The sequence below is a fragment of the Macrotis lagotis genome, chromosome 2 (assembly GCF_037893015.1).
Source record: "Macrotis lagotis isolate mMagLag1 chromosome 2, bilby.v1.9.chrom.fasta, whole genome shotgun sequence".
NCBI lineage: Eukaryota > Metazoa > Chordata > Mammalia > Peramelemorphia > Peramelidae > Macrotis > Macrotis lagotis.
In genome coordinates, this window is record NC_133659.1 from 332,261,499 (window position 1) to 332,378,698 (window position 117,200).

General features: G+C 39.4%; 1 protein-coding gene across 1 annotated transcript; it reads right to left on the reverse strand.

The window, feature by feature from the left end:
• Positions 1–219: 219 nt before the first annotated feature.
• LOC141511801 (ENTH domain-containing protein 1-like) lies at positions 220–116,521 on the reverse strand. Its single transcript, XM_074220833.1, is given in 8 exon segments — positions 220–838; positions 840–1,441; positions 17,601–18,104; positions 60,029–60,146; positions 79,404–79,522; positions 92,828–93,064; positions 111,285–111,771; positions 116,326–116,521. Coding segments are annotated over 7 exon segments (1,986 nt in total). The 5' UTR covers positions 111,634–111,771; positions 116,326–116,521; the 3' UTR covers positions 220–781.
• Between the last annotated feature and the right edge of the window lie 679 nt (positions 116,522–117,200).

The window sequence follows — 117,200 nt, forward strand, 5'->3', positions numbered from 1 at the left end:
TTCCCAGATCTCTCTATTCTTAAAACTGGATTAGAAAGTAGCAAAAGCCTAGAAGAAAACAGCTAGCCAGGGGCCAGGATAATCATCAAACTGTCATTTTGTCCTCAAATCAAGTCTTATCTGTGTTTGAAAGGCAGCCTAGTCTACCAAGAAAAGATAAAAAATAAGATAAAAACAACCATTTATTTCCCCCAACAAAAGAAGAAATGAGCCAACATATGTTTGTAGTCATCTTTTAATTTTGACAAACAAAAAGCTGTGACTGACAGCTACCGGGGGGCCTGTAGGTATACAGAGAGGCCTTGTTTCTGTTTAACTCCTAGCTGACTATAACATCAAAGAGATTCACCTACAGCAATAAATGTAAAGATCCAGGCAGAGCAACTTCTCCTGGCCCAAGACTAAGGTGGATTAACAAAGGGGCCCCGTGGAACTGAAAACAAATGGGCTTGTGCTGCCCTTGCTCATGAACTTGAAAATAGAGGGATCCAGGAGGGAGAGAGGGCTCTGACCAGAGCTTCTCTTCATTCTGAAACACAGCACATCAAAGATAAAACTACCTTGGCTTCATAAAGTACTTCTGTGTAGAACCTGAAAATGGGTATCAAGCATAAAATCTTTTCTCTCCCTCAAAAAACAAAAAAGGAAGACCCAAGCCCTCAAACTACCATCCAAATTTCCTTACTGATTGGAGAAATATTTGTTAATAAATTTAAAAGAAAAAGAGAAATTGCCACATTTATCCTGCTTCTGAGACTAGAAATCATGAGAAGTCAGATCTCTAGCATTTTGGGGGAGTAGTTGGGGAGACACAACCATTGTCCTTTGGAAGGTCATTATTGACTTGGGTCAGACATGGAAGCTTCCGGTGGCAGAAGAGGCTTGCTGACCTGTTGAGTAACTTGCTGATTGTTCCCAGTTTTCATGTTCACCAGGTGGCTGTTGACCATATGAAGCTCTTTGACCACAGTATTCAGATCTCCATGTAAACTCCTAATAGCGTTTCTGATCTCTCCTAATATGGCTAAGAGGGGTGTGTTGGTCCCAGCTGCCTCGGAGAGTCGTTTGCTCCCAAGAAAAGAAGGATCAGACACTGAGGTAAGGCCTCTCATATCTTGAAAAGGGAATGAGGCCCAGCTGGCTCTTCTAGTACTAAGAATTTGACTGTTTGCAGAACTGGAATTATCTGGGAGGATGTCTAACAGGTTGAGGTGGTCACTCTCATCTTCATCTGAAGAGACTGGGCAATGAGCAAAGGGGTGGTTAATCTTGCCTGACATCTCTTTAAAGAGCACAGAGGAGGAAGTGGTAGGCCCTTTACAGGAAGATCTTCCAGAAGGCTGGTTTAAGGCATGAGGGGTATTTTCTGGAATGGCCAAGTCAGGGGATGAGACTGAGATCATAGAATAAGATGAAGATGTTTCTTCAGAAATGGTCAAATCTAAAATAGATGATAAAAGAAGAGAAAGGTTGTATAATATCCAAATGAGATGAAAGTTCAAATTATTTTCATAAACAAATATCTTGACAAGTGAACCACATTAAATGTAAGGTTTTAAAAGTATACCATGGGGCGGCTAAGCGGTGCAGTGGATAGAGCACTGGCCCTGGAGTCAGGAGAACCTGAGTTCAAATCCAGTCTCAGACACGTAATAACTACCTAGCTGTGTGACCTTGGGCAAGTCACCTAACCCCACTGCCTTGCAAAAACCTAAAAATTGCACCATGAAATTAATCTAAAGCAACCTAGAGCAGGTCCTGGAATGGAGTGAAATGTCTATTAACTAGAGAATAAAACTGGATGACAATGATAGACTTCTAATTCTACAAGACCTTCTTCTTACCTTGACCTAGTCCTGGAACTCCATCCACTGCATCCTAGAAAAATGAAAGCCCTGGCACCAGGGTCCAGGAGTGGCCTACTCTGCTGCGTCATGAGATCATCCATTCCATACTAGCCCAGAGCAAATGAAGAAGAAGCTTCTCCTCTCAATAAAGTCACAACTAACCCCAGCTACTGGCTTTCCCCTCTATGACATCTTTCATAGCCTACCTCTTAAATTCTGTGAACATGCCCTAAATGGCACCATGTTCTCCTGAATGCTCTTCTCTAGGCTGAGGAAGCTCAGTTCTTTCAAGGGGTCCTCTCATGGTCTGGCCTCCATACTGGTTTATCCTCTTCTAATAGCATGTTTTCTTTTGCCCTCTGAAACCTAGTCAACTGCACAAAACATTCCTTTGTATCCCAGGTCCTTGTATAGTTGTTCATGCAAAAAACACTTCTAGGCACTTATTAGGTGATAAGGAAGACTGGCATTGAAGCTAGAGTGGGCCTTAAAGCCAGGACAATCCTCTTGGCTGTCACAAAGTCCCTAAGATGGTAAGTTGCAGAGAAGGTCACAACCTACAACTTGGAGGGATTTTCTTCACCTGGGAGTTCCTTTGAACAAAGGTATCAACATGCAGAGCACTGTAGTAGTGGAAGTACCATGATCAAGACCATGCCCCTGCCTTTCTACAACTGAGGGTGGGGCAGGCAGGAGTTGTGGGAGGATCCGATGCACCTAAAGATGGATTAACAGAAGGCCACAGAGAGGAAGTGGCATTGGACCTGGACTCAAAGGATGGACAGGTTTTCAGTATGAAAAGGTATTCTAGGCAAAGGAAAAGTGTGAGAAAAAATAGCAAACAAAGGTTGGAATGTATAGATGCTCCACCAGAAGATGGGAACAATACAGGCAAAGACTGGAAAGGCAGGCTGGCTAAAAGGAACCCTAGAAGACAGTATAGTTCACCCTCCTCATTTTACAGATAAGGAAGCTAAGGCTAAGAGAAGCAAGTCTAATCTCACAACCAAGGACAGGATGAGATGGAATCCTGTCTGGTCTCCCTGACTCCAAACTGGCGCACTCTCTTTCTCTGCTCCTTCAGTTCCCAGTATGACACAGCTCATTAGTGAATAATGGGAAGACCATGAGTGATCCTAGTCGACTAGGCAAAAAGTACATGGGTGGGAATGGTCCATGGGCAGGGGGCTCACACAAAGCAGGTTAAGAAGCTTGGGCTTCACTTAGCATCATACAAAAACAGAAAAGTAAATGAATAAGGAACTCCTGAGGTTTATTCACTCATAAAGCTGTAACTATTTGAAGCTGGGAGTAAGAAAATTCAAGAACTTAATGTGGAGAATCTATCTTCGTCCAAAGATTACCATGTCAAAAACTGGCCACTAATAGTGAGAAATGTACATTATCCTCCTGAGGAGCAATTGTGGTGTGGTTCACAGCATACCAAGACTGCCATCCAACATGTTTTATCCCAAATGTGGACTTATTTCTAGGAGACTACGGGAACTGTACAAGAAAAAAACTGATGCACCACCAAAACAATGTCTAAGTAAATCTGTGGAAGGACTCCAAAGGCTCCAATGTTTCCTCTTGGCTTTTAGGTGCCCCAAGGGCTCCTGGGGAACCCAAGCTCTGGGAATTGCTTCCAGATGAAAAGGCTTTGATTCTGGACCCAGCACAGACTTTGCTTATTGTCCAAGGATTAGCCTGGATCTACAGAAGGATGTTTAGTGCTAGTGGGTTGGTCACTAGGAGACAATGAATTCTTTGGCTATGGCTACCCATGAAACAAAGAGAACTATAGAGTTCTCAGACCTGTGTTGTCCTATTCTGCCTCTGTATTGATGATGTCAAAGTGGTGAAAATGGGGTAGAGGGAACTAAGAAACTCAAGTTTTCTGACTGATGTTACATTAGTTGTGACTTCTGACCCAATGGCCAAGGTTGGCAAACCACCAGAGGAACAGAAACACATTAGTATTGACATTCTTGCCATAACAAGGAAGATATAGCTAAGTGGAAGGAAATCTGTTCCATTCTTTTGAAAAACCAAATAATGAAGCTCACAAAGCTGGTTTTCTCTTGTAGCCAAAGGCTCTTTCCTAGAATACTTGTTATCATCTTCTCTTGCAGCGCTCATGATGAGCAAAAGCAAAAAGATCACCATCAAGATAATGACAATGCAGAGGGGAGGGAGCACAAGCTATATTATTACCCCAAAAGGTGATTGAGAGGCCATCTGTAACTCCCAACCCAATTGCCTCCTTTCTAACCTCCAAAGAATCTTTATGAAAATGATCTATTCAAATACTGATGATATTTTAGTTGAAAATATGAGCAAATAGGTAAACCATTTGCAAACAATTGCAAACAGAACATCTCCAAGTCATAAAATTGACTTAATTATATAGAGAAAACAACATTACATTGTGCTTATGAATGTCTTGGAAAAAAAAGAATGGTGACTTGGTAATACAAAATGTAACCTTCAAGGTCCTCCTCCAGCAAGATGGCTTTCAAATAAAGGTTCATGTCATACAAATATCCACAGAGAAACCACTGATCAATTAACATTGGGAGATAGATGTTCACCTAAAGTGTTCACCACTGGTCTTGGAGGCTCTTTTCCAAAAGTTCAAAGGGAAAAGGTGTTCCTTCTAAATGGTGAGATCCTCCAGATGTCCCTGGTCGCAAGAAGATATTGTGCCTCCCCAGTGAGCTGCAGGACCACATGAAAGGGAATGCCTAGCAATTCACAGAAGAAAATCTATACGGATGAAAAATGTCTTTTGTCTAGAATATGCTATGTAGTTGGATGGGCAGGCAGCCCCCTAATCTATTAGTAGATATTTTTGGGATAGGAACTGAAAGTGAGAAAAAAACGGGGTCCAGAATTGAATAGGAGAAAAAGGGAAAGGCCCTTCTGGGAAACTGAAGCAACTTCAGTACCAACTTTGAGACAAAACTTCACCTTCACATAAATATTTTTCCAATGATTGATATTCTATGGCTGAGAATCACAGAATACTACAAAGACATCAAATTTAATGTCATTTTCATTCTAAAGTACTCTATGTTATTATCAGATTGATATAACCTAGAACAGATACCTTCCTTTTATTCATTTTATATTCTTGGGCAATCAACACATTTAAAAAGCAAAACATAAGCCCTAACCCTAATCCGTAGAACCATACAAAAGCAAAATGGGTTATTGTGGAAGATGGCCAGTTCCCCATCACTAGAGATGTTCAAGCTGGAATAGGCTAACCACATTTTCAAGGATAATATTGAAAGGATTCTTGGTCAGATAAAGATTGGATTATCAGATCTGTGATGCATTTCCCAACCCTGGAATATTAGGATTTTATGAAATATCTAAGTACATATCTTAATTTTTCTATAATTTTAGTTAGGTTCATATGTTCATATTTTCTTTCAAACTATTTATTTGGCTCATGCTATGCTTAGGAAAATAATTTACCATGGAATAGGTTATGGATTGAAGATTAATCTCATCTCACTTAATGGTGAGCTAATGAGAGATGGTTAAAAGGTCAGATTTCAGAATTTCTAACTCAGAATCAACTAAAGTTTTCCAGAATGAAATGAGATTTAAGGGAGAATACAAAATAATATTAAGAAAGTGATAACTTAGATTAGGACAATGTAGGAGAAATTCCTTGACATTACCTTCACCTAGTGAAACTAGGCTCAAACTTCCCTGTCCCAATTTATTCTTTTCCTATGACTGTAAATCCCTTGAGGGCAAGCTGGATTATTTTTCATCATTGGATCCTTAGTGCCTCACACTATACCTCCCATGTAGTAGATATTTTATACATATTTTTTGGTTTCTGTTGAATTTCAAGAATTGAGGAAGAAAAATCCAAAGTGGGAAAGATAAAAGAGTAAGAGAGAAGACGTGAATAGCAATAGCAAAGTCCAAAGAGGACATTGGTTCCAAATCAATTTAATAAAGAGCAGACAGGTGGACAGCCTCAATAGTTAATGTTTCAGTTAAATACAGATAATAATCAGTGGAATATTCTTAGTGGCAGAGTGAGATGGTCAAAACAGTGGGCTAATATGTGTTGGGGAGAAGTGCTTGTAGTATTTACTAGAGATAAGATCTACTAAAAAAGACATGAATTAGAATTTTGTGAGAATATTGGTTTTAGAAAATCATATGTTTAGAGCTGGAAGAAATTGCAGAAATATTTACTCCAACTCCCTTCATTGTACAGGAAAGTGAGGTCAACAAGTTTGAGGTGGCTTACCTAAGGTCACGTGGGTATTAAGTATCAGAGCAAGAATTCAATCTGTCATCTGCACAAATAGAAGCAAAAAATTCTAGCAATATTAGAGACATGGAGAGGCTATAGGGCAAAAGTAACTTTGATAACCGCTTCCATCCATTTTCTACTGTCCTTCTCTACTTGGTATCTCCAATGCTTAGCACATAACAGATGCTTCATAAATGTTGCAGACTAAGTAGATAAAGGCTGTCCTGGGAGCCAAGAAGATTTTCAATCTCACCTCTGACCCATGTTGATTGTATAGTCTGTGCACTTCTCAGTATCCTAGGCAATTCTCTAAGGCTCCAAGTTCCAGAGAAAGTGCTGATCTGAATTGGTAAAGGGAGTTCCCTGAACCAATGAAGTCATGGGTCTAGTCTCTCTCCCTATTACAAAAATAGTAGAATGTGTTTCTTTTTGGTCAGATTAGTATCATCCTATGGCTTCTTTAATTGGGCTGAAAGAAGACTATTAGAGTCAACTCTCTAAATTCATATAATTGGCTATTGCAATCAATGATGCTGTGGTTATTTTATCCAGGGATGTGCATAGCATGACCTAAAGTTTGGCATTTATTTGTCTTTCAATACTTCAGACTTCTAAAATCCACATGTATCAGTCTGTGGTAGAGCTGCTCCTTATAAAAAGTGTGTCATTGTTTACCTTTGGCATCTTTGTTTTAGAGGCTTTATGTCAAAAATCACTGCCCTCTACCTGATGGCTGCTGTTTCCAAACATTGCAGACTGTGTTGCTTACTTCATGTTGCCCTTTAGGGGGTTCTCCATTCATCTAGCTTCTTACCCTCTTCAGCCTCTTCCATGGCAGCCATGGTGTTAGCATATGCTTCCATCCTTCTTTCTCCTTTTCTAGTGCTCTGCTCAGCATGATAACATCCAGACTGCTGGGATGGCTATATTTTCATATTTAATCAAGGAGGTTGGCCATTTGAGGTTAAGAAATGCTTGTAGAGGATGCAAAAAAAACTGTTCTGAAGGGACTCTTGACAGGCCCAAGTCTCACTGTCATAAAGGTTAGAAAAGTTAACCATCATGCTACAATTTTTAATTTAAAATCCCAATTCTGTGTAAAAAAATCATGTAAAAATGTAACTGCAAATGACTTTCCAGAAATGGGAATTGATTCCAAATTTATGTTTAAAACTCCCACTAGTTCTAAATTCAATTCCTGATTTATCTGAAAGCAGAAGTTCTCTTCATCAGCTGAACACCTTTGGAATTCTTCACTGTACAAAGCAGGCCACCTTTCCATTCCTCAGTCTATTTATTCAGTCTTTCTGTTGACACACCCAATGACTGTTGTGTTAAGAAGTTATAGAATAAGATTTAAAACTCCAGATTTGTTCTATGAATGGAAAATAGCCCATTTGGAAACCTAATCTGGTTTGCCCATTTGTCACTCTAGTATTGGCCATGATGTTTGGGAAAGGAATAAGGTGCAAACTATCCTTTGTTTTAGGCCAGTACAGGGAAATCTGATACTAGAAGGCAGGATATATCAAAATCACTTCAAGGCAAGTGGGAAGAACCCTGGATTCAGCATCAAAGTATAGGAGTTCAAATCCTGGTTTTGCTATGAGACCTTGGGCAAATGACTTCCCTTCTCTGGGCTTGGGTTTCCTACTCTAGGTGGGCTGGGTGATTTCTAAGGTAACTTCCAGAGTCAAATTTTATGTTTGTGAAAATCTGCTTATAAAATGTGACTTGGAACATGCTGGATTTGAACATTCTCACTAGTTCAGGCTTGCACAGACCACGCAAGAACTCTGCAGATCAAAGAGTTGCTAGCAAAATCTCTGGGATGAGGCCAACCCTAGGGAAGCCCCACAGGGTGGACTTACCCCAGAGATGGCTCCCTCTGGAGCCCCCCACTGGCCTTTTAAACCAGATTGACCAGGAGGGGGCTCAATGAACTGGATTATTGTTGGCTCACCTATTTTCTGTCATTTCTTCACATTTCCTTTAGGGGAATTGTTCATTGTTCCAACTCTGGTGACTTTTTGTATAAAGAACGGAAAATGGCATGATTAATAACTCCTTTCTGTGTCTTATTCAGTTTCTTTCACTCGCAAAAGGTGAGGAGAAGAATAGCTCTAAAGAAAGACTATTCCTGCCAACCAAAATATCTCTAGCAAAAAATGAGGCAGATGAGAGAGGAACAAAGGGAAGGGTCAAGAAAATTTTTGCCAGGATTCATCAAGAGTAACATAAATACTAATGATTTTTCTCCCTCAAAATTAATTAAAGAACAAATTTCCAGGACAGTTTAATCAACTACTTTATCTTATAAGAACATTATACAAGACACCTAGGCAGCTTCTAAGACTCTACTAGCTCCTTCATCTTTTTCCTTTTTAATATGAAGGGTGAGTTATCATAGACCTGAAAGTAGTATGAGGTACCAATAAATAACTTGAAATCAAAACCTTACAGCAGGAGAAGTGAACTACTCCAGAATAGAGTTATTAAATGCCTACAGGTCAAACAGGGTTCTTGCAACCAAGCTGAGGTCATCTCATTCAGGAAAAATACCAAGAAAAATCTAGCTGCCTAACTTCTAAATTGAGACCTGCCAAATAGGGGTGAAGAAGTATTTATTTATCAGATTGATAGGAGCTCATAGTACCATTATAGAACAGCGAACACTGAATGCAGCTGAAAACATGAAGTAGAATCAAATAATGGAGGCATAAAAAGGAGAGCTGGAGAGACAGGGAAAACTGAGAACAGATGGGTTGAGGAAGAGAAAGTAAGCAAAGGCCAATATGCTAAACAAGGCAAACCATCTAAATCTTTCCTATTCCAAGTCAAATGTGAATTCAGAAGAAGGGAGTGGAGAGATAATGGTCAAATATTTTTAGAATGTCTCATGGTAATCAATCTAGGAGTGTGATGAATCTCAATTTCCTTCTCTCTCCATTCTCCTTGAAAGGGGAAAGGGTATGGATATTTTAAAATTTGCTATGATTTCTTACCAGCTGGAGTCTCTAGGCTTTTAGTGAAAACTTATGTGCTTTTCAAGAAGTGGTCAAAAAGATATTATCAAGGATATGTTTGAGGTGTATGAGTAAGAAAGAAGATGGGCTGGGCTGATCACATTGTGAAAACAATAGACAACAGATGCCCAGCTCATGCAGCATGTGACTATCCCCAAAACAAGAAAAGAACCATTGGGCAGATCCTCTATGGAGAGTTTATGAGAAAACCTGGGCAAGAATGGCACAGGATGAGAGAACCACAAGGGGATGCAATCTGCACTAGCAGAGGTATTGGTTCATATACTGATCAAATCAATTTATCCAAGCTCTTTATACCTGTGTCCTGACTGTCATTCCACAATACATGAATGTTTCTTTCTGGCTGCTTACAATTACACTATTTTCTCCTCAACCTGAGAGCTCTGAAATTTGGCTCCTATTGGAGTTTTCCTTTTAATATGTCTTTCAAGAGGTGATCAATGGATTTTTTTTTGATTTCTATTTTACCCTCTGGTTCCAGAATGTCATGTCAGTTTTCTTTCATAATTTCTTGAATGACGATGTCTAGGCTCTTTTTTTATCATGGTTTTTCAGTAAGTCCAATGATTTTAAATTATCTCTCATGATCTATTTTCCAGGATAGTTGTTTTTCCAATGAAATTTTTCATTCTTTTGATTTTGTTTTATTGTTTCTTAATTTCTCATAAAGTTATTAGCTTGAAAATTGGGTATCTTATCCAAGGAAGGCAAAAGGCATGCAAATTATCTACTTTCAACCCTGGAAAGTAGTAAGGAAAAGTAGCAATACAGGACTCTTTTGAGTCCCTTCAATTGGAATGAATAAACTTTAAATCCTTTAACAAGAATGTATTGCAGCATTGGTGGATCTGTAAACTGATCTAGCCTTTCTGGAGAGCAATTTGGAACTACACCCAAAGGGCAATAGAAATGTGCATACCCTTTGATCAGCAATACCACTACTGGGTCTATACCCTGAAGAGATCATGAAAAAGGGTAAAAACATCACTTGTACAAAAATATTCACAGCAGCTCAGTTTGTGGTAGCAAAGAATTGAAAATTGAATGAATGTCCATCAACTGGGGAATGACTGAACAAATTGTGGTATGTGTATGTTATGGAATACTATTGTTCTGTAGGGAACCAGGAAGGATGGGAATTCAGAGAAGCCTGGAAGGATTTGCATGAACTGATTCTGAGTGAGATGAGCAGAACCAGAAAAACACTGTACATCCTAACAGCAACATGGGAGTGATCATCAACCTTAATGGACTTGCTCATTTCATCATTTCAATCAGGGACAATTTGGGGGGTATCTGTGATGGAGAATACTATCTGTATCCAGAGAAAGAACAGTGGAGTTTAAACAAAGACCAAAGACTATTGCCTTCAATTTTTTTTAAAAAAAGCTGTCTTATGTGCTACATAATTTTTTTATCCTTTGTGTTCTATTTTTTCTTCAAGGATATGATTTTTCTCTCAACACATTCAATTCTGATCAATGTATAGCATGGAAACAATGTAAAGACTAACAGACTATCTTCTGTGGGGAGGAAGTGGGGGAGGGAAGGGAAGTTGGGGGGAAAATTGTAAAATTCAAAACATTACAAAAAATGATAGGTAGAAACTACTATTGTATATAATTGGAAAACAAATAAAATATTTATATTAACAAAAAAAACAAGCAAGGATTGGAGAGCAAGCTTGGTACTGGCAGCTGAGGTAATTCCAGCTCCATATCTAAAGTTGCTGCAGTTATAAAGCTTGTAGTTGGATCTTGGGATCCAGTTGGTGTTGTCCTCTTCAAACATGGACAACTATTATGTAATTGGGGATGAGATGAGACTGGTGCCTGTCATTAACTTGTTAAGACAGCATCTCCAAGTAGAGGATGCTAGAAAACTGATTTAGAGAGAATCACAGTATCCTGGAAGAGAACTGCCTTGAAGAGACATTGTTCAGCTAGTTCTATTGGCTAATTGGACATTGAAGTTGATAAACCTTGGTGTCAGGGACTATTTGTGCAGTCTGGTGAGGAAGCCTTCTCGAAAGAATATTTTTTAAATGCCTAAAATACACATGCCTAAAATACAATGCCTAAAATTACAATGGAAACCAAATGACATATTTCCCCCATCTAAGTTTATAGACTCTCTGAAATTTGTCCACATACCCCAAGTTAAAATTTCCTGATCTAGAAGTCTAAATTCCTGATAAAGAGCTAGCAAATCACACTTATGAGTCCAACCCCCTAAATGGATGAGTAAGCTAAGGCCCACTTAAGTGACTAACCCAAGGCTACTCAAGAAAATATCAGAGTTAAAATTTGAAATCAAGGCTTCTGACTCCAGAGGCAAAGCTCTTTGTCCCATTGCCTCCCTAATCAACCCCCACTTTAGCAGAGTATTTTCTAAAGCAAACTTCCATGGATAAGGCTGTCATTATAGCAGGAAGAAGGCAACCGGGGCTCCGAGGCAGAGGAGGGAGGAAGCAGAATGTCCATGTTGTATTTTTCAAGGAAAATACTCCTGGAGGAGTTCCCTTAAATAGCTGAAGTGACTATAATACATGATAGCTCTGGCACTTCCCTGTTTTGCAAGGGATCCAGATGAAGGAAAGTCTGCCATGGTTCTCTTGAATTTAACTAGTCTATACTCAATGATGAGAATCAGCAGTGTGAGAACAAGGAGAAACCCATTGGAGCAAACCTGAAACACAGACTCCAGAAGCCCAGTATGGTTATACTCTGGGACAAGACGATCCTTACTTTGTCAATCTGAAGATTTCTTATTATTCTACCAAATGGTATTGATTCTGAGCCTCTTGGCAAGGTCAGGATAGATGAACAGGGTTACTTCAATCAATCACTAAGTATTTATTAAATGTTTACTATGTGCTAAGCACTCTGCTAGACACTGACCATACAAATAAAAATAAAAAAAGAGTCCCTGCTCTCAGGAAGCCTGTATTCTAATGGTCACGATATTTTTTACCAACCCTTAAGAAGCTGCAATCTCCTTTGGGCTTTGCAAAAAAGCAGATCATTGGAAGATCCTGGCAAAATTTGGCTACCTGGAGAAGTTCATCAGTACTATACATCACTTTCAGGGAAGCATGAGTGTCTGGGTTCCGCATAATAGATGATCCTCTTATGTTTTCCCAGTCACCAGAGAAGTGAAGTAGGATTGTGTTCTCGTTCCCATGCTTTTGAGCATGATGTTTTCAGTGATGTTGTCAGACATCTTCAACAAGCCAAGTCTAAAGTGGAGGGAGAGCTAGTGCGTGACTTTTTTGTGTGTGTGTGACTTTTTGTTTGCAGATGATTATGCACTCAGTGCATACTCTGAAGCTGAGATGCAACAGAATATGGATCAAACCTCTACTATTTGCACTATTTTTGACCTGATAATATTAAAAAGCAGGTTTTTCCATCAGCCAGCACCACACCTTCTATATATGGAACCATATGGTTAACAGCCAGTGGAGAAATTTTGAATGCTATGGATAAGTTCACTTACTTTGGCAGTATGCTTCCCAAGGATGTACATGTAGATGATGAAGTTGATACACACATTGCCAGAGATAGCTCAGTATTTGGAAACTCCAAAGAAAAGTGGGGGAGAAAAGAGTTTTAGTAGGCTACCTTTCAAACTGAAGGTCTACAGAACTGTTGGGCTGACCTCACTGCTATATGCCTGTGAAAACTGAACGGTCTATCAGCATCATTCTAGAAAACTGAATCACTTCCATTTGAATTGTCTTAGGAAGAGTCTGAAGATCACCTGGCAGGAGAAAATACCAGACATTGAGATCCTTTCTTGAGCAGGATTGTCAACCATTCAAATTCTACTGCATAGAGAGCAACTCTTAGGGGCTGGCTATGATATCTGAATGCCAAACATACATTTGTCTAAAGACTATTTTACAGAAAACTCCCACAAGGCAAGAGCTCACACAGAGGTCAGAAGAAGTGATACACAGACATTCTCTAAGTCCCTCTAAAGAACTTTGGGATCGATTTTGAGGTATGGGAGACACTGGCACAGGACTACACAGAATGGAGTGCATGCATCAAAAGAGGTGCTGTGCTCTGTGTTAAAGCAGAATAAACGGAAAGCTTAAAAGATATATGAGATGCACAAATTTAGAGACATTTCCACTCTAAACGTTTATGTGGACTACCTATGCCTGACCTGTGGCAGAGCCTTCTGAACTTGTACTCGTCTAATCAGTTACAGATGGACACAGTATAGCTTAACCTCAACATCATGATATCATGTTGGTCTTCTTTGAACATTTTTCTGATCCTAAACTTGTCCCTTCTTCCTTTCTGTCCGTCAGACCTTCCAGGTAAGCTAGAAAATGGTCCCTTCTAAGTGATTATAGAACTAACTTTAACTACTTTTTTTTTTTTTTAGGGTTTTTTTTTTTTTTGCCAGGCAATGGGGTTAAAATGGCTTGCCCAAGGCCACACAGCTAGGTCATTATAAAGTGTCTGAGGTCAGATTTGAACTCAGGTACTCCTGACTCCAGGGCCAGTGCTCTATCCACTGTACCACCTAGCTGCCCCACTAACTGCTTCTTTCAAACTTTCTATGAACCCCATCTCCTCCTAGTCCCCAATGGCTCTCAGTTGTTATAGCTTATTAGCATATTCTAGCAATGACCTGGCACCCTACATCATTTTCATTAAGCAAGCTATATATAATCGAGACTATCCATTTCAGGAGTCCAGCTTCTTTTTCTGTTTTACTGTCTATATGCCAAATACCCATTCTATTTGGTATTAGGTTCAGAATAAAAATAAGAATAAATATTAATAAAAAGAAAAATTACATTACATTTTCCCAGTTCTTTGGGGGTGTTTACATGTCATCTTGGACTCTGCCTATGAATGCTGTCCCCTAGAAAAGATTCTTGCATTCCTGATTCCTCTAGCTTCCCCTCCGATGGACTCTATCTCTTTTGTATATTCTGATACACAGATATGCCTCCCTTGACAGAGAATGTCAGTATCTAGCTCCTAAGGGCTAGGTAACAAATGATTGTTGATTAGTTGATTGATATAATAACACTGATTGATAATAAGATTCCTGGGAAAAGAGGACAGAAATAGTCAACTTTAACCCCCCAGTCCAGAGGGTTTTACAGATCTGAACTTGAGCTCACAACAAAAGGCCAACAGGCCTTTTCCCCTCCATTTCTCTTCAACTCCTAGTGCAATCCATAATGCCCAGCAAAGAGTCCCACGGAAAGCCAGGGAGAGTGGATAGACAAGAGGAAGCTCAAAAGAAGCAGGGAAAACAGGTAGTGGGCATACAGTTCAGCCCCTGAGAGCCTGTGTGTTATAGTGAAAATGGGATCAGGGCCATAGACATCAGTTACACTATTATTTCACACATTTAATAGTTGGATGATCTTACATAATTCTCTTAACATCTCTGGGTCTCAGGTTTTCCATTGGCAAAAGGGCATAAAAGTACATGTACTTACTTCATAGGAGTATATGGGGAAAATGAATCTATACATATAGTCTTTACAAACTATAAAAAGAGCTGAATTAATGGGTTATTCTTATTATTATGTATAATATATAAAAATAATAATTATTATTATTATGTTGACCTCAGTAGAAAACAAGTGGGGAAAATTCAGTGAAATATGTCATTTGAAAAGAAAAGAAATCCCAAGATCATTTATTTTGGTATATTGGGTAGCTGAATTCTCAGGCCAAAAAAAGCAGCAAACATGGCTGGCTGGCTGGCTGGCTATCACCCCTGTACAGTTTGAATCTGACAAACTCATATGATCATAATGTTCAGAATTCATTCTAGTACAATGTTCTATATCTAACTGAATTCTAATAAGCATAAGAATATGGGGGGGGGGTAGAACTTGGAAGTAATCACAAGAAAAATAAACCCAGGCTACCAACTCATAATCTGAAGAAGAGAATTCAACCTTTAGCTAACTTCCAGACCATTGTTTCACCAGTAAGTCCTACAGTGCTAGTTTGAGGGGGCTATTGAAAACTAGTGATCCCTTGTCTGATTAAAGAGCATTTTTAATTCCTTAAAATACCTCTAGCAACAAAAAACTCTTTCTTTAAAGTTCTCTTATGTAGGGCACTATATAGACGGTTTTCTAAGAAAAAAATAAGCAATAGGAAAAGAAATACAACAAAATATTTTTAACACCTAGTTGTTTGATTCCCCATTTCTGTTTAACCCCTGGGGAAGCCCATAATGCCCCAGACCACCTCTCCACCTCCCCTACCAAAGAACAGTCTTTTCCCTATGCCTCTATCCATTTAGCTTCTTCAGCCTGGTGGGTTCCTCTTGAGGAAGGTCCCTTGCCTGTCATGCTCCCTTCCTACCTAGATCAGTCCATGACTTTCCAGACCCTCCTCCATAAACCTTTTCTGCTCCTTTTGATGGATTGTGTTCTAGAGAATGCAATCTCCCCAAGGAAAGGCCCATCATCTTTTTTGCTTGTTAACAAATATACAGCCTAGAATATAGTAAACATTTTATAAATCCTATTCTCTCTCTCTCTCTCTCTGTCTCTCTCTGTCTCTCTGTCTCTCTCTCTCTCTCTCTCTCTCTCTCTCTCTCTCTCTCTCTCACCCCTCCCTCCCTCCCTCTTCATCTCTCTTCCCCCAACCAGAGTTTCTTAACATGGGCTCCTAACTCTAATCCTCCAGAGTTGTGGATAGATTTTAGAGGGAACATGAACTTGGATGGGAAAAAAATCATTTTTATAGTGATATAATTGGTTTCCTACAGAATACTATGTATTTAAATGTGTGCTTTTCAAAACCTGTTTCTGAGCAGGGTCTGTAGGCTCCCCCAGGCTGTCATAGGTGTCTATGACACAAAATAGGCTAAGAAGTCCTAACTTATAGGCACAGAAGTAGAACTGTAAAGTGCAAAGAAACTGAAATTTTCTGCTTATCTCACACAATAGTTTCTTTCCCATCTACACACTTTTATCTTGGCTGTTCCCCTTGTCTAGTACCCTCTCCCTCTTCAATTTCATCAAACAGAAGAGCCACCCCCTTTGTGAAGTCTTTCCCTATGCCATTCATTGCTAATAGCCTCACCCCAGAAATTACATCTGTTTTATATTTAATATTAGGTGCTCTTGTGGTGAAAGAATTAATTAAAGAGAGGGACTATTTAATTTTTTATCTTCATCTCCTCAAGACTAGTATAATATTTGCCAGATTCAGTCAGAAGGACTTAAAATTCTTGTTGGATGAACAAAACTGGAATCCAAGAACAGAAATATTTATTCCATTTAGTTTTAAAGAACCCTTTTCTCCTAGATTTCTAGAGTCAAAAAAACATACTGAGCTGACAGTCATTCCCCAATTATCTCCCTTTGCTTTTCTATGGTCTCTATGAATCAAATACAGATCGACTGCTAGAATTCTCAGGCCAGTCAGCCTCATGTCTTCACAGCAGCAGAAAAATGAACTTGTCCAGAAAACTAAAGTTCCATATCACCATTATTCTGGTTCAATGACAATCATTCCAGAAAGGGTGATGGGATAAGGCTTTCATCTTTCAATGACCTTACCATACCTAGTCTGGTAGATTCTTCCACCCTTGATGTAGCAATTAATTTATTTGCTTTAGATCATGTTCAAGCCATTCAAAAGCTTTATCAGGTGGCAAGCATTATTAGACCTGATTTATGCCTAAAAACCAATAGAACTGCTACTTAAACAACTGCATGAGCAAAAAAGCTGTATTGTCTCTAATTAAATTATAGGAAAATAATGATTATTCAATGAAAAGTATAAACAGTGGACAGCCCAAGGACCTGGAATTGAGATCTGGCCCCAGTCCAGACCATACTGCAATCTTTTTGTAGGTTTTTAAAAATGAGAGAAAGTGGGGCAGCCAAGTGACACAGTGGATAGAACTCTGGCCCTGGAGTCAGGAGAACCTGAGTTCAAATCTGACCTCAGACACTTAATGATTACTTAGCTGTTTGGCCTTGGGCAAGCCACTTAACCCCATTGCCTTGCAAAACAAGAACAAACCAAAAAAAAAAAGAAATGAAAGAAAGGAAGAGATTTTTTTCCATGCAATCTGTACATAGTAATTATTTTTTAAAAATACCAATTCTTTCTCACCCAGCTAGTTGCATCTAAGCAAAATGCTTAACAGAAAGCTCTTATTAACATTGATTTTGTCCTGATTTGTTCTACAGTGCTGTATTCTTGTGAGTATTCAAGGGCTTGTAACCCACAAGAAATGTGTCTTAGGTACCTGAAAGAAAGGGTCAGTTTTGTAGCTGAAAATCACACCATGGTAGATTTATATATACACACACTCAGAGAAAAGGAGGAAGGAAGAAAGAAAGCTGATGTGGGCTATAGATAAAGGATACAGTAAAGGAGAGTGAGAGAGAATTAGACTTATTAGACTTACCATGTCTTACAAAAGAGTTGAGGCCTACAGCATCCATCTTAACCATGCTGGAGTTGAGATTCAGCAGAGCTGTGATATTAGTCTCAGAAAATTGTTTGGGAGGCCTTTGGGTTGGTTTGGGGTGTTGGTTTGGGTGTTCCTTGCTAATTGAGCTCTCTTTCAAAGGTTCAAAAGTTTTGAAGGAGGGAGACATATAGAGAGTCTCTACAGAAGCCTGGGATTTACTAGAAAAAGCCTGAGACCTTTGGAAGTAAGGATCAGACTTTGAAACCCTTACGTTGGTACTGATGGCCTCTTCTCCCTCTGATGGCCAAAGACCCTGCAGTGTTCCCAAGGCATCACAATTCTTCTGAGAGGAATGACACTCTGGAGATTGTTGCATGGTATTTTTTTGTGCAAGATTTGATAAATTAAGTCGGTCAATGCCCAAACTGTCTAGCCTTTTGCCCAAGATAAAATTCATCTGCAGAGATGAACTTTTTTCCAGAGGAGCAGGCACAGGATCTGCAAAATAACAAACAAGAATTATGGTTTGAAAATGAAAGCTGCTATGCTCTATTTCCTACCATAACGAGGATAATTCTATTGCCCTAAATGTAGTACTCTAGCCCATTTCATAACGCCTCTAATTTCTCAGATCATTATATAAATGATTATTACTACCTTTCACTTCTGCCTCTTCTCACTTTGTTTTTAAAGTTATTCTTGAATGCACACAACCCCGTCACCTTTCCCACAGTGGCCCGAGCTGAAGGCAGGGGATCTGATGAGAAAGTCACACTTGGGCAGTGAGTGGCTGAATCAGACACCAGGGAACAGCAGGGACAACAGAGCAGGAAGAAGAGGAGAGAGGACCTGCCATAATACATGGAAAACAATATCCAAGAAAAAAAAAACCAGGAACTAAACTCATGACCTCTGTATACAAAAGTAGAAATCATAGGTAATGAACAGGATGGACTGGAGATCTAAATGCAAAGAGGAAAATTTGACTTTTCAGAAATCATGACAACTTGGCAGAATGAGACTGATGAAGAGAATTTGGCTCTTGAAAAAAATATACCATATTCAAAAGAAACAGAACAGATAAAAGCAAATAGAGTAGTGTTGACTATTAACAGCAAATACTCAGGGCAGCCAGGTGGCACAGTGGATTGAGCACTGGAGTCAGAAGGACCTGAGTTCAAATCCAACTTCAAACACTTATAATTACTTAGCTGTGTGACTTAACCCCATTGCCTTCCAAATAACAAAACAAAATAAGGGAAAAAAATCTAATGATGAAGTTAAAACTAGGAGTTTTGGAGGTAAAGGACTACTCAATCATATAAGGCAGGAAAGCTGAGCATAGGCTGATATGCACTTTAATCCTGGGAGGGATGATTTCAAAGTCTTCATTGGAAGGTGGCCCAAATAGGATGAGAAACTCTCCTGAATAAAATTATGAATATTCCAGCAGAAATCATACTAAAGAGGATGAAGAGGGAATGTTATATAGAACAATGCAATGTATAGACACTGTAGCGAGGGCTGCTGCCTTAGAACAAATACAAAATATTAATTCAATTCTATGTCACAAATGCTAAGAAAACAAAAAGGGTTTTGTTTGTTTTATTAGTATACAGGACAAGAAAAAGCTCAAAGAATGAGAACTGCTGCTCATAATTTACAAGATGAAAACAGCGAGGGGACAATATCATTCTACTCTTATGTATTTTTTTTTATGTTCTAAGGAAAATGATCTTTGGATTGAGAAGGATCCAACCAAATGGTTATCAGTGAGAGAATAATGAGTTAGGCAGTGTTGAGATACCCTTACTGAGTATGATTCACTGGGCCCACGCAGATGAACTCATCCAGGGTATTGAGAGAAGGCACAGGAGCTATGCTGCGTCACTGCAGGTGATCTTAGGAAGACCTCAATTCTGCTCTATAACACAGGCAACCAGGAAAGGGTAAGAGACAGAGACTCATCCAACAGCTCTATGGTTCTGTCCATCTCTTTTCTATGTAGTATGCATACTGAACCTAGTTCATATATATATATGTATTTATACATATGTATATGTATATGTATATGTATATGTATATGTATATGTATATGTATATGTATATGTATATGTATATGTATAGCTGAAAATGTTAAAGATAGTCACTGCCTTCCAGGGGCTTACAATCTATTCCATCCTTGCCAGGCCACTTTTGGAGTTCTACATTCACTCTAGTTTTGGAAAGCCAGAGAAAAGCTGGCTGGTATGCATAATTGAAGAGGGATCAGATGAAGAACAAGAATTGTTTTATCCTAAAAGGAAAAAGGAGAGCCAAGGGCCTCAGATGAGAGAGGAATTTGGAGGGTTCTGCTTGGCCCCACAGAGAAATGGGAACAATGGGTAGGAGCTACAGTGTATACAGTGCTGGGTATTGAAATTCTTTCCTTTTTGTCTCCATATCCTCAGCACTTAGCACAATGTTGATTGATGTCTTAAGAGGAAACCACCCCAGCAACAAAAGCTTTCCAACATGGAATGTGATGCTTTCAAGAATAGCTACTTTGCCCCTGGCTGAAAGAAAACTTGGGGGGGGGGGGTGAGGGGCTGATGAAGTGAAATTTGATCAGATACAAGCTGGACTAGGGGAGGGGCTCTTAACCTGGGGTCCAGCCACTGCTTTTTTTCAATATTGTGATGACTAAATTAATATAGTATGCTTCTTTTGGATCCTATGTATTTGTTTCTATATATTTAAAAGCCTTCTGAGAAAGGTTTCATAGACATCATCAGACTGTCCCCAAAGAGTCCATGACCCAACCTAGTCAATTTTTATTATCAGATTGATTGATTCTGTGAGGTCAATGTTTTTGCATTTTAGGCTCAAGGATGCCAAGATCAGAGTTATTGCATTGGCCATTTGACTGGTGCCTTCTTGTGGTTAGCAGACTGGCCAAGGTCACATGACTGATTTCTTGAGAGATCTCTTCACCCCTTCTTTTCCACTCTTGCTCCCAATCCTCTTTCAAACTACTGTATTCTCAGGCCCTCACAGATTCACTCCTTCTACAAAGAACCATGGAAGGAAAGCACCTGTAGGGCTACTACACACTTCCCTACCACCTGCAGATAGAAACTCTAGACCACAGATAACCCTCCCCACATGTCATAGAAACAAAACAAAATCTAAAAAACCGTTGGGCAAATGTCATCTTTTCCCACACATTATCACAAAAGATAATCATGTTTATGGCAATGAGTATGACCTTACTGAGTCTGACACTGCAGATCAGTGAGTGGGGGGAAGAGCTACCTCTAAAGTGTCATTTTTATCACTGGAAACAGGAGGCTAAGAAGAGAGACATCTGCCCCCTCAAAGGCATAGGAAGAAGAATGAATGGGTCAATATGGATCCATATCAAGCTCTCAGGCTCCATGAAAAAAGTTCATTTTCTAGAAGAAAGGAGAAAATGAGACATTTATTCTAGTTAGATACAAGTCTGTAAGAGAACAGAAATTCAAGACAAGCCTGGCCTAGGAATGTCTATTTGTATATGAATCATTTGCCTTTGTCATCAACCCAATCCCTCCCATCAATCTAAATTCCAAGGCATTTAAATGACTCTACACAATTGTGAAAAGAGATGTGATTCTAAGAAGTAACCTTAGAGAAACCAGGAGCCATAACCAGGGGAGAAAGAGGAGAATGGTCAATGGGAGGGCTCATGAATCTCTAAAAAGGGCAAGATTCAAGAGTTAAGTGAATGGTGACTATTGTGTGTGCAAGCCATCCATCACATTCTGTATTGATCTCATATGAATTCAGTTATTACAAATGTCTGGCACTTTATGAATGCTGAATAAATTATTTTTATTGGCAGATGTCACTTTTTAATTCTAAATAATTGGGGGGGGGGGAGTAATAGCTATTAACAGGGGCTAACATGTATATAGAACTTACTATCTGCCAGACAGTGTGGTAAGCATTTTACAAGTATTATCTCCTTTGATTCTCATAGCATCCCTGGAAAGTAGGTGCTATTATCATCTCCATTTTATGGATGAGGAAACTGAGGCAAACATGGACAATTTTGTACAGGATCATACAGTTAATTAGTATCTCAGGCCAGATTTAAACGTGGGTCTTCCTAACTGGAGTTAAGCCCAAATCTCAACAAAAAGATGCTTGGGAACTCTATGCAGGCCACAGAACACTGCATGAAAGCAGTGGTCTGGACCACAGTGCTGAGGGACCAGGACATCCACAACCAGAAGGAGAGGGCTGGAAAAAGGACAGCAGATGGACAGGCTTAGTATCCCTAAAATATGGAAAGATCTTGAGAAAAGGCTTTAGTGCATATTTTAGATTGAACTGATAGTGATCCGACTCTTCTATTTAGTGACATTTGTGGGATAAACTGGATAAGGACAACCTCACATTATTTTTTTAAAGGAATCACTGTTGTTATTTTTCATTCTTGCACCCCCTTTGTTTCCTCTCCCCCCAGTGTGTGCAACAGTCTTTGTCAGGCCCCTTCCCTAGCAGTTACTTCACTGTCTTAGGGAGCCCAGTTATTGCAGCAGATGAGACACTTGATTCTGAATCCATGCGACGAGCCTAGGGACCATTTTGTAAACCTTAAAGCACTCTAGAATTGTGAGATGATTCATGTACTTCTTTCTCCCATTAGTCTAGAAAATTCACACTGAGGAAAATGTGGAAAGGATGTATGTGATGTACTATGCAGTGAGATTAGCAACATCCTACTGAATTCCCCTCCCCCAGATCCCCAAAGGATCTCCACTAGACTCACCACTAGATCCCCAGGCCCACTGAATCCTCTACTATATCCCCACTTGAGTCCCTACTGGATCTCTATTAGTTTCCCCACAATGATACACCTGCTGAGGTGGTGGAATTTCAGAAGCTCTTAAAAGAAACATGGAACAGGGGCAGCTGGGTGGAGCAGTGGATAGAGCACCGGTTCTGGAGTCAGGAGGACCTGAGTTCACATCCTGCCTCAGGTACTTAATACTTACTTAGCTGTGTGACCTCCGGCAAGTCACTTGATCCCATTGCCTTAAAAACAAAACAAGAGGCACATGGAGCAAAAGCAATTTCATACTTCTAGCCCTTTTACAAATGCTGGATGCTGATGGAAGATTTTATAGAAGGGGGCAGCTAGATGTTGCAATAGATAGAGCACTGACCCTGGAGTCAGGAGAACCTGAGTTCAAATCTGGCCTCAGACACATAATACTTACCTAGCTGTGTGACCTCGGGCAAGTCACTTAACCCCATTTGCCTTGCAAAAACCAAAAAAAGCAACAATAAGATTTTATACAATTTGTATCTGGGATTATTTACCTTTGTTATTGGCTAAGTTTATAATTCAGAAATGTATTTTATTTTTTTATTTTTTTTTTTAGTTGCAAGGCAATGGGGTTAAAGTGATTTGCCCGAGGTCACACAGCTAGGTAATTATTAAGTGTCTGAGGCCGGATTTGAACTCAGGTCCTCCTGACTCCAGGGCTGGTGTTCTATCCACTGCACCACCTAGCCACCCCCATTGTTTCTTTTCTAATAATATTTTATTTTTTTCCAATTACATGTAAAGGCAAATTTTAACATTTAATTTTTTTAAATTGTATCCCAAATTTTCTCCCTCCCTCACCATCCCCTCCATTTTATATAGGTTATGTCCATGCCATCATGTAAAATATAGGAGATGTATTTTAAAAGACTGGAAACTCATTATGGGCAGGATCCAAGGTTTCATACAGTGCTTTACCTCACAGAAAACAGTTCTATTAAACTGTTGGTTTAATAGAAATAAACTGACAAGCCTAAAGCACTTCTCTTTTTATCCCAGGACTGTGCATTTGTCATCACTTCTAAAATCAATAATAGCACAATACTCAATGAAATAAACTAGACCTAAACCCTTCTGCTTGTACCAAATACCACCGCCACCACTATCACCATCACTGCCATCTCTGATTAAACTCTGTCTCCCAGCACTTTTTACAAATGATGAACTTTTTTAAATGAGAAGGATGATATGAATTAAAGGGAGGGAACACAATATCATAGCTGATGAACCATATGCAGTAGTAAATGAACTAAAGGAAGAAAAGATGTCTGTGGGCACAAAGTTTTGGGGTTTTTTTTTTGTTTTTGCAAAGCAATTTGATTAAGTGACTTGCCCAAGGTCATACAGTTAATTAAGTATTAAGTGCCTAAACCTGAATTTGAACTTAGGTCCTCCTGATACCACCTAGCTGCCCCCTTGCCACTTAGCTGTCCCCGGTGGGTAACAAAGTTAAATCATTCTGAAAATGTGGTAAAACAAGCACTAATGCACCATCTCTCTGTCATCACTGCTCCCCATCCTGTCCCTGCTGCACCCCACTCTCATTAGCCTGGATCTGGCAAACTCTCCACTTTCCATTCAGGTCCCTCCCTACAATTTGCAGGCTCTCCACAAACTGACCAGACCAACCCATTCTGTCTCAGCACCCCCAGTCAAATCCTTGATCTCAAATGACATGAACTCTCTCCAGAGCTAGACAAGTCTCATCATCTCCCCCAATATGCTCCTTCCAACCTCATAACTTGCTAACACCATGCCCCTGTCCACCCTTCTTGTGGAATGCCTTTTCTACTTTTCTCTAGACCCATCCTATCCAAGGATTGAAAAAATGTCTATTCAAAGATTAAGTCAAGGGCCCCCTCTTCTAGGAAGCCCTTTCAAACTAGACCAGCCAAATGAAATCAACCATATTCATCACTTAATCACATAAAGCATTCAGATCCTCAAGTTATTTTGTGCAGCCCTGAGAACTGTACCAATCTTTTTTTTTAGATTTTTTTTTTTTGCAAGGCAAATGGGGTTATGTGGCTTGCCCAAGGCCACACAGCTAGGTAATTATTAAGTGTCTGAGACTGGATTTGAACCCAGGTACTCCTGACTCCAAGGCTGGTGCTTTATTCACTACGCCACCTAGCCGCCCCTAACTATACCAATCTTCCTGAACATCTCACAGGGCTAACAGAGTTCTAAGATGCAGCATCCGTCCTCAAGGGGCTCATAATCTACTTGGGAAAGATAAGATAGAAATAAAAAAAAAGGAGCAGTACAAGTGACCAGTTTAGTTTAACATAAAGAGCTTCATGAAAAACATTTCATAAATGGAACTATTTTTTAAAAAGTAATCTTAAAGGTAAAGAAACTTCCTCTTCAAAGAAAGTACTTTTCTATATTGTTTTTGGCTCACTGCCAAGTCAGTAAATAACACAGAACAATTCAGACCATCGGTGACTGAGATTCAAAATATGGAGGGATTGGGAGGGGACACTCCTTTAAAATGCAGTAGACTCTTCCATTTCAGATGGCTAACACACTTGGGAAAGTTCTCCCCTATTATTTGAGATCAAAATGAAGCAATCTTTCCAAATTCCACCTTGAGACAATTCCCTTCTCCTACAGGACTTTGGAAAAGGCAAAGTCAATATTTCAAGGAACCTTTGATTTAAAAACAGCAGATACTGATAAAGATGATAATATTCCTCGAACACTACAGTGGAGCAACCAGCTCCCTGAAGGTACAACACAGTCTCTACTCAGGCTCCATGCAGAACCTGCCTAGATTGTTAAGGACCTGCAGGAGTGTTTGTTCCATTCATAGCCTTCCAGAATGGGAAAGAATGACAGATTTGGAGCTAGAGGCCCTGGGTTCAAATCTCAGCTTGGCCATTTTGGGCCATTTTGGGTTTCAGCTCCTACATCTGTAAGAGGAGGAGGTGGAAAAGATGACCTCTGAGTGTGATCTGATGGTCCATCCTCAGGCTTAGAAGTCAGAGGTATTTTCTCAACATAAAGAGACATCAGAAGAGGACTGTAGGATGTGGGGTCTCCAAGTGATTAAAGAAGCAGGCCCCCAACCTTGCAGAGCTTATGGTTTAGCCTTGGAGATAGAAATAACATGTATCCCCCAATCATCTGGAACAAATCAGATTTACAAGTGCTATGGAAATAAGGAATGAATGATCACAGTAGGATGGAATTAATTAGAGAAGACTTTCTGAAGGAGTCGAGTTATCCACATCTTATTAGGTGATGAACATGACTCAGTAATCAAAGATACAGCCTGCCAAGAAGAGCATTTCAGGTGAGGAAAGAGAATGAGCAGAGACAGAGGTGGGACTTCAGAGGGTACAGAGGAAAAAGTGACAAACAGATTGGTTGAGATGGTCAGAGACAGAGCAAAGGGGGAGAGCAGATCAGTTTGGAGAGGAAATGTGGATCCCATTGGCAGAGGCTCTTGGCTGGAGGTTGAAGAGTTTAGATTTACAAAAAGAGGCAAGGAGGAGTCACTGGAGAGTTGAGGTTTTTTGGGTGGAAATAACAAGGTTTGTGAGGAAGACTTTTCCTGTAGTTTTTTTTTTTTAAAGGAAGAACTGAAGCAGGAAGTTTACAACTGAAATTGGATGTTTCCTTTCCTCTTGCCCTGCTGAACAGTGTCCAGACTCCTCTTCCTGGCAGTGAAGGCTTGTCAAAATCTGACATCATCTTGAGCTTTCCAGTCTTATTTCAAATGACCCCCACCTAGGTCCTCCATCCTTCAGTCAAACTGGACTCACATTCTACCCCAGTGTAGACATGTCTGGCAATGACCAGTCATGCCTTTACACAGGTGATTCTCTGTGCCTAAAATTTCTCTCCTCTTGTTCCTAAGCCAATTTCTCCATGGAATCTTCCTTTTTAGCAACTACCTTCCCCCTGGAAGTTCACTTAGCACTATGATGTACAACTTTCTATTTTTATATATTTTATTTATTTGACCAACTATATGCAAAGATAGTTTTCAATAATTTTTGTAATGTTTTGAGTTTCACATTTCCTGTCCTTCCTCCCCCTGATAGAAAGCAATCTAAAATAGTATATACATGTATGACTATGCTAAACATATATCCATATTAATCATCTTGTAAAAGAAGAATCAAATCAAAAAAGGAAAAGAGAAATCACGAGAGGGAAAAATTCATAATACATAAAACAAATTTTAAAAATTGAAAATAGTATGCTTTGATCTATATTCAGACTCCATAGTTCCTTCTCTGGATGTGAATGGTATTTTCCATCACAAGTCTTTTAGAAAGGTCTTTGATTATTGTACTGCTGAAAGCAAGTCCATCATAGTTGATCATCACACAATGGTGTTCTGCTTCTACTCACTTCATTCAGCATCAGTTTATGCAAATCTTTCCAAGCTTTTCTGAATCCAGTCCCTCATGATTTTTTAAAATTTAATTTAATTTTTCCAATTATATGCAAAAGTAGTTTTCAATATTCATTCATTTTTTAAAAATTTTAAAAATTTATTTATTTTGAATTTTACCATTTCCCCCTAATCTCACTTCCCTCCCCCACCCCCATAGAAGGTAATTTGCCAGTCTTTACATTGTTTCCATGGTATACATTGATCTAATCTGAACATTTTAAAGTTTATGAGGTCCACATTTTTCTGCCACCCTCCTTTCCCTCCCCCCTCCCTGTGGCAGCAAATAATTTGGCAAAAGTTGTACATGTACACTAGTGTTTATCATATTTATTTCTTTATTAGTCTTGTTGTAAAAGAGGAATTAGAATGGGGGGGAATCGTAAGAGAAACCATCCCACTCACATTTACAGTTATGATTAATAATTATTTCCCTCCACGCTATCTTCCCCATTTATATTTTTCTCTTCCCTTTCCCCTTATCTCTCCCCAATAATGTTTCTCTATCAGGCCTTCTAACAGTCTTTTCCCCCTTTCTTTATCCCTTTCCCTTTTTACTTTTCTTTTTAACTTTTACTTTACCTTTACTTTAACTTTTGCCCTTCCTTTCTTATCAGTCCTTTCTTTCCCCTCTCCTCCTGCCCCCCATTTAGAATAGGTTAAATTTTGTTTTGTTTTGATAAGGCAATGGGGTTAAGTAACTTTCCAAGGTCACACAGCTAGGTAATTATGAAGTGTCTGAGGCTGAATTTGAACTCAGGTCTTCCTGACTCCAGGGCCAGTGCTTTAACCACTGCAACACCTAGTTGCCCCCAAGGTAAGATACATTTTTTTGTTTTGTTTTGTTTTGGGTTTTTTTAGCTTTTTGCAAGGCAGATGGGGTTAAGTGGCTTGCCCAAGGCCACACAGCTAGGTAATTATTAAGTGTCTGAGGCCAGATTTGAACCCAGGTACTCCTGACTCCAAGGCCAGTGCTTTATCCACTACACCACCTAGCCGCCCCTGTAAGATTACATTTTTAAACTCAATTGGGAATGTATGTTATTCCTACTTGGGGTCAAATCTGTGAGAGTAAGATTGACTCAATGCTCACACCCTCCCCTCTTTCCCTCTACCTTAATAGATCTTTGTGCTTATTCGTGTGGTGGTAGTAATCCCCTAATACCTACCTTCTGGTATATAATCCTTTTCATGTCTTGATTGTTTTAAACCTATCTTGTACCACAAACTCTATCAAGATGTACTCTTTTAGTCTGTCTTGATAGAAGTACAGTTCTCAAGGGTTGATTGATTGATTTAGAAGCAACATTACCTCATAATCACTTCATACCCATAGCCCTCTGTTCATGCAAACTCTTCTCAACTCTCCCATTAGAAATACAATTCTCAAGTCATCAACATCATCAAATTATAATCAATTTATTCCATACTCTCTTTCTAAATACCCTCTCTAGAAACATAATCCTTAAAAGCTAAAGTATCTTGTAAAGAAAAATCACTCAAAAGGTAAAAGTTTGATCATATCACAGTCAATTTATACCCACACCCTCTGTCTAAATATGTTCCTTTCAACTATCCTAAGAGAAATACAGTTCTCAAGAATTAACTAACATTTCTCATTCCTTTCCATTTACCTTTTTTCTGCAACTCTTGAGTCTTATATTTGAAGATAAAATTTTCTGTCCAGTTCTGATCATTTTATCAGGAAAGTTTGAAAGTCTTCTATTTCATTGAAAAGCCATCTTTTCCCCTGAAAGAATATGTTAAATTTTGTAGGGTGGTTGATTCTTGGTTGTCATCCAAGCTCCTTTGACTATCAGAATATCATATTCCAGGCCTTGTGATGATCCTTTAGTATTGAAGCTCTGTAATCCTAACTGTAGATCCCTGGTAACAATTGCTACTTTTTTAGGCTGCTTACAGTATTTTCTCCTTTAGCTGAGAATTCTGAAATTTTTCTACAAAATTTCTTGGACTTTTTATTTGGGATCTCTTTCTGAAGGTGATTGATAGATTGTTTCAAGAACTATTTTATCTTCTTGTCTAGGATATTAGGGCATTTTTCCATTATAATTTCCTGCATGATGTTGTCCAGCCTCTTTTTCTAATTGAGTCTTTCAGATAGACCAATAATTCATAAATTATTCCTTCTAGATCTATTTTCCAGGTTTGTCATTTTTCCTAAGAAGTTCTTTACATTTTCTTCTATTTTTTTCAGCTTCTTGATTTTGTTTGATGGAATCTTGGTGTCTCACAGAGTCATTCATTTCCATTTGTCCAATTCTAGTTTTTAAGATTTATTTTCTTCAGTCAGCATTTTTTTCCTTTTCTAATTGGCTAATTTTATTTTCCAGCTGGTCAATTTTACTTTTAAAATTGTTTTCAACAGTTAATTTTTCATAGTTTTCTGCATGACTCTCATTTTTTTTTCTCCATTTTTCTTTTTTTTTTTGGCAAGGCAATGAGGTTAAGTGACTTGCCCAAGGTGTGAGGACAGATTTGAACTCAGATCCTCCTGACACCAGGGCTGGTGCTCTATCCACTGGGGTCACCTAGCTGTACCTCTTCTTTGGTTTTTAAAATTCTTTTTAAGATCTTCCAGGACGTCTTTTGGAATTGAGACCAGTTCATCAATGCCTTAAGAGGCTTCACGTGTAAGTATTTTGTCACTGCTTTTCTCTTCTGGGATGGGGTTTTCATCACCCCATCAGAATAATAGGTATCAATGGTTAGCGGGTTTGTTTGGTTTGTTTGTTTTCTGGCCATTTTGTCAGTTGAGCTCTGTCCTTGTGGTTTAGGGTGTACAATTCCAATCTTTTATACTGAGGGCTGGGGTTCTGATCCCTGGTTTTCCACTCTGACATTTGCAGTGTTCCCAGTTTGTTCTCTGTGTTTGGGTAACCCAATGCTGTAGCAGCTTCCCTGGGCTCGCAACCTTGCTTTCTGAAATGGGACTGGGACCCCCACTACTGGCAGAGCCATAGCTGCATTGTGGTTAAAAGCTTCTTGCTGGCCTCCCAGACTCCCATCTCCAATGTGTTACCTATATACTACTCCCCTTTTCCCATGTGCCAGACCTTTTCCAGAAGTTCCTCCAAGATAACTTCTTACAAGGTGTCAACACTGTAAGAAGAGCTAAGATTCAAAGAAAAGCAAAAACAGCCCTTGCTCTCAAGAAGTGTACATTCTTTTGAGGGAAACAATATGTAAATAAAAGGATACAAGAGACATTTACTGATTTTTCCTTTGATGGGTTTTATATCACTTTAGGATTTGTTTATAGGCATTCGTTCAGAACTTTTTAGGGAAAAGCTCCAGGAGCTTGCTAGCTTTGTGCCACCATCTTGGCTCCAAGTCCAAAGTCTGACTTAAAACTTTCCAAAGTACTTCCCAGGAGACTGGAAGCAAGGGAAGAGACAGTTTCATTTCTGTCCTTGTCACCCCCAGTGTTTGTACCTTGTTCATAGGCATACTAACTTAATGAATGAATATTCCTGAATCTGGTGACTCAGAAAAGCATGTGTAACATAGTTCTATACGTTTCTTATCTATCTCACCACCACCACCACAAGGAGAGGGAGTGGATGTCTTTGTCTCAACTTTGTCCCTCTGCCACACCTGACAAAGCCTACACACAATAGGCTTGTTAAGTGTTAGACAATGAGTGAATTTAAGTAAAAAGAGAACAGAAACAGCCAAGAAAATAATTATTGGAATCAGCCACCCTAGGCCTGCTTTTTACCATTCACTTTCTCTCATATGGTGTAAGCCTCCCATCTCTCTACCAATGACAGCCCTAGTCTTTCTTCTAAGCACCAGTCTTGCATTACCAACTGTCTATTGGACATTTCAAACTGGATTTCTCATCAACACACACACCAAAACAGAACTCATCTTCTTTCCCCCAATCTCAACCCTCTTTTGAATTTCTCTGGGTCTGTCTAGGGCAACCCTATCCTCTCAGTATTCCAGGGGACCTCCTCAGACTCATCCTCAGTTCCTCACTCTCACATAAACAGGTAGACAACAGATCTTGCATTTCTATCTCAGCAAGCATCTCTTATATACATCTCTTTCCATTCCCACAACCTTGTGGTTGGTCTTCCTATCTAGTCTCTCCCCTCTCCAATCTATTCTACAGACAACTGACAAGTGATCCTCCTGCCCACATCTGACCTTGACACTCCCCTTGTCCTGCCACTGGCTTCCTACTATTTCTACAATTCAATATAAACTCCTTTGTAGGAAGTTAAAGCCCTTCAGAATCTGGGCTCTCCATCCCTTTCCAGTCTTCTCATTATACGGTACAACTACAGTAGCCTCCGGCCATTTACTGGTCACCCTCCATGCAGGGATACTCTCCCTCCTCACCTCACCTCCACATCCTGCACTCCTGGCCTCCTTCCACCTGCAGAATAGTCTTCCTGGTCTCACTGGCTAATATCACCCCCCCCCCCCCCAGCAAAGATTACCTTGGGGTGTAATCTTGTCTCGATCTTTAGCAAGCAATGCCCAAGAAGCTCTCACTTCTTACAAGGTGTCAACGCTATAAGAAGAGCTAAGATTCAAAGAGAAGCAAAACCAGCCCTTGCCCTCAAGAAGTGTGCATTCTTATGAGGGAAACAATATGTAGATAAAAGGATACACACAAGAGACATTAGAATGTAACTTCCTTGAGAGCAGAGACTTTGTTCATTTTTGTCTTTTTATCCCCAGTAGTAGCTGCTTAATACATGCCAGTTGGTTGACTGATTGAGTGCTAATAGAATTTTAAAATGGAAAGTACCTTGGGGATCATCTGATTTGATCCCCTTATTTTGCAGATGCTTGATTAAGGATTGGGATGGGGGTAGTTGGGAGAAAATTCAGTTTTGAATCTGATTAAAGAAACTTGTGTTTAAGGAATGAAAATCCCATCATGGGGCCTTTCTCATTTCTCTGTAATGTTTCCATTGCCTTTTTTCAGATATATAATCAGTGTGTTTTTTTTTATATGCCATCACATTGTGAATCTAAGAATAGGTGTTATATTCCAACAGAGCTCTTGCCATGACCAATTCTTCTATGAGTAAGACAAATAGTATCCTATTACAGATTATAAAGCAGAAAGCTGGCAAACAGGACATGAGTTAAAAGCTGAAATGCCCCATTCATTGGCTTACAGACCACCAAAGTGGGAGAGAGCCCACAGACTTCATGGTCCTCTGGCTGTACCTTCTCAGCCTCAGCCAACTTCACTTCCTCCTGCCTGTCCTGCTCCCCAGCCAATCTCCCCCCTTCCCCCCATTTTCAGGTCTTTTCCTATTGAGATCACTCTCAATTCCATAGATCTCCATATCCAAATTCTTCGCATCTGAGTAGATGCCACCTAGACCATCCTCCAACCTTTGCCTACAGAACAAAATACAAACTCTTTCATTTGCCTTCTAAGGCTTAGGAAAATTAATGCTATGTTGTGTTATTTAATAATCAATATTAACTCCATCCTTTTCCTCATTTTGTGTGAAGTTCGCAAAAGGACAGCCCACATCTGCTCTTAAACTAGCCTGGACTGGGCCCTTTCCAGCTGGTACCCCAGCTTCTGTCTGGATCTCACAATAATTAGCATTCCAGAAGTGTCAGTGCAGGCATAATCAGCCACATCTGAAGGATACCTTACTTTCCCCAGCTGCAAATTAATCCTGGCCTCATTAGTCCTGTCCCCGAGTCCCAATGATAAAGTAATTCATCAAAAGCTGAGAACTTCTAACCCACCTCCTCATGAAAATGTCTCCCAATTGGAACTGCCTTGCTTGGCCAGGAGATATCCCAATGATGTACTGTCAGATCAATCAGAAGACACACCCAGTCTTTGATCATCAAGAGGCCAGTAGTCTAACTAATAAACAGATTATGCCTCTCAAAATTTCTACAAAGACAAGGCTCTTCACCACCTGGCCCCAAATGACCTCTCTCCAGATTTATGGCCTACACTCCCTGACCACTTCCACTCCTTCACAGCTCAGCTCAAGTGCTCTCCCAAAGTCCCCCCAAGGGCCCCTCTTCTGGATCTCCTCCATCCCTCCTCTCTCCACGAAGTCCTTTGGGCATAGTTGGAGCTCCCTTTGTTAGTGTTTCTGGCTCCTTGGAACTTGCATTCTCTAGTCCCATTGGGCACTCCCATGGTTTTTGAATGAACTAAGGCATCTCATTCCTCAAAAGTTCTCCCCATTTCTCTAATTCTTCCTTCTTTCTCAGTCCCTATATCAAGTCTGATGTCAAGTTGTATCAAAACTCACATTGGAATCCACTCCTTCCTCTCTCTTCCTGCTGTTCTCTGGCCCCAATGGTTTCATCACTCTGCTTTCCTGTCTACCAGATTGTTGGATCAGCCCTTAAAATATATCTTTTTCCATTTGAATCAAATATGCCTGTCAGCCCACAATTGTAAACTAGTAATACAGTTTGTGTCTACCGTTCAATGCTAGCAAGTTCAGAAACCTTGTCTATAGACGGGAATAGCTTCTTGAAGAGAATCAGGAGCCCTGGGCAAGCCCCAAATAGCATCCCCCAAAATGAAGCTGTATATTCTGACAGGTAATGGCTAACTGTGGCTGTGGAAGGCATTTCCAAATCATCTGTCTGTGTACAAGCACACAATCGGGTTGTGAGAGCAAAATCAATATCAATTAGGAAAAAGAACAAAAATAAAAGGCTATGTCAAGCAGATGAAACAACTCCAATCTGGCCAGGATAAACAGGCTATTGAGGCCTTCCCCCTTCCCTCCCCCTCCAAAAGTCGGAGAACGAATAAAAGAACAGTCTAAACAATTGAAAACAATCGGAAACAGCGAGGAGACCAAAGAACCCAGAAACCACCTCAGCCAGCAAATACTTGATCTTCTTGCCAAGCTGAGAGATACAGCAGCCAAGGGCAATACTCATTTGGATTGTAAACTCATTTGTAAAATTTTACAGTGCAAGATAGGGAAAGATTATGAATGGCATTGCCTCATAAAATAGTGAGAAATAGTAGAAGAAAAACTTGAGAAAAAGCTTGTCAACAGACTCAGTTAAGCCCAAGGGTATTTAAGGATGAAAACAGGAAAATAAGCAAATAAAAAATGGAAAAGATCTGTCATGATTTCCATTAAAAATCTTTTCTTTTTCCTCAATGACATTGTATTTATCAAATACTTTGATGTGTTCCAAGGAAAAGGAGAAAGGGGGCGGCTAGGTGGCGTAGTGGATAAAGCACCGGCCTTGGAATCTGGAGTACCTGAGTTCAAATCCGGTCTCATACACTTAATAATTACCTAGCTGTGTGGCCTTGGGCAGGCCACTTAACCCCATTTGCCTTGCAAAAACCTAAAAAAAAAAGGAGAAAGAACCTCACATAAGTCAAAGATGGATAGAGCAACTAAACTAGCCCAAGTGTACACAGAAGAGATTCATGCTGAAGGCAAAGGAATAGAGGAAAGAGATTTAAAGGTACTCATTACAATTAGTGCAAATCAGGAACCTAAGGAAGTGATCTCATTATTCAAATTTTCATTGCATATTTCCATAGGAACAGAACCAATTATCTCTGTATATAGATTATCACTTTGAATAATTCAAGTTCAAATAATGCAGTCACTCCAAGGGAATTCTTAATTTAAAATAATGAACTATAATATATACTTTTAATGTATTAATTTAAAATGGACCATTTCTGCTAAATCATACCAATCAACTGGAAACCCTTTATTAAGAGCTTATTATTTTAAGTCTCAGGAATATAAAGAAAAGATGAAATTAGTCCCTGCCTTCACAGAGCTTATTTTGTGATAGAGCAGTTAACATATACATGAGTTCATATAAAACAGAATGGAGGGAAAGTAGAGAACATATCTAAGACAAACTTTCATTTTTTTGGTTATAATTTAAAAAATTGTAATTTTGTAATAAGATAAATCTAGTTTCCTTTTGCTATGTTTCCAGTACACAAGAAAGTGGGTTTTGGAATTTGGAAGCCCCAGATTCGAGTCCTGCTTCCAGCATACCCTGGCTCTCTGATGCCAGGAGAGACATAAGGCAATTTTCTAAGCTAAAACTAAGAACAGGCACTAAATAACATGGGTAGAAAAGATTCCTCACAGGAGTTCTCTGCTCTGATGAAATCACAGTCCACTGGAATTAGAAAAAGCTTCATTGTGATTTAAGAGTCAACGCTAATTATAGCATGCATTTTTTCTCTTCTTACTAAAGTCTAATAACTCTGATGCTTTCTAGAGACCTTGAAATGACCCTGGTTTCTGCATCATCTAGCATAGTATCTGGCAGAGATAGTAGGTGCTCAATAAATGCTTACTGATTAATTGGCTCGCTATGTCAATGGAGTGTATACTCCAATAGGTTATACCAAACTGCAAAGGTTGGGGGCCAACCTGCCTAAATGTAAAGTCTCTTCATAGAAGTGTGCCCTAAATCTTCTAAAATATCTATACTTCCTAAGCCTTAAAGCACTCTGGAAGCATGAATGCAGTGACTACTGTGATGCCAAAGATGATGACTGTGGATGAAGTGCTGAACTTTATTGTCTATAAACATGATGATAAGAAAATCAGCATATAGATACTATAGCTATTGTGGTCAAATTAAATCCAGGATAATGATTTAATTTCCCCAAAGAAATAGAGCCATATTATATGTAAAAATAGATGCTGCTTCTTTTCTCAGACTCCTCTAAAATAGCTAAATTTATTTCTTTTTTAATGGATATTAGAGGGATGTAATTACAAATTAATATGAATAAATTATAAATATAACACACAATGTAATTAATCTAATATTGTTAATGTTAGATTAATTATCAATTATAAAAGGGGGAAATAACAAGTATAAAATCTTCTTTGCTAGATAACATCTTTTACAACACTAAATGCTCAGCTAATAATAAATAAATAATTTTGCCCAGTAACAAATTCTCCTTCTTTTCAACTAGAATTGAAATCCAATTTGATGGATGCCAGAATGTCTAGGCATATGGCCAATCACTGCACTCTGGGAAAACAGGGAGATGATTAGGTGACTAATGGCCAAAGTGTTTCTGACAATTGGGGCCATTCCTGGAACTTACTTCAAGTGATGATGGAGTCATTTGAGCCACCCCAGGACCCCATATTTTGTGTGGAACTGGCCAATGGTTGAGGCAGCCTGAGGAAGTAGAAAGAGAAGATAATTTCTCCTATCAGCCTAAGCTAGAGGCAGGGGTAGGATTCTGAACCAAACACATTCATTTTGGCACCATCGTCAGTGGATTAGGATGCTGGAAATCCCCCATCTTCTCAGGAGTTCATGGACTTTGCAATTTCCAGGTCCAAGGATGGTGTCCGACCTATGAGCCCAGAGAGGTCAGAAGCATCCCTGAGGTCCCAGGATGTAGAGTGGACTGCTGCCAGGCCAGGGTGCCAGGGGGGCTTCTCCTTGGCCTTATGGAGGGCACTGCACTTTCTAGCCAAGATGTGTTTCACTGAGAAACATGCCTGAATACTTTCTGTTGAGGGTGCTGCATAATATCAAGTAAAAAACTGGGTTCCTGAAAAACTAGGATTCCCTTGATCTCTAAATCTGTCCTTCTTCCACAACTCGTGTCTCCATGAATGATGGCACCATCTGTCCAGGATCCCAAGTTGCACTTGCAATCAATCTTGGACCCTTCAACTCCTGGTCCAGTCGGGTGCCAAATCCAGGCATTCTTTACTTTAATTTTACATTTTTCCTTCCCAAATCTCTAGGTCCTTCCTTCTTCTCTCCTATCCAGCTGTTATCTCCAGATTTTCCTGCCTCTCTTGTCAAAGCACTCCATTGCTGCCTACCCATTGGTGTCCAGCTCAACTTTCTGACAGTTCACCATGACTTCAGTTTTGTTCTACTCTATTCAGTAAGTAAACATTAAGTGTCTGCGTGATAGAAAGCACTGGGCTGGCTGTGTCAAGGATAGAAATTTATATGGGAAATAGACTGAGTCCTAAGGAGCCGACTTCCTACCAGAGAGGGGAAATAAATACACAGAGAAATATATCCAAAGATTAGACTAAGTCATTTCAGGAGAAGGTGCTCATTTAGATCTGGGGATGAGGAAACTGTATCACAGGAGGTTAAGGGACTTGCCTAGGCTCACATTGCTAGAAAGTGACAGACTTTGAACTCAGCTTTTTCAGGGTGTGCTGTAAAGGATTAGCAAATTGGTCTATGAAAAAATACTCAGACCACACTTGTAAGTTTTAGATGTGCTATTAACATTTTGCCTGTTGCTTTCTCAAACCTAGACCGTCAACAAACAATAATTCAAACCCTGGTTGAGAGTAGGTCTGATTTCTGAGATGGAAATGTTAACCCTGTTAAACCATCAGCCACTCTCATCGAGTTGGTTCTAGAACACTCCTGGCAGTGCCCATCATGCCTCAGTCAGGGGCAAGTGCCAGCCAAGAAGGGGATTCAAACAGGGAGACAGGAGGGGAGAACACAGTCTAGGCGGGGGGGGGGGATTGTGGGGAGAGTCTGTACAAAGGTAGATGGAGATGAGACTGGGACTCAAGCTTTCCCTTTATCTTGCCCAAGCCCAAGTCTACTTTCTAGTATCTCCTCTGTTGAATCTTTATTTTTATTCTGTACTTGCATACCAAATAGAATGGGCATTGGGACCCCACCCATGAAACTGCATGTCTCTCTTGTGGACAGCATGCTTTTCTTTTGATGCCTTCCCTCCCCTATCTCTGCTAGTGCTTGGACCTCCTTTGCCCATCTCACAAACACAGTTACATAATGCCATTATGGATTTACTTGGGGACAGGCCAAAATTTATCCCTTCCAACCCCCCCCCCCCATGAGACTCCAAGTTCTTGGGCATAGTCTGTGACTTTTTCCTCCTCTTGCACAAGGGATGTTTAATATCCATTTTCTGAATTGCTTTATTAATTGTTGTTCAAGACCATTGCAGGGGACAGGACTATGATGGAAGTATCTGGTCCCTAACCCTGTGTGTAGTCTGTTCTAAATGAAGTGAAATGACTGCCTCAGCTGATGCAGGGCAGCTTTCTATTTAATCTATATTTGCTCCAAACATTTGAGGCTGGTGGTGAGTCAGAAGAGAGCTGCTAGAGAGAGGCCTCTGGTTCCTATGACCCTCAGCATCCCTCCTCTTGGGGCCCATGTTCCGTGTTGATCCAGCAGCTGCAAAACTGAGGCATTTCCACAGGGTAACTGTGAGAACTGGGGCTGGTTTTGTAAAAGTGAAAAAAGGACTGCAAAATGATGAAATAGGAAGAAAGTGGATGTTTTTATGGGCTGAAGCAATGTCCCCCAAACCAGGTCAAATGATGTCCTGCCTGTTTTGTCTGATCTGTGTCCACAATCTGTTGTGTGGAAGGCAACAGTCTGTGGAAGAACTAGTCGAGGGCCATGATTACCCTTTTGCCAGCAATCTGCTGGCTGTAGGGAAACAGAGACTGCCTCAAGAAACATCTCAAACTCTAATCAGCAACAAGGGAATAAATGGAACTGCTGCCATCTTCCCAGTACTTCTGCCATTGGATGGGGCAGGTTGGGGGATGACCCATATTTAAGGTTTTGTAGCCTGATGATGGGGCTGCTCAAATCTCTGCGATGCACTGCACACAAACAACCAACCAGGATGAACAGTTCAGAGAAAGAAATTCTATTCCTTTTCTTAAAAAATTAAAGAAATGGGAGGACCGTATTTCAGTCATTTAAAGAACACTGCTTGTATTATTCACTTCTCCTAACAAGTAAATATATTCTTTCAAATAAAATCTTAAGTCTCTCTTTTCCCTAACTCCCCCCCCCCCCACACACACACACCTCATTTTCTCAGGTTTCAGCTGCAGTTAACTGTAATTTTATCATCTAAGATCTAGCAGATTAGTCGGGGTCAATTTTTGCTCATAAAAGAGAATTGTTCCCCTTATATTTTTCCTGTTCCTTAGAAAGTGAGCCTGGTTCTAAAGCAGTGTGTCATCAATAAACAGGATGTCAACATATTTCCCTTTAAAAAATTTTAGTAAAATATTCTTATTTCAGAGAGTCATTGTAATTTACATTCTTGTGCTGCAGAGGGGCTCATTCATGGTCCCATTTATTATTTGGGAGTTGGGATGAAAGACAGTCAAGGCTTCAGGGAGTAAGCAGTGATTCAAAGGATTTTCATTTGATTCCAGTCTTCTAAATCACTCTTAATACTGTCCAGATACAGAATTTTCACATAAAATATTGTTGCACAAATGAAATGATCAGAGACAAGCAAGATGCAATGTCCTTTTCCACCTCCTCCCCACCACCTCCTATTTTTCCCATGAAGATCTTCACATTTCTATGACTTCCGTCACTTCAACCTCTGGGTAGATCATTTCAGCCTCTTTCTTCTTTATCTCGAGACCACATATGGCAAGGACCCTTTTAATTGACCATTAAGATTTTGCTTCTTTGACCTTGGGCACTCAAGCCTGTAGCACCTTCTTTAAAACAAATGCCCTGGACTTGTTGGCCGCTAGGCCAAAGGCTGACAGGATAGTCAGACGAGTAGTTAGGTGAATTCGAACACTTCCCTCATCCACTGGTAATGTGATGAGCTTACAGAGGGAGTTGGCCCTTTGAGACTTTCAATCATAGCCTCCCATGGAGGGTGTGGACTGTGCCTATGGATGCTTCCTACAGCATGAACCTCAGGAAAGGCAGGGAAGAGGAACTGCAATATGCCTGGTCTTTACCTTCCACCCTCAGTAATCAGACCATATTAGAGAAGGTCTAATGGAAAGAAAGAAAGTGTCTCTTAACTCTTGTAGCCATAGTGGTACATCACAAGGCTGGATCCTTTGTGGCTTCTGGCTTCTGAAATTGGTTCTCATCCTTATGTAGAAGGGGGGGGGGGAGGGTCTGATGGACTGTCTAGCAACTTCAAAGTGTCTTCCTCCAGGGGAGTCTAAACCTTAAGATAACCCTGAGTCTAAATGGGTCTGTGGGCTAGAAGCAGGGCTCAGTGGAATTTTAGGGGCTTGCCTCCTTAACAACTCCTAACAAACTTCATTTGTTGACTTTCTGAAGGCAGAATAAACCACAAGGTAATGGTAGGAGTATGGAGGATTTTAGGACCCTGAGAGACAAGGCCACCACAGGGAGGAAAACTGTATTCATTGTTTATGGGCTAGTCTAAGTCCCTGATGCTTCTGTGGAGTGGAATAAAAGCTGTCCTGTACTCCACAAATGTAGTGTTACGTTGAATACTTTATGGGAGCTAGCTAGGCACCCTTTTACCCTATTTATGGATCAGACTGATCATTAGAAGGGTTTTCTGAGTTTTTTCAGGCACATCTCAGGGTGGAGGGGTTCTGTTCAAAGAGAGTGACTTGGGAGGGGCTACCCCCCCCAAACTGAGCCATAGCATGAAAACCCCAGACTTGAAGTGGCCTGCTGAATCTCAGGGTTTGGATATCTTGAATCAAAACAAAGGAAAAAAAACAAGAGAGTGGTTGGATAAGCTTGGCCTTCCCTGAATGCCCTCTCTCCATGTGATGGAAGCATTTCTGACTGCAGACATTGAAGGGAATTCACCTAAGATTGATTCTCGTTGCTTTGCCTGCAAAGCCAAGCTGAGGTTCCCCTTGGAAGAGTCCTGAGCTCCGCTAATGAACTCTTCCCATAACCTTGTAGCATCTGGAAGCATTCAGCTCCTGGGGATCTCTTAAAAACCAACAACTAAACCTCCTCTGAAGCCTGATTTTAAAAGCGTTTGTAAGACATCACTATGCAACTCAGGTTTTTCTGAGAGTACATAATGAACTCTTATGTAATAGAAACCAAAGGAGAAAAATATAATTAAACAAGTACATTATGAAAAATAATTATATCTAATTCAGTCATTTCCACTTTTAAATAGTGTTTGTTTTTGTTTTTGTTTTTATAAGTAAGCACCCCATGGCTTAAAACCCTGTTTGTCTCTTAACTCCCACTTGAAATTAGATACAGAACATATTTAAAGGTCTGCGATAAAGTCGGCCTGGACCCGAGCATGGGAGGATGCAGTCAGTGTTACAAAGCACTGTATTCTGACTGGGATTAAACTTGAGTCTCCTCACTTGAAAAATCTGTGAGATTACATGATGGGTTTTAGGGCAAAAATGCTCACTAGTAATATGGAAAGGGTTTGGGTTTGGTACCTGACTTTAAGAAATTCATAAATCAGGAGTCAACCTACTTCTCTATTTCTTTGTGGGGGGACATAGTAATAAACAACTCAGTACTTGAGGAATAAATACAAATGGTGACATCTTTAAAATACAGAGCAGGTCTGTTAATGAAAGCTGTGGAACTGACCTGTATACTGGTTTTTTTTTTATTCTTTCACCGGTTTTTACTGCAGCTGTTTGGAATTTTGGCTGATTACATTCACTATATATATCCATATCTATACACCCATACATATATGTATATCTCATGTAGAAAACTGAAAATTCTATTTAAAAATTTCTACAATAGGCTTTGCAGTTTTATCCTTGCTTAGGTTTTATAGACAAGTCATATTTTCAAAGGGAAAAGGGAAGTTAAACAGCTCCCTGACAAGCAGGTCTGCAGTCAGGTGGTCTAATACCTTCTAAGGGTAGCTCACACAAGGTCACAAGCTTCTTTTTATAAATCGGCTCTTTGGAGGTAAGCAGTTAGTACTTTTGGGTTTCTCCTACGGTTATAGGATTTAAAGCATGCTCCTTAATGTTCCATCAAATGATGTGGAGAATCTTGAAAAGCATCTGCTGGCAAAAATGGGAGTTTGCTGCACCGATGCTTTCGGCCAGCTGTACAACATGTGGAAAGGGCTTCAATTATTTGGAGAATATCATATACACCTGTTGGCTGCCCCAAAACAAGAAAATATAAAGTAGGTGCTAAGCTAATGTGATGGTGATCAAATGGGGTGAGGATAGGAAGGCATGTTGAAATTCTGAAACTGGGAAAGTACAATATACATGTAAAGCTTTATTATGTAATTTTCCATTTACTGAAACATTTTCTGCTATTCCCCTGCACCCAGAATTTGAGGAGAAAAGGTGCATTTTTTTTCTATTCCAAATTATGTTATGATTTGATGAGCTACATTAGCAGGAAGTAGAATTCTGAGGACTGGGCAGAAGTAATTTAAGAAATGCCCCCATTTGAAAGTAAAAGAAAAGGGGTTTAAAGAGGATTCCCTCTTTAATCATCCAAGTATGTTATTTTTGCTGCCTACCCCGGTCCTCATGGACATTAGCCCTCTATTTTAGCAGCAAATGAAAGATCTGCTGTGAAGAGAGACCTAGTGGAGAAAAGAGATTATGCAATAAGGCCATGTGAGTGCCACCCGCCTCATTGCATTCAAGATAGAAAATGTCAAGCCTGAAAAAAATAAATCCACTTTGTTTCTACCTAGAAAATAGAAACTTGGGGTGGCTAGGTGGTGCAGTGGATAAAGCACCGGCCTTGGAGTCAGGAGTACCTGGGTTCAAATTTGGCCTCAGACACTTAATAATTACCTAGCTGTGTGGCCTTGGGCAAGCTACTTAACACCATTTGCCTTGCAAAAATCCTAAAAAAAAATATGAAGAAAATAGAAACTTAAACTGCTGAGTGACCAGGGCTGTGAAGACAAAAAAAGGCAGCCCCTGCCCTCAACATGCTTTGGATCCCTAAGGGATCAACTGTATGCCTGAAAAGAATGGACTTTATATCTTGAGAATCAACCTGCTACACAAGATATTTTACAATTAGAGTTGTCCAACAATAAATCCCATTGGATCTATTCCTGGAACTGTTCATACATTGCCTGGATGACTCCTGTAAGAGGAGGCCACAGAAAGAAAGCAGGCCAAGAATCTAGATTCTGCATGACCTCTACCAGAGGATGATTGTATTCATTTCGCCCAGCAGAGGTCATTGTCAATAGCTCAAAGCAGTACAAGTCCTTCAAGAGCAACTATTTGCAGAATCGCCAAGTGATAACATTCCAACTGATGCCAATGAGATTTTCCTGGAAACCTGATTCATGGAAATAAACAATGAAGGCAGAAAGCAAAGCAGTATGGACTTATTCACAATATCTTACAAGGTTCCCAATTCATGAATTAAATGTTAAAACAGAAGCTGAGCTTTGAACTATAACCTCCTAAAATGAAAAAAAAAAAAGACAAAAGTTGGTTTAAACCAGACAGCAACAATTACCCTGAAATCCTATTTTTCATATTGTATATATTGTCTTTAGTATTTGAAAGCATCATAAGCCAGGGTAATTGCCTGTGTGGAACTGAATGTGGCTAAAAAGACAGGGGTCCAAGGTTGTTGATTTATAGATCCTGTTACTACCCATGGAGCAAGGTCAAAATAATGTCACTTAAGTCATCAGGCTGGTTTCTGTGTTAACAATAGCAAATTGTCTAATCTCAGGGTTTACTATTTAAAATTGGGCTTCAATGCCCATGTAAAGCCTTCATGGCAACATTCACTGAGAGCTCATTAGGTGCCAGGATTCCCAAGGAGACAAAATGTGAACCAGTGTGGAGGGTGAAGGGTGGAGGGCAGCTTCCATTTAAGGAGAGTGCCTAGACCAACCTTCTTGTCATTCCCCACTAGGCCACAAGACTCTGGATCTTGCCTCCAGTCTTCCTTCTTCCTTCTAGCCCCTCCTTGTGATTTGTCAATAGACTCGGAGCTCCTTGAGGGCAGGAGCCATGTAGACCCTTCTTTGTATCTCCAGTGCTTAGCACAGGGCTAGCCCACAGTAGGGCTTCATCAGTGTTTACTGGCCGACTGATTGACTAAAGAAGTAAACACAAGATAACTTCAGGACAACTAGGCCTCAGGAGTAATAGCTCTTCTTGCCTTGATTCTTTGAGATGACTATCTCTGCTGATACCCTGGGATAAACTAATGGATACCAGCCCAGCTGGGCAGCTTACACGAGTTGGATGCCTGGCCTGGAAGAAGTTGATCAATAGATCAATGCTAAGTCTCCCCACCAGGGTCTCCAGCAGCAGATCCCAACACTCTGTCCTCTGCCCTGGCTCATTCTTACAAATTCTTATAAATGTCTTGGATGACAACATAAGTGAACGACATAGTTACCAAAGTTGCAGATGATGTCAAGTTGGACAGAAGAGCTGCTTTATTGGATGACAGAATAGGATCTGAAAAGATTCTACAAGTTGGGTCAAAGCTAATAAGGTGAAATTTAAAACAGGAATGAGGGAGCAGCATGAGGAAGACAACTCAACTTTGAACTGGATGTCCAGTTCAAATTCAACACATCCAAAAGTGAATTCATTTTCTATCCCCCAAACTCAATCCTTCTTCTGAACATCACTATTTGCATTGAAGATACTACTATCCCTACCAGTGTCAGTAAAGGATGGGGACGCTAGGAGTAGGGAGACAGTGGCTAAGTCTAAGGAATGAGACATGGCTCCTTGGGGCCAAAATGAGTTTCCTAGAACACAACTCTGATCATGTCTCTTCTCTCCATAGTCAATCACTATGGGTCCTCTAAGACACTTCTGGGATAAGGTAAAACTCTTCTGTTTGTTTTTTAAGCACTTCAGACATTGGCCCCAAGCACCCTGCAGCCTTAGCTGACCCTCCCTGGGCCTTCATCTACAAGAAGTGGAGTAGTATGTCCTGTTTGTTGCCCTGACCATCCCTTCTTCCTTATTGATTCATTGTAATGAACTGAATTCATGTGCCAGTATGAGTCAACTCAATGACTTTCTTTTTTATTGTTGTTTCTTTCATTCTTTTTAAATTAAATTTTATTAAAAATATCATTTGAGTTTTACAATTTTCCCCCAATCTTACTTCCCTCCCCCCCCCCCCATGGAAAGCACTCTGTCAGTCTTTACTTTGTTTCCATGTTGTACCTTGATCCAAATTGGGTGTGATGAGAGAGAAATCATATCCTTAGAGAAGAGACAAGAATTCTAAGAGGTAACAAGATCAGACAATAAGATATCTGCTTTTTTCTAAATTAAAGGGAATAGTCCTTGAACTTTGTTCAAACTCCACAGCTCCTTAACTGGATACAGATGGCACTCTCCTTTGCGGACAGCCCCAAATTTCTCCCAATTGTTGCACTGATGGAATGAGCAAGTCCTTCAAGGTTGATCATCACTCCCATGTTGCTGTGAGGGTGCACAGTGTTTTTCTGGTTCTGCTCATCTCACTCAGCATCAGTTCATGCAAATCCCTCCAGGCTTCCCTGAAATCCCGTCCCTCCTGGTTTCTAATAAAACAATAGTATTCCATGACATACATAGACCACAGTTTGCTAAGCCATAACCCAATGACTTTCAAAGAAGGCAGTTCACCAGATGTTCAGAAAGGAGGCAAGAAAGCTCACTGGAAAGAGTACGGGATTTGAAGACAGAGATGCTGAGCAGTGATGTGAGTCTCTGGCCCTCAGTTTCTCTACTTTAAAATATGAAGGGGTGGCACAATATCTAAATCTCTTCTAGTGCTACAGCCAGGGCTTTAGGTCTCTGGATCCTGTGTTCTCAGCTGTAGAACAAGTCCAAAACAAAGGAGGTGATGTAATACTCCCAACTCATCTTATGCTGGTCAGAACCCCCTGAATTAATGTGCTCAGGGACAGCCAGCAAGGGCACAGCCAAAAGAGGGTGGTCAGAATGGGGAGGGGGGGTTGAAGCCATCAAAGGAGCTGGGAAGCTAGAGCTCAGGATGACCTCAGCCTCCACTCTGCTCTGCCTCCCAAACATTCTCTCCAGTATCAGCAGGGTCGACTTCCTAAGACACAGACTACCGGGTCCAACCAAAGTCTGAAGCCAGGGAGGCAGAGTCCAGGGGCCCAGGAAGACTGGGAGTGTGGGTAATGGTCTGGGCAGGTGCCAGCAAGATGGAAAGGCTTCAAGTACTTCAAACTCTAGGGACAACCTGTGTCTCCCGGCCAAGGAGGAGCTGAAGCAGAGAAAGTCAAAGCCAGAGCAACAGAGGAAGAATCCTTTGGCTAAAGCAGAAAAAGTTTCAACCACACACCAGTCTTTAGCATCATGCAGTGGCACAGTGATGGCGGAAGAGGTGAGCAGTGCCCACAAAGGACACCACTGTTCATACAGTAATTTAACGGCTGGCAATCTGAATGTCAAATCAACATTGCTGAAGGAATTGGCTCATATCAATATTGACTTTTTCAGTATAAATGAGGCCAGAAGAGAGAAGGGAAAGTGCAGCTAAATGGAAAGTTGGCTCGCAGATTCTCCTGAGGGAGACGACTAAAGAAGCTGGCGGAGCTGGTCTTATCATATGTCATAGGCAACAGGAAGCCTCATTTCCTGGGTGCTCACAGCAAATCCAAGCAAACAGACTCCACACTGAAGATGAAAAAGTAGAGTTTCTGCCACAGCCTCTGTCATAGAAGGGAAAGAGGAAGAATTCTAGGAAAACCTCAGGGAGACCCTGCACATTTTAATAAATGTCTCTTTAAGTATTCAGTATCTTCAATGAAAAGGTGGGTCCAGAGGGAGGATGGTAAGGACTGTCCCCAAGTTCACTCTCACTCCAGGCCCAATCAATTTCCAAGTCTTCTTATTCCACCCCCCCCCACAAAATCTCAGTCTTTATCCCCTTCCTTCTCTCTCATCACCTCATGCCAGAACCATAACATTCCTCATGGGTCACAATGTCTCCAGTTCTCTACTATTACCAATGATATTCTAAAAGCACAGATCTGACTATGTCATTCTTGTCTCCATGCTCTTAAATGGCTGTCCTTCCTGGGATGGGCTGCCTCCCCACCTCTTCCTTCTAGGATCCCTAGCTTCCCCCAAGCTTCAGCCAGGTACATCTTTTCTAGTGACAGAGACCTGCTCATCCACCTCCAAAGCTGGGCTTGCCCCCAGAATCTTCTCCAGGTGGCCTTTGACACACAAGACCCACCCAGGCTCATGCTTCACCATTTTCTCCCCATCTCCAACTCTAAATCTACCTTATGTTTGTCATTTCCTGTTTCTTGTACAGGCTCACAGGCTCCCCAAGGCCATACCTTTATCTGCCCTGTCCCAGGGGCTCCCAGAAAACAACATCATCAACGAGCACACTGTTGAACCTTAAGAAGAACTTTGACTAGTTTAATCATACGTCTCACTCGATGGATCCTTCTCCAAGTGCTGATATTCCATTTGCTATTCTGTTTGCATTTATCCCTCCAAGCCCTCCAAGTGATGCCTGGCAGCCAATATCCAGAACTTCTTCCCCTTTCCCAGATATCTGCAACTTCCCTTGGGTCTTCCAGAATGCTTGTACAATAAACTAACAAGCGTCCTTTTATCCTACACTTCACCTTTCTCACTCTCTTCCATTTACTGTCACTCACTAAGACCTGACTCCCTCTGATAAAAATGACTTCCACCCCCCTCTTTTCCTCTACTCTTTACAGTTTTTCTTAGATTCCAACTCACTGGTCATAGTGGAGTAGGTGGAATGTTTATGGCTCCCATAGCTCTTGATTCTCCCTCACATACCTCCATCACTCAGCAACTTCTCTTCTGTTATCCTTATTTATTTATTAGCATTTTTAAAACTTTTATGTTCCACACTCTTATTCTATTAGAAACCAGGAGGGATGGGAATTCAGGGAAGCCTGGAAGGATTTGCATGAACTGATGCTGAATGAGATGAGCAGAACCAGAAGAATATTGTCCACCCTACAGCAACATGTGGGTGATGATCAACCTTAATGGACTTATTCATTCCTTCAAGTGCTGGTTGTTACCAGGGATAATTTTGGGTTATCTGTATCCAGAGAAAGAATTGTGGACTTTGAACAAAGACCAAAGACTATTACCTTCAATTTAGGAAAAAAAAATCTGTTATCTTATTATGTAATTTTTGCGATTTCTTATACTTTATTTTTTTCCTTAAGAATATGATTTCTCTTTTATCACATCCAACCGAGTTTACTATATACCATGGAAACAATGTAAAGACTAACAGAATACCTTCTGTGGGGGATGGGAGAAGGGAAGCAAGAATGGAGGAAAAATTGTGAAACTCAAAATTAATAAAATCTTTCTAAAGAAAAAAACTTTTATGTTCCAAATTCTCTCTCTCCCTTTAGTTCTTCTGGGGTCCACTGAGAAGGCAAACAGTATGAGGTTCACTGAGAAGGCAAACAGTATGATATCAATTATACATGAAATATTTCCTAAATTATCCATATTGTAAAATAAAAGCAAAAAATTAAGTTAAATGAAAAAATTATACTTCATTTTACAATGAAGAGAGTTCATTAATTTTCTTTCAGGGAGACAGAACATTTTTCATCATGAGCCCTTTGAAACTGTCCTGGATCATTATATTGATCAGAGAAGCAAAGCCTTTCACAGTTGATCATCATTATAATATAATATGATGTTATAATTTTCTGGTTCTGCTCATTTTACTTTGCATCAGTTCATGTAAATCTTCCCAGGGTTTTTCCTGAGCATATCCTGCTCAGCATTTCTTATAGTACTATAATATTCCACCACAATCATATAACACAACTTGTTTAGCCATTCCCCAATTGCTGGGCATTCTTTCAACTTCCAATTCTTTGCCACCAAAATATTTTTATACTCATATACAGGTCCTGTTCTTTTTCCTTTGCTCTCTTTGGGATACAAACCAAGTAGTAGTATTACTGGGTCCAAGGGTAGGTACAGTTTTATAGCAATTCGGGTATAGCTCCATGTTGTTTTCCAGAATGATTTGATTAGTTCACAACTCCACCAACAGTTTATTAGTGTACTTATTTTTCCATATCCCCTACAGCATTTGTCATTTTTCTTTTTCTGTCATGGTTCCAATAGGTTTGAGGTGGTAACTCAAGAGTTCTCGTAATCTGCATTTCTCTAATCAATAGTTCAGCCATATTTTTTCATATAACTATAGGTAGCCTTGATTTCTTCTGAAAACTACATGTTCATATCCTTTGAACACGTCAATATGGGCCTTATTTTTATAAATTTGATTCTACTCTCTATATATTTGAGAAGTAAGGCCTTTATCAGATAAACTGTAAAATTCCTCCCCGCCCCAGTTTCCTACTTTTCTTCTAATTTTGGTTGCATTGCTTCTGTTATACTAAGCCCTTTTAATTTCATAGAATCAAAATTATCCATTAAACTTCCAGTGATCCTCTCTGTCTCTTGTTTGATCATAAATGGTTCCCTTATCCATAGATCTGACAGATGCTCCACTGATTTGCTTAAGATATCATCCTCTCTTTCTAAATCATGTTCCCATTTTGATTTTATCTTGGAGGGTTATGTGAAATGTTGAACAAAACCTAGTTTCTACCAAATTGATTGCCAGTCTTCCCAGCAATTTTTGTCAAATGGTGAGTTCATGCTCCAGAAATGAGGGTCTTTGGGCTTATCGAACCCTAGTTTACTGTGATCAAGCACTATTGTGTATTGCTTATCAAATCTATTTCACTGATCAATCACTCTCTTTCTAGACTGTTTTAAGGATTATCACTTTGTAATATAATTTGAAATGTGGTACTAGGCTGCTTTTCTTTGCACTTCTTTAATTGATTACCTTGATAGTCTTGACCTTTGGTTCTTCTGGATGAATTTTGATTGGTACAACACTGAACAAGTAAACTAATTTAGGTGGAATTGCCATTTTACTATATTGGTTTAGCCCACCAATGAGCAATAAATATATCTCTAGTTGTTTAGTGAAAAGTGTATTATAATTGTGTTCATATAATTCCTGAGTTTGTCTTCAAAGGTAGACTCATAATTATTTTATTTTGCCTACAACTAATTTTAATGGAATTTCCCTTCCTGCTTTATTACACTGGTAAAAATGCTAATGATTTATGTGGGTTTATTTTATATACTGCAATTCTTGAGGCTAAGTATACCATCATATCACCTAGAAAGAGTGATACTTTTTGCTATTTTATAAATCTTCAGCAGGTTAGGAGCTTGCTATCCTAGCAACCCCAGGCTATCAGCATCCTATCATCAAGGACATTTTGGCCTCTGTGGAACATAGTACTGTGCCAGCTCCATAGAGGCCAGACCTCTTTCTGGTGACAGTCAGTAATCACAGCTATCCATCTGCAGCAGTGCCTGGACAATTTCTCCAGAACTTAAGATCAGAGGTTCAGAGATTCAGAGATGGAAGGGACCTCAGAGGTCATCTTATGAAGAAAAAAAATTGAAAAAGTCTCCCACATGGCTGGAATTAGATCCCAACTCCACTTTTGGGATTCTATTATAGCCACAAATAAGATTTCACAGAAAAGATTGACTAATGCTTTAATTTGCAAAAATATTGACTTCCCATTGTATTCTAATTGTTATCCGTTAGAGAAAACCCCACCCACTTTGATGTGACTGATATTTTTAAGAGTTATGTTTTGGTAATTTTTAAAAAACTTATCAAATAATAACTGTCTTTCCTGACCATAAATGCCTCGAATCATTGACGAGATCTCAGTAAAAGGTTATGAGATCCCTTCCCTGTGGTTTTGAAAAGGCTTTTCTACTAAAAGCCAGCAATTCATCTTTTGGATGCTGAAGTTAACTGTATATTTCCTTTTGCCTAAGTCTATAAAGTTATAGGGAATATTCTCTAGCATTTGTAGGAGGAAAAAACTATGCCAGTTTTCTTAATAAACCAATCTGGATAGTTGGCAATAGTTGAATAAAAAAATTTTATTTTTTTTGAAAAGGGGCAATATAATGGACTGAACTACAAATCTCTAGGGGTTACTGCAGCCTCCTCAAAGAGACCCTCCCCCCCAACACACACACACACACACACACACACACACACACACACACACACACACACACACACACACAGACATACACCATTCAAACATCAGGGCCACTTGTTTTACATTTTTCCCAAAGATATATTCTCATAGTTTTCCTTCACTGTCACTGTCACCAGGTACTCAGAGTCAGGTAAAATACTCTTTCTAAATTCAAACCATGATAAACCTCATTTCTGACTTCTAAGTTTCCACTCATTGTAGCTCAAGAGCCTGTTATCTTTTGTACTGGTTTCTGGGCATCATTCCATTTTGATTTGGGTATAACACAAGCTGTGTACACTTCCAACAGAGAAAGCCCCTGAACACACAAAACTCTGAATGCAGAGTGTGACCAGGGACAAGCGGATAAACTTCTAGGGCTGCTGGATGATCCACCAAAAAAAAAAAAAGTTATCGGCAATACTGAAAGAAAAAAATATTTATTGGAATGGAAGCTAGAGATAAGAAGTTATTAAAGGATAATGGAAGTGAAGCAGAGAAGAAAAAATGTAATTATTATATCCTGAAGTTAAACTTTGGATGCTTATCCCAATCAAACTAAGCCTTCTGAGAAATCCTCTTCTATATCAGCTTCTTCTGTCAATATTACCATGGCTACAACTACTAATGTTGCCATGATCCTTTAGAAAAGCATTTCCTCATGACAAGTGAAGAAAAAATAAAGGATATTGTGAGAAACTATTTCACCTAACTATATGACAAAAAACCCAACAATTTAAATGAAATAGATGACTATTTTAAAAAATACAAAATATCTAGATTACAAAACAGGAAATGGAATCTAAGAATTTAATCACAGTCATAAATTAACTTGCAAAAGGGAAAAACTCCAGAATCAGAAGGATTTACATACAAATTATATATCAAAAATTCAAAGAACAATGAACTCTAATCTTATACACAATTTCCAAAAATAGAAAAAGAACAGTTTCTACTGAATATTTTCTATGATTCACATATTATCTTGATATATACATCAAAAGGAGTCAAAACAGAGAAAAAAAATTAAAGACCAACATCCCTGGTGCATATATACATGAAAAATTTTATATAAAATACTTGCAAAAAGGCTGCATCAACATAGCATAAAAATTATACCCTAAAACCAAGTTAGATTTATACCGGGAATATAAGGTTCAATATTAGAAATAGGTTTAATTATTAGAAATGAGGTTTAATATTAGAAAAACTACAAACATAATTAACAGTGTTATGAGATCACATTCAACTGAGATCAATGTATAACATGGAACCAATGTAAAGACTAACAGAATATCTTTTGTGGGGATGGGGGAAGGGAAGCAAGAATGAGGAAAAAATTTGTAAAGCTCAAAATAAATAAAATCTTTCTTAAAAACAATGTTATATGAATGACATGACTAATGTGAACAGCAAAAATCATATAATTACGTTACATAATACAGAAAAGACTTGAGAAAATGCAACAAACATTTTTTTTTAGGTTTTTGTTTTTTTGTAAGGCAAATGGGGTTAAGTGGCTTGCCCAAGGCCACACAGCTAGGTAATTATTAAGTGTCTGAGACCGGATTTGAACCCAGGTACTCCTGACTCCAGGGCCAGTGCTTTATCCACTATGCCACCTAGCCGCCGGCAACAAACATTTTTAAAAAAACCAATTGACCAAAAGCCATCATTATTTATAATGAAAACAAATTAAGAGTCCTTCACAAAAAATCAAACAAAAAAACACCAAGAATCCTTCCCAGTAAGAGTAGGGACAAAGCAAGGATGTCCACAGTCATCACTACTATTTGATATAATGCTGAAAATATGAGCTATGGCAATAAGACAAGAAGCAGAAATTGGAGGCATAGGCAAAGAAGAAACAAAATTATGATTTTTTGCAGTTGATAGATTATGTATAGAACCCTGGAAATCCAACTAAAATTCAGAAATAAAAAAGTCAATAAAGTTGCAAGATATAAAATTAATCCATACAAGTCATCAGCATATTACTAACAAAATTCAGGAGAAAGAGAAATTTCAATTGAAATTTTTTAAAATACTTTGGGGTCTACTACCATATATACACAAGAACCATACAACTACAAAACACTACAGAACTAAAGACAAATCTAAATAACTGAAGTAACATTAAATGTTCATAGGTAGATTGAAACCTGTAATAAAAATGACAAAACTACTTAAAATAATTTATTTAGTCCCCTATCAAAATATTATTTTATAGAACTAGATAAAATAATGAAATTCAATCTGGAAAAACAAAAGATCAAGAATCTAAAGGGAAATAATTTAAAAAGTGGAAATGGAGCTTATCAGAGCACCAGACCTTAAACTATGATATAAAGCAGTAACTATCAAAACCATTTGTTTTTATTTAAAGAACTGAGAGGTCAATCACAAGAATGGATTAGCTACACAACATACAGAAATAAATTAATCTAATTGGGTGATCTAATTACCCAAAGACCCCAGCTATTAGGGTATAGGATTCACTGCTTGACAAAAATTTCTGGGAAAACTGGTCAGTAGTCTGGCAGAAATTTAGGTTTGGTCCAGCACTCTATACCACAAACCAAATAAGTTGCAAATAGATACATAATCTAGCTATAAAAGGTGACATCATAAACAAATCTGAGGAGCAACGAAGAAATTATCTTAAGACATATGGATAAGGGAAGAGTTCATAACTAAACAAATGATAAAAGAGATGACAGAAAATAAAAAGGCAATTTTGATTACACAAAATTAAAGCCTTTGCACAAATTCAAAGCCATACGATTAGAAAGGAAATAGTTAACTAGAAAAAAAATCTTTGCAGCAAATTTCTCTGATAAAGGTTTCAAATTTATGAGAATAAGAGTCATTTCCCATCTGATAAATGGTCAAATGATATAAAAAAGGTATTTATTAAGGAAGAAAAAATTCAAGCTATGTATAACCATATTAATAAAATATTCCAAATCACTAATAATTATAGAAATGCAAATTAAATCAATTCTCACACCCATTAAGTAACAGATTTGACAAAAAAGGAAAATCATGAGGGTTAAAATAGATATAATGAAACACAGTTTGCAGAGATATGAATTGATTTTGGAAAGCAATTTGGAACTTTATGCACAAAAAGTAACTAAATTGTGCATCTGCCTTGAATCACTGACTGAACTATTATATCTCAAAGAATATACAAAAATATCTATGGTATCATTTTTGGTACAAAGAATTTGAAACTAAGTGAGATGCTCGTTAATTGGGGAATAGATTAACAAAGTATGGGCATATGAATGTGATAATGCAATGTAAAAAATGAAAAAGAAGGATTTGTGTGAACCAAAACAGTGAAGTGAATAGAACTAGGAAAACAATTTTTATATCAGAACACCAAATTATAAGAAATATGATCAACTATAATAAATTATGATTCCAGAGATAATATGACAATGAAGATCACTTCCTAACACAGAAGTGATAAATTTAATATGCAGAACACAACACATATTTTAAACATTGCTAATATGAAAATTTGTCTTGCTTGACAGCATATTTCTTACAAGGTTTTTATTTTGGAGGAAAAATGGGAGAAAATAAAGACTTTTTAATTGGAAAAAATTTTAACTTAAAATTTAACAAAAAAAAACACAAGAAACTAAGCACTTCTGGAGCTTGAAATGCAGGGGCAAAAACCTATAAATATGAACTTCAAGATACAGAAATCTCCACAGGAAGAAGACAGGGTGAGCAAGTGGTTACATGCTTAATATAGACATAATTTAATATTTCATATTTAGAGGGTACAAACACTGAAATGTTCACATGCAAACATTATTCACACACACATGCACGCACAGAATGGAAAACACTACTCTAGACTGCAGAAGACATGTGTTCCTTTTAAATTCTTGCATTTCAGAGGAGTGACTCAAAGTGATATTTAAAAAAAAACCCAGACCAAACCAATATCTTTACACGCATATAGTTAAGTCATTTTTCTCTTTTTTTCCCCCAAACACATGATGCTCTTTCCCATACAAAGAGTGTGCTTTTATACCATTTCCACATCTGAAATATGTGCTCTCCCCCTTTTCTCTTACACGGAGTCCAAGGTACTGGTTCAAGTCTAAACCTTCCTCTTTAGTGTGGTGTTGGTGCCTCTCTGGGTTTCATTTTCTGATCTCTAAAATTAATCTTGAATATTCCTTCCTGTGCCAAAATTATTTGACTGTAATCTATGATCTCAAATTTATTCACCCCTCCAATACCCTTCAGACCTCTTGAGCACACAATAATTGATTGCTTCTCTGAATTTTTGTACTTAGAATCAGTAGAACACTTAACAGTTAAACACTTTTTTACTTAGAGTCAGTAGAACACTTAACAGTTAAACACTTAATTATTCTCTTATGTTTTCAGGTGCATCAATGCTATGCAAATCTTAAATACATAAATGTTCATTATTTTAATTACCATAAAGGTGCTCCTTGCCCTAGGAGATGAACACAGGACCAAGTTAAAGACCAGCACAGAAAAGACCTTACTGAATTGTAGAGCTTTCTGACCTTGTCTTCAAAGCCTGCCTTTGGATATCTAGGCTGAGACACATAGAGCCCAATGTTGCCTTGGCCTCACTGTAAATGAGTGAGAGGTCAGTAATCTAGAATTCTTCTAAAGCTAGGCAAAAGCTTTACAAGCAGAGAATGTTATCTTGCAAATGGACTGAATTCCACAGAAATCTAGAACATCTGTTGTCATTCAGGGCATATATTTGACTTCATAGATGGTCTCTATTATCTTCACTGCATCATCCTTATTAAGGTTGCATTGATTTTATTTGCCCAAAAAGGGTTCTTTTCTTTCTACAAATGTTCTATCAAAAAAAATTCTTTCTGCTAATTGAGGGAAAGAGAAGAGTTTAAATGGACCCAACATGTTACATATTCCGAAGTCTAGACCTGTTTGCGATGCATTGAATCCAATGAAACAAAAGAAGACAAGGGAAATACAATCTTTCCCTGGACAGCTGAAATGGATAATCTGAGTGGGAGTCAGGAGGACCTGAACCCAAATCCAGCCTCAGACTCTTGACCTTAACTTGACATTAAGTTAATGGGCAAGGTACTTAAACTTGATTGCCAGGGAGGGAGGAAGGAAGGAAGGAAGAAAAAAAGAAAAAAGAAGCTGTTTCTCTTCTTGTAACTATATAGATATTCCTTGATTCACCAGTTCCCACTTGAAAAGGTAGTCAAACAAGCTAGGATGTACTTCATACCATTCTTGTAATATCAGCACAAGGGAAGTCACAGGGCAACCCAAGACATACAAACAAGGTGGTCCCAAAACACCAACAAGGGATAGTGGCTATAAGTATGTTTTGAGGTCAGAGTAGGAAAGTTCTTGGAAGAATGTGTCTTGGGCTGGACCAGGACTGTATGTGGGATTTAGTGAGGGGACAGCTGAGTATCTAAGCAATGGAGTTAGTCTGGACAAAGGTAGGAATGTCCAGGTTTGTAGTGAGGTTGGAAAGGTAGACCTGAGTCAGACCGCAAGGTTTGTAGAATGCTGGGCTGAGACATTTGAACCTCCAGGTAATCTGATTTGGAGCAGAGGAGTTTTAGAAAGCTTAAGCTTGCTGCAGGATAAATTGGTGAGGGAAGAAGTGGGAGGAAAGGAGGAAGTCGAAAAGACTATTGTAAAGAAATAGTTGTAAATGACTACAGTAATCTACTGTTTGACAAACCCAAAGACATCAGCTTCTGGGATAAGACCTCACCATTTGACAAAAATTGCTGGGAAAATTGGAAAATAGTATGGCAAAAACTAGGTTTAGATCCACATCTAACATTTTACACCAAAATGAGGTCAAAATGGGTACAGGCTTTAGACAAAGTATGGCACTATAGATCAATTAGCAGATCAATAAATACTCTGTCAGATCAGTGGAAAGGGGAGAAATTTATGAGCAAGCAAAATATAAAGTACATTATAAATTGCAAGATGGATGATTTTGGCTATATTAAATTTAAAAATTTTTGCCCTAAAAGAACCAATGCTGCCAAAATTAGAAGGAAAACATTAAGCTGGGAAACAATTTTCACAGCTAGGGGTTCTGAAAGGTCTCATTTCTAAAATATATAGAGAATTGCATCGAATTTATAAGGTTTCAAGTCATTCCTTAATTGATAAATGGTCAAAGGATATGAACAGACAGTTTTCAAATGAAGATATTAAAGTTATATATAACTATATGAAAAAATGTTCCAAATCATTACTGATTAGAGAAACTATGAAGTATCACCTCACACCAATCAGAAGAAAAAATGATCAACATTAGAGAGGTTGTGGGAGGATTGAAACATTAATGTATTGATGGTGGAGTTGTGAACTGATTCAATCATTCTGGAAAGTAATATGGAACTGTGCCCAGAGAGCAATAAGACCGATCATATACCCTTTGACCCAGTAATTCCAATAGTAGACCTATATCCAAAAGAAATATAAAAAATGAGAAAAGTTCCACATATTCCAAAATATTCATAGCAGCCTTTTTGTAGTGGCAAAGATTTGGGAATTGAGGAGATGCCTATCCATTGGGGAATGTCTGAACAAGTTATGGTACATGAATGTTATGGAGTACTATTGTTTTATAAGAAACCATGACTGTCAGAACCTAGAGAAACATAGAATTACAGGATCTGATGCTGAGCACAGGGAGCAGAACCAAGAGAACATTGTTCACCTTAACAACAACATTGTGAGTTGATCAACTATGATGGATGCAGCTCCTCTCAGTAGTTTAGAGACCTAGGACAACCCTAGAAGACAGGCCATAGACAATGCTATCCATATCCAGAGGAAGAAAAACAAAACAAAACAAAAACCCTTCAGAATCTGAATGAATACGACATTCACTTTTTAAAAATTTCTCTTCTGTAATTCTTTCCTATCTCGTGTTTTTCTTTCTTTCCCTTGATCCTCATTCCTCCTAGAGAAAATGACTAATCTGTTAAACACAACTGTGTGTAAAGTATTTACCTGACTATTCGCTGAGGGGAGTGGGGTGGGAAGGGAGGATGGAAGGAAATGATATAACTTAAAAATAGGCATATGTATGTGGACAAATGTTGAAAAACTTTCATAAGATGTAATTGGAAAGGGGCAGCTAGGTGGCATAGTGGATAAAGCACCGGCCTTGGAGTCAGGAGTACCTGGGTTCAAATCCGGTCTCAGACACTTAATAATTACCTAGCTGTGTGGCCTTGGGCAAGCCATTTAACCCCATTTGCCTTGCAAAAACCTAAAAAAAATGTAATTGGAAAAACAAGGTTAAATATCAATTGAAAAAAAGGGAAAAAGACTATTGTAATAATCAAGATGTGAAGTGCAAGTGGCCTAGGCTCTGGCAAGGAACCATGGGAACAGGAAGGAAGAGGACTTGATGATAGATTGGCTTTGGAGAATAAGTGAGAATTAAACAAAGAGGTCAGAGCTATCAATGGAACTGGAGGAACAAAAGAGATGGGTTCTTGGGCCTGAAGCAGAGGGACCAAGCCTAATGCAGGAAGTCTTCTAGATTGATCAGTGGTAGGAAGGAAATGACCCTGGAGAGGTGAGCAAGGGAAAGGTTGGAAGAGGGACTGGGGAACTGACAAAATGGAAATTAAAAAGCTGCCAAGAAGTCAAGTCTCACTGAGATGGTCAGGGGCCATCTTTCTGGAATTTCATACTGTAATCGTAACTAGGGTTATTCTTGGATAAAAACCAATTGGGAGACTGGTTCCTGAATGTTTTTCAATGTCTTGCCTTTGGGTCACTTCATTATTTGGTTTGGAGCTTCATGAAAAGGTGATTAATTAAAGGAAGAGAAGGAGGAACTAAAATCAGTCTTCAGGTTTTTTTCCAGGAGTTAATATAACTCTTCTTCAATAGTGAGAATTTTGAAGTCAATGTCTTTCACATGGTTTTAATTTGCCTACCCTATCCCTGTTTCTTACAAATAATTAAGAATCACCTTTCCGGGGAGCAGTTTATGACTAAGGAAGAGTAGGAGAACATCACCAAAAACCAACTAGAGGATTTCGAACACATTAAATTAAAAAGCTTTTGCACAGATAAAACCACTGTAACCAAGATCAAAAGAAATGTAGTAAATTGGGAAAAAATCTTTACAACTAATGATTCTGACAAAGGACTCATTTCTAAAATATACAGAGAACTGAGTCATATTTTTAAAACAAAAAGCCGTTCCCCAATTGACAAATGGTCAAAGGATATGCAAAGGCAATTTACAGATGAGGAGATCAAAGCAATCCATAGCCATATGAAAAATTGCTCTAAATCATTAATTATAAGAGAAATGCAAATTAAAACTTCTCTGAGGTACCACCGCACACCTCTCAGACTGGCCAATATGACCAGAAAGAATAATGATCATTGTTGGAAGGGTTGTGGGAAATCTGGGACATTATTATACTGTTGGAGCTGTGAACTCATCCGACCTTTCTGCAGAGAAATTTGGAACTACGCCCAAAGGGTGACAAAAATGAGCATACCCTTTAATCCAACAATACCACTACTGGGTCTATACCCTGAAGAGATCATGAAAAAGGGTAAAAACATCACTTGTACAAAAATATTTATAGCAGCCCTGTTTGTGGTGGCAAAGAATTGGAAATCAAGTAAATGTCCTTCAATTGGGGAATGGCTTAGCAAACTATTGTATACATATGTCATGGAACACTATTTTCTATTAGAAACCAGGAGGGACAGTATTTCAGGGAAGCCTGGAGGGATTTGCATCAACTGATGCTGAGTGAGATGAGCAGAACCAGAAAAACACCGTACACCCTAACAGCAACATGGGGGTGATGTTCAACCTTGAAGGACTCGCTCATTCCATCAGTGCAACAATCGGGAACAATTTTGGGCTGTCTGCAAAGGAGAGTGCCATCTGTATCAAGATAAAGAGCCATGGAGTTTGAACAAAGTTCAAGGACTATTCCCTTTAATTTAGAAAAAAACCCAGATATCTTATTGTCGGATCTTGTTTTTTCTTAGAATTTTTGTCTCTTCCTTAAGGATATGATTTCTCTCTCATCACACTCAGTTTGGATCAATGTACAACATGGAAACAAAGTAAAAACCGACAGATTGCTTTCAGTGGGGGTGGGGTGGGGAGAGGGAAGTAAGATTGGGGGAAAATTGTAAAACTCAAATAATATCTTTAATACAAATAAATGAAAAAAAAAAAGAATCACCTTTCCTTTCACAAAGGAATTATCCAAAATACAAAGATCCCAAGCTAATGCATTCTACTGCTAAGGTTACTGTACCTGAATCCCAAAGGCAATATCCTTTACACTCTTTGGTCACCAGTGAAGTTGGAGGGATCATGGAAGGTGCTGGTAGTAAACATTGCTTTGGTTCTTCTTCAAAAAATACCATCAGGTCCTTAGAGAAAACAAAGGAGCACATTAGTTAAGCAACCAAGAGTTATGTCTAGCCCCTCAAGAGGGATAAGAACATTTTGGTGTGTTTGTCAATGATACAATTTAACTGTCCACCCAAGTGAAGCAGGAAGGAAAAAAATAGTGAACATATTTTAAAAGGGTGAAAGTTTAAAGTGAAGAACTCAATTTAGATTGTAATGATTTATAAATTTAGTAATGTTGTACATATGTGGCTCGCTAATACATTCCTAGACCACAGTGTGGCCTGTGAATCATTCAGAATTCAGATCCCTATCCTTGGTTACTCTTAAAATTCCTTCAGGAAAACCAGTTTAGAAAGATTTCTTTGCTGCAATTTCAATTCAAATCACTTTAAGTATTTAGACTTTTGGGTCACAGAAACAACAAAATGGGGGACTAAGCAATTTCTTTAATCCTCACGATTTGTCAAACCAAAATAGAATATGTGCACCCAAAATAAAGCAACTTTGGCTGTCTCTGTGGTCTAGGTCACCCAGAATCTAAAAGGTTGGGGAAAAAAACCCATAAACTGATGATCACTGCCCCTGGGTTCAGTCAGCACCCCTCCTCTACCTTTCGTGTTATGAGCAACAAAGCTGCCTTAGAACAGCAGGGCCATGACTCACAGTTTAGGGTTTGCTACAAAATCCACCTATGGCCCAAGAATCCATCCCCCTTCCCTCCTGCCTCTGCACTGAAGACCCCTAACTCAGGCTACAGAATTTTACATGGGCAGAGATAGTCATAGAATGACAGAAGGCAGTCCTTCAGGAAAGGGGGGGGGGGCACAACTCAGTAGTGCTAGTGGGGCATAGCCCTGAACTGCCTAGTCCCAAAGCACCAGGGAAGATCATGAATCATTCCACTAAGCCTAAGGAAAAGAACATAGCATCTAGCTAGGATCAGTTCTGACCCTCCAAAAGTCACTTGGGATAAAGACCTAGAATGTTGAACCCAGTATGGGAAGATGTTGAGATGTCCTGAGATTTAGCGTCCAAGGAATCCTCCAATAGAAGGGATAGAGTCAGAAAGCAAATAGAGGAAAATGAGGGAAGGTGGGGATGATTAAAATTACCAAAGATGTTAGGGAAGAAAATACTCCTTTAACACAAGCAGATAAATCAACAGGAAAAACATTAACAACAGCTGGAAAGAACAAGTTCAGGCATCTACAAGTAAATATTATAAGCTCTATTTACTATATACTATGAATAAATTCTATAAAGGAAAATGATCTAACACTCAATGAGACCAAGAACCCTATAGAAGGTGAGGATATCATGGAACCACAACATACTGTTCTGAGTGGTTTAAAAGGGAAATAAGAATTATGAATCTGAATTGATAACTATGTACAATGAAAATAATGAGCAGAACAGAAAAGCTTGAATTTGCTATAGGAAGTCTTACCAAAGAAATAAAACAGAGAATGATAGTTTGGGAATGTAAATATGCAAAACTGAAGGACAATGTAGAAGAAACAAAAAACAAGAATATTAAAAGAAAATATGTTCATTATATAAGTAAAGCATACTGATTTCAAAGACAGGATGCATAGAGACAACCTAAGGATCATATGTCTTCCAAAAGAACATGACTGGACAAAAATTCTTAACATCATAGGCAAGAGATAAAAGAAAGAATTGCCCAGAATCTCTGAACAAAGAATATGAAATATCAGCTAAAAGAATTTACAAATTGCCTCCAGCAATAGCCCCAAAAAACCTCAAAACAGAAAAATAACAAGGCTACATATACTCTAAGCCATATAATTGTTAAATTTAATAATTCAATTCTGAATCAATTAACACAAGTGATCAGAAGAAAGATCTTCAAATAGGAAGGAAAGGGAATTTGAATAACACTAGATTAGTACCAATAGAAAATATAATAGGTAATGGAATAATGTCTTCTGAAGAGCTCAGGATGTAGCCCGGGGAGACCAATCCTGCAAATCTGAGCTTGACCATAAATGAAAAAATATGAATGTTCAATAATAAAGAGGCATTTGGAACATTTTTAGAAAGAAAATCAGAACAGAAGAGATTATTTGCTTCTCAAACACCTGACATTATAAAAAATGATGGAGTGAATAAAAGCAGCAGGCAAGAACAACAAGAGCAACAGAGTGATAGCAGAGAAACCAATGACACTTCTTTCTAAATGGACACAAGGAGACAGGGGTGAAGACAGAAGAGCTTATGTAGGGATCAGTGAAGAGGCAGGTCTGGAACATTATGAATAGAATTGGGTGACACCCTGCATTTAGGTGAACCATTTTGTTTTTTTACTTTGTGAAACTACTTTATAACATGGGAGGGTATAGGAAAGGAGGGGGAAGGGAAGGAGCAGTGGAATAAAGGAACATAATGTGCCAGGGTAAAATCTAGAACTCTCAGTGAGGGAAAGATGAACCCTATGGTCTCAGAAAGAAAAGAGCCTACAGTGGAATGAGTAAGAAAGGGTGGGGGGGAGACTTGAGAAAAGAAACGAGGCCTTGCTTTGGTGGTAGGAGAGGGTTCCACTGGTGAATGCTTCTCTGGGTGAAAAGATTTGTCTGTGAAGGGAAATAGGATCTTGTGTTGGTATGGCCTGAAAGATTTGGTGCTTTATATTTAGAGGGAAAGTTGGAATTCCTTGGAGCAACTGGCACCTGGGGGAGTATGAAAGTATAGAACCAGAGAGGAGGCAAATGTGGGGGTGGGGTAGGAGGGGAATAGGAGGAGATAAAAGCAAGAAATGGTATAGCTCAGTAGTGGGCTGCATCCTTGAAAATATGGTTGGGGAGGAGCTCTACTATGGGGTCATGTCATCTCTGACACAAACAACATTCCCTTTTTCTGAGTATGAGACATATTGGAAAAGGTAAATCCATATGGCAATCTCTACAAGGTCAGGGCACAAACCATCCAAAAGGAGAGTCCAGAATGGATGAATACTTTGGAAGTTTTATTACATGAGGATATAGAGAATATAAAGGAACTAGATAATTATAGGGGTCATGAATCAAAGAAAGAAAGGATAGAAAAATGAAATGAATGAAAAGAATCCTTTCTGGAAGTAGGAAAAATGAAATTTCAAAAATGAATGAACAGAAATAGTTTATAGAGGAAGAGAAGAGGATTCTACCTGACCAACTGAGAGGAAAAAGGAGAAGTATCTAACCAGATCAAAGCAGAAGAGGAAAAAAAAGAACTGATATACAAAACCTTAAAGGAAAATGAATAGGAGGGATCATGATGGGAAGAGATCCAGGGGAACAGGGAAACCTTAAAAAAGATTAAATTAAAGTAGCTGGAGTAACATAACACTGTGTTTTCAGAATAAGAGGAGAAAAATTAAAACTTGGGGAAAAAATTTTAGAGACAGATGGAGAAAAATATAGTTATATCTTTAAATGGGAATGGATTAAACAATCCAATAAAACCAAAAAAGAGTGACAGATTGGATAAGAAAACAATACCCTACTATCTGTTACTTATAAGGACTTATACTTACATATTTAAAAAGAGACATAAATAAAATTAAATTTAAAGGATAGAAAAAAATTTACCACACATCAAGTAAATAAAAAAGAACTATGAATTGCAATCATGCTGACAAAGCAAAAACCAACATTAAAAAAATAAAAAGGATAAATAAGGAAACTATATTTTGCTGAAAGTAACCATAGACAACAAACCAATATCAGTAATAAATTAATAAACATATACTCCAAATGCCTTAGCATCCAAATTTATAATGGAAATATTATCTAAGCTACAAAGACATAGATAATAATGTTTGTCCTTCATTCTCAAAGACCATGACATCAGGGAGGTGATGCCATGACAAGTATGTGAATTGGATTTGAGTTAGGGGGTGTTGTGCTAAGTCACCAACCTCACTTTCTCCTCTGGTCATATGAATCCAGTGGCCAGATATATCAGAACCACTGGAGATGGCTCTGGCTGCAAGGCAATCAGGGTTAAGTGACTTTCCTGGGGTCTCACAAAGAGTAATAGCTATCTGAGGCCAAATTTGAACTGTGATCCTCCTGACTCCAAGACCAGTGCTCTATAACTGCTCTACATTGATAGTAACACAATAGTGATAGGAGACTTCAATATCCCTCTCTCAATTTAGGATAAGTCTAAAAGAAATATTTTTAAAAGGGGCTGAGGGAGAAATATGGAATTGTTGGAGAAGCTAGTTAAATCTTAAGGGATCTTCTAGCAATTCTCAGCCCCTTCCTTCTACTGTAATAGGTCCTTTGTACCTCTTCATGCGATGTAATTTACCTCATTCTGCCTCCCCCTTCCTCCCATTCCAGTACAATCTCTTTTTTTTAAAATGTCTTAATTTTAAAAAAAATCATCCCATCAAATTCAGAGAAGTCTGGAAAGCACAAACAGATGCTGAGTGAGATGAGCAGAACCAAAAGAACATTGTACACCATAACTGCAACATGGAGTTGAGGATCACTATTAATGGACTTGCTTATTTCATCAGTGCAATAATCAGGGACAATTTTAGGGTATCTGTGATGGAGAATACCATCTGCATCCAGTGAAAGAATTGTGGAATTTAAACAAAGATCAAAGACTATTACCTTCATTTTAAAAAAAACTTATATATTAATTAATTTTGTTATATCTTTTATTTTTCCTAAGGATTTGATTTTTCTCTCAACATATTCAATTTTGATCAATGTATAGGATGAAAATAATGTAAAGACTATCAGACTGCCTTCTGTAGGGGATGGGGCAAAGGAAGCGAGATTTTGGGGGGGGGGATTGTAAAATTCAAAATAAATATCTATCAATCATCAAAAAAATCATCCCATCAAAATCAAGTTATATCTAGTGATGATTATCTTCCTCCCCTTTAGGGATGTAACCTGCTTAATCTTATTGAGTAACATAATTTTTCTTTCCCTGTTTCCCTTTTTATGTATCTCTTGAGTCTCATGTTTGAAGATCAAATTTTCTGTTTAGCTCTAGTTTTGTCATCAGAAAAATTTGAAAGTCACCAATTTCATCAAAGGTCTATTTTATCCCTGAAAAAGTGTGCTCAGTGCTGCTGGGTAGTTGATTCTTGGTTGCAAATCAAGCTCCTTTGCATATTCCAGGCCCTTCAATCCTTTAATATTGAAGTTGACAAGTTCTGCATCAAACTGAATGTGACTCCTTGGTATTTGAATTGCTTTTTTCTGGCTGCCTACAGGATTTCCTCCTTTAATCTGATAATTCTGAAATTTGGCTACAATATTCTGTGGCATTTTCATTTTGAAATCCCTTTCAGGAGATGATCGATGTATTCTTTCAATGATGATTTTACCCTCTGGTTCTAGGATATCAGAGCAGTTTTCCTTGATGATTTCTTAAAAAACGTCCAGTTTCTTTTTTTTTTGATCATGGCTTTCAGATAGACCAATAATTCTTAAATTATCTCTCCTGTATCTATATTCCAAGTTAATTATTTTTCCAAAGAGATATGTTAAATTTTCTTCTATTTTTCAGTTTTGATTTTTCTTTACTAATTCTTTTTTTGTTTGTTTTTTAGTTTTTTTGCAAGGCAATGGGGTTAAGTGGCCTGCCCAAGGCCACACAGCTAGGTAATTATTAAGTGTCTGAGACCGGATTTGAACTCAGGTACTTCTGACTCCAGGGCCGGTGCTCTATTCACTGCACCACCTAGCCGCCCCCCATCTAGATAATTATTAAGTGTCTAAGGCCGGTTGAACTCAGGTACTCCTGACTCCAGGACCAGTGCTCTATACACTGCGTCACCTAGCTGCCCCCTGCTTGACTAATTCTTACATTTCATAGAGTCATTAATCTCCATTTGCCTAGTTCTATTCCTCAAGGAATTATTTTCTTTAGTTACCTTTTGCATTTCCTTTTCCATTTGGTCAATTCTCTTTTAAAGGCACTGTTACCTTTTCCATTTTCCTAACTGTATTTTAAAGGATGTATTTTCTTCAGTTAATTTTTGTGCTTCCTTTTGCAAGATGTTGAATTTCTCTTGCATTTCTTTCCCCAATTTTTCTACTTGGTTTTAAAAATTCTTTTGGGGCTCTTCCAAGTTGTCTTTTTGGACCAAAGCTCAGTTCATTTTCTCCTCTACAGCTTCTCATGTAGTACTTTTCCTGCCATCCTCTTCTGGGATGGTGTTTTGCCTGTCTTTGTCTCCAAAGAAACTTTCTATAGTCCCTTGTTAACAGCTGAGGAATCTCCAGCTGGTCCCCTCCATACCCTGCCTGTTCACTGACTTCAGTTCAAGGCTCCTGGCTGCACTTCTACTTCACCCAAGATAGGCCTTGCTGGAAATTGCTCCACTTTGTTCTTTTGTGGATTCTGTGGTCTCCAGAATCCATTTAGAGGCTTGATTAATGTCATCTCTAAGGGGAACTTAAGGAAGTTCCTGGCTTTTAGAGGCTTGATTAATGTCATTTCTAAGGGGAACTTAAGGAAGTTCCTGGCTTCTCTCTGCGCTCTTGGTTCTGTCCTTGACTGTCCTTATGGTATCTTCTAAAGGGAACCACAAAAGAACATATACATTTCTCAGCAGCACATGGAACTTTTACAAAAACCTTTACAAAAACTGAGTCTAGGGCTCAGAGACATTACAAACAACTGTGAAAAGGCAGTTAATACATCCTGTATGGATCATAACAAATAAAAATAATCATTGGTTTAGGGATCACAAACAAAAGATACAGAACCAGTAAAGACTTAACAATGAAAGAGTAGGTAAAAGAACATATCATAGAAACTGTTAATAACCATGTAAAAGAAAATGATAATGATGAAAAACATACCAAATTTTTGGATGCAGATAAAGTAGTATTCAGAGGACAAATCATATCCTTACAAACATACACTAACAAAATATAAAAAGAGAATTAATGAGCTGAATATGCATTTTTTAAAATTAGCATGCCAAAAAATAAACATACCTAAAATAGCACATAAGAGGAAATATTCAAAATTGGAAAGGGAATAAAAAGAAAATGATAAATAAAACTAAACACTGGTTCTTTGAAAACAATAAAATTGATAAACTTTTTGCTAATCTGATTTATACATGAGAACAAAAAATCAAATCAGTAAAACTGCAAATAAATTAGGTGAAATCACAGCAAAACCAGAATAAAATGAATCATCCTAAGACATCATATAGGTTAACAAAACTGAGAACATAAAATAAATATCAGAATACCCTAAAAATATAAAATACCTAAACTAATAGAAAAAATCTTTAAAAATTCAATCTCAGAAAAGGAAATAGATAGCTATAAAAGAATTACCAAAGGAAAAACTCCTAGTCCTGATGGATTCCCTGGATAATTGTATCAACTTTAAGAAAACAGTTAGTACCCCTATTTCACAAATTATTCTGAAAAATTGAAAAAGAATATATCCTATCAAATCACTTTTATGAGACAAATATAGTCCTAATACCTAAACTAGGGAAATATAACTATAGGCCAATATATTAATGAATGTTGGTTCAAAAGTTTTAAACAAAATCCTGTCAAAGAGAGCTTTTTTAAAAACATAAAAGCCTATATATATATATATATATATATATATGTATATATATACATATATATATATATATAAACCAAAGCAAGCATCAAATATAATCACATATAATTAGAATATACTAGAAAATTTTCCAACAAATATGGTAAAAAATATTTTATTATAACAATAATAAACAGGGATTAAAAGATAATTCAACATTAGGAAAATAATTATAACATAATTAATCATTTTCAAAACCACAATAGCTAAAACTACCTAATCATCTCAATAGATAGAGAAAAAGTATGATACTCTTTTATGCTAAAAACCTACAAAGTATAACCATAGAAGGTCTTTTTTAATATCATAAAAAGCAACTATATAGAACCAAAAGCAAGTATCCCATATAATGGGAATACACTAGAATTTTTTCTAAAAAATATGGAAATGACATTGACACTATTATTTGAATTAGTTCTGGAAATGTTAGCAATAACAATAAGATAATAAAAAATAAAGAAATCATAGTTATAGAGATAGGTAAAGAGGAGATAAAACTTTGCATGGTTTACTTGGAAAATCCTTGGGAATTGGCAAAAATACTGGACAACTATTGGAGTAAAGCTGAAGGTTACAAAATAAATCCTCAAAAATCAACAGCATTTGTATATAATAAAATCAAAACACAAAAAAAATAATAGAAAGAGAAATCCCTTTTCAAATAATTTTAAAAATGCATAAAATATCTGGGAATCAAACCTACTCAAGCAACAAAAGATGTTACAAGTGCTGTCCTTAAAAACAACTTAAATACCTGGAGGAATATTCAGTGCTCATGGCTGGGCCATGCCAATATAATTAAAATGACAATTACTACAAAAATTAATTTTCAGTTTTAATGCTATATCAATCAAATTATTATGGGGATAGTTTACAGAATTCAACAAAATTCTTTTGAACAACAAACATCTAAGATATCAAAGAAAATGTGAAGAGAAGCAAGTTCTCTAACTTATAAAGCATCAAGATTATCTGGTATTGGTTAAAAAAAAGGGAGATCAATAGAACAAATTATACAAGGGAGATTCAAAAACAACAGAACTCAATAACCCACTCTGATAAAGTGGAAAATATGTATTTCCTAGACAAAAACTGCTGGGAAAACTAGAAAACAATATACCAAAAATTAGGATTAGAACAATACTTTCACCATATTCAACAATATATTGTAAATGGATATGTGACCTTATTATTAAAATCATACTATAAAAAATTAGAAAAAGAAACATATCATATACAACTCAAAGTTATGTATTCTTAACTAAACAGGAAAAGCTACTGCCCAGCAAAATTAGTGCACCTAGAAATAGTTCAAATATTGTTGAGTAACACTGAGGATCACACAGGATGTAGTGGGTTCTACATGAAAGAAGTGGACTACTTGGAATATGAAAATCTAAAAGTAAAGGAGCTAGTGAACTGGAAAATCATTCTGCACAGTAATCACAATGGTGAGATGATGATCAACTGTGAAAGATTTGGCTGTTCTCAAGAAGACAATGATCTAAAATAATCTGAAAGGACTCAAGGTGAAAAAATGCACTCCTTCAGAAAGAGAATTGAGGAACTTTTGAGAGAAAATTAAAATTTAACTTTTTTCACTTTTTTGTTTTTCTTCCTTTTTGCAATAGGACTAATATGTAAATGTTTTGCATGATTTCACAAGTATAATTCCGCATGATTTGCATGATTTCACAAGTATGATATTGTTTGCCTTCTCAACAGGTAAGTGAGGGGATAGGAGGGAGAGATTTTGGAACTCAAAATTTAAAAAAGAAAATTATGTTTTAAGATCAATTTTAAAGTTAAAAAAGCATAACATTAAAAAAGAGAATTAATTGAAATCTTTAAGAGAACTGTTTCTATAAAATGGTGGGACAGATGCCCCTACAAAAGATCAAAATATGAGGAATGGGTGAGTCAGTAGAGGCAATGAATATAAATGTCTTTCTAGTTCTTCAATAAAATAGAGAAAAGAGAAAAAACTTGAAGGTATGGCAATGTCAGCATTTTTCAAGGTTTTCCAAGAATCTAAATACTGTAGGCAATGAAAAGGAGCAAGATAAAAGGAAGAGATTATTAAGGGGGAGAGAGAGCATGGAAGGGGGATATTGACAAGATAAATTCCTGGAGAGGGATGGGATCATGGACACAAACAGAAGGATTGGTCTTGGCCAGACTGGATGAGTTGAGGAATAGATAGATGAAGTTGTAGATGGGTTTGGAGTAAAGAAATTGAATAAAGGAGCTAAAAAGTTGAATGGTCATAATTTTTTCAGTAAAGTATGAATCATGGTTATCTGCTGAGAGATGGGGACTCTTTAGTGCATATTAAAGACATCAAGAGAATGCAAACCATTCAAAAGAGTTACTGAAGGTTTATTTTGGGGTTTTTTGTTTGTTTTTGAAACTGGACCTCCTCTCTCTCTCAGTTGTCTACACTTCCTCACTCCTCTCTCAACTTTGAGGCCTCTTACCAGAGAGGAGGGACATCAGCTCCACCCTTCTATGGAAGCAGATCTCTCAAAGGTTACCAATGATTTCTTAAGGAGGTAAACTTAGACTTTTTTCCATCCTCATCCTCCTGGTCACTCTCCAATGTCTGGCTTTGCTACCACTGTGTCCTCCTGGACACATTTTCTCTGGGCTTAAAAATGTTACTGTCCCCAAGCAATCACTCCTCAGTCTCTTTTGCTGGGCCATTATCCATGCCCACTTCCTTAAGCTAGAAATGCAGTGGTTACTCACAAACCCAACCTAATCCCAGTACTGATTGGCATAGAAGCTTTTAAACAGCTCCATTTTTCTAATCTGGGCATATTTGCCCCTCCCTAGGCAGCCCCAATGGCTCTCCAATCCTAGGAATTTGCCATCTTGGTATCAGATTTAGTGCAGACACAAGATCAACTTTAGCAGGGAGGTGACACAACATAAATTCATGGTGTACCCAGTCATAATGTGTGTAAATATCTACACATGTGTATATGTATGTTTACATACATCTGTGGGTATGTACATTTCTATATGCACATTGTTAAACATATTCACATGTCTGTGTATGTGAATGTAATATATTTATACACATATAACAGAGATGCTAAGGAAGTCTCATGGGTATTGGGCGAGTTGAGTCAAAAAGTAGAAGATATGCATAATTGAACTGGTTAACTATAGAGTCAAGACTGGGAAAAGGCAGGGCAAAAAGTGAGTCCAAGGTAAGGTAATGGACTTGGAGAACAGGAAAGATGGAAGGACAGGAGATTGTAGAGAGAATAAATAGGTTTGGGGGAAAGTGGGCAAAAGAGAGTTGAAAAATAAATTCTAATTAAGAAAAAAAGGAGGGTTTTGGAAGGTAATTGAAGTGATGATGAGGCCTAAGAGGCCACTCCTGAGGATGGCAAAGGTAGGGGGAAGATACTGGTGATGAAAGCTGAGGAAGTCAATGAAGCAGGAGAGCAGGGTATTAGGAAGAACCTTAGTGTAAATAGCAAAGTCCCTAAGTATGAAGGAAGGTACTGCAATGGAGAAGTCTGTTTGCTTGGTAACAGACACCTTAAAAAAGGATTCTTTAGGACAGAAGACTGGGATGATCTCAACAAAAACAGTGATGATCTCAACAAAAACAAATGCAGGGAGTTATACAAGTCTTAATGCAGTTTGAAACTACTTAAGCTATTAAAAGCTGAAAACTTCACAAAGACTTTTAAGACATCTTATGCAAATGGAGGGAAATGCAAAGGAGACAAGGAAGCTGAGTGATGGGAAGCCAAGGGAAGGTCTAGAATTAGGAAAGGAGAGTGAGCAGCATCCAGCTTCTCAGGGAGCATGATAAAGTCTATACTTGATTTAATCCCAACCAAAACAAAATCAGTCATTTTCCAGATCCTTCCATCCTGGCTAAGCCACCTTCTCATCAAGATAAGCAATGAGTGCACTCTGTGAACTAACCTTCCTGGCTCTACCTCTGGAAGCATCCCCTCAGGGCCCACTGTCCTTTTCTTCTGCTTGACTGCTCAGCTTGGGACAGATTGTCTAAGAAGGCCTCCTCCTCAAAGAATTTCCAGGAACACTAAAGGAAATTTTAGACTTGAAAAAGAAATGCAGAAAGCAGACAAGAGAAATAATTGTCCTAAAATGGAACATCCATTTGTACAAAATTTTTGCCTCTGAGTTCTAAGTGATTTGTAAAAACAGTACCAAGTTTAATAATGCCTTCAATATACAGAATTCGTCATTTAAGCAAACTAATCAATAGAGGCACTGGGCCCTGAATTAATTCCTTGAGATCACACACAAGAAAAATAATTTCCTATTTCTTTACTCTAACTTAGTAACTCATAACCAGACTAAAGAGTTGGTGAGCTCTAATTTTATGTGAACCCAATTCACATCATCTCTATCTGTTGCCATGGAAATGACTAAGGCCAAAAAAAAATCAACATTGCCACCTCATTCTCCAATCAAGTCAAAAAGTAGAAAATGGGCGTCAAGAGGGAAAATGGGATCATCTGAATATAAATAGGTCTGCTAATTAAGCAGATTTTGTCATAAAAATTACTAACAATATGCAGAAAGAAAACTGATTCATGTCTAAGGGACACAAATTAAAAAACCTTTCTTTTGGAATTGAAACCTCCCTCAGTCAAGTAGAATCATGTGTCTGTCTACAGGCTCCATTCTGTAAGGAGCATTAGATGTTGCTTTGGGAGGTAATTTTCCTCTTCCTATGTGGAACAAGAACAAGTTAACAGTTTCTATTTCAAATTGTTTCTTTTAAAAGATGTTTCAAAGTGTTGCCCGTGCCCACTAGACCAAAGAAATGATCCCGTTTAGATTCCTAGTCTGTAAAAGGATGACAGTGCACCTCCCGTGTCGTTGCTCCCCCCAGCCCTTCTGTGGCACACGCAGCATCACTAATTAGACTGACTGCTTCCGTGTGCCAGGTTCCATCAGCTGCTACCAAGGCAGATGACTGAAGAAAGGGCACGTCGGCATGCCTCAAATGCCACTGACATTAACAAGAAATGATGGTGGGCGCGCAAAAGAGTATTTCTGGGATGCTGCAAGGTGTAGAAATGGGGACAGTCAGACCTCTAACCCTCTTTCCCAGACAAGGAAAACATCATTTTAAGAAAATCATTTAGGACATAGGGTGGACCGAATCAGTTCCAGGAGATTCCTGTAGAGAGAAATGAGGAGGACAAAGGAAAATCAGACTATTTTATTTTTCTGTATTTATTCAAGACAGATTTATTAAGTTCTTAAAATGGTGCAGGTCCTGTATTTGATACTGAAGATAGCCTCTATCTTCAAGAAACTTACATTTTATTGAAGTTTTTAGAAAATTAAATAATAAATAATTTTGTGAGAGAGGGTATTAGTGGTCATGAGGATCAATGGAGTTAAAGCCAGAAAGGACCTTAGAGGCCCTTAAAACCAGCACCCAGAGGAGAAAACTGAGGCAGAGAGAGGTGACATACCACACAGCCAGGGCCTAAGGTGGGATTTGAACTCAGGTCTTCCATCCTCAGCTAAGGCTGGAAGAAAACTAGGGATTAAAGGAAGAAGAGGTGAGGAACGCATACACCATAGACATGGGGGCTGAGAGCAGCCCATGTGAAGCCATGGAAACCTGTGGTACACTCCTGAGGAAAGGCCCACAGGCTGATGAGGCCAGAACACCCAGAAGCAAGGTGCAGAGAGCCTAGTGAGGCAGGACAAGATGGCCTGGGAAGGATTTATCCCAGGGGGATCCCAAGAGGGAGAAACTGCAGTTTTCCTGAGTAAGGGAGTGAACGGGTTGGCAGTTGTGTGGGGAGAGATGACAGAAGGGGGACCTGCCAGAGGACCAACACATAGCCCAAGCTAGAGGGAATGAGCACCTGAACCAGGGGGCTGGCTGGAAAAGACAACTGCAAATTCACAGAACTATTGGGAATGCATTTCCGTCTTTATCTGTATCAAATAACTTATGCACCACAGATTAATAGTTCTATCTAATTGCTATATCAATTCATTTTAAATCTGAATTTCATCAATGCATAAACCTACAAAATGAGAACAGGCTGATAAATATTGCATTTAATTATTCCTAGAATCAATAAATCCAAGAATTAAAAGGAACCTTAAAACTTACCCACCTGATTTCCAGAAACTCCAAAAATTCTCTAAAACATAGCAAACAACAGGTAATCAAACCTTTGCCTGGTAGGGAACCTCCATATCCCCCAAGAATGTCTTTGAAATTGCTCAACAGCTCTAATTGTTAATGTTATTCCTCCTATCTTTCACCTTTTATTCTGTGTCCCCTCTGGACACTGACAAGTCAATTTAATTAACTCACCTATGAAACATTTTGAAGGTACTCCAGATTCAGAGATAAAGCAAAATGTAGTCTCTGACCTTAGGGAACTTATCAGTTATCGGGGGAAAGGAGGAATAAAGCATGAAGCATGTTCACAAATAACTACAAAGCATGTTAGAATAGAATGTACCTTAAGGGTGAGATATTTATCTCTTATGGATGGACACAGGTTTGGTTTGTGGAACTTTTTCATAACAAATCCTCTCCATGGCTCATTTTACATTTCCCCCCTCCTGGAAGCACTTTTTAATTTGACTCTCTTTTAAGGGATCTGAATCGACAAAATTCTGTCACCAGGTCATGCTCCCTCCTGAGAAGAAGACAAGACTGCCTCCTCTCTACTTCCTGCCCTTAAACTTCATGTTGATACCTCCCCAAACACCCTAATTTCTCAGTTTCAGCCACCTCAGATGCAATTACCTAATTCTCAATCTACTTTGGCCATACAAAAGGATGACACACTGGATTTCACCATTACTTCCAAGGTATCCGACCATGCCACCTCTTGCCATGTTAACCCCTCCTAAAGCCATCTGCTTCCCCATCATCATAACCTCCTAAGGACACAGCCCTCAATACCTTCCCAAGACATTAGCCCTGCTCTTGCTTTACTTTTCTTCATTAATTCTACTAATTCAACTGTACCTTGAAGCTCTACTCTAGAATCTTTCCTCTTTCTAGCAACTATCACCCTCTGCCAAATCCTAGCCCTGAGCAGAGGAAGACATGTAATTGCCTTACTGCAGTGAAAGCCCTGTTGAGGTTAGGCAGTATCAGTTCTGTTAGCTTCCTGTAGCCTGAGACAATAACTGGTTTCTCTCTCACTCCCCACAGAAACTGTTTCAAACCTCCTCTTCACCTCTCCTTCCACATTTCCACCCCTCTGCTGAGAAAGTCATCTCTTACTTCACTGAGAAAATTAAGGTCATTCAACCCAAGCTCTTTTTTTATCTTCTCTTCATTTCAGAATGGTTTGACATCTCCCTGCCTCTCCTCCTTTTCTCTAGTCTCTGCTAATGAAGTGGCCTTTCTCCACCCCGAAGTCAACCCCTCTATATATGTTCTTATGCCCATTACTTCTCATATTCACCAACATATTCCCACCTTCATCAAACCCCTCTCCCAGTCTCCTGGTCTCTTTTTCATTGCTTTCAAACATGTATAATCTCCCACATTCTTAAAATCACTAGAGTCTCTCCTTAAATGATCTCCTTCATGCATTCCCCTCCTTTTCTCAGCTAAACTTCTAGAAAAGGCTGTTTATACCCATTGCTTGCACCTTCCTCTCTTTACTCACTCCTTAAGCCCTGTACAGTCTGGCTTCTGATCTCATCAATCCCCTCAACAGTTATCTTCAATATCACTAATGATCTCTAACTGCCAAATCTGATGATCTTTTCTTATTCTCAATCTCTCTGAAGCATTTAATACTGCTAATTATTCTCTCCTCATGATTATTGTCTTTTCTCAGGGTTTTCAGGACACTGCCCTACAATCAAGCTTACCAGTCAATGATATGGAAAATTTACATTCTTTCCTTTCTATCTTGAACTGCTTGTCCTATTATTTAAACTGAATAACACATTTAGGGGATAATTATGTTATCAAAGCCACGCAAAATCATCATTGTACATACGATCAAATTTATGCTGTTACAGGGAATGAAACTGTTGAAAGCTCCATTTTTAGATGCTCTCCATTAATCCACATTTTCCAGTTCATGTTCATCTTTGTTCTATGACCCCCCGCCATTTACTTGAAACACACTAACATGGTAAAATAGTCTAGCATTCACCTCAATCAGAAGATGAAGAAAGTATCCTAAGATACTAATTCCAATTACCTAAGTTCCTTAAATAGAAAGTTTTTCAGAAGTAGGAATATTGTAGAAGCCCTTTATGTTGTGAAGGAGAAATTAAAATAGTGCCAAATGTACAATTTCACACTGTAGAAAACACATTTTCTTGGCCTGGACTCTGGACTTGTGATTTGGCTCTCTGAGGAGCACCCAGGGAATTTTGGAACATTGCTTTTTAACTGAGGAACTTCAGCCATTTTTCCATAACTTCAAGAGACACTTCCACCATGGACAGGCTACATCATTTGCTGAGGAAGCTGTATGTATTAGAAGCAGATCTTGATCATTGTTGGAAGGGATGTGGGAAATCTGGGACACTATTGCACTGTTGGTGGAGCTGTGAACTCATCCAACCCTTCTGGAGAGCTATTTGGACCTATGCCCAAAGGGCAACAAAAATGTGCATACCCTTTGACCCAGCAATACCACTACTGGGTCTATACCCTGAAGAGATGAGGAAAAAGGGTAAAAACATAACTTGTACAAAAATATTTATAGCAGCCCTGTTTGTGGTGGCAAAGAATTGGAAATCCAGTAAATGTCCTTCAATTGGGGAATGGCTTAGCAAACTGTGGTATATGTATGTCATGGAACACTATTGTTCTATTAGAAACCAGGAGGGATGGGATTTCAGGGAAACCTGGAGGGATTTGCATGAACTGATGCTGAGTGAGATGAGCAGAACCAGAAAAACACTGTACACCCTAACAGCAACATGGGAGTGATGTTCAACCTTGAAGGACTTGCTCATTCTATCAGTGCAACAATCAGGAACAATTTTGGGCTGCCTGCAAAGGAGAGTGCCATCTGTATCCAGATAAGGAGCTGTGGAGTTTGAACAAAGTGCAAGGACTATTCCCTTTAATTTAGAAAAAAAAAACAGATAGCTTATTGTCTGATCTTGTTACCTCTTAGACGTCTCTTCTCTTTAAGGATATGATTTCTCTCTCATCACACCCAATTTGGAATAAGGTACAACATGGAAACAAAGTAAAGACTGACAGAGTGCTATCTGTGGGGGGGAGGGGGGAGGGAAGCAAGATTGGGGGGAAAATGTAAAACTCAAATAATATCTTTAATAAAAATAAATTTAAATTAAAAAAAAGAAGCAGATCTTAAACCTATGTCTATGGGATTCCAAGACTAGCTCCCTTATCTCCTTATCCAAATTCCTAGAACCTGTTTGTGTGTCCCTTCATTCTATCTGTTTATAAATCTCTTCTCTTAGTATCCCCCAAGCTGCTGTTATCAGGACATGGAAGCAGCCCCAAAAAGGTGGGGGCAAGGGGAGGAGAGAATGGGGGTTAGCACTTTGCTCAGTGACCAACATTTCTGGAATGCCCTAGGCCCTTGGGGTAAGCTTGACCAAAACAATCTCATCTAATGGAGCTTCAAAGTCTGAAAGACATTCGTCCTATCACAACACTGGCTCTCTAAAGTTCTGATTGCAAACAGAGCTTCTCAGGACAAGAATCACAGTTGGAAGAACACCATTAGTTGCCGCTTCCTAGCAAAAAAGGAAGAAAGCATCCTTTGAGGAACTCCAGGAGCTGGTGGGCAGCTCTAGGACTCTACACCCCAACTCTTCCAGGGTCCATAGACTGTCCCTCAGCTTCCTGCCAAGCACTCTATAAATCTGGACTGGGAGCACCATCACTTGCTGAGCTGGGCACAGCTTTGTGGGGGATGACAGGGAAAACATGGGACCCCTACAGTAAGAAAGCCAAGTCATGTTTGCACTTTAATGCTTCCAAAGTCTGATATTTGGGTATCATGAATTTCCCTCCTGCACCATAATCAGTCAAGTGCAGTGTTGGCCATGGCTCCTCTGGGGCCACACCAGCAGGACACAAACTCTGGTGCCCTAGATGCCCCAAGGCCTCAAATCTGATATGAATGTTATCTACAAGAACATTGAAGATCACCAGGTTAAGGACAAATTCCTGAAGTACTCCACCCAGAAACATCCTCCCAAAGCTGACAGCAAACCATCTAACCAGTCCCAAATCTACCTACCTGTACTGATGCCTCACTTGCATCTTCCAACCCTTTCACAATAAGACTTTGTCATTAAAATCTATGTTAACTCCACTCTTCTCATCTTCCAGCCTAGCAACCCTTACTAAAAAGGAAATAGGTTAGCTGGATATGAGCAGTTCTAGAAGAAATCTAGAGGCCTCTTTGATCACTAGTTCCTCCTGTGGTGATCCACCACCCATCCCTTTAAAATGAATATTAGGTGGCTTGTCCAAGATTCAGAAGGGATTCCAGAGGTTTGCTTACAACTGAAGTCAAGTTCTCTGATCAAGAGTTGGCAGATGCCACCCTCTTCCTCTATTTGAAAGATGTCCCACTAGTCACATGGTAACACCAGACCTCTTTCCCATGATCTTTCAGAACCCATAGACAGGAGCTCAGCAATGACATTCATCATTTCCTTTGGCACCCTAGACTCTAAGCTAGGATAGCCTGGTCCTCTCTTATGAACTCCTTCCTTAAATGGGTAGCAACTCCCTAGGATCCAGGTTAGTCCTGTCCTATTTAGTTCAAGGATTCCTATCCCCCTTCTTGACTGATAAAATAGGACAAATACAAGTGTTTTGGGAAGTGCCATCTCTCTACTTCCATTAGCCCCCTCCCAAGAGGCTGCCTTGGTCCTTCCTTGATCAGCCCAACCTGACCTCCTGCTCTTCCCTTTTAGATCTTAAAACAAACAAGCCTTTTGGCTGAGATTAACTTCTCCACCAGTCTCACTCTTTCTGGACTCTAGGGCTACCTACACTGGGGTCTACAAGACCAGACCCATTCTCCATTTCAAGTCCTTGCTTCCTTGTTCAGCCCAGGTCTTTTTAAAAATCTAAATTGGCCAAGGCATTTCCTGCTCATCTACAATGGCCTCTTCAGGTAACTCCTTCTTTCTTTTGTTAGTAGAATTGTTTCTCTGTCTTTAGATTTCAAATTGCTTTCAAGAGTCATATTTTCTAGGGATTTCTACATGGGCACAGCAAACCAGAGGCCAATTTAATCTCTACTTTTGAAGATCTAAGGAAGAGACAACTAAATTCCCTCTATAATTAAATTATATAATATAAATTTCATTTCCTGGAGAAAAATCAACCATCTCATGCACCATTTCCTTTTTTGAAAAAAAAAATGTCATGCTTACATTTTTTAATCAGTACTCTAATAGTAGCTTAAAATAGCGAAGCTAGAAGTGGAAAAACATCTCAACATTTACCAACTGGATGACCCATGGTAAGTCCCTTAGCCCGCCATGTCTCAGATGCAAAATGAAGGGGTTGTACTCAATGACCTCCATGGTTTTTCCCACTCTAACTCTATGATACTACATGAAGATTGAAAAGTATTAGTTTTCCAGCAGCTGCAGTTTATTATTACTTAGCAGGCCAGATAATTCTCTTACAGGTTTGTTTCAAGACTTACTTCTGCCGATTTCCAAGTGTTTATTTTGAGTGGTAGAGCTTCCTGGGACACCGAACTTCTGCTCAGCATATGGTGATAACAACTCTGCTCTGGTCTCAATTCTGTCTTGGAAGTACTTTCTGTCAATGAAAGATAGCTAATTATTTTGGTGAAAAGGAAAAGTAATTTAACACAAACATTACATTTCTTAGTTAATCATACTGAAAAATGTTTCTGAAACCTCAAAGGGTCCACTGGCACATTCACCACCTACCAATGGTTAACAATGAATACTAATAGTTCAATACCTCTTGATGATCACTGACAAGCTCAGACAGATTTAAAAATTCACCCCAAACTTCTATTCTTACCTGTCTTCTCATCACCACTTCTATAGCCTCAGAATTTGAAACATGCTTCATTCTTGTAAAACAAAATAGGATATGTGGAAATATAGAAAATAAAGTTGAAATTATTCAAATGGACTTCTAGCCAATAAGGGATAACAGTCATCTTCCACCCTAGAAAAGCTGATGATCTTGTCTAGAGCAACCTCCTTTCATCCTCACAAGAAGTCTGGAAGATAGTTTATTTTATTCCAATTTTATTCCAATTTTACAGATAAGAAAACGGAGGCAAACAAATTAAGTGACCTGTCTAGGGTCATGTAAGTAGTAAGTGACTGGGGGTCAGATTTGAACCCAGGCCTTCCACTGGACTAGAGAATGTCCAAGCTGGAAGGGGCCTTAGAACATTTCCTGACACCATCTGACCCTAGCTCCTCCAACTCAAGTCAAGGTCACATACTGAACATATCCTCCACCCCATAATTTTATCAAATGTATGTAAAAGAAAATTATAACATTATGAGATGCATATACCATAAAGGAAAATAAGGAAATTTTTAGGCTATTTGATAAGAAAATTGCAACTAGCAAGACAATGAAGAAGAAATGGAGTACAAGATGTCATCAAGAAAATTTATGACAGGAAGAGAAGATGGGTTTGTAATGCGATGAGGACAAGAAATAATAGCACAGCCAAATTCCTTGACTGGTACTTGCTAGATTTCAAAAGGAACTGAAGGCAACATCCACACTTAGCATGAACCCTCCAAAGCAAATTTATTGGGGCACCTAGATAAAAGGAGGATTGGATCACAGGACGATATAGAATTAGCCATTAGAAGCCACTGAGTCTCTTATACTCTCATTTTCCAGATGAGGAAACTGAACCCCAGAGAAATTAGATGATTTCCACAATAGCATCCAGGGTAGCAAGGGTTATTCCTGATTCCTGGTCCAGGACTCAATCCACATCTCACCGTATTGTGGTTGTGATCTATAGGTTAAAGGAAACTTCCAAATCAATGAGATGAAAGAAAAATATATACATTCTTTCTGGGGAACAAAAGAAGGGAAATGAAAAAATATGAAGATGAAATTTTTTTGAAATTTCTTTAGAGATTGAAAATCTCTAAGTTCTGAAAAAGCACATTGTTTCCATAATGTTAATTATCCATTACATAGTCTAAACCTGGCACTCTGTGGGATGCAGTAAGGGAAGTAAAGGAAGTATAAGACTTGAATCTTATTCTCAAGGCATTACAGTCTAGATGAAGACAAAATAACCTAAAATCAGCAATTAAGAATAAGTTCTAATCCACAGAGTAATAAAGGATTTCAGAAAAAGGCAGCACAATCTGAGAAGGCTACTAGGGACGTTGGTATTTTTGCAGGTCCCTAAAACAGCCTTAAAATATGGAGAAAGCCAAGGCAAGGGGAGGAGGACAAACACTCTCAGGGATGAGGAAGTGAGAAGAGTATAGGCAGGAGGGTTAAAGAATAGATGTGGTCAAAAGGAACTGATGGAAGATGGCAGATCCAGAAATCATTAAAAGTTGGGGTAAACAATTATCCAGCCTAAATTTGGAAGGATGTTAGGAAAGCTCAGACTGGTGGCAGGGTTTGTCTAGAATGAGGTGCAGACAGCTGCAGTCAGACAGAATCAGCAAACCACAATCCTGGGGGAATCCATGTGGACAACAGCCTCCAGAGCTCCTAGCCCCACAGACCTTGGGTTTGGACAGCCAAGCAGAAGAAGATTGGATGGGACCCTTTCACTGCTACTGGACAGGGCTAGATGCAATGATCAGACAGAGTCCCGGGCCAAGGCTGTGGGGAAAGAGGGAACAAGCACACACACAAAAGTGCAGTCACAAAGGGCAGGGCCCAGCTGACTGTGGCAGAAGAGTGAGGGTCCCTAGTTTTGCTTCTGGGGCAGAGGAATCAGCTGCCACAGTTACAGCAATGCTGGGGGCCCTGATCAAGGCTCAGGGATGGAGAAGAGTACTTGAGGTCACTCATAGACCAAGAAGTGAGTTGAACCACACCGGTCTTAGATTATAGCACTTTGGAAGAACCAAAAGGTCAAAAGTCTCAGATAGAAATCAGAAAACAACAGCAAGAAAACGAGTAAACAAAAGAGAAAGAACTCAACTACTAGAAAGAACTATAGCTACTATGGTGACAGAAAACATCAGGGTTCAAACTCAGCAGGTGGCAAAACAGCTTCCTACAAAAAACATAAAAATGGTCATAAGTCCAAAAAAGTTCATGAAGGAGTTTAGAAAGGACTTTAAAATTCAAATAACATAGATTGAGGGAAATTGGGAAAAGAAGTAAGAATAATGCAAGAAAATTATGAAAAGAAAGTCAATCGATTAAAAAAGGAGATACAAAAACTTACTGAAGAAAATAACTCCTAAAGCTTAGAAGTGGCAAGAGAAAATAATTTTATAAGACATCAAGAAATAATAAAACAGGGGTAGCTAGGTGGTGCAATGTAGAGCACCAACCTGGAGTCAGGAGGACCCTGAGTTCAAATCTAGCTTCACATATGATATTTACTAGCTGTGTGAACTTGAGCAAGTCATTTAACCCCATTGCCTTGCAAAAACCAAGCAAATAAGAAGAAGAAGAATAAATAATAGAGAAACAAAATCAAAAGAACGAAAAAATAGAAAAGAATGCAAAACATTTCATCAGGAAAAACAAGTGACCTGGAAAATAGAATGAGGAGAGAGAAGAATTATCAGACTACCTGAAAGTTATGACCAAAAAAAAAAAGAATCTAGATGCTATACTTCAAAAAATTATTGTCCTGAAGTTCTAGAATTAGAGGGTAAAAGAGAATTTGAAAAAATTCACTGATCATCACCTGAAAGAAAACTCAAAACGAAAACTCACAGAAACATTATAGCTAAATATCAAAGTTCCTGGATCAATGAGAAATGACTCCAAGAAACTAGAAAGAAACAATTCAAATTCTGTGGAACTACAGTCAGGACAACATAAGATTTAGTAGTTTCTACATTAAAAAGACCAAAAGATGTGGAATATGATATTCCAAAGAACAAAAGAACTTGGTTTGCAGCCAAGAATGACCGAGTTTAATCCTGCAAGGGAAAAAAATGAACATTTCATGAACTAAAGGACTTTCAGATAGTCTTGAGGTCAGAACTGAACAGAAAATCTGACTTAAAGATCAGGAGAAACATAAGAAGGTGAACATGAAAAAGAAATCAAAAAGGAAATTAATAAGGTTAAGCTGTTTATTTCTTATATGGGAAAATGATATTTGTAACTCTTAAGAATGTCATTAATATGGAAATGTGTTTAACATAGTTATACATGTTTAACTTATATTAAATTACTTGCTGTCAAGAAGGGAAAAGGAAGGGAGGGAGGGAGAAAAATTTGGAACCTAAAATCTTACCAAAAAATGAATGTTGAAAACTATCTCTGCAAAAAATTGGAAAAAATAAATTTATTTTTTAAAAAGAAAAATCCATCTATCTAATCATAGTTCCAGGTTAGTTGGTTGGTGTCCCTTCATTCTCAAAGAGGATCAAAACATCATTATTATGATAGAGTCTTCCATGTATCTAGCTGTGACTAAACAGACCAATTAGAGCTCAGAATATTCTACCACAGATTGGGCACAAACAGTCTGTGTGAACATTTAGGGTAGATTTTCAAAACTTGTGCATCTCATGTTTCCCAGGTAAAATAAAAGAATTAATAAATGAATAAAATACATAAAAAAGAATTTCATCATTACTATGGTAGTTTGAAACAGTATACATAGAAGGCTTCTGGTTCATTTTATTATGATCATAAAAATGAAATTGGCTAGGGAGAGGTAAAATGGAGTCATTTGCAAAAAAAATGGAGTCTCATGCAAAAAAGGCATCAATGGAAGAACCATCACAGTGATGGGGAGGATGGGGTAGGAGGCAGGTAATATGGGAACCTCATTCTTATTAGCACTGAGTTAAAGAAGGAACAGCATATACATTTAGTAGGGCATAAAATTCTTCTTAACTTACAGAGAAATAGGAGGGCAAGGGAGATAGGAAAAGGAACTTTTAGAAGATGGTCAGAAGTAAATTAAATTTCTGAGCAGGAAAAGTATAAAAAAGAGGTGACCTTCTCTAGCATGGGTTTGGAAGAGAGAGCGGGAAACAGCTTGGAACTCAAATGTAATAAAAAAAAATTAAATTTAAAAAACTAAAAAAAAAAGAACAGACAAGATCACTGTAGAGGGCAGTCACTCTCCTTGAAGGCAGGAAAGTATACAATGTACTAAGAAGGATGAAGAAACCCAGTGTCATAAAAAATGGATTTTGCATAAAAAGTGAATTTACCATAGACTGAGAGATTTGAAAAGTAACAGTGGTTAACAGGAACATCACCTGAGAAGCTGATGATTTAAGGCTTGGCCTATTTGATCCATTTAGAATTGATTTCTGTTGTAATTGTGTCTTTTATTATTCCTTCTCTTACATACATATAAAACACCCTGGGCATTCAAAAATGATTTTCAAACAATGAGCATTTATTATGTTTTTGTGGAATCTTAGATCTGGAATAAATTAATGAAGGACAGCTTTAAAGGCCTGAAAAAGGCAGTAGGGGAACAAGAATGGAGGAGGTAAATATTCATAGAATAAAAAACATACTGGGACACCACCAACAATAGCTGATAGCAACATAAAGCATGGCACATTTACTATTTTCATCTGGACCTCACCATTCTGTGAGGTAGTTTACAGAGTTTTATTACACCACCATTTTCAGATGAGGAAACTGAGGCCCAGAAAACTGTGAGTCATCTAGTCTAACTCCCTTTTCTTTTTTTCTGGATGAGAAAGCCAAGACTCAGACTTCTCCATAGTCACATAACCAGAAGGAACCTGAGACAGGATCAGAAGCCAGGATTCCTCATGATCAGAGCTAGGAACAGAAGTGAACAAACAACAGTCCAGCTTCTAGGAGCCAAGCCCGAGGGGCAGTTTGTTGTCAGACAGCACAATACTGGAAATACACTGTGTCTGATGACACTATTAGATAGAGGCAAACCTACAAGAAGAACTCTTCCAGGAAAAAGTCCTCTTGCTGTTTTTATCTGAGCTGTGAAGTCAAAGGAAGAGTGAAGAGATGCTGTAGGCTATGATGTTAATGATTCCTCAAAAGATAAGTACTTGAATATTAAGGTGGGAGTTGCTTTATGAAAATATTTTAAGCAAGATTTAAATTTCTGTGAGGCCTATAATAATAATAATAATACCGCAATACCACAGAAGTGAATTCGAGCATTTGTAGCATTTATCAGCTGGGACAGGAAGCAGATATCCTAACGGAGGTTCATTTAGGATTCCCGGCTCTATTTTGGAAATGAAGAGGTGTCTCATTGGTCTTCAATCCTGGACCAATTCCCCAAGTGTTCCCTTTATGATTTAGCATCTGTGTATTTTTGCTGTGGGTCGAGACAGGCTTTCATGCCATACCAATAAGAGAAAAGACTCAGAGCCTGCTCAGTAGATTAAAGTCTAAATAGGACAGATAAAATCAGCAATAAAATGGGGGAAGGGAGAGCTAAGTTTCTCAGATGATAAATAGTTGTTTTTTTTAATTTTCACATAGTCGTAAGTTTGGAAAAGATATAGAGGCTAGTATTATTGTCCTCAGACCTGTGACAAGCATCTTGAACAAATTATCATTTGTCAATTTATAAAGCTATATAGGGGCATTACAAGACATGCATTTCTCTAGGAAGTTCTTCCAGTGAAAGAATAGGCAATTCATGTCTTTAACATCTAATTTTGAAAAGAAATTTGAAAGTGTTAAGTCAGCTTAGTAGATAAGCATGAATAAAAAAGGTGTTCAGTCACATAGACAGGACTGGTATGGGAGAAATAATGAAGATTGTAAGGAAGAAATAGGAACAATAAATTCAGATGTTTTTGAATAAAAGAAAGAGAATTTCAAATAAAAGAGGGGAAACAAAGGATACAAATTAGTAAAGAGCAAATTCAAAGGGTCGTAACTTTTGCACAATTTTAGTTCAAAGTTGATCTATTTGAACCCCCTCACTTTACAGAAAATGTGCCTAAAATCACATGGTTTATAAGTACTGAGCCAGTATTTGAAACCAGGTCTTGTAACTAGATCCACTGCTTTGCCCCTGCCAAACATGGCATGGGGGTAGAGCGTGACATGGCCAGGAAGATCAGTATGACAATGAAACCAGTGGCAGATGGAACTGGAGTGGCCAGAGATTTGAGGCTTAGAGACCAAGTCACATTGCCCATGGGTGGTGGCAGGGTCAGATGAGGGAAGGAGACAGAGATAAGACATCCAAGGCCAGACAGCTGATTTGATATAAGAGGCTGGAAAGAGGCAGCCAGGATGACCCAGATTGTGAGCCTGAGTGACTGGGGTGCTCTCAAGAGAAATCAGAAAGTTTTTTCTGGATGAGAGAAGAGAATAAGTTCTGTTCAAGACATGTTCAATGTTATGATGTCTACAGGAAATAATAGTTCAAGATATCCAGTTGGTTGGAGGACCAGGATACAGATCATGGCTACAAGGTCGACCTGCATGGGGGGGGGCAAGTATTTCTGTGGACCTCAAGATTCCTCATCTGATAAATAAGTAGGCTACTTTAGATGATCTCCAAGGTCCCTTCAAGCTGTAAATCCATGATCTTATAATTACAATCCCTATCCTCAAAAAGCTTCCAATCTGAAGTGCAGCTGGGAAGTGAGACAAAATACACCAATCAGCAGAACAAAAATACGGCAAGTATATAGGAGAAGCCTGAACTGAGTGGGATGAGACATCAAGACATAAAGTCATACAAGTCACTTGTAATCTAGGGAATCAGAAAGGAAAAGGACACCTGATTTGGGCCTTAAGAGAAGGGAAGAGAAAGTTTCAAAAAGGAGAAATTGGAGGAAAGCCAATCCAGGCATCAGGGATGACAGCACATGCAGAGACAATGGAGTTAAGACAGGCAGGATGAGATTGGGAAACAGCATGCATTCTAGTTTTGCTGAAATATATAGTGTGATGTTAAAGCTAATGCATGACAAGGTTGAGTACACTGAAGCCAGATTCTGAAGGACCTTGAATGCTGGGATCTGAAGTTTGTGTTTCATCTAAGCAGGGGACATCCAGCAATGGTTCCCTTGGGTTCCTTCTTTCTAATCTCTCTTCATATAATTCAGTGCCTTTTCCCCTCTGACTTCTGTCTCTTTCACTGCCTTCTCTTCCTTCTCCTGCCTCATACGTGTAGACCTTTCCCACTTCCCTATTTCTAATAGCATCACTGACTCCCAATCACCCAGCCTCCAAACTTAGTTGGCCCTTCCTTCTAACCCCATGTTAGATAAATGTCAAAGTCCTATTGAATATCTTCTGTATCACTCTCACCTTTTTGCTTCTAGGGAAGGCTTCAGTTAAGTCCTTCTGAGCCTATTGAGGTAGCCTCCTAACTGTCCTGCTATTTCCAGGCCCTCCCTAAAAATAACTGCCAAAACAACTTCCTAAGGCCCAGGTCTGCTATCCAGTCACGGTCCCTCCACAGTCTCTGCAGTCACATACCAGTGCCTTCACCAAGCAGTCCGGGCCTTCTTTAATCTGGCTTCAATAAGCTTTTCCTGTATCCTTTTTCAGAGCCCCCCCCTTCCCACAATCCCCCATTCCCTAATTCCACCCTTCTTTCTCCCACTTCCCTATGTTTGAACACACAATCTTCTTTCTTTGGAGGGGAATCCCCTACCTCTCTGAACATTGAAATCCTTCTCTTTCCTCAGGGCTGAACTCACCTCCTCTCTAAATCCTTTATGCTCACAGGTGGAAGTGACCCTCTTTTCCTACATGTCATTCTGTTTGGCCTCTGCTAGGAATGTAATCATAGCCTAACAGTTTTTGTATTTGTCTGGGCTCTGATGTTTCATAATAAAAAGCTCTGGGTTCTCTATGAGTGTATCAACAGAGTCACAATCCTGGAAGACACAATCAAGACAGAGAATCTTTGGGCTTGATCGCAGACTGTGGGATTATCATCTAAGGACAGGCCTAGCCAATTTCAGAAACTTTAACTGGGTAATGAAGTTGAGGGGCCATAAGGCCTCACAAAAATCTGGAATTGGCATAAAGAGACAGCCAACAACATAGGGAGGGGAGGTCCATGATGGTGAAGTCATAGCTGTTGAAAAATCGTCCCAGTTCCTCATCCCTTTGCTGGACTCTAAACTCACTCAGGGCCCCGGGCTGTCATGCCAGCCTCTACAGGGAGAGGTCATTCTTTCTTGGGAGACCTCAATATCCTGTCAATCCAAGCCTTTTCCCTGAGGTTCACTGACCTCAGGGTGGATATGGATAGCACATCTTGGATAGTCAGTAAATATTAAGTGCCTCCTAAGTGCTGGAGATACATCAAAGGCAAAAGACAGCCCTGTCCTCAAGGAGTTCGGTCTTTAATCCCTAGATGATACTTTGTTCCCTGATGTTCAGTATGTGACCTTGACTTGAGTTGGAGGAGCTAGAGTCAGATGGTGTCAGGAAATATTCTAAGGCCCCTTCCAGCTTGGACATTCCCTAGTCCAGTGGAAGGCCTGGGTTCAAATCTGACCCCAGTCACTACTTATGTGACCCTAGACAAGTCACTTAATTTGTTTGCCTCAGTTTTCTTATCTGCAAAATGGGGATAAAATAAACTGTATCTTCCAGACTTCTTGTGAGGATGAAAGGAGGTTGCTCTAGCCAAGATCATCAGCTTTTCTAGGGTGTCTGTCTTCTTTGACTTCATACCTCATCAAAGGGAACAAGAGAGGGCAGATGCTCCAGGATGCTCCAGACATCATATATAATTCCTATTTTTTTACATGTGTGTTGCCCTCTAGTGTGAGAAAACTGTTTTCAGTTCATTCATTTCTCAGAAAGCACAGAGGCAGGATGAGGCAGTGACAACAGTGAACTGACCCTGGGACCAGAAAGGGCTCTGTCCATGCTTTGCATCATCCTGGACCAGTCACTTTACTCTGCCAACATGTCACAGGCAAATCTCTAGGCTGTAAACCCAGAGCAGATGCTGACCAGGATTCCCTACACTGGGGAAAAGATTTTAAAAATCATTTTGAGACCACAAATATGGTCCCTGTGGATACTACCCCAATAGCGATGTACAAGTATTAGCAAAGTTGACTTTCTCCCAATCCTGAGTCCAAGCTTAAGTTTCCTTGCTTAGTTTCCTCATCTTTAAAAGGAGGGAGTTTGGGGCAGCTAGGTGACGCAGTGGATAAAGCACCAGCCCTGGAGTCAAGAGTACCTTAGTTCAAATCCGACCTCAGACACTTAATAATGACCTAGCTGTGTGGCCTTGGGCAAGCCACTTAACCCCATTTGCCTTGCAAAAACCTAATAAAAAAAATAAAAAAATAAAAGGAGGGAGTTGATTAGATAAAACTTCTCTCAAAGGATAGTTGTGAGGACAACAATTTGTCTACAGAAATGTTATCCAATAAAAAGCAAATTGTACTTGTCAAAAAAAAAAAAGAAATGTTACTTGAGAAAAAAGGAATGTATAGTTTAAAAACAGACTGGGTGGATATGGATAGGATGTAATCAGTAGGTTACACTATTTGGATTTTCATTTGTTTTGTCGATCACATTCCAGACTTCCCTCTAGGACCTTTCTGCTCCCATTTTTAGACATCTAAGCATCCTGTTTACCCAACACGACATGGCCTAAGTTTCTCTCCTCCCGGCATTAGCAGAGAAGCTTCCCCAAACCTCTGAGGAAGCTCCCTATAGGAAGGTTTTCTTTTTCATTCTCTATTCTGAATACAGGTGCTATTATCTCTTCTCTCTCAGTTCTATTCTGTTGGTGCTTTAGTTTTCCCTATTCTTCCTACCAGGCTCATTTTTCTTCCTCCCACACTGTGCACACCAAACCTAGAAAGATGGGCTCTTAAAAGCCAGATAGTTGAAAATCTGAGATGGGGAAAAGAATGTTTTTAAGGGGCTTCCACAGTGTTCTTTTTAAGTATTCTAAAATTTCAGTTTCCATTTCTGTAAAACATGACAGAGTAGAGATGTTAATTGCCTGTACAACTATGAGACATGAATTTTGCTGCTATGATATTAGACCAGAGATTCTCTATTCATTCCTCATGACCAAGTCCAATCAACACTGGACTTTTGGGCCCTTGTCCTCCCACCCTCTTACAATCATCACTGCAGAGCCAGTGGGGCTGTGGACACCAGCAAGGTCAGGCTTCTCATTGGACAGATCCCAGGTTCTGTTCACTGCCCCCTCCCCTGGTGCTGTCCAAGGCCCAGGCCAACAATCCCCATACCACAAATTCACATCATCCAAGCTCAACAGAAGTAGTGTCCTGCTGTGGAGAGCTATCAACAAAGCAGGCCTTGGAGCCACCAATGGCATAACACAGCTGGTCCAGAAAGTCCTTCTTCCTCCATGATTGACTTCCTGCTAAACCCTTTGAAAACTGGTAAGCCTCTCTGCTTCACCTTAAACTGAAGCCCCTCTCCCCAGGTTACCATCCTTGATTCTCCCTTCTGGCTCTTTGACTCTCCCTCTCCCCTCTCCTCCAGCTCTTCCCCTACTTCCTCTGGCCTCTTGCCCAACTCCCCTGCCAAAGCAGATGCTGCTTTCTCCCAGTTCTCTCTTATGCCTGATTGGTCCCTTTCAGTCTCACATATATCCTAAGCTTGGGGATCTACAACTCTGGTCTCCAACTCTCTTTAATTGTCTCTTTCAGTGATGTGACTTTTTTTCATAGATTCAATGATTAGCTTTATACAGGTGACTATCAAGTTTTTACATGCAGCCCTAATCTATATGACTATATGGCTATGTGACTCCACCTAGGCCTCTCACCAATATTTCAAACTGGGTGTATCCAAAATAAAATTTATAGTTAGTCGCCTGAAGCAGCTCCTCCATCTATATTTTCTAACCATCCATCTTTTCTTAGGCCCTAGATATACAGGTTCATAACCTCAGAGTTATGCTTAACTCTTCCCTCTGCCTCAAGTCCCCTTAATCATCAAGCTGTCAGTAGCCTCTACCTCCTCCTCTTCACTAGCATGCCCCTCCCCCCAGCTCAGGCCTTCATTCTCTCTCCACTGGACTACTTTTAAGAGCCTCCTAACTCATCTCCCTGCAGACAGTTTTTCTCCTTTTTTATTCATCCTCCACAAAAACTGCTAAAATAAACTTCCTAAAGAAAATACGGATTTCTTAGCATGTCATTTAAAGCCCTTTGCAACCTGATTTCCACTTAAATTTGCAAATAAAAGAGAAGCCCATTCAACCTCCAATTCTGATCCAGATCCCTGTACTCAAGAAGCCACTGTTGATCCCTTCAGCCATTTCCACACCCTGCTTTCCCAGGCTCTGCCTTCTGTGATGTCTCCCATGTACTCCCTCCTCGGTACCAACTCTCTGAAGATGCTTTTCTTCCTTCAAGGATCCCCCCTTGGAGGCTCCCCCTGCCTCCAGGACTGATCGTTGTCTACCTCCTCCGAGCACCTTGCATTTGCTTCTACAAGACCATGTTGGAGAAGCCAGGACCTTTTCCTGCCCAGACCCCCACCCACATGAGAGCAATTCTACATGAGCATAGCACACTTGAAGATAGTTGGTGCTTAATGAATATGTGGTGAATTAAACTAACTGTGGCACAATGAAAAGAACCCTGGCTCTGAAACCAGGGAGTATGAATTCAAGTCATGCCCCTGCCACTGCACTTCTATGACCTTAGAGAAGTCACTCAACCTACTTATCCTTTTCTTTTTCCACTCATTTATAAAATGGGTGTCTCTGAGATGGACCCTGAGGTCCTTTTTAGCACCTCATTGGATATTCCTGTGAATCCTTGTATCCCTAACTAGAAATTAGTAGTGATTTTTCCTGGGAACATGCCCTAAGTAGTATTTTTTCCTCATCCTCTCACTTTCCAAATACATCTGTTACCACACTCTCACTAGGATCCTCCTCCTTTGTCTCCTCAAACATCCAGGACTGGCCCAACAACAACGAATAGTCCTGTATAGAGGCTGCCCTCATTTTACAGATTAATGTATTCCAATAAAGTTGGCAGTGATATGAATACTATTTTCCTACTGAGTTCCCTTAAAATTGGTAAACTAAACACTGTTGACAAAAACATACAATTCTTTAAATAAACTAACTTACAGAATTCTTAGTCTGAGAAATTATGAAGCATATTATTAATTCATTTTTTGAATCTAAGGATATCATATGTCTGGTAGCAACACTTGTTGACAAAGTATGATATTGTGACCTAGCTCCTATTAGACACTAAATATCCAGAAAAAAAGTGCTCAAATACCTGAGGATTTACTTTTGTTCCCTTTTTTTACAAAGCCAAAACATTTGGGAAAATTTAGGCATGGCTAACTTAACTAACAAAGCCACAACTAAAATAAATAAGAGGGTGAATGCTGTCATAAACACTAATCTCTGTTAGCTTCAGCCAGAGATACTGAAAAGTTATCGAGTCGAAAGCCCTCATCTTTCAGATGAGAAAACTGAGGCTTGGCCGTGGTCAGCAATTTGTACAAGGTCATACCAGCATTAAATCTTAGAACAGAATTTGAATCTGGGCTCTTTAGAGACTCTTCAGAGACTAGTCTTCCCACTGCCCCACTACGCCCTCCATTCACACTGCACAGCAATACATTTTCCTTTTCCAACATGCATACACTTCAAAACTGCCATGGCACAAAGTTGGTTCATTATGGATTAATTTGGCAGCTTCTAGACTTAAGGAAATTTTGCTTGAAGGTTACATTTGTATTCTGGAGTAGTTCAATAAAACAACAAATATGAGTGGTAAATCAATCCTTTCCCTCTCCTATCCACTTTACTTTTGCCCTTTACATTTGAACCTAACAGTGCAATATGAACATATATTTACATATATTTATACACCCTATGTAAATAGAGGTATGTATATCTCTCTTCATATATATGCATATATATATATTTTTAATATCAGTGGTCCTCCACCTCCATGCAGTCTGACTATCTTTCCAAATACGTACTTGTGAGGTGCAACCCTGAGACCTTGAGAATTTTCTCTGAATCAGAAATTTCTGACGCTGGAGCAGGGCCTGGTAAGGGAGCTGGTGAGTGGCAGGCACCAGGCAATCTTTTAGGAAAGGTCATTGAGTAGGATGTTCGCCTTCTAGTCCGACACGCCACCTCCCGCTCTTTATGCAGCAGCTGGTCATCCAACAGCAAAGTGATGATTTGCTTAGACTTCTCCCGGACATAGTAACCTGATAAACATAGTAGATTGCTTAGAGAAGGAAACAGTCAATAATTTTAAAACAGTTTTCATTTTAGAGACAAAATAACCAAGACTAAAACTACTTAAATGATCACAATCACCAGTAACCAGAGTAAACACAAAGTAATAAAAGCTGGTCTGCTCTCTCTATACCCATCTGACTCATCAAGGGGAAAAATCTAATATCTTTACTCTCAACCTGCTGGAATTTGCATTATTTTTGTTATATTACAGCAAGCAAAAATATTTTGGAAGTCAGTTTTTGTCTTTCTACAGGAAAGGAATATTGTTATCCATTGCTGGCATAACATTCTGTTCAATGTTCTGCTATGAAAGTGAGTTGTAACTTTCAAGACTCAAATCCTGGTGGGGAGAATATCTCCCTCCAAAACAGGGGTACAGTGGCACCTTAAAGGAACAGAATGAGTCCCTAAGGACCACTGCATTTGTCTGGGATGCTCCAAGAGCAATGAGAGCATTCAAGGCTGCCAGCTAAATAAAAAGTAATTCTTTCCCAGGGGCAATCATGGCAACAAAGGTTGTTCTCCCTTTCTAAAAGAGGGTGTGTTAGCTTCCAAGCACAAAAGGAGAATCGAACAGACTGCTTCTCAAAGGTTATATAACACAGATGTATGTGAGGATGCCTGTTTGGACAGATATATTGAAGTTGGGGTATGAACAAGATTATCAAATGACGCGGAGGCCCAGAATTCGAAGTAGCTTATGAAATAGGAGGTTTGGATACCAAGTACAAATAAGAAAATATGAACCAAGAAAAAGAAAAACCAGTCTTAAAATTAAGAGCCTTGTGGCAGAGTGAACAGGGTACTGGACTTAAAAAGTATGGCTGACCTGGGTTCCAATCCAGATTCAGACACTGATTTACTATGTGACCTGAGGCAATGCCTCCATTTCCTCCTCATCCATAAAAGGAGGAGATTGGAGTCCAGTCCCTAAAACTCCTTTCAACTCAAGATCTTTGATTCTTTGAGCCTGAGATTTTGAGGGTCCAAAGCTAACCTTGAAAATAACAAGAGGGCACATGAATAAGTAAGACTTGAGTCCACTCGAAAAACAGAAGGAAAAGAAAGGAACTATGCACAAATTGTATTCCACAGCAAAAGAGTTGAAAAAAAAAAACACCAACGTAGGCTAGATTCTTGTACAGAGGCACATCCCTGAGAAAAAGATAAAAGATGGGATTAAAGGGGAAACTTGAGCTTTTGGACTCTTGAGTATATTGTCACTCCCCAGAAAGAACAGAATCATAGCAATATTCTCATTCTCATTATTAATGAAAGCACAAGACCTAAGGAACCCAAACAGAGGGAGGCATACAATGTCTCCTCAGAGATGCTGAGATAGGGGCAGCTGGAAGGATTGCCCATATAATAGGTTATTTTGCCATATAGTGCTCCTAATGACAGATAACATATAGATAACAGAAGCTTATTGTTCCAACATCTCTGGCAGAAAATAAAGACAGAAAAATTTTTCTAAAGAACTTGCCAGAATCCTTCAAACATACTCAATATGTACACTGTTGGTTCAATACAAAGTTTGGCACAGAAAAGGATGGCAAAAAATATTGGAAGATATGGTTCAGGATTACTCCTCGGAGGCTAACCCTCCTGAATACTTTCTCCAGAAGGAGGAGGAAGATATCTAAGGTGGCGGGCAGCGAACACACCGCAAAAAGTGAAACTGATAGATGACTCACCGTAGGTACTGGAGTGAAAAGTTAAAGCAAAGGTCAAAATTCACCCTCATCTGGAAGGATCAAATCAAGAAGACAGTGCTTTGCAGAAGATTCTGGGGGGGTGGGAGGAGGAGGTAAAGTGGACTGAAAGCTCAAGGAGGGTCAGCCTTGGGATGTGGCAGTCAATCTGACATCAGACTTCCCCAGGAAGGGCAGAGCTTCTGGGAAATAGTAAAGGGATCATCCCATTGAATTCTTCACTGGTCAGAGCTCACATGAAGGAAGGTTTCAATTCTGGGCATCACTGTTTTAAGAATGAACAGTGAAATTCATGACTTTGAGGAGCATCTTGGGAGTGGGGACATGAAAACGGTCTTTAAGAATCTGGAGGGTTGTCATGTAGAAGAGCAGGATTGGCTTCAGAGGACAGAACCAGAAGCAATGGGCAGAAATGGCAAAGAGGCCAATTTGGACTTGATTCAGAAAACAATTTCCGGACAATTCAAACTGTCCAAAAGTGGGATGGCTTGTCTCCAGAGGTCATCTATTCCTCTAACTTGAAGGCAGAGGCTAAATAACCACTTGTCAGTCAGGTATTGTATGGTTTATTATTTTATATGGATTGGACTAGCTGGTCACTGAAATCCCTTCCAATTCTCAAGTTCAAGAGATAACATGCCGACCTTACATTCAAACAAGCTATTGATGTCGACAATTGGGAAATGGACCAGGCAAAGAACCAGATTCCAATTAATGTTGTAGGTTTGGGGTTTGAGGATAAGAGCTTGAATTCTAGCTTTGTCTCTTATTCCCTGAGACTTCTCTGCATGGGCTTCACTTTCCTCTTCTGCAAGAGGAGAGAAATGCACAAGATGATCTCTCTAATATCTTCCAGGGCCAGAACTCTGATCACATGATGACAATTTCCTATAAAAATTTAACTTCCGTAAGCAACTGGCTTTACAACAAGGTAGCGAAAGATTTCCAGAAACCTTCTCAACCAACAAACAGTTATCTCTTGGGCAAGCAGAGAGAATGGAAGCCAAGGGTAATATCAGTTTAGAATCAAAGCTCTACATTTCAAAATGACCCAGAGGGAAGATGGAAGACCACAAACATTATTATCCCACAAAAGAACGATAGTGAATAAATCTGTAGAAAGCCTAAAGCGGGACTAGATTAAAGCAAGTGATCCTCAAAGTATTTATACATGACACTGGGAGGACAACTAATAAAAAAATGGAACAGAGCTGCCAGAATTTCAATAATAATCTCTTTTCATCATAAGGAAAGCAGAATTGACTTAGGAAGAAACTAGTTCCTCAGACCTTCTATATAAGAAGTGCAAACAACACTCAAGAATGTAGAATCAGGAAAAGACACTGAACCAAACCAAGTATACACAGAAGAAATATATCCTGGAAGGGACAGTCTCTAAAGCACTAAAATATTGATTTTCAAGATATCTAAAAGTGGAGAAGAAATGAAATGTTTGGGGAGAACCACAGATATGATCAAAAAATTAATTAAGAGAGCATCTGTAACTACTAAGAATATTTGCCCATTTTTTTCACATCTATAAATTTTTAAAAAAATAACCGACACAGATATCAATGAAAACATGAGAAGGAAACGAAGGCTTTTTTCCATCTTTTTATTTTTACCTATAACTTCTGTGTTCTTACTATCATAATAAATGTCTAAAATATTAACTATAATTTCCCAAATATTAATAAAAATTGTATTAGTAATTTTTTAGTTGTACCTGACTCTTTGTGACCTCATTTGAGGTTTTGTTGGCAAAGATACTGAAATAATTTGCCATTTCCTTCTCCAGCTCATTTTACAAATATGAAAACTGAGACAAACAGGGTGAAAGGACTAGCCCAGAGTCATACAGCTACTAAGTATTTGAAGCCATATTTGAACACAGTAAGATGAGTCATATGGATGCCAGGCCTAGTACTTTAACAATTACACCACCCAGCAGCCCATTAATAAAAATAGAAAATCATTAATGAAAGGCACCTAACAAAAGTTAGCAGTCATTAAAAAAAAAGCCAATACTTCAGTGTTTTAAAGGATCAATGATCTCCTGCATATCAGATGGATTTTAAGCAGCCCTACTTTTCTTCCTATATGTCTCTTACTTATATTATCCCATATAGCCTCCATAGAATCAACCCCCAAATGATGAGAGATTCTCACTTGATCTCTTGGCATTATAAGAGTCTTCATGTTTAGCAAATACTACTCCTATATAAGATACTCTTCTCCTCCTTCCCCAGTTCACTCCAACCAACTTGTCTCTTTTTCTGATAAGTACATCGAAGTAGAAAAAAAAGCTGGATTTGGATTTGGGGATCTAGATTGAAATTCCAGCTCTTCCACTCCTGACTTGACCCCTCTGGGGGTCTTCATTTCCTCAATGGGATTTGCACCAGATGATTTTCCTAGTCCCTTTCTGCTCCAAATGTATACAAATTATGAGTTTTCTTGCTGCCATTGATAGCTTTTGTGCTACTTCATATGTCTCTTCATTGTTTTTTGTGTGATTAGAGATTTAGAATCCTCATGATACCTCATGATATACAAACATAGCACATCAATGGTAGTACCTTAGTCTTAAAAACACAGGATTTTTTGTGGGCAGAAACTTGGGAGTCACAGTGCCATTCCCTTAATGGAATACACCCTTCCCTTACTCCTTCTATTCTAAGCCCAGATCACTGGGCCTACCCTATGGATCCCAGTTTTATGGTTAACAAATACAACTCAATGACAGAGATTAAGAGACATATCATCTTCATCTTCATTTATTGAATGGAAGCTCCTGGGCAGACAAGCAAGCTGAGCTCTTTGAATGAGTTTGGATCTCATTTAGGAGTTTCTGCAATGTCCCAGCACAATGTCATCTGCAAACAGGAGCTTTTGAAGGATAGGGAATGCGTAGAGAATTGGACTCTGCTAATAATGCTCCATGACGGGGCGGCTAGGTGGCACAGTAGATAAAGCACCGGCCCTGGAGTCAGGAGTACCTGGGTTCAAGTCTGCTCTCAGACACTTAATAATTACCTAGCTGTGTGGCTTTGGACAAGCCACTTAACCCCATTTGCCTTGCAAAAACCTAAAAAAAAATAATGCTCTATGACAATAGTAATATAACTTTGGCAAACCTAAAGCTAAACTGATATTAATAATGAGAAGATCAAACAGCATTTATCTCATTATTGCAGCCATCAAGAAATCCTGTAGAATCTTTTTTTTTGGTAGAATCTTAACATAGAAGAGATCTCTCTTATACGAAGGGAAGTTTTTCAGGTGGCATTTTTACTGAATCAAAAGTCTTTTTATGGTGGGAGCTTATATTCATTTTTTGCATCTTTCAGTAATTTGTAGAGCTGAGAAAATATGCACCTCTGTAAAATATAGTTCCTTAAAGCCTTTCTGCTCCCTTTTCATACTCTGATCAAAGATGTCCTTAATATGTGTGCAAATTATTCTGTTAAAGATGACAAAATAGCCAGAAAAGTCAACAGGGATGAATAGCTTCTCAATCACCCTTTTTTTGATAGCAACATAGTCATGATTTTTTCAAATTGTTCAATATCTTCTTCTTTCATATATCTTGAGAAATGCTTCAGTGCTTGCTTTCAAAAATATGTCATCTTCCACGAAGACCTCTTGTTTACTTGAATTGATCCCAACAAGTCTCCTGTCTTTCTTGTTTTGGTGTCACATTCACTTGTTCATAAACAAATGAAAATAAATATACTGCAGGACTTTTACCAGGCCCCCTATCTTATTCCTACCAACTACTAGTTGTCTCCAAACTCTGGCAATTGGGTTCAAAACTCAAGTCATCCTATGTCTTTAACTTTCCATGCAAAGTAATTCCTTCACTTAGGGGTTTTTAAGTATGTTTTTCTGTCTTTCAAACATACTTTTCTCTCTCCAGACACTCTGAACTTCAGAGTTCATTTCAATCTCCTCAAAAAGGAAATGAAGCACATGTAGTCAGAGACTAAGATATTCAGGACTGGATCAGCAGACTTATGCCACTGGACTTTGGAGGAGAAAAACGAGGCTGGTCACTTAACACAGCCATCCCTCACTTAAATCCCATTCCTGTGCATGTCACAGCATCACATTCTTGATTCGTGGTTCTCTTTGAGAATGAAGGACAAACAACAAAAACAACAAGCAGACCTGTTACCATTATCCCGTGGGATATAAGGTTCTTTGGCAACTATGATAGCTAACTTGTCTTCCAATGATAACTATGAGGGCTAAATTAGTCTATTTTCCCTCTGTTTACTCTTCCATTTCCAACTTAATGTTTTATTTATTATTAATATTTTCATTAAGGGCACTCAACACATAAAAAAAGTCATATTCCATTCTTATGGATACATTCCTCAAAAAGAAAGTGCTAGTTTCATGGATACTAAGCCATATTGTCAGATAGAATAAGGTAAAATGAGAGGGCAATTCAAATAGTGGAAAAAAGAAAAAATATTGAAATCGGTTCTCCCTGTGTTCCAACTAAAACCTTCACAATAGGAATGTTGTACTTTATTATTAACTGGATCTTCAAAGAAGCAAGGCAAGCCTTTGACACCTCCTTCATGAATCACTATCTACTCATCACAGTGGCTTTTCCAAACTTTTTCATCCCTTCTCAAATCTCCTATAGTTCCCCCTCTTTCCGCCTTCTCAATTGAGAACTTGACCTCAAATTTTGCTGAAAAAACTTAAGGCCATTTGCAAAGAGCTCCCTCTTCCCCTTCCTCTTCATCTCATATCACTCAAACACTTTCTGCCACTATTTTCTCTGACTCTGCTGCCTCCTGTAAAGAGGTGACCTTTCTCTTTGCCAAGCTTAACCCCTCTACATGCACAAATGATTGTATCCAACCATCTTTTCCAGCAGATTGCCCCCTTTATCATCCACACTCTATCATTTATTTTCAATCTCTCCCCATCTACTAGCTGCTCCCTTACTGCCAACAAACATGTCCATGGCTCCCCTATCCTCAAAAAGCCTTCACTTCATGCCTCCCTCTCTACTAACTATTGTAGTATATATCTCCTTCCTTTTCTGACTAAACTCCTTGCAAAGTATAAGAGGCACTTCCACTTCCTTTCTTCCCCCTCCCCTTAATTCTTTCAAGTTCCTCACTCAATATAAACCACTCTGTCCATAGCTATCAAAGACATTAGTGGCCAAATCGAATGTTCTTTTCCCATTTCTCACCCTCCTATATGCTCCATAGTTATGTTGTCAATCACCCTCTTCTGCTTGAGTCCCTTCTGCTCTCTCCAGTTCTTCCCATATTCCTGACTTCTTTTCAGACTCCCCCACTGGACCTTCATCCAGGTCAAGCCTGCCAACTATGGGGGTCCCTCTATCCTTCTCCTTCTGTACTATTTTGCGTGGCATTCACATCAGCTCCATAGATTCAAGAATCATTTCTATGCAGATGATTCTAATATCTACTTATCCAGCATTAACCTCTCTTCCAATCTTCAATCTTACATCTCCAACTACCTATTAGACACCTAGAATTATGTTTCCATAGACATCTTAAACACAGCATGTTCAAAACCAAACTCAATTCTCTTCCTCCCCTCTTCTTAACGTCTGTTACCCCCGGAGGGGGGCCACCATCCTGTTATTCAGACAAGCTCATAGATACCATCAACTACTCACTCTCTCACCCATCCCCCATCCAATCTTTTGCCAAGTCCCATCATTTCTATCCTTCACAAAATCCCTGCTCTTCTCCAGCCCCTCGGTCTCTCACACCTGGATAATTACAATGGCCTGTTCCCTGGTCTCATTGGTCACTCCAATCCAGTCTCCACTCAGCAGTCAAGCTGATGTTTCTTAAGCCAAGTCAGACCATGTCTCCTCACTATTCACTGAACTCCAGTGGCTCCCTATTAGCTGCAAGATCAAATATAAAATCCTCTATTTGACTTTTAAAACCTTTAATAAGCCCCTGACTATCTTCCCAGTCTTTTTATACCTCACTCACTTAAGACATATTCTGTGGTCCAATGATCCTGGTCTCCTTCTAGATTCTAGGCCTGGTCTCCTTCTAGATTCTAGGCCCTTTCCCTATCCAAACCCCAGGTCGAGCACCTTCTCCCTCCTCTCTCCCATGTGGCCAGGGGGCACAGATGGCTGCTCTCCCCTACAGGAAATCTTTCCCAGACCTGAATCTCAGTGCCTTCTCTTTGAGACTGTCTCCAGTATAGCTGGCCTCGATCTTGTTTGCATGTTGTCTCTGCTATTAAACAATGAGCTACTGCAGAGCAAGGGCTGTTCTTTTTCCTTCTCTGCATCTCCCCAGTGCTTGGCATAGCAACTGGCATACATTAGGTGCTTACTGTTTGTTGTATGAAATTCTGAGTTCTAATCCTAGTCCCTCAGGTCTAGCAGTGTGCAATGGTCTGTCTCAATTTCATCATCTTTAAAATGGTGTGCTTCAGAGATGTGAGGAAATGATGAAAAGAGCACCAGCATTTCTAGGGTACCCAAAGTGTGCAAATCACTTTACATGTGTTAATTGCTTTGCTCTTTCCCTACAACCCTGTGAGGGAAGGGCTTTTATCCTTTTATCACCCCATTTAACAGCTGAAGAAACTAAGACACAGAAAGGAAAAGTGATTTGCCTAGGACCACACAGCAAGGGAGTCTCTGACCTGATTCCATGGCAGCACCTATCTGGTTTAAGAGAAGAAAGTCCTTGGTAAACCACAAAGGGATAAATAATGTGAGGATGGTTTACAATGAATAGAAGCATTCTTTCTACCACACTTCTCATGGAGAGTCCTCATCATCACCACCAGCAGCTGCCAGTCTTCTCCAGACTGAGCTTGGACACTTGGGGTGCTTCTCAATGGGATCCTCAGAGCCTTTTCATCTAGGAAGAACCCCACCATGGGTCGCCTCTGGGCTACAATGGGGCTCATTCGATTTAAAAGAATTTTAAAAGTGTCTAAAGTAAAGACTAACTTATTCTGTGGAAGCAGGGAAGCAAGATTAGGGGAACAATTGTAAAATTCAAAATAAATAGTGTCTGGGAGAGACAAGGTGCTGAAAAGAGAAATGGAAAATAGCCCCTGACCTCAGGGAGTATACCCTCTGGGGGTTACATATAAATGAAGAGATAAGAAATATGACTGAGGAGGGAGGGGGGAGAGAGAGAGAGAGAGAGAGAGAGAGAGAGAGAGAGAGACAGAGACAGAGACAGAGACAGAGACAGACAGAGAGAGACAGAGACAGACAGAGACAGACAGAGACAGACAGAGAGAGACAGACAGAGACAGACAGAGACAGACAGAGACAGAGAGACAGAGAGAAAGAGTTGCCCACTAAGCTACAGGGAGGCTAGGAGAGCTTCCTGGAGGTCTTAGTACATGAGCTGAGTCTTAAAGGAAGCTGGAATTTCTAAAAGATGGTAGGAAGGAGCACTTTTGAGGCACAGTGGACAGACTGAAGAAAGACATGTACATGAAATAGAAGATTGGTTTCCAGGCACAAAAAATAAGCCAGTTTGGCTGGAACATAGATCACCTGACAGGGAATGGGAAGTAAGGTTAGGTTGCAGTCGATTGTGAAGGACCTTCTGGGCCAACCTGAATTTATATTGTAATCTGGAGGAAACAGGAACTATTGAAGATTCTTGGAAAAGGTATTGATTAGTATGATCAGCCCCAGGCTTCAGGAAGTTGATTTTGGAAGCTAGAGAGAAATAGGAGGCCACCAGTACATTGGGTAGAACTGCCATGAACATTTATGGAAAGGTCACAATTACTGCATGAGAAAGCAAAGATGAATTGCAATCTGCACTAGTGGATGAAATAACAGGTCTATCAAAGAACTAAAAATATGACAAATGCATAATTTCACTTATAAACTGATTAAGCTTGAGATTCTTTAATTCAACAAATATTTGTTCTGTGCCCACTCGATGTATATGGCACCACAGTAATCAGTCAAACAATAAACAGCAATTTCCATCCTAAGTGCTAGGGATTCAAAGAAAGGAACAAGTCAATGACTACCAGCAATCAACTATGTAAAAACAAGCTATATCCAGGATGAGATAGAAGCAATTCACAAAGGGAAGGTCCTAGAATTGAGGGAGATGAGGAAAGATTTCTTGGTGGGGCTTTAGCTGGGACTTGAAAGAAACTACAGAAGCCAGGAGATAGAAATAAGAAAAGAAAGCATTCTAGCATGGGTGAGGGGGCAGACAGGGGAACAGTCAGGGAAGAAATGGTCAGTTTTATTCTGCTGTCACTGGATCAGAAATTACGTGAAAGGAAGTAGGGGGCAGAATATAAGGTATCAGAAGACTGGAAGAGTGGAAAGATTAAGAAAGAATGTGAACATAAAAAAGATAAGTTTATTATATTTAATCATAGAAGATATAGGGCACTTATGAAAGTTTAATGAGCAGGGAGGTGACATGCTTGGACCTTCATTTTAGAATGATCATTTTGATGGTCCAATGGACGATGTAAAAGAGTGGGAAAAAACTTTCGATATACAGCCTCAGCATCTACTGTAATAGTTCTGGTGGTAGGCAATATAGACCCATAACAGGATAGTGGCAGTGTCAGATTAGAGAGAGAGAGGTATATGAAAGGTAAAATCAACAAGACTTGGTAATAGATGGAATATGATATGAGATAAAGGAGTAAAGAATGGCACCTGGACTGTAAGTCTGTGTGACTGGTTTCATTTGAAGAGAGAAGGTCAAGATAAATGAGACAGTTCTCCCAGGAGTATGTCTACTAGAGCTGGTTGAGCGATGCACCACCTTAAAAGCTCTGCTTGTCCGACAAGGTATCTGCCATCCATACGTAAAAATAGAACAGAAATCATCTTATCCAACAGCTCCTCTGATCATAACCAACAGGGTGGCACAGGCTTTCTAATGGTCTCCCCCTTGTTGACAGAGGAGATCTAGAATAGAGTTCAGCTTGGACAATGATTGACTATTTAGGAAGGTGACATCTCCAAAATGCTCTCATTTATTGATGACTTCACATCTGATCCAGCAAGCCCTGAAACACTGCACAGCCTCTTGGAAAAGATCTGTAAACACTCAGAAGAGCCTGACCTAACCATCAATGGGGGAAAAAGCACCTACTGCCCAGACAAGAGGTGGGAACTCTTTGCCTGTCAGTGTAGTTCTACATATCTCTGGATGAATGTATATATAGCTATAGATATATGAATGTATGTATGAACATATGTGTATATGTCTGTTGTTCTTTATTTATTTCCAGTCATGGCCAATGCTTCATGAGCCTATTTGGGCTTTTCTTGGCAGAGATAACATGGGGGTTTATCATTTCCTTCTCCAGCTCATTCTACAGATGAGGAAACTGGGGTAAACAAGGTTAAGTGACCTGCACTGAGTCACCCAAGCAGGAAGTATTTGAGGCTGGATTTGAAGCTGGGAAGATGAGTCTATCTACTACACAACCCAGCCACCTATGTATGTATATAAATATGTATCGGCATGTATAGACAGACAGCATAAGTGGTCAGAGATGAACCTTGACCAGGAATAGGTGAGAACTGGATTGCTTTCAAAATGGGCAAAATGCCTATAATAAATAAAATAAGAACATAAAGTAATAGGTGACAAGTACTGTATAAAAGGTACTGATAACATAGTAGGAAAACATAGGAAGGAGAAATAATTTTTTAGAGAAATTAACCAAAGTTCCATGGAGGAGAAGACTTTTCATGTGGGCTTTGAAAGCTGCACAGAATTTTGATAGGCAGGAAAAACATTCCTAGGTAGGTGGTATTCATGGCATTCTATTATTAAATGATTTTTCTGCTAGCTGAAAAGCTGTTGAATATCGTCATAAAACGGTGACCTTTCTTTACATGTAAAGACAAGTTTATTGAGGGGGAGCAAGAATACCTTTCTTAAGTCCTTAAAATTGCAAAAGATAAGGAGCTCCCAACTGTGCTAAATCACAAGACTGGCCCTGGATACAAACATAAATTGACTGTCTTAGTCATCTCATTTTCTGCATGAATAATCATAATCATGATAATAATAATTCACATTTATATAGTGCCTTAAAATTACAAAGCACTCTCTGTGAAAATACTAATCATAATACTCAGTATATTCATAATAATACTCAAAGTATTATTAGTAGCAATATATACCGAATTCAAAATCAGTCACAAAATAAAAATGCTAGAGTAAAAATATAGTAACAGGGTAGAAACTTTCAAAGTTGTTGTGAATATGGACTAGACATCCCCAAATCCTTACCAGTTTGACTACCCAAGGATAAATTTTCAAGGTCAATGTACCAATAATGTCACCCATCAATACACACATTATAGTTATGAAGCATTTTGAATCTTAACTTAAACCTATATTTAAATTTTGGCTTCTTTAAATATGCTTTTTTCTGCATTCCTTTTTAATGAACTAGTATTATTGCTAAAAATGATAATGACAATAATCCATTTCAAAAAAATGAACCACAATCTTATGAATTAATTCATTGAGGATAAACTTTATATCTAAAGCCATAATCCACATATTCATTTCTTACCATTTAAATTGACTCAATGAAAAATACTATATACTATACAAATAGCCCTAATTCTAATTAAGAAAGGGATCATTTTGGTGACATAAATGGAGTTTCAGGCTTGATAGGTATTTTTAGACAATTTTAATTAAATTCATTCTAATATTACAATGAAATGCTTTTAAAATGTTTTTAAAGGATCAATTATTTAAATCTTCCAAAGAAAGAAAATTTCTTAGCAGGAAAATGGAAAAATATGTATTCAACCATCAATTCTGACATCTAAATGGTTCACCATTTCATTAATGGCAAGGTTATTGCTATGAATCTGCTAAAAATATAAAAGTACAAAGCTACTTGTATTAATTGCATCAGATATGTATATATATATATACATATATATATATAGAGAGAGAGAGAGAGAGAGAGCATAAAGTACTATGACATAATTATTCTTCATCTTCTCTTTCCCTGTCCTCTTCCCCATCTTAGTCACAAATTCCCATCAAGCTCTCAAATCCTGTTCAATTCCCTTCTTTTTCTAACCCCAAGACTGTCAGATCAGAGAGCTAGAAGGAATCTCAGAAGCCATCCAGAACAGGTCCTTTATTTTACTGATTAGGAAGAAACTGAGTCCCAGAGAGGTTTACTTGCTAGCCGGTGAGCGACAGAACCGTGGTTAAAATCCAAGATTCTTTCTATTCTATTATGCTCCTCCCTGCTTTCTGTCACCCCCATGTTTAAAATATTTTATAATTATTCTATAGCTTCACAGACACAAAGGGTATCTTTCCGATAAAGTTTCTCTATCCTTGTTCTGGCCTCCTAAAGTCTCTATTTCTCTTTTGCAATTGTAGCAATGTAAAGTTGTGATATATGGGAGAGAAAATTAGGAAATAATATCAACAGCAAGATGAGCTATTTGATATCTGGTCACTTTTGGGTATCTGGGGAGATATGTTATATTAATCATAGAAATAACCAGCTCTTTGGGGTTCCCTCATGTGTCAATGCATCTTGGGACTCATAGTGTGAAATCATATAAAAGACAATGAAGAAAAAGAACTGAGGAGTGAGAAGTCAAGAATTCAAACCAACACACATTTACCAAGTGCTGGTTGGGTGCAGGGGCCCTGTGGTAAGTACCATAATAGACTCTGTCATAGGTGGCTAGTAATCACTGGTAGGACACAGAACAGTGGCCAGAATAGCAAGAGGTTAGTCAAACAAGACTCAAAGAATCACAGAAGTTAACAGCTAAAGAGATTTTAGTGGCCAACTAGTCCAAATCACCCATGAAAGGAATACCCACTCTCCTATAACTGACAAGTGACCATCCAACCTTTACCCAAAGACCTCCAAGGAACAGGAATCCATCCCCTCATGATGCAGCTCATTCCACTTTTGGACATCCTGAACTGACCTCACTGCCACTTTCTCCATTGTACCTGATTCTGCTCTCTGGAGTAATCCCTCCTTCATGGATAATTCTACAAACACTTGAAAGCAATTGTTCTGGCCTCCTGAGTCTTCTCTTCTCAAGGGTGAGCCTTCAACATGGGGCCCAGAACTAAAGTCAGTGCTTTGGATGAAGGCTAACAAGGGCAGAACCATCTCTTCTCTCTTTCCCCAAAATCCTTTTTTATGAAGTCCAAGATTGGGTTTCACACCATTTCAATTGCCTAAAAATCCAATCTTTTCCATTCCCTCTGCAATGCCCTTTATCCAAGTAAAAATTCGAGTCATAACCAACTCAGATGATTATTGTCATTACAATTGTCTCATCACTCATCATTCCTCACCTTCTGCCATTTTTCTTCAAAAATAGCACCAAATCAAGTGTCATTTCGATCATATGCATTCCCCTCCTCAAATTCCCACCAGTAACTTTTTGAGAAAAAAAAAAGCCAATTCAAGGCATTCCATGGTCTTCTACCAGCACCACCCTTCCACTCTACCTAAACAATCTTCCCTTGGTCTCCCACTTCTGCTTACCCCCTCACACATCTAAGCATACTTGGAAAGTATTCCACCTGTCTTCTCCTAAAGCAGTTTTCTTCCTTCCTCTAAAACTTAAAAAAGTGCACACCTCCCAGATTTCCTTGATACAAATTACTATAATCCACATCCATCATGTTCCTATCCTCGCACATGTTTCAGTAACAGGTGTCAGTGTCCATTGATAGCAAAGTGTTGAGCAATGATCTGTAAAGGAAGGGTCTGTTCATATTCACATTTCAGTACCTTGGATCAAGGTTCATAAGCATCACAGATTTAGAGAAGGAAAAGTCCTTCCTCAGAGACTATCTAATCCAATCCACCCATTTTAGAGATGAAGAAACTGAAGACCAGAGAGAAGAAACTTCTGGACATACATGTAGAAAGTAGCTAATCCAGAATCTGATCCCATAGCTTCAGACTTCAAACCACAGTTCTTTCCCTTTATAAGTCCATTCATTTGTGATTGCAGATATCAGTACATTTAAAATATTTTCAGATACTAATGTATGAGATTGTAGCACGCATCTGTTTGGTCAGTTTAGGCTTCCTTTTGAAAGAGCCTTGTGTGCTTTTATGTATATGTAGGTGTCTAATGGTTACTTGGATATTAATGATACAATATAGACACATACACACATATATATCCACAGAATCACATGCACATCAAAACCCACTCACTTCCACCTCATCTAGAGGTTCCCTTTGACTGTGACATCACAGGCTCAGTGGCCAACCCTAGCCCTGTAAACCTGTAAAACCTCTGAAAGAGGGAGGTTGCATCTTCTTCTCAGTTGGAGTACTGAAATTTGATCAATTCTTTGCTGGGGTTCACACGACTTCCAATAGAACTATATAAAAAGTATGCTCAAAAAGCAACAAGGATGTCTGAAATATCCTCACATAGAATTCCTATTCTTGCTTCTTTCAACTAAGTCTTACCCACATAGGGTAGGAAAAGTGCCTTTGTTTCACTACTTTATCTTGAGTTCACTAATGCACACTGCTGCCTTGTCGTTTTCTGGCTTACGAAGCATAGTACAAGTATCAGCAATGAAGGTTTTCTTCAGCCTACCTATCATTAAGCCTTAGTCAGGAGCTAGAGGACACATAGAACAGAAGGGAAAGGTCACGTCACCCAGCTTCCTTCAGTTCTTAGCTTCTTAGTTAAATTAACAATAGGATATCAATGTACAAGCAGTTTTCATACAAAGAAATGAAAACTGCCTATAGTCATATGAAAAATGCTCTAAATCCCTACTAATTAAAGAAGTGCAAATTAAAACAATTTGAGGTACCACCCCACACCTACTAGATTAGCAAAAATGACAGAAAAGGAACATGATAAAATGTTGGGGGAAATGGGGGAAAACTGGGACATTAATGCACTGTTGGTAGAGTTGTGAATGGAGCCAATCATTCTGGAGAGCAATTTGGAACTATGCCCAAAGGGCTATAAAACTATGCATATCCTTTGATCCAGCAATTCTACTACTAGGTCTGTATCCCATAGAGATCTTAAAAAGGGAGAAAAGACTCACATGTTTTTGGTGGTGGCAAAGAATTGAAAATTGAAGGGATGCCCATCAATTGGGGAATGGCTGAACAAGTTGTGGTACACCAATGTAAAGGACTATCATTGTTCTATAAGAAATGTTGAACGGGTAGATTTCAGAAAAAACTGAAGGAATTCTCATGAAGTGATGCTGAGTAAAGTCGTCAGAACCAGGAGATCATTGTACACAGTATCAGCAACACTGTATGATGATCCACTAAGATAAGCTTTAGCTCTTCTCAACAACAAAGTGACCAAAGACAATGCTAAAAGACATGCAATGGAAAATGATATCCATGTCCAGGAAAAAAAAAACATGGAGTCTCAATACAGATCAAAGCATACTATTTTCACTGTTCTATTTTTTTAAATTTTTTTTCCCCTTTCTCATGGTTTTTCCTTTTGTTCTGATTCTTCTTTCACAATATAACTAATATGGAGATTTGTTTAACATGAATATGCATATATCACATTATCAGATTGCTTGCTGGCTTGGGAAAGGGAGTTGAAAGGGAGGGAGAAAATTTTACAAAAAATGAATGTCAAAACTATCTTTACATATAATAGGAAAAAATAAAATAATATTAAGATAAAAAATAGGATATCAATAAATAGCCCAGCTTTGTCCATCTCTTACAGAATAAGTGTTTATAGTACCTCATAAAAACTAGAAACCCTTCATTTCCTTCTTATAGGGGCTAGATCTCAATCATAATCAATCTGTAAAAGAATGAATATTATGATCTAGATTCTAGATCATATTCATTTGTCAACCTCACTAAGCTTGATCCTCAATGGCTATTTTTTTGTGCCTCCTGGGATGGAAGAATTATGAAAAATAGCTACAACAAAACTTTTTTCCCCAATAAATAGACATCAAAGTGCTAAACCATACTCTGAGTTATTACAATCTTCTCCATATAGACTGCATTGTGTTCTTAATTAATCGTTCAACTGCTAGCTCTTTTGTAGCCAACTCCTGGGTGTTGTTTAGATCCAGACAAGACTACTTTGCTGTTTTTTTCTTGAATGCTATAATAAAAAATAACTTGCCTGTAAATTATTTATTTATTGTACTGAAAAATAATTTTTTTCAAATCTTGCTCTAGTGTGACATTCAATTAAGATTGCATTTGAGTTGTGATAATTATTACCTACTTAAGTGAATCTTGCTTACTTTATTTTTCAAGAAATTGAGAAATGAAAAACCTTTTATTCATGAAAACTTTAATTACAAGACAGCAGTTTTGGGGGCTCTTAGCTAACACTGATGAATTTGACTACTGAGGATGAGCAAAGAAAAGGAAAAGATACTTTATCAGAAAAGATAAAAATAAGTTTCATTGTATTTCTAGATTATCCAGGACTGCATTGCAGTAAATAACTATCCTGAATGGCCAGGAACGTTTCTGGTTAGTATAATCCTGGCTAATATTGACTTTGCATATAAGCCATGTACAGATTATAAATTGCCACATAATTAGAACTATAAAAGCATTCTCAACACCAACAATCTTGTAAAGTCTAGACTCTGGTCCTGGTTCTGATACTTACTAGCTGAGTGAGTCTGGGCAAATCACTTAAGCTCTCTGAGATTCCATTTCTTTATCTTTTTTAAATAGGGATAGTCATTCAAGGGGTTGTCGTGAGAAAAAATAAAGTTTTCTTTTTAATGTACTATACAAACGTGTGCTGTTATTCTAGCTTTCTCTCATGACTCCAAAGAGAGCACAGACATGCAGCGAAGGCTCAGCACCATCATTATAAACGCCAATTATCTTTGGACTGTAGGTCACAGCCTCATCTCTCTAAGTATAGGACTCTTTCTGTGTGCTGGGGCACCATCTCAGCATCCTGCAAACCCTGCCATATGTGGATACACTTCCAAACCTTTTCCATTTGTCAGTTTATTATTATAACCTGGTACGTTTTAGTCATACATAGAACTCCCACTTTCATCTGGAAACTCTCTAGAGTCCATGAAACACCACCTCCTGTTTGTTGCCAGATTATCTTTCTGATTTGGGAAGAACTAGAAGGTTTCCATCCTGTTGCGAATTATTGCATAATGCCAAAAAAATCTGTGTGCTATAGGGTCTCCTTCCTTAACTGAGGTTCCTGCTCTAGTCATTTTCTTTAGGACTATTATTTCTTCTATATAAGCCTCAGAAACCTAATTGTCTCCTCTTAAATCTCCATTTGAAGAAAATTATTAATCTGTTAAGGCCTTGGAATAAATAAGTAAAGTGGTAACTCTTATCTCTTATAGAAGAAAAATATCATAAGCACCACTTTCCCTCAGTTACTGGTTCAAATTATTCCGTCATATATAAATTGTTGGTAGGTCACATCAATTTTAACTGTTACCTTGGTCTTTTCCAGCTTCATCTATGTGATGAAAATCTTTTAATGTCTGAATGTTAGAGAAGCCATCTCTGCAAAGCTGAATTACTTTTTTGGATCCATTCTTGATAAGATAATCCATGACAGTAAGGGACTTGTACACATGGCGCCAGTTCTTCCCATGGTCATTTAGTCTCTGCCACAGCATACTCATAATTTCTGAGAGAGAAACTGCATTGAAGGTCAGGTCACTGATTTCTAACATCAGAGAACTTGAAGGACCCCAGGGGTCATTAGAAGTCGCTTCCCGGACTTTGACTTTTGCCTCTGAGTAATTTTTCACAAAGTTTTTCACTTGCCTCCTGAGTGCCATGGATGGAACCAAATTGGGAGAAAAAGAAAATGGAGGGAGAGCAGTAAGACTGTTCTATGGAGCTACTGACAGCTAATGGGGTTCCTGCTTTGCTGCCCCCAGAAACAACAGTTTCCAGCTTGCTAAGTTATCAAGTTCCTGCAAAGAGAAAAATAGAAAATGTTATTTATACATCTTAAAAATGTATTTGTGTTTTGCACAAATACAAAAATGTATTTGTAGACAATTCAGCCAACATGAGAAATCCAAGCTCAGTTTCTAATTTAGTCTCTTAATTGCCTCAGTCAGAATGAGGATGGGGACAGGGGATGTGTAGCTATTTAATAGAATACAGGAAGACTCTCTGGTGTCTACAGGCAGGGCCAACCAACCATTATGGATGGCAATAGGGTGACTGAACCAAAAGTAAGAGGAACACTGAACATCATGTCAAATGGACAAAGAAAAGAATAAGAAAGCAGAGCTGACAAACAATGCTGAAACCACCTCACCATTTTAGAAATACCTAGAACAATTAAGATGGTACAAAAATAAGGAGTGAACATGATGTTCAAAATTCAGATCTGGCTCTCATTTTTTTTTTCAATGACAGCATTTGTTTTTATATTCTCTTCATTTTCAAATATATTCTTCCCCACCTCCCCTGACAGTATTCCTCTTAATAAAAAATAAAATATTAACCAAGAGCACTAAACATATACAATGTTCCACACCCACAGCCCCCCACCTCTCTAAAGAGAAGAAAGTACATTTTATCATCTTGTAAATGGGACCAAGTTTGATCATTAAAATGACACATTATACAATTTCAGGTTTGTTTGTTTGTTTTTCTCAAAATATCCATTTATATTCTTTTGGACATCAACTCTCAGTTTCCTCTGGGAAGGAGAAAGCTGCTGCAGAAGCAAATAGTTGCCCCTCAAAGGCTCGTGTTATTTCCCAATGCAAAGGAGAGCTGACACATTTCAGGGGAGAATCTAATTCTGTTTCCTCAACTGCAGGAAAAGGAGAAGAGGGAGCCAGTGAAGAAAATAAGAATTTGCCTAATAAATGGAAACCACAATGGCATTTCTGAAAGTGCTAAGTCTGTGTCTGTTGCGTTTTCGCAGTATACCCACCCAACAGGAGGCACATTTAGGTTCAGACATCAAAGACTATAAGGCCTTCCCAAACTTTAAACGATGCCTGTGAATTGTCAATTCACAGCTTTATGAAATTCTCCCCCCTTCCTATTTTTCATTAGTTTGCATTAGGATGGGTCAGTCAGCTTGCAATTTCCCTAGTGAGTCACCACTGAAGGCCGCCAAGATAGTGTATCAAATTGATTTCAAGCCCTGACAAGCATCCAGACCTGGCAAAACTGAGACAATCTATAATCAGATTTTAAAAGTAAAAGTGCACACACACAAAAGGAAAAATATTAGAATTCCCATCAAATGTGTTTATGCTCTCTATTCAGTTTCTTCTTGTTGTCCTTTCTGACCCCATCTTGGGCTTGATTAACATGAATTGTTCAGAAAGGTTTGAATGTAAAGCCAAACCCCCAAACCATTATCTCTTCTAGAGAGACAGAGAAAAACAGAGAGATAATTAACCTTTTTTTTTTATCAAAGTATACATACTCTCAAATAAGGAGGCCAGAAAATATATTGTTTTAATTAAGATCTCTCATGGAAACGATCACCACCCCTAGGAAACTGAAAAGAGAAGGGTCTTCAAGGAGGAAGGTCTGGCTTTTCATTTTTACAACTCTGCTTTTCTCTCTCATTGGCACTTCAGAAAGAGGCAGTTTTTATCTGTCTCATTCCTACAGTGAAAACTGATTTATAATGTGTTTCAATAAGCCATTAAAATTTTCAATCATGAAGGTTTTCTTTTTCCATTGTCTTTTTTTTCCTCTCTTCCAAATCTCCCTTGATGCAGAGATGCACTGTGACATTGGAGATAGCAGCAAATATTGATCTGTTTCTTCACAAGTCTATTAAAAAACCCTGTTTGACTCATAACCTGCTGGAGGGCAGCAGCTGGCATCAGAAGGCTCTACTTTCTTGTTTGAATAACATCCTATCTGCATTTCTGGGGGACAGTCCTGGCCTTTAGAGCTTTCTCCTACATTCTATGACAAATTCTTAGATTGTTTTCTTAAATGCCATCTACCAAAAACTACCAAAAAACCACTTCAATCAGCAACAGAATACTCAGGTTAATTATTCCATTGTATTTTACAGAAGGTATTAGCTACCACCCAGGAAAAATTCCATGCAATCCCAGAGCAAGGAGAGATCAAACAACTAAGCAAGTCTGATAAAATAAAATTGTATTCCATGTTCATCAGGAGACAACTTAAAACAAAGAGTAAGCAAATTTTCCATTTTTCCTCATTCATTCAATCATGGTCTTTTCTCGGGCCTCTAACAAGAGTTCATTTAATCAGTGTGAGTTGTAGATGACATTTAGGATTATTATGTACCATGGGAATGGCCAAACATCCTTGCCTTTGTATTAGGTTGACATTTGAGACAAGATTAACACTGCAGGGTGAGAACTTTTACATTCCCAATCCTCAATTATCCAGCTGCTGGATAGATTGCATTAGACTGCATAGACTGCATTAGACTCCTCTAATGTCCATAAACTATGATGGGAGAATCCTTGTCATCCTGAGTATGTTTTGTGGCACTAAACTGACTTTTGGACCAGAAGATCATAGATTTAAAGAGGGAAGGGATATTTGGAAGCATTTACCCTGATCCTTTCATTTTTAAAATGAGGAAACTGAGCCCCTGTGTAAGAAAGGTGTTCTGACTTCAAATCCTGTGAGCATTCCTTTAAAGCACACCTCTTAAACGTTCTGCTCTCAACCCTAAGTGTTGCATTTTCATGATCAAGAATACTGAAATCCCTCTCTCCAGCCTCATCTCTGCATCAGTCCCTGTGCCCTCTAACCCCTCCCCCAGAGCCCTTGATCTAGGTGAGGCTTCCCTCTGGGCCTCCCTTCCCAATCCTAAGAACTCATCATTCTCTTTTACCACCTTGTCTAGAGACGTTCATTTCTTGGCAGACTCCAACCCTAAACTACCTCCCAAATCCATGAAACAGATAAAATTACCTAATAGCTTCTACTTCATTTTTAGAGAAAGGAACATCCAGGTGAGCAACCTGGATGTTCCTTTCTCTAAAAATGAAGTAGAAGCTATTAGGTAATTTTATCTGCTCATAGCCAGAGACTCCCATCAACTCCCACCTTGCTAACTGGTCTCCTGGCCTCCACCTCTCCAAACTCTAGCTCATCCTACAGACGGCTACTATAATAACGTTCCTTGGGTATAGATTTGACCAGGTTGTGCCTCTCCCTGTTCAAACCGGCTTGAGAGACTTCCTCCTGCCACCTCCTCTGGTTAGTCATTCAAAGCCCTACACCCCCCTGGCCCCAACCTATAAGCTCACTGGACACCACAGACCTGGTGTACTAGCTAAACTGGTCTTCTTTTCCTCACAGCCATCTCCCCATGTGGTGTTGTTGTGTGGGCCATCCACCATGCCTAGAACAGCCTCATGTCTTACCTAGACCTCATCCGGCCTCTTCCCTTTAGGACCACTTAAGCTTGAAGCCTCTCTTTAGCCCCAAAACAGCCAGAGCATACAACCTTGTGTGTGTGTATAAATAGTATAAATATATACATAATAGATATTAAATATGTTAATATCTGTCATATATATACATATATGTGTGTGTGTGTGTGTGTGTGTGTGTGTGTGTGTGTATGTATTAGGTTTTTTGCAAGGCAAATGGGGTCAAGTGGCTTGCCCAAGGCCACACAGCTAGGTCATTATGAAGTATCTGAGGTCGGATTTGAACTCAGGCTCTCCTGACTCCAGGGCGGGTGCTCTGTCTGCTGTACCACCCAGCCGCCCCACCATACAACTTTATATTAACTGATGGTCCAATGCACTTGTCCATGGGGCAGTCCATAGGGTGCCTGGATCCTGAATATTGGTCATTCCTGAATATGGAGGAGCTTAAGCCCTAAGTGATCAGGAGCCCCTTATGAAGGCCACAGAGCTGGTGGGCTCCTGGATGGCGGAACACCCAGGGCAGGAGGACAAACGTGGCTGTCAGTCCCTCTGCTGCGTCCGTCGCTCCAGTCCCAATTCGTGACCCTCCCCCGTCAGTGACCATTTGTAGGCACCGGCCCTGCACCAGGGGCTCCACGACAACAATAAACAGCTCGCCCTCGGGTGAAGGCACACGCGGGCTCCTGGCGGCTGGGGTGGAGGGGGGTCAGGGTGGTGGCACGGGCCACAGGGGCCCTTCAGTAGGGTCGGTTCCCTGGGGGGGGGCTCTCCAGGATCGGGGTGCGGTCAGGGGAGGGGCCGGGGCGTCTAGTAAGGAGGCCAAACAGGGAGCAAATAAGCCAGGCCGGGAGCCCCAGGCCCGGGGCGCCGCTGCGGACCCCGAGGCCCCTCGGACCCGGGGCTGGGGGGGGTGCGCCCCGGCACTTCGTGAATGGGCCTCCGGCCCACCCCCTTGGGGGGGCCCCGCCCCGGGACACGAGGCCTCGGGAGCCCCGGGGGGCCCCCTCCCCCTCCTTTTTACAGGGGGGAAACTGAGGCCCAGCGGGCTGCCCCACCCCCCACCCCCGCGCTCCCTGGACCCCTCGGGGGCTCCCCGACACCCGCGGGCCTGGTTACCTGCCCGAAAGCCGGAGCCGCAGACGTTGGCAGCCCGTTCCCGCCCAAATTCAAACGCCGGCCTACGGAGCCCGGGCAGCCCCGCCATCCTCCAATCAGGACACAGCCCGGCGGGGAGGCCCGCCTCCCGCCCTCGGCGGCCCGGGAAGGCGGGGATTCCGCTCGGCTCCGCCCCCGGAGCGGCGGCACGTGCGCGGCGGCGCGGCCCGCGGGGAGGGGCGGCCCGGCCCAGCCCGGCCCACCAGGCCCACGGGGGCGCCCAGGCCCGCCAGGCCCACGGGACGGGGCCGCCCGGCCCACCAGGCCCACGGGGGCGCCCAGGCCCACCAGGCCCACGGGACGGGACGGGGCGGCCCGGCCCACCAGGCCCGCGGGGGCGCCCAGGCCCGCCAGGCCCGCGGGACGGGGCCGCCCGGCCCACCAGGCCCACGGGGGCGCCCAGGCCCACCAGGCCCACGGGACGGGACGGGGCGGCCCGGCCCACCAGGCCCGCGGGGGCGCCCAGGCCCACCAGGCCCACGGGACGGGGCGGCCCGGCCCACCAGGCCCGCGGGGGCGCCCAGGCCAGCCAGGCCCGCGGGGAGGGGCGGCCCGGCCCAACAGGCCCACGGGGACGCCCAGGCCCGCCAGGCCCACGGGATGGGACGGGGCGGCCCGGCCCACCAGGCCCGCGGGGGCGCCCAGGCCAGCCAGGCCCGCGGGATGGGACGGGGCGGCCCGGCCTCCTGGGCCCTGGGATTAGACCCGGAGCATCCGGGGCCTGACGGAGGCGAGGTGCAGGGGCAGCTAATGAAAGGGAAGCTTGGGGTGGCGCAGAAGCTGGGGCGCCCCCCGTGCAGCGAGGGACCTCTAGTCGGATTTCCAACCAAAAACCT